The 100,961-nt window shown below is 42.2% G+C and overlaps 1 protein-coding gene across 1 annotated transcript; it reads right to left on the reverse strand.

The window, feature by feature from the left end:
- Positions 1 to 3,020: 3,020 nt before the first annotated feature.
- Positions 3,021 to 54,462, reverse strand: LOC119648961. The gene is made up of 5 exons (XM_038050884.1): positions 51,610 to 54,462; positions 17,593 to 17,967; positions 11,891 to 12,093; positions 11,529 to 11,800; positions 3,021 to 11,419 (listed from the first exon to the last, which is right to left on the reverse strand). The coding sequence occupies exons 1-5, from the start codon at positions 53,902 to 53,904 to the stop codon at positions 3,411 to 3,413; spliced, it is 11,154 nt and encodes a 3,717-aa protein (XP_037906812.1). The 5' UTR covers positions 53,905 to 54,462; the 3' UTR covers positions 3,021 to 3,410.
- Positions 54,463 to 100,961: the final 46,499 nt, after the last annotated feature.

Here is a 100,961-nt window from a genome sequence, read left to right on the forward strand (position 1 = left end):
TAAGCCTGGATGCAATCTCGAGGCTTTTAAATCCTCATCCAGCGTATAAAGCTCCCGTTTTTTCGGATGGCCTTTTGGTCGTTTGCAATCGACTTCAATGTTCAGACCAATCTTGGCAAGTGAATTTTCGTTGGCGCAATTTACGTGGCCATACCATCGAAGGCGCCTCTTTCGCAGCTTTTCCACGATCGGTGCATAATTTTGATTGTGATCAAAACGTGTCACACCACTAGTCCAATGCACCGAATTTGGCCGTAATGGTTCCTACGATCGGATCTTGTTATAGCAACGACAGATCCTCCTCGATTTGGCACAGGTAGTGAGCCTTCTCTATCCGAAGTGAGCGACTGTTAAGCATTACAAAGAGATTCCACCATTGATAGTCGCCAGCGGGAAATATACTGTGCCCCCGAGGGACTGCCAAGTGTAGAGCCTCGCTTGACTACACCGTCCGCCGTGCGAATACAGACTATACCCGTCGAAGGACTGCTAAAAGCGAAGCTCTGCATGGTCAGCCGGCCAGTTCTCTCATTCCTCTCTTTGTTTCTATGACCGGTAACCCAGGGTTAAACTGTAGTGCGGTGCCTTGACTGTTCAACGCGTTTCTGCACTGCACCATTAACCTGGACGATGCCGCCACTGAGTACAAAGCATCAATGGCTACTGGGGACTCTTGATATTCGGATCGTACCCCAGCCATCGACAAGCTTCGAGTATCGTTAGTATGTCTGCCTGAAATACAGTGGCGAGTTCTTGAAGATTGCGCAACTCTGCTAGACTGCACGTAACCGAGAAATACAAAGCAGAGTCTATAGTCCATATTGCGTCATGACCTTACAACGCTTGCCTGATTCTCCAACCTGTATCTTACCTAGTATCTTACTATGGCCTTAGGGCTTCGCAGCCCAACATACTGACAGCACTGTAAGCTAAATGGTATTTATTGTGGAGATCCATGGGGGAAGCAGCTGGAAAGTATTGAAGGACTTTGCTAAGCAAGACTGCAGAATCCCAGTAGCATTTGCACACACTGTTCTTTGAGCTCTATTAAGTTTGATTGTATCCAGCTTCTTACTCAGCGCCTGCCACCACACAATTGAACCATACGTTAGGATAGGACAATCAACGGCCTTGAACATCCACAGGCCCATTCTGGGCTGAGCACCCCTTTTCCTTACAAATGTCCTCTTGCAGGCATGGAAAGCTGTACAGCTCCTCTTAACCCTCAGTTCTTTGTTCAGTCTCTGGGTTCTCTATCAAAATATATTTACATGAGAAGCAAACAAAACTTTTCATACCTGAAGGGCCGAGCTTCCGGTTTCCGACTTGTTGATGGCTATGGTATTAACGTTGTTGAATGCCCTCTTTATGTTAAGAATGGCGACTGAGATATACTGCTTGTATTGAAGCGTTCGCTCTGCTGTGGTGATCACCTCGTGAAGATCCTTTTCTGTGAATTTACCTTTGAGGCAGGCGTGCTGAGACTTGGAGGAAGGTGTCCGTTCCATAATCGTCTTTAAGTGGATGTCCTGGACATGCTCTATGGTCTTCAACAGGAAAGATGTAAGGCTGCCTGGCAGAAAGTCCTTTGCGAACTTATATCCGAAAGAAATACAGCTCCGGCAAATCTTTGCAATCCACAGTATAGCCTTTTCTTGCTGTTTTTGGAGCATGACTGGCATTATGCCATATCCTGGAGATATCTATGCGGAGAATCTGTTTATAGCCCAACTGATTTTATCGTTGGTAATCACCGATTTGATAACCTCATAAGAGTGGCTATATACGCTTCGAGCAACGTTCTGACTAAACGTCCTCCCCGTTAACAGGGAAGTGTTCATGGGGTAGAAGCTCCAGGTTTTCTTCAAGAAAGAATGGGCTTCTATGGCTCTAAGGCTCCCTACTTTCAATGTTCTGACAATAATCGAGCCAGGATCGCTTTCTAATTGTCTTGTTGGTCGACTTCTAACTATTAAGACAGCCTTTGTATGACCTCCAATATTTGCGCTTGCAATAGATGTTGAAGATCTCCCTGGTCAGCTTCCTGAGATTGGACAGACTGTCATTTCACCACGGTGGGGATATCTTCTTGCTGTATTTTGCAGTGCACGAGACTTTGAGTTCGAATGTTTTTTTCCCAGAGCTCTAATCTTTGATTCCATTTTATCTGTCATGTCAACGTTACCGATTCGCGCACCGGAGAGTTCGTTCTTGAGCAAACTTTCTCTAATCGATCCTCCTGGGGCCTCTGGAAGGATTGGAAACCTTAACCTCAAGATTTAGAATGGAAAGTATCCAACTGCAATCTGAGAAAGATCTGATTTTAGTACGGACCCTTTTCCCTCAGCAAACAAGTCGATTTTGGTGGACAGCGTCCTATCTCCTCAGCAGCTTCTTCTTTTAAAGTAATGCACTGTTTTGCGTGCCAAGCTGTTCTTACGGTAATTCCTTTTGAAATTTTCTACCTCCTTCGCGGATTCTTAGCGGAGTTTGAGAGAAGAATTTTGGGATCCCTAAAGGAGGTTGGACGATTCCGTAGCCTTTGTAACATAAAGTGGTTTGGTTGTGAATAAAATCTGGTTCAATAGGTTGTGGCGGGAGGGTTACTTAATCCGTATGGGTGAGGACCGTTAAGCTCAGCCTATACGTGGCAGATCCTGCCCCCAAATGAAGCGATGACTTAGGCCACGACGCCGGAGAGTTTCGATGATCCTCGGTGGAAAATCAGGATGTCTGGAGTTCGATACTACGGCAGACCTAGATCGAATAAACGTTGCCTGACATATTGACCCAGATACCTATGTAATACGCTCTCTGCCGTTGGGGGACATCCTCAGATTCGTAAAAGAGTAGACACAAGGAGTCGAACAGGGCCTTACTCTACGAGTTTGGTTTTCTGAGTCTCTCATTACTTTTACCTATCTGAGCTCCTGAGCTGAGCATTAATGTAACAAGGGATCGCTTTTCAGTAAATGTTTGGCGAGATTCTGATCCATCCGCTTCCAATAAAACAACCAAAATTATTTTTCAATTAAATTTTCTTTATTAAAAAGGCACTTGAATTGAATAACTCTTTTTATTCTTTTAAACTTAAGGTTAGTCTATAGTTCGAGTTTCTCAGTTTCCAATATTCATAACGTATTACAAAATATCCGCGTATGTATCAAAAAGTTAACAATGTTAGCACCACTAGTTATAAGGCATATGTAGTAATAATGAATTTTTATTATAAAATTTCCTTTATAAAATTCGAGTATGCAATGATAATAAACGTAATAATATACGAGTAAAAAATGGTATGTAGAGAAAATGTGGATTGGGGACAACCTCCGGAAAGGTGTCCTGACAGCACGTGCACAAGACGGTGAGGTTCGATGCAATGCCTCTTCCTTAAATCTACCCTAACTGATTCAGTTGATGGATGGCTTATAGAACTTGTGCTCCTTGGTGTCTCGCGTGTGTTTGAAGGTTCCCTTGTGCAGCTGCGTTGCAGGGCATGGTCCTTGGTGCACGGTCACGTACTCTCTTCGGTGTACGGTTGTGGGTGCACTTGAGCTATCTCCGAACGAAATGCTGGATTGGTTGGACGTACGCCTGTTGACAATGCGCTCCGTGCGGCTGCCACTTGTGAAACTGCCATAGCTCTTTGACTCGGAGGTACCATACCATTCCCCGCCAACCGTCAAATTATCCTTTCGGACGACTCGCCGCGGTTGTTCGATTACATGTGTGTGAACAGACATAATATTGCGGGTGTCATGATCCTTGTTTTGGCGATGAATAGAGCTGTAGCTTCGCCGATCACTGGAGGTGTTTGTGTACATGCTTTGATCGTGGAGATTCGAGATGCTCTTCCTTTGAATCATGCCAGTCGAGCTGAGACTGTTTGAGGAGTGGAGATTGTCGTGGGAAGTGCTATAGTTGTCCTTGCGATGAAACACTTGGTTGGCAATGTCAGCTGAGGAAGAGAGGACATTTTTGCGGTGGAAGGTTTTATCTGTTTGAGACAGATTTGCTGCATCTTGACCCTGAGTCGTTTGCTGTGTCTGTTGAACTGTTCGGCTGGTAGTCGTATGTTCAACATCACCTCCGTGAATGATCCTGTTTGTAGTTGAAGATGACGAGGATCTGTGAATAGTTTGTCCAGATGTGCTTGTGGTGTGAGTTGTTGATCCTTGGATTATATTTCCAGCCGTTCCCCCGGTGGTAATGATTGTAGTCTGGGTACCTCCGGTTCTGAGGTTATTCACATCATTCGAACTGAGCGTTGTTTGGCCGGTTCTGGTTGAGGTTGACCTTGTAGTATCGGTTGAAGACCCTTGAATGATGTTGCCCACTGTGCTACCACCAGTGACCACTGTACGAGTATGCGTTTCTCCAGTTCTAAGATTGGTTACGTCATTCGTTACGGGTCCTCCTCTAGTAGTTACAGTGCGAGTTGTAGTTTCCCTGGTCCTGATATTGTCTACATCATCGGGTCCTGGACCATATATGATTGTCGTGTGCGTACGTGTTCCTCCAGTTCTGATATTATCGACATCATTATTTATTACTTGTCCAGTTCTAGACACAGTTGTTCTTGATTGACTTGTGGTATCACGTCCAATTCTAGATGTATCTGATGTAATAGTAGACGATTCCACGTTAGTTATTCGTGATCTCGAAGTCGTAGTATCGTCACGGATAACTCCCCTCTGTGTATCATCTGAAGTGACGATCGTTTTTCCAGTTCGAGTGATAGTAGTATCATCACGAGTAACCCCTCTTCTAGTATCATCCGATGTGATAATCGTTTTTCCAGTTCTAGTTATGGTAGTATCATCACGAATAACGCCTCTCTGGACATCATCTGATGTAATCGTGGTTTTTCCGGTCCTAGAGACTGTAGTTGTGCTTGGTCCTCCCGGGCCAGGTCTATCAGGCCTATCAGAGCTGCCAGGCCCGCCGGGTCTACCATCAGGGCCACCGGGTCTTCCGTCAGGCCCACTGGGTCTACCATCAGGACCACCGGGTCTACCATCAGGACCACCGGGTCTACCATCAGGACCACCGGGTCTACCATCAGGCCTACCAGGTCTATCAGGCCTGTCGGAGCTGTCAGGCCCACCGGGTCTACCAGGCCTATCAGAGCCATCAGGCCTACCAGGTCTATCAGGTCTGTCAGGTCTATCCGTAAGACTTCCGTTAACAACAACTGTTCTATCTGTAACATCCCTAACATCTTCAATTCGGCCAGTGCGCACATTTCGAATGGTCTTATCTGTATCTGTTGTCCTTTCAATAATATTTCGTACAGATTTGTGATCCTGCTTCACAACGTTCATCTCTTCTACCAGACTCTGTTTATTCACTACATTCCTCTGGGACGATGATTTGACCACTTTCTCAGTAACATTGACTGAAGTTGGTCTTCGAACGTATTCAGTTTCTGGCTCTTTAGGCTTATCAGTTCCAAGAATTGTTGTAACTTTCTTGGTAGTAACCACAATGGTTCCATCTTGCAATCTCTTAGTGTCTGTATCCTCTTTCGTAACCTTCTCTGTAGTCACCTTGTCGGATTTAACACGAGTAATGTTGGTGTTGTAGTTAATCTGGTTTGTGGTCTTCATGATGGTAGTGTCGCTGCCTAGAGTAATGGAAGAATCCATATGACGACGACGTGGTGTTGGTGCTTGCTGTGGTCCTTTGTCCTTGGGAAGTTTCTTGAACGTTTCAGAAGTTGTTGTGGTAGTCTCAATTTTCCCATCAGAAACCTTAAGGTTATCAACGTGCTTGTTGATCGTAACTCTCTCGCCTCTCTTTTCGGTGAATTCAGTTTTTTGCAATGTCTTGGTTTCAAAGTCTCCAGTGACGACCAAGTTATCCTTGGGTTTGGTTGGTTTCGGTCTTTCGGCAGGTTTAAATCCTTCCTTAGTGGGATATTGATGATCACCCTCAGGATGCAGATTGTCTGCATGTTTGATTGGTGTTCTTCTCTCCCCGGGAGTGTACTTTGTGTCTTTAGGAGCATTGAATGGTCCTTCTGGTTTCAAGTTGTCCTGAGGCTTGATAGGAGTGCGCTTTTCGCCAACAGGTGCTTTGGGTTTTTCTGGAGTGAACATTGGTCCTTCTGGTTTCAAATTGTCTGGATGCTTGACAACTTCATGTCTTTCACCGCGAACTATTGTGTAGTCATCCCTTCGGCGATGGTCCTCGAAGTTTCCTTCCAGTTTCAGGTTATCCTCACGTTTGATTATTTCTACCTTCTCAACGCGAATGACCTTCTTGCGTGTATCTTCATCAACACCATAGAATTTACCTTCAGGTTTAAGATTATCTTTAGGCTTAACCTGCTTTGGGCGTTCTACAACTTGGTGGACAGTCTTCTTGTCGGTTATGTACATATCACCCTCGACCTTAAGGTTATCTTTTTGGCGTATTTGTTTAGTTCTTTCAACAGTCTTCTGCACAACGGTCTTCTCGGGTTTGTAGAACTCACCTTCGGGTTTGAGATTATCCTCAGGTTTAACCTGTTTTGGGCGTTCGACTGGCTTGAATCCAGGCTTCTCTGGAGTGTAGAATTCTCCTTCAGGTTTAAGATTATCCTCAGGTTTGACCTGTTTGGGACGGTCAGCCGGTTTAAAGCCTGGTTTCTCAGGTTTATAGAATTCTCCTTCAGGTTTAAGATTGTCCTCATGGCGAACTTGTTTCGGACGCTCGGCAGGTTTGAAACCGGGCTTCTCAGGAGTGTAGAATTTGCCTTCTGGTTTCAAATTATCCTCAGGTTTAACCTGCTTGGGTCGTTCCCCAGGTGTAAAGCCTGGTTTATCGGGTTTATAGAAATCACCCTCTGGCTTAAGATTGTCTTCAGGCTTAACCTGTTTTGGACGTTCCGCTGGTTTGAAGCCAGGCTTGTCAGGCGTGTAGAATTTACCTTCTGGCTTCAGATTATCTTCAGGTTTAACCTGTTTTGGGCGTTCGGCTGGTTTGAAGCCTGGTTTGTCAGGCGTGTAGAAATCTCCTTCTGGTTTGAGATTATCTTCCGGTTTGACTTGTTTGGGACGTTCGGCTGGTCGGTATCCAGGCTTTTCGGGAGTGTAGAAATCTCCCTCGGGTTTCAGATTGTCCTCGTGTTTAACTTGTTTCGGCCGCTCGGCTGGTCTGAAGCCTGGCTTTTCTGGTTGATAGAACTCACCTTCTGGCTTAAGGTTGTCTTCAGGTTTAACTTGTTTAGGCCGTTCTGCTGGTCGGAATTTCGGCTTATCGGGCGTGTAGAAATCACCTTCTGGACGAAGATTATCTTCGGGTTTAACTTGTTTGGGACGTTCAGCAGGTCTGTACCCTGGTTTCTCCGGTTCGTAGAATGCACCTTCTGGTTTGAGATTATCTTCAGGTTTGACTTGTTTAGGTCTTTCTGCCGGACGGAATTTAGGTTTATCTGGAGTGTAGAAGTCGCCTTCTGGTCGAAGGTTATCTTCAGGCTTAACCTGTTTCGGGCGCTCGGCTGGTCTAAAGCCTGGTTTTTCCGGTTGATAGAACTCGCCTTCCGGTTTGAGATTATCTTCAGGTTTAACCTGCTTGGGTCGTTCGGCAGGACGGAATTGAATTTTCTCAGGTGTGTAAAAGTCACCCTCTGGGCGTAAGTTGTCCTCGGGTTTGACCTGTTTGGGGCGTTCAGCTGGCCTAAATCCAGGCTTATCAGGTTGGTAGAATTCACCCTCAGGTTTGAGATTATCTTCCGGTTTGATTTGTTTAGGCCGTTCAGCAGGTCGGAACTTAGGCTTTTCAGGTGTGTAAAAGTCTCCCTCTGGACGTAGATTATCTTCGGGCTTAACTTGTTTCGGACGTTCCGCGGGCCTGAAACCAGGTTTCTCTGGTTGGTAAAAGTCTCCTTCAGGTTTGAGATTGTCTTCTGGTTTAACCTGCTTTGGTCTTTCAGCCGGTCGGAATTTGGGCTTGTCTGGAGTATAAAATTCACCTTCTGGATGCAAGTTATCTTCAGGTTTGACTTGTTTTGGACGTTCTGCAGGACGGAAGCCAGGCTTTTCTGGAGTGTAAAAGTCGCCTTCAGGACGAAGGTTATCTTCGGGCCGAACCTGTTTTGGACGTTCCCCAGGTCTATATTTGGGTTTCTCCGGTTGATAGAAGTCACCTTCTGGTTTAAGGTTATCTTCTGGTTTGACCTGTTTGGGGCGCTCAGCGGGTCTAAACCCGGGCTTCTCTGGCTGATAGAACTCCCCTTCTGGCTTAAGATTATCTTCAGGTTTAACCTGCTTAGGACGTTCCGCTGGTCGGAATTTCGGCTTATCTGGAGTGTAGAAATCTCCTTCTGGTCGGAGATTATCCTCAGGTTTAATCTGTTTAGGTCTCTCCGCAGGTCGGAATTTGGGTTTATCGGGTGTGTAGAAATCACCTTCAGGACGTAAATTGTCTGCAGGTCTAACTTGCTGTGGTCGTTCAGCCGGTCTGAAGCCTGGTTTCTCTGGTTGATAAAATTCTCCTTCCGGCTTGAGATTATCTTCCGGTTTAATTTGCTTGGGTCTTTCGGCAGGGCGGAATCCAGGTTTCTCTGGTGTATAAAATTCTCCTTCAGGTTTAAGGTTATCTTCTGGTTTAACTTGTTTAGGACGCTCAGCAGGTCTGTATCCTGGTTTTTCTGGTTGATAGAAGTCCCCTTCTGGTTTTAAATTGTCCTCAGGCTTGATCTGTTTAGGCCGTTCTGCAGGACGGAATTGAGGTTTTTCTGGTGTATGGAAGTCTCCTTCTGGGCGCAAATTGTCCTCAGGTCTGACTTGTTTTGGACGTTCAGCTGGGCGGAAACCTGGTTTTTCCGGAGTATAGAACTCACCTTCGGGGCGAAGATTATCCTCCGGTTTGACTTGTTTTGGACGTTCAGCAGGTCTAAATTTAGGTTTTTCAGGCTCATAAAAGTCACCTTCGGGTTTAAGATTATCCTCAGGTCTGACTTGCTTGGGACGCTCAGCTGGACGGAATTTGGGTTTTTCAGGAGTGTAAAAATCACCTTCTGGACGAAGGTTATCCTCGGGTTTAACTTGCTGTGGACGTTCTGCTGGCCTATAGCCTGGCTTTTCTGGTTGATAGAATTCCCCTTCAGGTTTGAGGTTATCTTCCGGGCGTATTTGCTTTGGACGTTCAGCTGGTCTGTAGCCTGGTTTCTCAGGCTCGTAAAAGTCTCCCTCCGGCTTCAGATTATCTTCTGGTTTAACTTGCTTTGGTCTTTCAGCTGGACGGAATTTCGGCTTCTCAGGGGTATAGAATTCACCTTCAGGACGCAGATTATCGTCTGGTTTGATCTGTTTTGGACGCTCTGCTGGTCGGAAACCTGGTTTCTCCGGCGTGTAGAAGTCACCTTCTGGTTTGAGATTATCTTCAGGTTTGACTTGTTTTGGCCTTTCAGCTGGACGGAATTGTGGCTTATCAGGTGTGTAGAAATCTCCTTCTGGACGAAGATTATCTTCGGGTTTAACTTGCTTGGGACGTTCTGCTGGCCTGAAACCGGGTTTTTCTGGTTGGTAGAATTCACCCTCAGGTTTGAGATTATCTTCGGGTCTGATTTGTTTTGGTCGTTCAGCTGGGCGGAAGCCAGGTTTCTCCGGTGTATAGAAGTCACCTTCTGGCCGCAAATTATCTTCAGGTCTAACTTGTTTCGGTCTTTCAGCTGGACGGAATTGTATTTTTTCTGGGGTGTAGAAATCACCTTCAGGGCGTAAATTGTCTTCAGGTCTAACCTGTTGTGGCCGTTCAGCTGGGCGGTATCCTGGTTTTTCCGGTTGATAGAATTCGCCTTCTGGTTTCAAGTTATCTTCTGGTTTGACTTGCTTCGGCCTTTCAGCAGGACGGAATTGAGGTTTTTCAGGACTATAAAATTCACCCTCTGGACGCAAGTTATCTTCAGGTTTAACTTGTTTTGGACGTTCTGCAGGGCGGAAGCCAGGCTTCTCGGGGGTGTAGAAGTCGCCTTCAGGGCGAAGGTTATCTTCGGGCCTAATCTGCTTTGGACGCTCCGCGGATCTATATTCGGGTTTCTCCGGTTGATAAAAGTCACCTTCTGGTTTAAGGTTATCTTCTGGTTTGACCTGCTTTGGACGTTCGGCTGGCAGGAACCCTGGTTTTTCTGGTTTGTAGAATTCACCTTCTGGCTTAAGATTATCTTCTGGTTTCACTTGTTTTGGCCTTTCAGCTGGTCTAAACTGAGGTTTATCAGGTGTGTAGAAGTCACCTTCTGGTCGCAAATTATCTTCAGGCCTGACTTGCTGAGGTCGCTCTGCAGGTCTAAATCCAGGTTTCTCGGGTGTATAGAAATCACCTTCTGGACGCAAGTTATCTTCTGGCTTAACTTGTTTTGGTCGTTCAGCAGGTTTGAATTCTGGTTTTTCCGGAGTGTAAAATTTACCCTCTGGACGCAAATTATCATCTGGTCTTACTGGTTGTGGTCTCTCAGCAGGTCTGAAGCCTGGTTTTTCTGGTTGGTAGAATTCACCTTCAGGTTTAAGATTGTCTTCTGGGCGAACTTGCTTTGGACGCTCTGCTGGTTTAAAGCCAGGTTTTTCTGGGGTGTAGAAGTCACCTTCGGGGCGCAAGTTATCTTCCGGTCTCACTTGTTTTGGTCGCTCCGCTGGGCGGAACTCTGGTTTCTCAGGTGTATAGAAATCTCCTTCAGGTTTGAGGTTGTCTTCTGGACGAACTTGTTTTGGTCTTTCAGCTGGTTTGAAACCAGGTTTTTCTGGACTATAGAACTCTCCTTCTGGTTTGAGATTATCTTCTGGTTTGACTTGCTTGGGGCGTTCGGCGGGTTTGAAACCAGGCTTTTCGGGCTTATAAAATTCTCCTTCAGGTTTAAGATTGTCTTCGGGTCGTACCTGTTTCGGGCGTTCTGCCGGCTTGAAACCTGGCTTATCAGGAGTGTAGAATTCACCCTCAGGTTTGAGATTATCTTCAGGCTTAACTTGTTTTGGGCGTTCTGCTGGTTTGAACCCTGGTTTTTCAGGTGTGTAGAATTCACCTTCGGGTTTCAAGTTATCAGAAGGTCTGAAAGGTGTCAAACGCTCTCTGTTAATATCCTCAACTGTTTTGAAAGTGTCATGAGTTTCCGTTGTTGTCACCTCCTCAATGGTTTCATAGTATTTATTGACATCATCCTTGGTCCAAGTGCGCTTTCGGGGTCGGGTATAAGTAACCTCAGTGTCTTGGAAGTCTTTCTTTGTTGTCGTTTCAAATGTCCTATCTCCCTCGCAGATTAGATTGTCAGTATGTTTAGTAACGACGGTCCGGTCCACTCGAGTTGTGTAGTCCACAAAATCGGTTTTACTCGTTGTATCTGTAGTGAAATCACCTTCGACTTTGGTCCACGTATTACGTCGTATTGGTGTAGGTTTTTCGGTTACATCTCCAGTAAAGTCACGTTTATTGGTAGTGATATCTGAGGGTAAAATACATGGTATTCAGTTATTTAGACAATATGCATGAAATGAAGGAAACAAAATAACCAAAACAACCAAAACAAAAAATTATCTTAAAAGGAAAATTACCTGTAAATTCACCTGTCACCTCAGGTTTAAGATTGTCAACTGGCCTGAATGGAGCCACACGATCGCCTGGTTTATATTGTGGTTTCTCAGGAGTGTAAAATTCGCCTTCTGGCTTGAGATTATCTTTGGGCTTAACAATTTCCGCTTTGAGCTCGGCATAATTGATAATCTTCTCATTGAAGGTATTATTGTAAACCGTGGTTGTATCAACGATTGTTGTAGTTTCATCCTTCAGGTGATCAGTGGGTTCTTCGTGAGGACAACGATGGCGTCTGAAAAGAAGATTGAGTAACGAACATTTATGGGCGGTACTTTTTAAAACGAGCAGTTTTATTTTCGTAGTTCATTTGGTAGTCACTTACCCGCATGTGCATATTTCACAAATGCATTGTTCTTTATGCGGTTCTTCTGGCTTTTTCGGTTTTGGCTTTTTGCCAACGTCATCATCCTGAGGTTTGCCTGGACCCGGACCTTCTTTCAATGGTTTTGGTCCTTTTACGTCATCAACCCGTTTGACGATGCGGTCGGTCTCATCAACAGTTTCAATTGATGTGCGTACATCTTTCTGCAATATGGAAAAAAATTCAAATTAGTTTCACAATTTTACGCAGCTGAAGGAAGTAGCTAAAAGGATACGCGATGGATTTCCAGGAGATAAGCTATTTTTTATTCCTGGTAAGGTGGGCTATGGTGGAGTTTGGTGGAATAAAAAGGGGTACCTTGTTTCGGAGAAATGCAGGGATACCGAAGGATTTCGACCATCCCTAAATGTTTCATAGCTGAACGGCATTCGATGGGAGCCTCTAGGGGTAAGTGAGGAAATTTTGATTTTACTAAATGGAAAATCTAGGAATTGTTTTAAAAACGAAAGCGAACTTGGTAAAACCGTTTGTTCCGAGTAGATCGATTCAAAGTAGTCTGGTATCCCAAATCCCCACCGCTAGTGGTTAAGTAAACGCCGTTTAACTCGATACCACCTGCATAAATATTATTAAGAGTACATTGGTGAAGCAAACTAAGAATATCTAATAAAAATGTGAAAATGTGAAAGACTATCCATTCTCGGAACTATGGAGTATTATTACTCAGTTTCGATGGAGACCCACAGAAACTGGATTGCCAGCGAACGAACAGCGGCAGAATCAGATCACCAGCTAAGAAGCAGCAAGAGAGGTGAGACTGCTAGCAAGGAATTCCACAGAACCGGAAAATTGCAATTTGGATGAGTTTTTGGGGAAGATTCCTAGTTTTATATGTCCCCCGAATTACTGTCCTTGCAACACCCTAAGGAATAAGGGTATCCGCAATTGTTCGGCACAGATTTTCGACCTGTACAAACTTTGCTTGTTAAAAAACCTCTTATCTTCAGTAAAAAATAATAGGGTTACTTGTACTTCCACATTCGTCTTATCCTCAGATGATCATGGTTAAATATTCGCTCTTGTCAAAGAGAAAGGGTTGGATAGGGGTACAACCATTATATTTGCCATTCCCAAGTAATCACTTATCATTAGAAGGGACCATAGGAAAATCGGTATATACAGGGCGCGAAGACTTTTCATCCCCATCACTAAGGACCTCAAACAGCTGAGCAAAGTGTGACTCTTGAGCAATACCCAGTCTTAACTTGATCATCTCATTATTAGTAGAGTTTTCAATTCCAATCACCTTCAAAACAGGCTTTGTTACTACTTAGAATAGGGCCACTTTATATAACAATAAGCTGAGGATGCTTACTAAAGAAGGTAGCCGGCAGCAGTGTTATCTAAGTTTACATAACGATAAAGGAACGGCAAGTCATTTGTTTGAAGTGCACTTTCCAGGCGGCACCCAGGTGCTTAGCGAAAGGTTGGACTCTGGAATGCAAAGTAGTATAACTAAACAGTGAGTGAAATGGGCATTTAACTCGCTCCATAGATACAATTCTGCGGGTTCGAATAACGTTATTCCTAATTTAGTAGATGTCCTGCCTTTACATATTCGGAATATATACCATACATGCCCAGCACACGCTTATATTCCAATTAACTGTGTGATGTGAAGGTGATATTTATTCCCAAACTAGGGAAACCCACATCTACGGTCGCAAAAAGTTCCGACCGATCAGTCTAATCTCTTTCTATCAAAAGACCTGGAAAGACTAGTAGATCGGTTCATAGGAATGTATCTAAGTGGCCATTTCACTATAGTCAACACGCCTACCAAAAAGGCAAATCCACGGAGACAGCACTCCACATGAGTTCATGGTAAAAATTGGTGCTGTAGGACGACGATAGGTAAGATTTGGTCGATAAATGACAACGAGTCTTTTGGAATTACAGATTTAATAATCTTCACCGACAGGTTAATCATTGAAGACGGATGGGGTTCTGAGGTGTTGTTGGGAACTCCGACATCCATATTTCAGGCAGAGATATATGCCCTTTCGGTGGCAACAAAAGAATGTGTGCGAAAAAATGGCGGGGTCGTACCACTCGAATCTGTTCCGAAATTCGAGCAGCATTATCAGCACTAAACAGCATCAAACCGGTGGCTGTGGAGTTGTCACCAAGATAGTGGCTCCAATGCGAGAAAAACATTCCATTTTTCAATATAGATACGGATATGGTCGCCAATAACCAATGCGAGCGCCATCCACGCCCACGTGGCATAGTTAACGATTTGCTGAAATGTATTTCAGCCCCCTTCAGGACTTTCCGAGAAGCTCAAACTCTTCCTTCACTATTCTGCGTCATGTGTTTCTACGGCGGCCATCCGGGGTAGTGGAATACTGGCCATGTCGGGCAGTGTAATTGTCAATCTTCCTAATTGTGTGACCTATTTATTGCTACTTTACCTTTGTTATCAATCCGTCATATCCGGTATTTTGCCTGTGCATCGACGAAGTTTTTCGTTTGAAATTGATAAAAGCAGAGTACCTCGACGGCAAAAAAAACGTATGCACGGAACTCCCTCAAATTGATGTTGGTGTTGACAGCTACATTTGCTGATTTGCTGATGAAAGATGATCTAGCGCCGTTGTTGAGAGGCATGAAAGAAAGCAATTTCTGCATTGGATTGTAACGGGTGACGAAAATCAATCCGAAGCGCAAAAAATGATGGGTTTCATGAGACCAGCCATCAATACCCCAGCCAAAGGGTACCCACGGTAAGAAGACATTGCTATGCATCTGGTGGGCCTAGAAAGGAGTAATCCACCACGAGGCCTTGGTCAAAAAAATACTCGGCTTAAAGCTGTTCCCACACTCGCCGTATTTACCAGACATTGCCCCATAAGACTACCATTTGTTTCGGTTGATGGCCCACGGATTAACTAACCAGCGTTTCAAGTGTGCAGGGAGTGCCGAAAAATGGGTATCTCATTGGATCGTCAGCCAAGGTGAGGACTTCTTCCGATAGGAAATCCGTATGCTTCAAGAAAGATAGGCCGCCGGACTACATAGTAACATCAATAATACATGCGGAGCGACCCGTCTTGTCAACTAACAGTACGTCAAGCTTGTTGTGCGGTATATGGCGATCAGTTAGTACTTGCAGGTCCCAATAATGCTGTACATGCCGGTACCATAACAGTGTAGCCAAAAATGAGATGTGTGTCTCTAACGTCGAACCCCCCTGTCTCAGCAAAGAGCTTCCCAGCACAGAGCCATCTGTTCGGCAAATGCAAATCGACAAATGGCTGCCAAAGACAATACACGTGTATAATAAGCGCGCAGCGAGTCGACTTGACAATGATGTTGTGCCACCACGTCAACCACGCCCCTACCTCCGATGTCACGAGGCAGGTTCATCCGTTCCACGGTAGAGTTTGGATGATGCATTCGGAATTTGGACATAGTTGTCCGTATCCGCCCCTGGATGTTTTCCAGATCGGTCGTCGTCCACGGCAATATTCCGAATGCATAAGCCAGTGAAGGAATAGCGAATACATTCAACGCGCTTATTTTATTCTTCCCTGAGAGATGCGATTTCAGCACCAGCTTCACTCGTCGCAGAAATTCGGACAGCAGAGCATCCTTCAGATCACCAGCTTGAGCATAGGTTCCTTGCAGAATTCCTACGTACTTATAGAAGTCTGTCTCGGTGGATGTGGAGGTCACCAATGCTATGTCCGGCATGCGGATAGCTTGGATTCGACATTTGTCTAATCCAAACTCCATCTAAATAAGATGGTCGTCAGTCTTGTCTTGTCATCTAAGTACATCGAGTGTGCACTTAGCACGTAGGCTACATTTTATTGCAAAACCATGCCCTCTAGCGTCATTCAGTAGCCATGAAAGGGAGTTCAATGCCTCTCCGTATATGGATAGGTTCTGAGGTATTAGCACCCTCAGACGAAGGCACGGATAAGGAGGTGTGCCACCCTTTCACGACTGTCGCCAAAAACTATTAGTTTCGGATCAATGCAATACAGATGTAGGACTTCGATTAGCCAGGTATGCGGGACGCTGTAGAAAACCTTGGCATAATCGAAACAGCAACTAAAGATATTTCTTTTTCGGTTGTCAAGTGGAAGGTACTAACCGAAACCTTTCATTTGGTACCCCACATGACTATATAAATGTACACCCTCCTATGCCATGTATTATTAAATTCGACGTAGAATGATGTAACTTACTATATATGTGAGCGTTCAGAGTTGCCACCTTTCTATCAAATTTGGTGTCAATACATGACCGTTTCCGAGAAAAACTATCTAGCTATGGTTTTCTCCCGAAACAACTTGAAGACGTTGAAGTGTACGCTAACGAAACCATTAGCGTCATAAAAACGTGGCTGGAGATGGTTCAGCTTGAATAAAAGACAGAGGCGGTCTAGATTGCCAACTGTAGGAAGAGGAATTCGTGTTGGTGGCCACATCATCACTTCGAAACCGGTTATCAAATACCTGGGGGTGATGATTGACGCTAAAATCAATTTCAAGGGACACCTGGACTATGCCTGTGAGAAAGCGACAGATACCAACGTATCATTAGCACGAATGATACCTAACATTGGAGGTTCAGGATACAGTCGCAGATGACTTGTGGCCGGAGTCGTTCGCTTCACACTATTATCCGCGGCATCAGTTTGGGGGAAGCACTAGCATGTGAAAGTAATGGGAGGAGTGTAAGCATGGCTAACCTCTTAGTGGCGTTAAGGGTGTGCAGCATCTTCAGAATAACAACGGGCGAGGTAGCGTATGTTATAGCGGGAATGATCCCTATGAACATTCTGGCACCTTGCCTGTACGAGAAAGGGAGAATGAATCCACCTGAAAAGAATACTGGAAAAGTCGCAGTAATGATGGGATGACTCGCAGAGGGGTCGCTGGACCCATACTTTGATTCCCCGTATTGAGGAGTGGATCCAGTGACGACACGGCGAGATTAGCTGCCATTGGACGCAATTCCAGTCAGGACATGGTGGTTACGAGAAATATTTGCACCAATTCAGGTTGGATGATTCTCCTTTTTGTCCTGAATGTGGTTGCACACCTGCGGACCCCCAGCATGTTATGTTCCACTATCCACGATTTTACTCAGGGAGGAGGAGCCTGGAAAACTCTCTGAAAATCAACATAAGCCCGCAGAGCATCGTCGAGGAAATGCTGAAGTCGGAGGGAAACTGGTGTACGGTGAACTCCGCAAGGAGGACGCGAAGAACGGAGGTCGCTTAAATGGTAGTCTTCCTCGCGAAATAATGTCTTGCGGCGATTCCGCGGGGAAGGCAGAAAGAGAAATTGGGGGTGGTTTTAGTGAGTAAGAATCCCACACTCTTCTACAACCTGGCGTGGCAGTGTCTTTCTAAGATTTCCAGCTCCATCCATAGAAAAAATACATTGAATCGGTTCTAATTAGGTTAAAAACTACTTGATCAATTTTGTTTGAAGGTAAGATATGAGTCAACTTTAAACTGCAGTTAAAAACCGGAAGCCTAATTTCTAGAGTCAATAAACCAATTTCCTTTCAATTCCAATACAAATTACTCAATGCTCGGTGTCAACATTACGGAGTATGCAATCATAAAAACATTTCCGATAAAGTTCAAATATATTTTGCAATTGACACAAATAAAAACTTACCAAATCGGTGATATCAGTGCGGTCGTGAATGGTTTTACGTGTAATATTGATATCATCAGTAGTTACACGATCGTCGGTGATTCTCTCCTTCTTGGTTACATACTCTTCATCAACTTTAGTGATATTAGTGGTGTCTTTGTCGATTATCACATTCGTGATATCTTCAGAAGTTATTGATGTTAGATTTTTACGTTTTGTTATATCAGATATGTCGGTCTGATTCTCGGTGATGTCATGGATATTTGTAATTTTCTCAATATCAGTAACATCGTCAATGTAGATTGTTTGCTTGGGGAGCTCAACGATTTTCTCGAGAACATCTGTGTGTGTGCGTTCATCAACCACTTTCCAGGTATTGGTGGCAGCATCGAAAATCTACAAAGAGATAAAATAAACACGAATTAATTTCGCTATTAATTTTTCACAAGAAAAGATAAGGCTAAGTCAGTGCTTTCCTATACAATCATACGTACTATAATTTGTTTACAGATTTACAGATACTTTCATAAACCCACTTAATTTGAATTTATTGCATCTCCAAAAATATCATCAGTTAAAGGCACAAAACGGAACTAGAAAAACTAATGATAATAATCCATTCAGTCGTTAAGTATGCAAATGTCATCTTTTGGAAAGATTATTCGCAAGATACACTAATTAGTTTTAATTTTATAGCATTCAGTTTATATAATCTTATAAATTAATATCAGGCCTAAAGCAGAATTTTTTAAATGCATTTGACCTTTTCACTGCAGTAACCTTGTCAATTAAATGGCTGTTGATGAGGTGATTAAATCATTAAAAAATTCTACGAATTTTGGAAGCCTTAACATTTGAATGAAGCCGTTATCATACTAAATGGGTAGATTGTTGAACATATGAAGAAGTAGGTTATATTTGGCAAAAACACTCCAAGCCACACTGCAGGCAGTGATCATAGTATGACGCTGAGACCTGGCCTCCTTAGTTGTAAGCCAATTTGTGGGTTTCCTCAAAAATCTAGCGAAACCTGCATTTCTTTCTCCTCCCATGCCTTAAACAGGCCCGCCTTTTATAGTAGAATCGGTGAACATTTCTCAGTTACAATGAATTTCCTGCCAATCAAACGCAAAGAACAAATCCTATGTCATCTGTCGACTTAGATAAATAAAGCTTATAGATAAATATTAGGGAAAAGAAAGTTAAAAAGGAAACAACAGACTACTAATAAGGGTTGAGAGTTTCGTTGTTTTCCCATAAGCTTTAAAGTTAATCCGAACGTACCAACAGAAGGCCACCATTAAGCCATTTACATCGCTATTTTTTCATTTGTGTTTGGTCCACATTTATCTAAGGCTTTCCACCAAAACTTTCATTCTATTGCTCCATATTATCATCTACATTACCGCAAAATTTGACGGTTTTAGGATAAACTTAAAAGGAAGCTGCTTAGTACTAGGAAAAGATATTTCGATAACCTGAAAGTCAAATCAATCGTTGAAAATCAAATATAGTGGGCTTCTACAAGATTAAAATGAATTTACTTTTGAACTGAAAGCTCAAGTTAAATAAGGTATCTTCCTTTTTAGGTGACGGTATCCTTAGTATTTGAAAAGCTACATTATAGTGGGCCGAGTTTGATTAAACGAACCGTCGAAGCCTGTCCCAGATATCATATTAAAATCATAGTTGGGGATTTTAATAGCCAAGTAGGGACGGAGCCGGTATTCAGGCGATACGTTGGCTCCCATAGCTTACATCAAAATACAAATGATAACGGACTGCGGATTATTCAATTCACATGAAATGGTTATTGGGAGTACCTGATTTGCACGGAAAGCGGTCCACAAACATACGTGGGCCTTTCTAGACGGGACCACTTTCAACCAAATTGCCCACGTGTTGATCAAACGCCCCACCTCTCAGCCTTGATGAAGGTCAGAACCTATAGGGGGGCCAATGTAGACTCGGATCACTATGTCGTTGGCATGGTGCTCCGGGCTGGTATAACAACACCACCCAGAATCCCCTCTTACAATCAGGCGACAGTTAACACTGAAGCCATTCACAACACAGCCCTTTCAGTACCTATAAGAGAGAAATGGATGCCGCAAAAACCGTAGTCAATAGAGATCTTAGAGATGAAGCATCAACAAATGATCTTCACAATCACCTGAAGAACGTTATCATAAATATGGCCACAAACATACTTGGCCCTAGTCGCAAAAAGAGTCGGAACGGCTAGTTTGACGTTGAATATAAGTTAGCAACGGAACGGAAGAATGCTGCATATCGAGTAATGTTGCATTCTCAAAGGACGCAGGCACGCGCGGAGACTTTCACGAACTCCGGCGAGCGGAGAAGCGATTTCACAGACGAAAAATGGAAGCCTGGGAGAACCAACAGGTCTGTCAACTCGAAAAGTACAGGGAGCAACCGCACCAGGCGCGCAAGTTTTACCAACAAGTCAGCAGGATCCCACCGCGATGCTCATCCTGCCGAGACAAAGAGAGAAATCTGATTTCCGACAGAATGGGCACATTGGAGCGATGGGTTGAGTACTTTGATGAACTACTGAACAACCAGAACATCGGCGAGTTGGAAGTCCCGCCAACTGAAGACGACGGACAAATACTGCAACCACCAAGTATAGAAGAAACCTTCCGTGCAATTCATCAGCTTAAAAATCATAAGTCGCCAGCAGCCGATTGAATTACAGCCGAATTGGTTAAATAAGTGGTTCATTAACTTGTGCCCAAACTGTGGGACAGCGAATCAATGCCTGACGACTGGCAAAGAGGCAGTATCTGTTTCATACATAAAAAGGGAGATATCACACAGTGCAGCAATTATAGAGGTATCACGTTGCTGAGTACCGTCTATAAGATATTCTCCGCTATCTTGCTAGGTCGGATAGCCCCATACGCCCAGAACATCATTGGCCCATACCAAAGAGACTTCACTCCAGGCAAATCAGCAACAGATTAGATTTTCTCTGTGCGGCGAGCGATGGAAAACTGTTGGAATATGGACAACAGTGGCACCATCCCTTCATTGACTTTAAAGCCGCCTATGATAGCATAGCCAGGGTAAAACTGTACACGGCCATGAGAGAATTCGGTATCCCGACGAAATTGAGGAGACTGACTAGGCTGACCCTGACCAATGTGCGAGACCAAATAAAAGCAGCAGGATCACTCTCAAGACTATTCGACATCATGCGTCCTCTTCAACCTGGCCTTCGAGAGGTACGATCTTCTTTAAGTCCACCTAACTACTGAACTACGCTGACGAAATCGACGTCATAGGAAGAACGACCCGAGACGTACAAACTGCCACCATCCAAAAACCAACCAGCCAACAACATCAAACCGCACTGGTCGAACGAGAAGAATAAAGATAGGAGACTACAACTTTGAAACCGTTGATAATTTCTCCTATCTAGGGTCGAAAATCACAGCCGATAACACCGACAATGACGAAATCCGCGTACGGTTGTTGTCAGCCAACAGAGCCTATTTCAGCTTACAGAAGCTGTTCCACTCCAAACGTCTCCTCATAGGGTCAAAGCTCTTACTGTACAAGACAATGACCTTGGCCGCGTTCGAGAGAAGAATCCTCTGAAGAATTTTTGGCCCCCTACATGAGGATGGACGATTTCGTAACCTACATAACGACGAGCGATACCATGACCGTCTGGTTGTGGATGAAATCCGGCTGAATAGGTTAGGGTGGGCGGGTCACTTAATCCGTATGGATGAGGATGATCCCACCCGGAAAGTCGATAAGGGCAGTATCTATGGTAGAAAAAAAGACGAGGCAGACCTTACGTGGGATAGAGCGATGGCGTAGGTCAGGACGCCGGACAACTTTTAGGGATATCGAATTGGTGGACCTCGGCGCAAAATCGGGATGTTTGGAGTTCCTTATTAAGGCAGGCCTAGACCGGATACCGGTTGTTGCGCCGTTGATGAATGTAATTGGGGACGTACATAGATAGATAATAAGAGTAATATGTATAGGTCTTAGTTTCATTTATTTTAAATCTTCAAGAAAATTTACTACATCCATGACTGGCGTTCTTTTTTGTTGCGGTCGAAGATGAGCTTCACGCTATGGTCACTACCATTTTGAAATATATATTTGCTTGCTTTCTCTGGGAAAACATAGCAGAGTCGAACAACACACATGAATCAAAATAAATTGCATTGAAGGACAGAATATTCAAAAAGTCAAACAATTCATCATCTACATAGGTAGCATTTGTTGAAAACAAAATCTTGTTAAGATCGGGTTACTGTCTGTCCGTCTGTCTGTCTGTTTATTTGTACCACGCACTTTTCTCAGAAACGATTGTACCGATTGACACAACATTTGGTGGCAAGATGAGAGCTATGAACCCCACCCCCCACCCCGCGGTGAATTACATTGTTCCAAGTTGAATTTAATTAAGGTTCCCATATAGTTAGAAGAGGGGTGCAATTTTTTTTTTTGCAAATATAGTCATGTGGGGTATCAGATGAAATGCTCCCAGTAGTATTTCTTTTCAAAGCAGATATTAGTTTTCGCACTGGTGGCAAAGGGAAGGAGTGTGGGGATCTGAAAAGGGAGAATTACTCCAAGGACCCGGTTTCAGAAACTACTCAACCGAAAAATCTGAAAAAAATTATGGGGGTCTGTGCGCATGGTATCTAGGCCTCAAAATACTTTCCCTTATGATATCTGCTTAAATAAAATTAATAATAGTAAATTTTGATATTTTGAAAATTTACTGCGAACCCCCCTTAAGTTAATCCTAGATCTATAAATGTGCATAAACGAAAACGAACCGATCCCATGCGCGTTAACATATGAAAGGGTAGATATCTCTTATCTTTAATCAATGTTTGTAACCTCTCAGACACGAGAAACTGGACGAAGTCGAATCGAAATTGAAATTAATGATTAAATTCTTGCCTGAGTATAATTTTGCGATGTTACTAGCGATTAAATTATTTGAAATAATTAAGACTTGTTTTCGCTTTTCGATGGTATTATTTATTATACTTGCAAATGCCGATATTTCTGGAACCACTTGTTCCTCAGTCTCAATGTGATTGAGAAATATAATATCTTTAAGTTAATTAATGATCCTGATTTACAAATATCTAATTTATCAATTAAGTTAGCTCCCAGCTGGTGGTTGCATATTTTCAGAAGCTATGTGTATTGTTACGTAAATCCCATCAAATGCTTTAAGAGCACTTGTCACAATAATTGAACAATAGAATGCCGTTCCAGTCGAGTAATCCAGTTGTAATGGGAGACATTATTTCGAGTGGATGCAATGAATGGAACACAGTGCACTCTGGCTCGAATATGATATAACTGACCTTCACTCAGTTGAAAATATGAAATATTTCAACCTCGGAATCAAAGCGTAACAAATCACGGTTATCATTTATCCATTATCATGAAATTCGTTGTCATAGGTGCTGATAATGAAGAACAATTTGTTCACATACTTGACTGGACAGATAATCGAGTACCTGTTTATAGTGAATCTCGGTTGAATATAGATTATAGAAATGCTAAATAAAAAACGCCCTTAACTTGAACTATTTTCATTAGTTTTCTTTGGTTGATACTATATTGCTGTGTAAGTGGGTGTAAGGCATGGGGCTTATATTCTCCAAATGACTCTTGATTAACCCTTTAATATGATAGGAACAGAGATATAAAAAGTCAGGTTCGTAGTAAAGAGCATACAAGAAGAATCGATTAGTTTGTCTATCTCTATGACATCTCTTCCTCAACTGTCTGAAGTGCTATGGGAACAAAAGTTAGAAGAGTTTCATTTGCTTGTCCGAACATTAGGGAACAATTTGTTGTTTTGAATGATTTCAATCAAGGTGCTCTTACCTGCCGAAAGGTTTTCTACCCTTGCACATACTAGGACTGACCAGACCCAGAGCGGCGGTTTGACTTTTTTTTGTGGCGCACGAAATTTGAGAGACTTTTGGTACCACGGGACACAGGATAGCTCTTATAAGTCTATGCCCTGTGGGAGTTTCAAGATGGCTGTAACCTATCATTGCGTTAGATTGTTTTTTCCAACTCAGGAATCGTTTTCCTTATTTACGGCGATGAACCTCACATCCACCGGTCTGAACATCTAATCTGCACTCGTAAAGAGAGCCTTATTGTAATCAGAAAATTAATCCCTGTCCGAATAGGATAGGTTGTTCAATTGGTTTTGCGGTTCGATAAGAAAAACACAATTTTATGATTTGAAATACACTTTCTTATTCAGTATAGTCTCTGTGAACAGCAATACACTTGTTCCAACAAGATTCCAATTTATGAATTGCATCCCTGAAGTGAGAATCTGAAAGGGCTGAAAAATATGTTTCCACAGCTGTTATGACCTCATAATTTGATGAAAAACGCTTTCCACGCATGAATTTTTTAGGTCTAGAAACAGATGGAAGTCACTTGGGACCAAATTTGGTGAAGGCGGTGGATGCTCCAACAATTTGAACTTCGAATTCATGGATTTTAAATATTATCAAAATGCTCTTGTGACATGGCGCATTGTCTCCATGAAAAGGAACTTTTTTCTTCTGCAAACCTAGTCCTTTTTCAAAAATTTTTTCCTTCAGCTGGTCTAAAAGGTTACAATAATATTAAGAATTTATTGTTTTACCAGTTTGCAAGTAATCCACAAACATCCTTTCGCATCTTAAAAAACTGAAGCTAACAGTTTGTTGGTCGATTTCTTGACAAGAACTTGTTTCAGAGCCGAAGAACCAGGTTCACTCCACTCTTTGCCTCTTGTTTTGATTCAGGATAGACCCAAGTCTCATCCATAGTGATGAATCGATCCACAAAATCTACTTTGTTCTTTCGAAAATGCTCTAAATATTACTTAAGAAAGTCGCATTCAAATGTGTGCACAGCTTTCTGAAACCCAATATTTCAGTCAAAATATTGGGCATTGGGCATTGGCATTGGGACTTCTACTAAATTCCTTTCAGTCACTCTACGATTTTCCAATAGGATATCCTGGATTTGTAAGATTTCTAATGTTGTTGCTGTTTTGGACGTCCTTGACGTGGATCGTTTTCAAGGCTTGTACGACTACGTTGAATTTCGACAACCCAACTTTCTACTGTACTAATCGAAGGCAAAGAGTCCTTATACAGTTTCAACACCCGTTCATAAATTTCCTTTGCTTTTAGACCTCCCAAAACTAAAAATTCAACCACTGCGCAATACTTGATTTTTTCCATTGTAAAAAAATACTGAGGCCACTCTTTACTAAATGGCTTGTAAACAAGGAATGAATTGACAGATTGGAATGAAACTTCACATACATCCATATAAAGAGTGTACTAAAGTAACAAAAAGTTAAACTAGTAACAACACCCTCTCTTATCGAACAACAAAACTTGCTTGTACTAATAGATCTGTACAATGAACGCTATTCAGATGGATTATTCTACTTTATAGCCCAAGGTTAGTTTGCTGGAAGTGAAGTTCTTTCATCCACACAATTTTTCGACAACCTTTCGTGGAAACTGAAAAGCTTCGGGAAGCTTTAGCCCTTCTGAACACAAGAAAATTTCCTTTACAAATTAAGACAATTTTCCGAAAGATTGTAAGTATTATTTGAGTTTACCTCTTCTTTCTTCTCATGATCGCCCATAGACCATAGTTTTATGAGAAAGGGAAGTAAAGTTGAATAGAAAGAAATTGAAAATGTTTGCTTCTGTAGCAGAATTGGGACATTTGATATTCTTAGCAAGCAAAATTGCGAACTCTTGGCCGCGTTCGAGAGAAGAATTCTCCGAAGAATTTTTGGCACCGTACATGAGGATGGACGATTCCGTAGCCTACACAATGACGAAATGTATGAGCGATACCATGACCGTCAGGTTGTGGATAAAATCCGGCTCAATAGGTTAGGGTGGGCGGGTCACTTAATCCGTATGGATGAGGATGATCCCACCCGGAGAGTTTATAAGGGCAATCTATAGTAGAAAAAGAAGACGAGGCAGACCCTGCCTAAGATGGAGCGATGGCGTAGGCCAGGACGCCAAACAGCTTTTAAGGACATCGAATTGGTGGACCTCGGCGCAAAACCGGGATGTCTGGAGTTCCTTATTAAGGCATGCCTAGGCCAGGTTGTTGCGCCGTTGATGATGATATTTCTGGGCCATTGGTTTTTTCATCAATGCACATTTAAGAAGAAGTCAAAACATGTGCTATTGACATAAGAGGGTTTAAAATTAAAGACAACTAAGTCGAAATCATGAAGGAAGCTTCTTCTGATTTGGTAAGGTATCGGTCTCTATATTTTGAGCACTATCGAGCAATTTTGTCTAAACGATGTAGCACAGAGTACCACATAAAGGAGGAGGATCAGGAAGGTATACGAAAGTAGGCAAACTACTATTTTTTATAAAGCGATGCTTCAGATGTTCTGAATTCGGCAGTGATTGTTTCGTTTATAATTCAATTTCAGTCGGCATGGGGTTGTTTCCAGTCGTAACACTTCAGATCAACAGGTAACATAAGGGGTAAGAAGCATTGTAACTACACCAGCAAATGTTGCAAGAGTAAGAGAAGCGGTACTCAGAAGCCCAGGAACGTCAGCTAGACATCATGCTATCGAGCTAGAAATTAGTCGTGGGTCGGTATGGCTGAAATCTTCTTGAAATCAGAACTAAGAAGACACAGAATCCATTTAAAAATGTTTGTTTCCAAGATGACGCTATCTCCCACACTGCTAATGATTCAATGACAGTTTTTCGACGCCCGTTTCGTGGACGGATTACCTCACGATTTATCGAAGTTCCTTGGTCTCTCACATCACCTGATTTATCAGTTGGTGACTTTTTCCTGTGGGGGTGCCTCAAAAGCCATGTCTATAGATACAAACCGCGAGATTTGGATGAATTAAGAAATGCAATCGTTCAAGAAATTGCTGCCATCGCTGCAGAGTTGCTGGTCCGTATGAAGGAGGATTTCAAAAACCATCTGGGCGATGATATTTTTCATAAATAAGTCTCACGTACACTAAAAGTGGCAATGTCAATAAACATACCCTAATTTGGCAATTGGCTGTGTATTCTTTATTTAAAAACCGTCTATATTCGGTGCGTCACTCTGTGCAAGCCAAAATGGCGGGTCAAAAAGCTGCAGCAAATAGCGCCACCTCATCAAGGATTCTCGAGGAGACCCAAGAAGTATGGACAAAGGAGAACGGGACATGCCAGGTGGAGGTCGGGGTCTAGAATTTAGTAGAAAGCTGAACTACATTGGTAAGTGACCACCGCAGGGCATCCCAGGATCTGTCTTCTCAAACCGCGATAGCGGCAAACCAAACAATAAACAACGACATTTCCATGAGCCGGTTTTGTTATGGGAAAAGTCAATGGTGTAAACATCTAAAAATGCTATGCTTTTTTTAGTGTTTTACAATAGGAAAATTTGAGGAGATTTTAGAAAGTTAGGTGTTGCAGACTAAATATCATAGCGCTAAAATAGTTAGCGGCGATATCAACGCGTAGGTCTTGGAGTGGAGAAGCCGACTGACGAACAACGGAAGCCAAATCCTCATTGAAAAACTTGCAGAGCTGGATATCGTTCTGGACAACGTTGGTTGTGCGTTGACCTTCCGGGAAAAAAGGTTAGGGTCGATTGTCGATCTGGCATACCTCAGTACCTTGTTGTAGAGAGAAATGGTCTGACTGGTAAGTAATGTATTTTTTTGAGGAAAGCCTCTTCTTACCGCATATCCTTGATATACGCATATATTTATTTATTTAATTTAACGGACAACAAACAGAGAAAAGTCCAATTAGTTTTGTCCTCAGGAGGAGGAGAAAGCAAAAAACTAATCCTACGTTTAAAACTACTTAAAGTAGAGAAGTTTAAAGGACCAAGCTGTTGTGCGTTGTAATTTCGGTAAAACCTAGAAATGAGGGAATGAAAGTAGACTTCGAGCTCTGCGAGGGGCACGTTGAAAATATCTGCGTTACATGTGTTATAAGACTCAGGACGGTAAGTGATGTCGTCAGCGGCGGAGCAGTCCATCAGACCCGAGGAAAGTTTAAAAAATGTACATAGACCCAGATAGGATCTACGCTGTTGTAGGAAGGGAAGGTTCAGAAAGCGGAGACGAGAGGGGTAGTCCTCACGAGGGAAGTTTTTCTTAAAGAAGAGAGAGCGGTTGAATTTACATTGCTAATTTTCAAGGGCAAGACAATCACAGTTACGGGAAAGAGACCAGATCACGGAGCAATACTCAAGGGTATTCCTCACGAGAGAATTACGGAGAGCTAAGGAGGGTTGGATGGAGTCAGAATCAGAGGAGGAGCGAAGTATAAAGCCTGACAATTTTACAGCTCGATTGATGACATCGAGGCAATGGATGTCAAAGCGGAGCTTAATGTCGAAAGTGACTCCGAAGTCTTGAGTGGAATTTAAGCAGGATAAGGAATGCCCGTTAAGAAAGTAAGAGAAAGAAGTGGGTGAGGATTTTAGGGAATAGCAAATAGAGTGACACTATGTAACGAACCAGAGTGTCTAGGTTATATTGAAGGGAAACACAGTCCATAGGCGACGATATAGCGGAAAACAGCTCAAGATCGTCTGCATAGAGTAAACAGGGACAAGTAAGGAGGAGAGGAAGGTCGTTAATAAAAAATAAAAATAACAAGGGACCCAGAATAAATCCCTGTGGGACGCCAGAATAGGGGAGAAGGAGTGGGAAGTACAACCGTCAAAAGAGACGCGGCAGGATCAGTTGGAAAGGTAAGAGGCAAGCCATAAAACAAGTGGTATGGGAACGTTTAGAAACGAGAGTTTGGATAGAAGTATCTTGTGATTTACAGTGCCGAAGGTTTTAGCCAAATCAGTGTAAATGGTATGCACTTCTTGTCGTGAATTTAAACATTTGGCGACAAAGTTGGTAAAGTCAAGCAGGTTGGAGGTAGTGGACCTACGTTTATCGAAGCCATGTTGTTCTTTCACTATGTGTTGGGCAACGTGGGCGGACAACCAGTCGCTGACATATCTTTTGTGTATGGGATGATGAGAGCCTCCTTCCACAAGGCGGGAAAATGATTCTCTTCGAAGCGTTTGTTGAAAATAAGACATAGGAGAAAGGAGATGGAGTTACCAGTTTTGACCAAAAAGAGGTTTGGAAGACCATCGTAGCCAGTCTGACATTGGCATCAAGTTTTCCAATGAGATACTCGACAAGGACAGGGGTAAGAAGGGGGGAATGGTAGCCGATGCGGGGCAGGATACATAGACTATCGGGAGGGATTCGGAGGAAGGAGGGGGAACATAGACTAACGAAAAGTAGCGGTAGAGTAAATCATAAGATAGTTGGGGGAGTTAGCTGAGAAGCAAGAGAATTTAATGGACGGAGGGGATAACAGGGTAGGGCAGCGGGAGTTACGAATGTGGGACCAGAAACGTTCCAGGTTTCCGCGCTTGAGTGAGTCTTCCACACTGGTCAAATATTCGTTTCTGGACTTACGTATTAAGGATTTGACCGATGAACGTAGAGGTTTGAAAAAAATTAAGTCAGCATCGTTTCTAGAAGACAGGCACTTCTTTCTCGCAACCTCTTTTTGACGTAGTTTTTTGTGAACTTCAGTGGTGAACCAGACGGGGTAAGAGCGTAAACACTTAGGAGAGGAGGGAAAGTAACAAGAGAGAAGATCAGATAAAATCGTGTAGAAAGTTTTGAGTGCTTGGCCACAGGTAAATGGAGAGAAGAGGGGGACCCAGTTGATTGACGCCAGGGCTGAGTTCAGTCCCTCGAAGTTCGCCTTACGAAAGTTGAACTTGGTAGGCTTGCGAGCGGCCGGAGAGTATAGTCGGGATATCTGAACATCGAACTTGAGAGCAAGATGAGGGCGTCGAAGGCAACGTAGGACGGAGCATGAAGGAATTGGGAAAGACAACGCATAGAAAGGTTAGAGAGGCAAGGTCAAGAGTGCGATCTAAGTGGTTTCTGGAAAGGTTAAACTGGAGGACGCCAGGAAGGGTGGGTCGAATTACTAGGGAGGGAGGGAAGGCCAGGAGTAATGGGCCAGGAGAGCATAGGAAGATTAAAGTCGGATGAAAAGAAGTGAGGAAACAAAACGGTTAGGACCTCTGATAATCTGTATGTAGATATATCCCCCCGAATATTGCAGATTTCGCATTTCAAAAGAAATATTTGTTTCATAATAGAATTAAAAATTTAATGTTTATTTGTACTTGGTTAAAAGATCGTATGAGGCAGCTTCTGAATAAACACTGAAATTAGTGGAGAAAGCCAGTACTTTACGAAAAAATGTCCATTAAAGAAAAAAACATCATTTAAAGACCCTAATCTGGCTGACTACTGGTAAAAAAATTCCTCACAAAATTTCTTCCACATTAGTTGATAGTGAAATTTGTTTTCGCGCATGAGAAACTCATGTCACCATCATCTCCGAGCACATAATGAGCCATAGAAGGAATTTCTGGGTGTACAAACCTTATCACTCCGTGTCTAATAAAAAAACGAGAAGTCAGCTCACGATTATAAATTTCATTTCTACCTTCTCCAGTAAAAATAAACAAGTTGTCACCGCACAACACTTCCATCGTTGAGCATTCCAGTTTCATTACACACACTCTGCTATGCATGCGCCTACTCGTACGTAACACAAAGATAACCCGGAATCTTATCTAAGATTTTAAAATTGTTTCAGATTAGCAATCTTGAAAATTATGACCGAAAGCTACTTATTCAGCGGAACAGTATGACACCTAATTATTCTGACATTGTTTCCGTTCGTTTTATAGTGTTATTACACAGGCACGGGGCTATTAAGAGTAAATACACAAGTCCCAATGTCACTAAGATTAAATACAAATCAACAGAATAAGTGAGAAAACGTTATTCATTTAAATTTTCAATGATTACGTCAGTACATCTGGGTTAGATGGCATTCATCACTGCCACATCATTTTCATTCGTTGGAAAATTAGTGATAATGAAGGTTGATGGATGCATTCTGCTTATTCAGAGAGAGAGGATTAGTTTGTTTTGTTGTTTTTTGAATAATGGAGATTGGCACTGGCAGATCTGAAAAACAAGTCTAAATTTGGTTGGTTTACTAAGCGCTTTCTGGCCTATTTTTGGCGATGGTGTGAAGCATCCTACGTACTGTGTTTGGTTTGTGATCTTAGCCTCTACTAGGGACTGGCGTTATTATTCCATATTAGGAGTACTCAACCGGTATGTTGACTAATGTTATTTAAATTTTTCTGGAAAGTTAACGAATTATTACTAATTAATGGATGTGGTTTTCATACTAGGGAGTCATGTCCTGTAAGAAAAGGGCTCCAGAGGGGAAAACCGTGAAGTCCTGATATAACATTTTCTAAAAAGCTAAAACTGAATCATGGCGTAAACAAAATAAAATTTTCACTGATTCATCAAACGATTTTAAGGTTTGATAATCTGGGGAATCCTTTTTATTTGAGTGGCTAAGGTAACTAGTATATGTGTACAATTTATATCTCACATTAAACGCATATAAATTAAAATTTGTCTATAGAAATTTTCATAATCATAAAGGAGAGAACCAAATACTCTGAGCGAATTCTACCCCTATTCTAATACCCGTGCATTTTCCAACTGAACTTTCATTTAATGAGATATGCTTGGCAAAAAATCTGTATATTATCAGTGAGAGTATTCTAGAGCACGGTCTGGCCAAACGTTACCGAGCACTGCTTTGGAAAGAATCATCATTTTATGACACATCGAGAGGAGAGGAGATCTAGATGTGTAAAGAACTCATAGAGGAAACGAAAAATTAGAGAACTCCTCAAGTATATTACCAAAAATGAGAGAAAAAAAAGTTGATAAGGGCGGACCTTGAAATTTCTAATGGTTTGATTCTATAGGTATATTAAGTTCATACTGCTAAGTTTTGATATCCTGTAGAAATGCGAAAGCAAGGAAGGTTTACATAATTCCTCCCAGTGCTAAATGCCTAGAATTACGATAGGTTTAATTCAACCTTAACCCCTTGGGGAGTGCCTTAGGATTTGCGTTTCGAGACATAAAGAACCTTATCATTGAGACGGCCACAAACATATTTCGCCTCAATCGCAAAAAAAATTGTCAACCGTGTGTACCGGGAGGAACCGCACTGGGGGCCGAAGTTTTACCAACAAGTCTAGACAAAAAGGGAAATCTGACTTCCGATAGAAGGGGCATATTGGAGAGATGGGTTGAGTATTTTGAAGAACTGCTTAACAACCAGGTCCCGTCAACTGAAGACGACGGACAAATACTGCCACTACCAAGCATAGAATTCCGTGCAATTAATTCATCGGCTTAAAAATCAAGTCGTTAGGGGCCGATGAAATTATAGCCGAACTGGTTAAATATGGAGGTGACTCACTATACCAGCTTATGTTCAAGGTGTGAAAGGGCGAATCAATGCCTGGCGATTGGCAACTCCAAGCAAATTAGCAACAGATCAGATTTTCTCTGTGTGGCAAGCGATGGAAAAACAGTTTAACGATCTTTTCATCGACTTCAAGACCGCCTATGATAGCATAGCTAGGCTAAAACTGTACACGGCCATGAGAGAATTCGGCATCCGAACGAAATTGACAAGACTAGAAACTAACTGTGAGGCCAGATAAAAGCAGAAGGATTACTCTCGAGACCATTTGACACCAACAACGGTCTAATACAAGAAGATGCTCTATCATTTACCCTTTTTAACCTGACTTTGGAAATAGTGATCCCCGACGCTGATGTTAGGGCGAGAGGTACCATCCTCTATAAGTCCACCCAACTATTAGCTTATCCTGACGATATCCCGTGAAGGACGACCCGAGATGTACAAACTGCCTTCATCTAAATTGAGCATGCGGGGCCAAATCTTGGACTGCACATGAAGCAAGACGAAATATATGATGGCAACGTTAGCACCAAAAAACGAAGGCAACAACATCAAATGGCACTGGTCAAATAAGAACAATAAAGATAGGAGACTACAACTTTGAGACCGTTGATAATTTCTCCTATCTAGGATTGACAATTACAGCCGATAACAGCTACAACGATGAAATCCACACACGGTTGTTGGCTGCCAACAGAGCCTATTACAGCTTACAAAAACAGTTCCGTTCGAAACATCTCACCATATAGTCAAAGCTCTTACTGTACAAGACAATGATATTGCCGGTCTTTATGTATTCCTCGGAGACGTAGGTTCTCAAAAAGAAAAATTTTTGGTCCCCTACAAAAGGATAAAACGATTCTGTAGCCTCTATAACCACGAAATCTATGAACGATTCCATGACCGTCTAGTTGTGAACAAAATGGCACTTCATATTAAAATGATGCACATTATCTAACAAAAAACTATTGTTCGAACGGCGTTGTTGGCCTGGGTCGTCGTTGAGGTAAGGAATTGCCGTAAGACTAAAAGGCAAGAAAGAATCCAAAGAAACTTATTTAGAAAAGAGATACACAATCACGATCATTCATAATAAAGCTGTAGATAAAATATCCCGCTTCCATGGGCGTTTTCGGTAGACTTTTTGGCTCAAATGTTAGCTTTATTACCCTGGAATGCAAAAGTGAATCCAAAACTGAATCTGAGGGCTTCATATGAAGAGACTTTGCTTGTATTCCTATATAATCTAACCAGCATAGTTTAGGTTAAACATTGACCCTTAGGCATCAACCCAGGATAGTCAATAAACTGATGGTAGAAAGATGTTAAAAACAAACAGAATACCCAAAGATAAGTTTAGAAGCAGAGCTTGTCAAAGGTAAAGCACTTCCTAACTTACATGGATAGAATTGACTTGAGACAGATAAACAATGAAAAAAAAGAGACGACTGTAATGTGTATCTGTATATCATGACGAAACCTGACACCAATTGAAATAGGCCAGTAAAAGTTTCAAAAATGATTGTTCACAAGACGAAGTAATGCAGAACATAGTTTCACAAAGACGCTCCTTAACAAATGGGTACGGCGAATCGTTTTCACCCAGAGTATTGTTGAGTGTGCTAAATCTGAGCTTATTTGACTCATTTTTAAGGTTTTGTGTAAAACAAAACCTTTTTTAATAAGGTATACTGTCAGTCTGTCTGTCACACGCATAGCGGTTATAGCGATTGACACCTAATTTGGTGGAAAGGTGGAACTGTGAGCGCTCACGCATACAGTGAGTTACGTCATTCTACGTCGAATTTAAGGTGGGTCATACATGTAAAAGGGGGTGCAAATTTTTTCTTCATCAAATATAGTCATGTAGGATGAAGATGTCAAGGCAGAGTGAAATGAAAGGTCTCAACGTACTTTCCGAAGCCGGTCTTAGTTTTTTATTTGTTGGAAAGGTGGGACGTGGGTCACAGACCCATTCTCAAGTATTACCCAACAGAAAAATCTGAAAAAATCAAAAACCTGTCACTATATGGTGCCTAGACTACGCCCTTCATCTTTCAAATAAAATTAATAATTAATTGACTGCAAAGCCCCCCTTAAGTTCATCGTAGAATCACGGAACTTTAAAATGGAGGCTATAACATAGAGCATGATCCTACCAAGTAGAAATCACACTATTATTAACAAAGTTGTAGTAGGTCGAAATTGCCGCTTCGGTGCAAATTGAAGATTTTGAATGTCAGTATCACGCGAAAGTGGATATTCTCAGATAATATGTGCCATGTGCCATTTTATGAAAAAAAATACACAAAACTTTTGATATGTGAAGCGCCCAGGTTCCGGTTTCCCGACTTGTTGAAACTAAAATTACCGAAATGGCTTCGAACATTTGCGAGTGTATACTGGCAAATCGAGATTGGTTTGGCAATTTCGCTCTGATGGAGTCTTTTCTGGGCGACTTTTGAATTCCGACGAGAATTAACTTGAAACGCTTTTGAGGAAGTATAATATTTTTCCCTTATTGTTTCTGTTCCGACTGTTTTTCAGTTTCATTATCATCACACTTAATACTGCACAAACGATGAGCTACGGGACAGCACGAATACGAACACGAGCATGCAAGACAACAGGGATTCGATCTCGAGAGGCTCGCCCGCGACCATCTCCACCACCGTACTTGCCAAAGAAGAAGAAGGCGAGAAGGGAATCCAAAAAACATTCGAAGGACTCAATAGAAAGATGGTTGTTATCAGAACTACGTTATATGGAGGATGTTGTGAAATACATTTTCCTTCGTAGGTATATCGAAACTTAAAAAAAGTCGCATCGGGCCATTTCGGGCACAAGGCTCTATTCTTTCAGTTCCCTTTTCAAGTATAAATCCTTTGCCAGAAGCGTTAACCCTCCAATCACCCCAGCACACGAAAAAGAACCACTCTATGCTACTGGTATTGGATTGAATTGTAAATGCGATTTTTTAAAAGTCTGCTTGTTATAACTGAAAGTCGGGTGCAACCTCCGAATTCTTTTAGTCGAGACCAATTGACACGAAATCTAGGGTAGGGGTAAAGGGTGGCATAAGAAGCAAAAGTTAAGTTAGGTTGAAAACTTAAATGACTGGACTTTGTGTTAAGACTTCTACTAGAAATATTTGTAGAATTCGTTCAATTTTGACCCATTGTTCAGAAGACTTGCTCTAGAAAACGATTTTCAAGTTTTTGCCGGGTTCCCTTATTAAAGTCTTAAAGACTGAATCTTAAAAAATAGGTCGAATTTGTTTTTTTTTTAAACAATCATCAATAAATCTTAACACAAAATCGGCTGTGGCACTTCTGCAGTGACGAGGTAAAGAACGTTTCAAGATCGTACGAGCTTATTGATTTCCTAAAACACATGTGTAAAGACGAAGCGGTTGCTAGAATTTAAAACATTATATTTCCTTGAAAAAACTAGAAAAGGACAAGGTTATCGATAAGCGACGTTATCTCGGAAAATATCATCAAGAAATTTCTGAAAAAATTTGAATGAGAGATAGAAATTAATGAATCTTCCCAAGATCTTTCGCTGAAAAATGACCAAATAGTTCCCGAAATACTGTGCATAAGCTAAAACTAATAAATTCATTCTAGAATAGAAAAGCCTTTGAATTATTTTAATTTCAAAAATTGTTTACCCCGGGACTCAACAATGGCAAATGAGAGGCGAAATCCCCTTTAACGATGAGGGTCTCAATATTGGCTAAAAAAATTTTACGATACCCCGCCCATTGGTATTCAATGAAACAAGATAAATAAATTGAGAATAACTCAATAAACAAAAATGTAATTCTTTCGTACGTATCTTTTTTGATTTCGTTTGATAAACGCTCCAGTGTGTCGAAGCGATAAGAATAGTAAAAAGTGATAAACAGTACCTCTGGGAGTTTTATTTGAAAATAACAATATTTAATGGTTCCACGTTGTCGCTTCCGCTGAATATCATGTCGTATAATACTGTTTATATTATAGTATAATTATTTGATTAATATCTGAGCTTTTCGTCACATGTACACTGAGTTTAGAATATCCTCCTAAACAGAGGTGTAATCCCTTCTTTAATCAACTAAAATTTAACAACAAATGATACGAGAATCTACATACATATTTTTGTTATTTTCATGGTTTATTGATTGTGTAATTTCCATGAAAATATAAAAGTTAATTGAAGTTTCATGCTAGAAATATTAATCTCATATTTCCATTTTCTTCAAGTTTTCATTCAATAATGAGTCGGTTGAGTAGGTTTTTATTACCAATGCATATGATATCATTTTGTAATAAAGTCCGTAAATAAAGTTATTTTATTGTAAACAATCTGTCTATGCATTAGATATTTTATACAGTTGATTTATTCAAGAACTCTGTATCTAGCGTAAATCTTTACGTATAGGAGTTTGGATATTTTTTGTTTGTTTCTAAAAGGATCGAGCACATAATTATTCTCTGTCTTCATAGGGAAGAAAGATAATTTACTTTCCATTCCACCATTTCAGATCAGGTATCTGAAGGAATACCGGATATAATACTATCCAAGAAAATAATGATGTATAATTTATAATTTCATTGGCCTGAAATCTGAAATTCTTTTTCTACTAAGAACAAGTAGTCGGAATTGAGGCAAAGCTGTCCAGGTTATTCTGCTCCACTCAAAAAGACTGGTATACTATTCACTAATTTGTGAATTTGCATCAAATCTCCTCCACTTTGCTCTCCTTCTAATCAACGCTTCTTCCTTTCTTCTAAGATAGCATAAGGCTTCATTTTTGTTATTTTTTTCAACTTCCAAGCTACGAATGCGTCGTGATCCTTCTCAATTATCAACATCTACATCGATAATATGGCTGGATCACTCGGCCCCTTTAAAAAATGATGAAACGGTTATGTTACAACTATAACATTAACCTCGTGTTATCATGCCCAAATCTTGAGATAATCCATGTGTTTTAATAACTTTTTGGCTAACTTAATATTGATGGGTTCAATATTTACAAGGAAAAGTGAATAAATAGTTCTTGAAATACGGTCTATGAGAGAGCATATTCAAATGTGCAGATATCCTTTCCATATAAGCTGGTCCCCATAAAAGATGAAATATACTTCCTCTTTATCACGAAACGAAATCTTTGTTGACACAAAGTATCTGTCCTGGTTAGGAAGTCGTTTGTCCGTAGGTTGTAAGTTATTGATCACTTTGAATTCTAGAAATATACTCGTATATTAACACCTTATTTATCAATAGAAAGGTTATTCGAATAGGTCACCTATGAGTCAATATTATAATCAATTTTTGGTATGACTAAGTATCATTTGATTGAAAATGTATCTGATGAGAGATTTTATTGGAAACACCTTAGTACATACATGGAACCGCCTTTAAGTGTGCGAGATAAGGCTTTCTTCATAATACCTAAATTGAACGACCCTAAACTTTTTCAAAAACACCGGATATGATTGCTTATAGACTTTATTCAGTAAAAAAAGGTTTGTAAATGGCAATAAAGTGAATATTAAGTGTTATGTGGTTACAGCCATATTGGTTTAATGCACCATATAAAAGCATACATAAAAAAAAATTGATAATACTGCCAATAGTCTGATACATTAGATAAACTTTAAAAATATATATATTTTTGGAATAAAATGGCAATAATTCTGATCATTGAAATTGGATTAATATCACATTAGTACTAAGCTCTCCGGCCCTAAGCCCGCCTTCATTCACAAATCCGCTCAATTCAGTTGTTGTTTTGTAAGTTTCTGCAAAACAAGAAAGAAATAAGATACATTTAGCGACTCAGAAAAAGAACTCCACAACATTTATATTAGGAGCTACTATTGAACATTAGGACCCTGAGATGTTCCCAAAGTTACGATAAAATGAAAATTTTCCACAGAGACGAATGATAGATACATGAATCACAGATAAACATTTAATGGAGGTTGTGTGCACTTTTGCAAATGGTAGAAGATTTAACATTTTAAAAGTCCCGGGAAATTCTTTGCGGAAATTTGTTGGTAAATGAGATTTGGGGGCTCATGAATGAGATAAGGAGAATATTCTTGTTTTCATTGAAGGCAAGCCTACGAAAGAGTCATAGGCGGAAGAGCTTATAAGCATCGTAATATAGTCATTACACACCATTCAATGTCATTGGAAAGTCAAACCTCTGACAAATAGTTTAAATGTTTCCAGAATTCTTGTATTTGTGTTAAAAGACCCGACTAAATACGAATAAAGCACTTGCGGAAAAACTGAAGAAGATAAGAGATAGTTGAGAATCTCACAAATCCTAACAAGTAAAATTAGCTACCGAAATTATAATTTACATCTCACTGTGTAACTGTACCTTAATCAAATGAAGTAAAGGCTAAAGCTCGTTTTATATTAGGAGTAATATAAAGTGGGTTGATAGCAAGAAATGTTTGCCATATAGACCGTTTTCCATTTCTTTTATTAAGAAGCGACACATTTTCTTCTTAATATCACCGACATGACATGATATGACAAGAAATATCACTTAAATTACCACTGATAACAACCGAAAATGAACAAAACTCTTCCATATGCATTTACGCTGTAAGTAGCGATGTTCAATTTAGATGTGAGCATTGCATGTACGCGATAATGTTCAGTTTAAATTCATGTATGTAGCTACGCTGGAGCAGAAGTGTCCAATTTAGATGCATGTAGGTTATTTATACACTCAGTAACCGTAGATGTTCAGTTTGGTTGCGGGCATTTGCGTGCAGCATGTGACGATCTTCAATGTGAATGTATGCACGTATATAGTAAGCTTCTATGTTTGCTTATTCGGAGTGAGCACTGTAATTATGCCTTTATCGGAAATACACAATCTTTTAACTCCCTCGGCTGGTGCCAATAGCAATGTAAATTCATTTTTTTTTAATTTGGCGTTTCCTGTCAAAATATGACAGAAAGAAGAATTTCTGTATTTTTGTGGTTCAATTTTCTCCAGCAAGTAAATTAACACTAGCTGTGTTTGCTAGGTTGCCAGACTTTTGGCTTAAATAACAAAATGCAAGGAAGTGAATTTCACTGATAATTGGATGGTAATGGAAGCAGTGTGAGGCAGCATCTAATGAGTTGCCTCTGCCCTGGACGAAATCGTCAGTCAACTTTTTCCATTTTGAAAACTTGGATTTAACTCAAAAAAGAAGAGTCCGTGAACTACAAAAGAGGAAGTAAGTTGCTTCCCAAATGGTTCGGTCGTCACTAAGTGGGTGCGGACTCAGGACTCCCAGCATCCTCAACAAACAAACAAAAAAATATTTACTTCGGCCTGGTTTAGGTCTGGACTGATGACGGATTTGACTTGAATAAAATTCGTACCCATTACGTGTTTGTGATTATATTTAGTGGAGCATGTCATCTGTCGTTATTTTCGGTCGCGCTGCTCCCAGGGCATAGGCGAGGCAGCGTTACCTCTGCCCTGGAGGAAACCGTGAGTCAACTTTTTTGCTTTGATTTACACACAAAGTAACTGCCTCCTGTTTCAGACAGACCACCGGCTAAAACACTCGCTGTTGCATCTGGGATACTAACCCGGAACCTCAGACCAGGCCTATTTAGTGTAGGAACATATACCTGGTGGTTTTGTTGCCGTTTCTTTCAACCATCACTGTCTTTTTCGTCTTAAAAATGCCTTGGGTGTAAAGCGCCACTCTGCCCACGTGTCCTCGTTCTGCAGCGTGGCCTCAATAATCTTGTTCGAAGACATTTGGCAACCTACTGCCGACAGGTATTGACGATGCGATTGCCACGTTCTGCATCACATCCTTTCAATAAATGTAAGCAGAGCTTAGTTTTCTATGCAATCGGACTCGAAAATATAAATCCATCCCACGTCAATTCACATTACTTAATCACTTCTACCTCCTCAGCCCGTCAGAAGTATGAGGACCATTTCTTCTTCTAATTTGCAGGCTAGGACATTTGTAGTCTAATCAATTCAGCGCATACATCTGCTGACGCCGGATCTGCACCTCTCTTTTATCGAAAGATACATGGTGTGAAAGATTATCGGAAAAGAACTTTATATATGTATCTTCTCTCAAACCCGTCCACAAGGGGCGAGAAGATTCTTCCTGGTCCCGAGGTCCCGGTAGAGAAAAACGTCAATAAAATCAAATTAATTATGCAATTTCTGGGCGCCCGTATTATTTTCAATCTAGCCCTGGGCCCTTTCCATCTATACGCGTATCAACCCCACAATTCAAGTTGAATTTTAACGCGAAATGAATAATGTATGCTGATTAGAATGACACTATTCCAGCGACCAGTTTTTCGGGCAACGTAGAACATAACAACCAAATAGTAGCAACAGAGAAAAAATGATTAATCTTAATCAATTTCTTAAGGAGCAGGATAACAACAAAACTAATGGTCAATGATAACAAGTAGCAGGCTCGTGCGTGGGAAGGTTAAGAATGCATGGAAAGTGAAAGAGTCAAATAAAAAAATGACTAGGCAACACAGTTGACGCTTCTTCAGACTACCAATGTAGACTCGCAGAAATTAGAGAAGGGTTTTCGGATACTTTTAAACGAAGTTATCCAGTAATAAATCCCGAAAAGGTAAACGGTATCACTCGCAACAAATAGGAATAGGCAATGTGACCGGCTCAAGTTTTTTGGGGAGAACACACGGCTCTAGCAGCCGCGGAAGTGAGTGATCTACAAAGGTTAAAAGCGGAACCACCACCACCAAAAAGGTTCCGAAAAAAAAGGTATGGTTTGGTAGGCTTTGACGCACTTCACCCTTTATTAGTTATTCACTTTTTGATTCATCTATGCACTTAACTCAACACTTTAGCAAGAAGAAGATACTTTGTTTGTGTTGGGCCTAGAAAGCTATACTCTACTCATTACCTGTTATAGTCCGGTGAGACACCTAATACTTGCTTGCGACAAGTGACAAGAATATCAAGAAGAAGCAATACAAGGTCACCATTCCTTTCATGTCCATGGTTCATCACATACGGCAAAACTGCAATGCGTTAGAAGCATTCAACTGGGAACTGCTACTTCATGCGGCTTACTCACCAAACTTGACTCCTTTCAATTATTACTTGTTTGCATCGATAGTTCACAAGCTCGCTGAGCAGCGTTTGTGGTTTGCACGAAGATGTGAAAAAATGGCTCGATGAATGATTTGTGAGGAACAGCACACTGTAGGAGGCAATGTGATTTGTGTGATTTTACTCAGGTACTCAGGTACGATAGCAAACCCCTTTGCTACCAGTGATATTTGAGCCGCGAGCTTCCGCTACGCGAGGCCAGCGCTTTAATCACTTGAGCCATTCAGACATCCATGCCTCCTTTAGTGTACCGTAATGCTGTAGTGTATCATTATGGTCTTGTAGGAAGTGCTCTAACACTGCTTCAAGATGCAGACCCAATTGGATTGTCGCTCAAACGATTATTATTATTGGTGCAATTACTCACTTGGTTGAGTGCCAGGCCCAGGTTTTCAACCAGGTTCATCATGGACGTTTGTGTTCGTCATTGTGCTTGTTTCCTCACTGTAGGCTTATCTATTGCAGGGGAAGTAACGATTTCAAACTCTTTTTTTGCATTTTTTTTATATGGAGAACCTTCTCAAGAATATTGTAAGAAACTTTGAGTTGAATCGGAGAAAAACTAAGGAAGATACAGCGGTTTAAGTAACCACGCCTCATACATGACTCAATGTGGACTTGTGGTTCGAATGGCAAAAATCTTCAGCTACTAGTTGGATTCGCTCAAACAGACATATAGTGTTCTTCCCAAGGATATTTTGGATGCCATCAAACCTATCTATGAAGATCTGAGTAAAGATGCCCCCCTGGATCGATGTGTCGGAGGTTTTACCCAGGACAACAATAAGAGTTCGAACCAACTTATTTGAAAAATCTCACCAAAGCACATGAGTGGAACCTCTGCCATCATTGAGATTGCAGCTTATGTGGCAGTCTGTGTTTTCTTTCAATCAAGGTTCTTTGATTTGCTAACCTCTATGCGAGAATCAGCCATCAGAATGCCCATGAATGGACTTTATAAGTCGAGTGGAGCCGAGAACTGAAAAACAAATTAAAGAAGCAGGATATGTCGTGGACAGGAGCAGAAAGGAAAGGAAAAATGACGTTTCTCACTTCAAAGTATTCCCAAAAAATGAAAAATTGAAATTTCAAAAAACTCTCCCAACGCTACCTGGAGAAAGCAATCATCTAATAAAAGAACTTTGATGTTTTGATTTCAGATGATCTAGTATCCGTCAAAAAAAAAATTGTATCTTTTTTTGCACGAATTACGTTTCTAATTAGTTCGTAGGAAATAAAGTTGATAAATGATGATAAATAAAGGATCTTTAAGATAAACAAAATTTCCTGTAATTTTCTTATTAGACCTTGTATGTACATCATCAGGCAAATTATATTTACATTTACATCATTTCCTCTAGTAATTCTCTTTACAGTCTTTATATCAATTATTTTCCACCATTCTAATCGAATCAATTTCAGAAACCGGTTATATAACTTTAGACCGACTGCATGTCATTTAACTCACCGGGTTGATATACGATCTGATTTACGTAACCTTTACTAACTTCCAGTATCTTTTCATAGATAAAAAAAATCTAATTCGTTTCATGGCAGCAGTTTGGCTATCTCGTCTTATTTCGCTGGAAAGCTTGTTATGATAGCAAAGAAATTCCGACATGTTTAGAATATTAAAGAATTATTTAATACCCTCTAAATTTCGCCACTAGTATGTATGGAAACAAATTACATTGTCTCGAACAACTGTGTATCTTGCATACATATGTCGGCTTGAATTGTGGTATAAAGATACGCTTGAAAGTATCTAAACTTGAACGTCACAAACCTGAAAATAACTTTTCGTCATCATCATATCGTGACCGTGATTATTCATGTGCTTTTGAATGTATTTGTGTCTATTTCAAAAGATATTTTAGCAAAAAACATGCTTTAAGATTTTCAAAGATTGCGTTTTCGCAATGTCCATTCTGTTGAATTTCTTGCCAAATATCTTTTTTGTGGAACTTTGTGTGATATTTAACCAGTCAAACAACTTTGTTGGCATCGTAAAATATTCTTTCTATCTGAAAGTGCTGGGAAACTGCTTGGAGGCTTCATGTTTTTTGAGAACAACAGCTAGGGGGGTATATTGGTCTGGACCCTCGAAAATAAAGTGGACGTAGTAAAAAACTTAGATTTTGCCGGTTCAAGATGACTTGAAGGCATTGTCATGATATTTTTTTAAATGCAGGCATGACTATTCTAAGCCTGATTGCGTTATATATTTGGAAATAGGAATATTTTGGGAATGAACCACTTAGTAATACTTGTATTAGATATAATTTTTAAAATGGTTGATAGCTGTTTTCTTATATAATTAGACGGGTGAGAGCTTCTAGTAAATAGTTCTAGTATTTACGTAAGTATGTTTATATAACATAATGAATTTGTGGTAGCAATATTTCATAATACATAACACCCATTTAAATCGTCTTGAAAATGATTTTTAGTGTTAAATTCCTCTCAAGTTGATCGAATCTTGTTAAGTAGCGTAAAAACACTTTATGATTCAGAAAATATGATTTTCCGGACTATTGCAAAAATGTATTTATTTACTGGGTACAGATTGGAAGCTGTTTTTTTAAAATAAATAAATTTTATTATATTTCATCTGAATTGATGCTGCATTAAAAAACAATCAAATCATATAATTAAAATTTCCATAATCTCATCAGTGACATTTGAATGCTCCCTTAATTCCCCCACAATTAATTGTCTCAACGAAACCGGCTCAAGCTCCTAAGCTTTCTAAAAAAACCTTGTTAGGCAATCAACTGAAGTTGATTTTTTAATAGCTCACTTCCAAAACTCGTTTGAACTTAAGGTCATAGGAAATGAGCTAAAACGGCCGAATTTGGCAGACAAGTGCGTCAAAATGGAGCGTGTCTCAATGCTGAATAGCTGGACCGGGCTTTGCTTAATTGCCTCTCTGACAAAAAACAAATATCTAGAAACTTGACGAGGTTGGAGGCAATTGGGGAGAGGCTATAAAACAATATCTTCAAATGACTTTTACGATCAATAGGAACGGAAAAGCCAAATAGAATTGAATATGTATCGTGGGCATGCACACAATCGAAATGAGAAAAAAAAATGATAATTTATTATTGACGGTTGGACGTGGGCGTCAATCATTATTGTTATTACTAATATGCATCTTGCATATAAGGACAAACGCAAGAAATTTGAATCCCATGAACCCAAAACGATGACTCTCTCCATTTCCATCCCCATTTCAATTCAGCATTAACAGCGACCAGTCATAGATCTTCCATATTTGTATTTTTGAATTGATGTTCAGGTAATTCACACGTATGGATCGTGGGGTGACTGATTTCCATTAACACAGTCACTTGACTTCGAAAGGAAATGTTATTAGAAAAATCTTGAATGACTAATGCACTAAGATTTTTTCTATGAACCAACATCAAGTTTATTTTTGTAGGCTGTACTTATAATTTTGTTCATAGACAATGAATCTTACAAGCTTAATAGGTTTCTTTATAAGTCGCCTCCAAATGTTATGTAGAAATCACTCGGCGTAAGACAGAACAATCAGTTTTAATTTATCATTCATTACAATCGTTGAATCTTAGCCTCATATCTAGCTGGTTATTACGAAACTACAGTTGAGTACGTCCAGAACATTTTCCTAGAGTTATAATTAGAAAATCGATTCAGCTTCAGCAATTCCAGTTAGAACTGAACTTTTGATAATGGTAATCGATGGCCTAATTAAGGTGACCCGGTTTGCTCATAAAGTTTGAATTATTATGGTATGCCCATCCCATTATGAGATTTGGGCAGTTTCAGGCACAAGAAACGTGACTGACATTTTTGGGAAAGGTTCGGCATATTGATTTTCCCGTACTTTGTTTTGGATTTATACGGGAGTAAGCATGCTGTGGATATGTGCATTCCAGAACTAACTATTGTTTGGCGTGGAAATAGGTTGGCGTGCCTAAGAAATTTAAATTTCAGATCCATTTTGGCATATACATGTACTTTGTACTGAAAATGTAATGAAGGGAACGGAAAATCATATCTTTAGGTTTTGACATTCACATAACAGGTCAATTCGAGAAAGTAATGCCAATTGAATGTGAACGGTTGAAGGAGTCAATATTCTTAAAGAAATTTAAAATGAAGTATGCACTGGAGCAATGCTTTACTAAAGGGTTACCTCCATCTCAATTCTCCTCAGTTCAGCTTGAATTTTATGTATAAATGCCAAACCGGGACCAGGTTTTCCTGACACCTTGTTCCCTCGCTAGACAATACAACTGCGAAACATCTTCCTTTGGTTGAAAAAGGATTACTCTTTTCGCACTGTGCTGGCTAATATTCTCGTTCATTGAGTAAGTCTCTTAAGATTCATCTAAAATTTACATTGAATGATACTCAATTTACCTATCCATTGAGGAAGATATTCCAGTTTTAACGACTTTTTTTTTACGTTTTCAAAAAAAACGGTAATATCTTTTGAATTGTTCAGTAAGGCAGGGATGTTTCAAGGGATAGATTTGGCAAGTGAGACCAGTTTTTGCATTTCAACAGTCAAGGGAACCTTATTAGCTTTTCAGTTGCCTGAATATATATATATATAATATCATCTTCGTCCCTCTGTTAATTTTGGACATTGTAGCATTGACGATAATTATTATTAACCCCGAGTTACAGGGTTGAAACCTTTCTGGGAAGAAAAAAATACAACGGGAAACGGACAACAAAGAAATGCGTTAGAGGAAGTCATGATAGGAAAGAAGCTGCAGAAAAACATTGTGGGTCGACTAAAACCAATTTTGTATCCTAAGGCAAAAATGGATACAAAACATATTGGGAACTCTAGTGTTAGCATTTACGAAATTTGTGGAGCACCTTAGGCACCCTAAGAGGACTCATAAACGGTAGATATACTTAACTGAATTTTATTAAGAATCCTATCAAGGCTACCAAGAGATTAGAGATCAATTTTCGAGAAGAAACCTTATATAGGGTTTTTTAACAAAAATTTTCAATAGGGTCAAATTGAAATCGCGTGGCAGTTTTGACATTTAATTTTATGACATATCAGTAGTAGAAGCTTTCCCAATTGTTACTTTGAATTCAATTTTGCTCGAAAATTGTATTAAAATAATAAAAATCCAAATGAAAATGGTGGATTGGTAATAGTTATAATTCGTGATATTTTCGGTCAAAAGATTGGTCCTGCTGAGACCGCTATTAAGAATTTGATCGATAAATTTGGGTCGACTTTGATATCTGAAAATCCAAGACCGAATATTAGGAAGGGTTTTGCATGCTCAACGAGTCAGTATGTTGCGCTATGTGATCTGGAGACGTGATTGGGCCATTTTTTCCGAAAATTTTGTTGGAAATGCCCTATGGCCTATAAATGATGATATGGTTATCATTGAAATGTGGTTTCAACAGAACGATGCCGTATGTTACACAACTATCGAAACACCCTTAGAATTTTGCAGCCTTCGGGCAGCAAGGACAAGATAAGTTTTACTATGGTAATATATTTTTCCCTGAAACGACTTTGATCCTCTGCTGTTTTTGCATAGGAATGATGATAAAAAAACTCTGTTATCAAAAGAAGTAACTACATCGCTATTTGAAATTTTCAGTTCGACATAGTCGGAGTCCCCTTCATATTATTAAGATTTAGCCAAAGTTCATTCAGTACAAAGGCAAGTCGGAAGCCGGAAGCTAGCCGCTATAGGTATGAAAAGTTTTGATAATTTTTTATGCAGGAATATTTAGCATTATGACGGTTTCACTTATATAAAGCTCGTAGTGAATATACATATAATACATATATAACCCATATTCAATTCAACGTGATACTGACATTTTATCTTTTAGTTAATAGTTATTTGACGCGAAAGGAACAACTTTGATCAACTACAACAATAGTAGGATTTCTACCAAACTATCCAGTTTTAAAAATTAAAACTTTTTCTCCAATAAAATTTTACGTATCTAGAATTAATTCAAGAGTGGTTCGCAGTAAATTTTCAAAATATAAAAATACATTATTGTTAACTTTAATTGAACAGATATCGTAACGGAGAGCATTTTGGGTCCTAAATATCATGTGCATGCACTACCATAATTTTTTTTTCAGAATTTTACGGTAGCTAGTTTCTGAGAACGGGTCCTTGAAGTAATTGCTTCTTTTCTACCACCCGCACTCCTCCTCTTTGTAGCCAATGTCAAAACTATTATTCGCTTCAAGGAGTATTAACCGGGACCTTTCATTTGATACCCCATGATTATATTCGATGATAAGAAATTCCGCACCCCTCTTTTAGGTATATGGAGACCTATCGCAAATTTGGGTACAATATGGACTTTGGACACTAGACCTATTAGGCCTGTTAGAGGGCTAATAGCACAGTGAAAATATAAGATAAACCTTTAAGCAATCCAGAAGTGTATGTAGATGATAATAAGGTTTTTTTGTCATCTGGTCCGAAGTAATAAGGCTCTAAAATTATGAAGGCAATGTCTTTTATATTATATGAGTTCTTGTCCTGAAATAAAATAGCGATGATATTTGGCGACTTCAAAGTCGAAATGAGAAAAAGATGTAATCAACTTGGAACCACTAGAGGGTATAGCTTTCGGGAGACCACCAACTAACTGGCCGATGACTTCCTATAGCAACTTAAATCATCAGAACATACAGATGAGATAGTGGTCTCACTCATTTGGAAAACCCACAACCAAATTAACTTCATATTCATGAATATGAAGTTAAATTCATAGGTGTGCGAGCACCTCCTAGTATACCTTTCTCCAACGCGCATTATCTCCTTATCTTTTAAATAATGCCTATCAATGACGAATTAATGATGACAGGATTTCCACCACGACCCTTAATCCAAAAACTTGGACGTGCAAAAAATGGCTGGCGGAAAAATCCCCAACCGTATTTTGAAAAGAAGAATAGTCCTAGGATAACAACGTTAGCTAAAAAATGTGATTTTTTCGTAATTGAAGGGTGCAGTTGTCCAGTTGGCGAGAATGGGGGAAGCTTTTCAAGAGGTGAAAGGGCGAAGATTGTCATGAACAAGGTAAAAAATCCTATCCGAGGCTACTGTTGTGGCTTCGTAACAGGTTGTTTTCCGTGTAGGGTTGTCAGCCCTACCCAACCCCCAACCTGGAGGACCAGTTGGTACAATTTGTCCCGTTTTTAGGCGCGGGAGACTCGCCTTCATCCTTCTCCGTCTGCAGCTTTTCGTTAAGAAAGAGCTCCCAGCGGTCACCACGTGGAGGTGGAGATAGGGTTTGGTAGTAGAGCTGTTGGTGTTGGTTCAGCAGGCATTTCCCAGGTTTTATGCTCCATCGTGGGTACCAATCCACGTTTCGCCCCGGGACCTATACTACCCTTTGATCACTCTCAAGACCATTCGACATCAACAACGGTCTACGACAAGGGGATGCGCTATCATGCGTCCTCTTTAACCTGGCCCTCGAGAAGGTGATCCGTGATGCTGAGGTGAATGCAAGAGGTACGATCCTCTTCAAGTCCACCCAACTACTGGCCTATGCTGACGATATCGACATCATGGGAAGAACCACCCGAGACGTTCAAACTGCCTTCATCCAGATCGAGCAGGCGGCGCGAGATCTTGGGCTGCACATCAATGAAGGCAAGACAAAATACATGGTGGCAACGTCAGCACCAAAGACGAATCAACCAACAACATCAAACCGCACTGGTCAAACACAAGCACGAACAAGAACAAGGATAGGGGAATACAACTTTGAGACCGTTGACAATTTCTCCTATCTAGGGTCGAAAATCACAACCGATAACAACTACGATGATCCGCGCACGGTTGTTGTCAGCCAACAGAGCCTACTTCAGCTTACAAAGACTGTTCCGCTCGAAACGTCTCACCATAGGGTCAAAGCTCTTACTGTACAAGACTATGATCTTGCCAGTCCTCATGTATTCCTCGGAAACTTGGGTTCTTAGCAAGAAAAATTGCGAACTCTTGGCCGCGTTCGAGAGAAGAATCCTCCGAAGAATTTTTGGCCCCCTACATGAGGATGGACGATTCCGTAACCTACACAATGACGAAATCTATGAGCGATACCATGACCGTCCGGTTGTGGATAAAATCCGGCTCAATAGGTTACGGTGGGCGGGTCACTTAATCCGTATGGATGAAGATGATCCCACCCGGAAAGTCTATAAGGGCAATATCTATGGTAGGAAAAGAAGACGAGGCAGACCCTGCCTAAGATGGAGCGATGGCGTGGGCCAGGACGCCAGACAGCTTTTAGGGATATCGAATTGGTGGACCTCGGCGCAAAACCGGGATGTCTGGAGTTCCTTATTAAGGCAGGCCTAGACCGGATACCGGTTGTTGCGCCGTTGATGATGATGAAGGTAAAAAATCGACATCGACAAAGCTCAATCAATAAAAATTACTTGGTTTAAGGCTAGACTCCGTCTTTGGAAGCTTCTTCTCTTCTGAAGTTAGATAAAGCATCCTGCGCATTCTCTGTGTCGAAATTGATTAAATGTCTACATTTTTTATGCTTGCCATAATTATGGGATTCAAAAAAGTACCACCAACAACATCAAACCGCACTGGTCAAACACGAAGAAGAATAAGGATAGGAGAATACAACTTTGAGACTGTTGACAATTTCTCCTATCTAGGGTCGAAAATCACAACCGATAACAGCTACGATGATGAAATCCGCGCACGGTTGTTGTCAGCCAACAGAGTCTATTTCAGCTTACAAAGACTGTTCCGCTCGAAACGTCTCACCATAGGGTCAAAGCTCTTACTGTACAAGACTATGATCTTGCCAGTCCTCATGTATTCCTCGGAAACTTGGGTTCTTAGCAAGAAAAATTGCGAACTCTTGGCCGCGATCGAGAGAAGAATCCTCCGAAGAATTTTTGGACCCCTACATGAGGATGGACGATTCCGTAGCCTACACAATGACGAAATCTATGAGCGATACCATGACCGTCCGGTTGTGGGTAAAATCCGGCTCATCCGTATGGATGAGGATGATCCCACCCGGAAAGTCTATAAGGGCAATATCTATGGTAGAAAAAGAAGACGAGGCAGACCCTGCCTAAGATGGAGCAATAGCGTAGGTCAGGACGCCAGACAGCTTTTAGGGATATCGAATTGGTGGACCTCGGCGCAAAACCGGGATGTCTGGAGTTCCTTATTAAGGCAGGCCTAGACCGGATACCGGTTGTTGCTCCGTTGATGATGATGATGATGATGATGATGATTCTTTGGTGCGGACAATGCAAGTTGATTCAAAATGCTTGACATCTCTCACTCACAGACGATCATTTTAGCAACCCTCAGTTAGCTAAGGCCGAAACTAACTTACACATTGAGGACTCGTTTGGAATAATTCTACTGAATGAAAAGTAAAACAGGAAGAGATTGCACTATATAAAATGAGTATAATTGTCATACAGGACTACATCGTTATGGCTTTGCAAATAGTACACTGTGTTGCTCCACACACCCCAAGTAAGGTAAATAAACCCAGATTATAAATCAATTCATGAATGATTTCATTCCTAACCAATGCATATCATTTTACCATACTTAGTTTCTCTTGACATAAGTTCCTTTTCAGTGTAGTCACTTGAGAGCGAACTAGATGCTTATTGTACTTAGTTAGGTATACAATCCAAAATGTAAGATACTAGACAGGATTCGATCAGCTGGATTTGCGTAGTATATGGCAATCAGTGTAACAAATCCAATTGTCGTGAGGTCAAGAAGGACTTCAGCTCTTATGCATGTCCGGTCACGACGATTAGTTATTTAGCTAGAAATTTCGTGGTTTGTTACGGCTTGACATTCTTCTCCCAACTAAGTTATAGATTTTCAGTTTAAGCATTTTTAGTATGTGCTATTAAACAATGAAAGGAGCGGGAAGGATATAATAATATAATAAAAAAATTAAAATGCTAATATTTCTACTTAGAGTGCACTTGAAAGGCAAGAGTACTCTCCCTATTTAAACGGGTTCTTATAATAATTTAATATTAGCCGTCAACACATTAGGGTACTTTTTCTGCTTCAATTAAAAGAGCAACCTTAATCTTCAGAACAACACCATATCTAGGCCCATTTATCTTACTAAAATTTAGACTGTACTTCAGATATTTGCGCCCGCTATGTTATTTGCGCTGGATCTAACTATACATATTCCCTAGAGGCACGAAAACCACATTACCAATCTATAGATATTCCCGTCTATACCTCAAATAGCGCCAACAAGTCCCAGCAACTATCTCCTCGCATTTACCTTTCCTACATATGCAAATTAGCGCTTTACTTACTCAAAATGTTAATAACTAGCATTCAGACTTAACTCTAGCGCACTTCGCGTGTGTTGTGATGTATCTATCTATATAGAAAAGCTACAGATATTTACCTTGGTTATTTCAGTGGTAGTCGTTATATTGGCCACATCAGCATGATCTTTTTCAATTTCGTGCACAATATCTGTTGGCACGTAAGTCTCCTTGTCCACGAACGATTTCTCATCTACAATTTTCCATGTACCAGTTTTTGTATCGTAGATTTTTGTTGTGTAAGTTGTTGTTGTTATATTGGTGACATCATCAATGATCTCTGGTATGGTTTCCGGAGTGTTTTTATTCTTGATGATTTTCTCATCGACAACTTTCCAGCGGCCGGTCTTTTGATCGAAGACCTTGCGCTTGTAGATTGTCGTGAAGGTTCCATCTGATTCCTGGCTTACATAACGGACCAAAGAAGGACGAATTGATTTGATAGTTTTCTCGTCAACTTCCTTCCAGGTCTTGGTTTTCGCATCGTACATTTGTTTCGATACATTGGTGGTATCGGAGGAGATGTTTTCCAAAGTTTTAGTAGATTTCCTGGTGACGGTGTCCTTGGTATCGTCTACATTGGAAATTGTGCTGGTTGTTGATGAGCGCCTGGTTGTCTTTTGGGTGTCATCGATACTCGAAACAACCCCCGTCTTTGTGGTTTTCTTGGTTATAGTTTCGTCAAACTTCGTTGAATCTGTGATGTTTTTCAATGAAATAGTGGATTGATCGATGTTTGATATGTCCGTAATGTCGCGTTGGATAGTCGTAGTTAGATTATCTGTGGGCGAACCTCGAGGACCGGGACCTTTTCCAGGGATGGTTGTAATGTATTCAGTTGTTGTAGTCATGGGCGAGTCTCGAGGACCGGGTCCTCCACCAGGGATGGTTGTAATGTACTCAGTGGTTGTGGACATAGGGGAGCCTCGAGGACCAGGTCCTCCTACAGGAGTGCTTGTAATATATTCAGTGGTCGTAGACATAGGTGAGCCTCGAGGGCCGGGTCCCCCACCAGGCATGGTTGTTATGTACTCAGTGGTTGTCGTTGAGCTTGTCAGTCTTTCTGGAGAGTCAAATTTGCCGGGTCCCTTGAACCTTCCATCTTTCTCATTAACCGTGGTTTCATCAACAACTTTCCAGGTGTTCGTCTTGTCGTCCCAAACTTTTGAAGTATAAGTGGTGGTCGTAGCACTTGCCATGCTTTTAGACGTATTTTCAGATATCTTTTTCGATGAGGAACTCTGAATAGTTTCATGACGACTGCTGGTATTCGCAATGGAATTCAGGGAATCCAGTCGATCATCATTTATTATCTGGGTTGTTGTTGTTATATCTCCATTTCGATGATGTTTCAAATTTTTGTCGCTAATACCACTATCGGTACGACTGATGGTTGTCCTATCAATCTGCCTCGGTAAACCGCTGTCGATAGCCAAGCCTTCACGCGTAATTCCCGCTGGAACTGATTCTAGAATGCTGTCAGTGTCAAGCATTCGTTTGTCTTCAAAAACAGCAGTATCGGTGAGTATTTTTTTCTTGGTCTTATCATATTTGGAATGTTCAAATTCGTCTTTTGAATGTTCGATGGGTTTGGAGTCACCAATTTGTTCCAATTTGCGACTGCTAGCCAAAGCCTTCTTCTCATACATTGGACTTTCGCCGGGCTTTCCACTATCGAATGCAACGGCCTTATCGCTTATGTTTTCCGAATACTTGACCTCCGGGGTGACGCCGGTACCGAACTTGGCCGAGAAGCTTTGATCGGACTGTTGATTTTGGCTGGAGCCCCATTCACGGTTGCTGGAGTCAACCAGGCGTTCTTTGCCATCAACAATTTCATAGGTGTAACTGGACGAGCTACCCTTTTGCATGCTGGATGATGAAGCATGATGTGAAGACGATGTTTCTGAGAGTATAACCGTTTCCGGAGCAGTTGATACGACCTCGGTGGTATAAATTAAGTTAGGGTCAACTGAAATAGCTGAGGATGACCTCTCTTGATCGATGAAACTCTGAGTGTCTCTTTTGTGGCCATCTTTGTGCATAACCGAGTCCACCTCGCTGATCTGGGTACCACCAAAAATGTAACGAACCTTGCCTGGTTGTTGGCTGTGAACATCTGGTGTGGTGACGATATACTCCGTGGGTTGACTCTGGATCGACTGGATCGATCGACCGGAGGAGCTTTTCTTCAAACCGGTTACATCACTAATTTGCACCGATGAGGAGGTGGACTCCTTGGCATCTGTAGACGACACTTTAGATGTAGACGTTGTTGTTGTGGAAGATTTTGTCATTGACGATGATTTTGCACTGGTCGTAGCACTCGTAGACGTGGAAGACGATGTGTTTTTTGCAGCTTTTTTCACAACCATTTTGTTATCTTTTATTGCTCAAAACTATCGGAATTTGTGCATATATTTCGTTCTTTATCAAAAATTTCTTATAACATCACACTACCGTTTTCGGTATATTCGAATTTTCGTTTATATCACAATTTTAAGGTCAAAATAACTTTTTTTTTTCAGAAAATACAAAACTTTTTCTGGAATGTTATTTTTTTTTTGAATATCACAATTTTTCCAAATTATCCAATGAATTTTAGATCACCAAAAGAGTATGGAACGAGAACCAAGAAAAGATAATCAATATTTTAATGTAAAAATGATTTTAACAAAACAGCCTGCAAGTGAACAGGGTGGTCTTTCTAAATGCTAACTACTGGAATGCACACAACTGAGAAACACCGAGAAACACTTCTTTTTCCCCGAAAGTATGTGGGTTTGATGACTATGTATTACCGACCAGTTCCAAGAATGTATTTCAATATTAAATGTTACTATTTTGGACCGCTTTTCGCGGTTTCGCGGATTCAACTGAACAATTACACGAAAGTCGTACTGAAGTCATTCAGTGGAACAAGTGGGGAGCTTTAAAAACTTGGTGGAACCACCTACATACCTACCCAGATACTGTGTTGGCTGCCGGGAGCATGTGAGGGGCGCTATAGAGAAGATACAGATACAATCGCCATACGTACTGTGCAATAGCTATACTGTCGTGTTGTACTGTACATGCACAGTATCTGCTGCCCACGGTCACTCCAAGTCTCCCAGTTTTCGTATAGGAAAAATAGAAATAAACACGCAAGCAAAATTCTACGGAACAGGTATTTCACACAACTTCGGTGTAAGGCTGGAAGATGTTTGTCTTTCGTATAGGGTGCGTATAAAATGGATGTTTTCTACTGGATTCCACGGCAGCCTTTATTTTTTTATCACACAAACTCTTCTCGATGATGAATGGGACCATAATCTTAGCATGCTACATTCGAAGTGGAAAGGTCTGGCAGTGAATATAACGAGACTATTTCCTATTACCCTCACAGAGAGGTAAATATAGCTAGCGGTGATGTGCTAATTACTGGTGAGAAAAGGTTTTACCAACGTGGTCTACTTTGGGAAAAACAACTGTTTTTCATTGTTGACATTTGGAATAGTTTGCTAACCAATATTTCGGAATTAAATTTAAAAAAAATATAATAACCTTTGTTTTTCCCAATATCATATTTTAGAATATTGTACCCTTTTAATGGCTATAATGTACCTATCCTGCTATCCTTCTCTGGTGAAGGGTATTTCAGGTAACCGAGAACGATAGCGTGTAGGTTTGGTTGACGCGCTCTAACCCACCAAAGGATGAATGAAAACCCTATATTCTGCTTCTAGGTGCTTCGGCCTGTATGGAGTTGCCAAATCTCGCATCAGGCGCGTCCTTTTGTGCGGGTGAACACTCGGCGGAATCGTTATGGGCATGCACATGTACCCAACGGAAGATGTGCGGGTGTGGGCATGCTTATCTGCAGGCCAGGTAGGCGTGAGCAAACGCTCACCCGTGGATAAAAACCGGCTATGGGAAGGATGTTTATTTACGGTGCTGGGCTTTGGAAACCCAGTACCGACGGTGTTTTGGAAGTGGGCAAGCGGGCTCTGAGCTGTTGATTCCCAGCGACCGCAGTACCTTAGTAGTGGGAAACTTGGCTACTTTAGCATCTAATGCTACAAAAGATAGTAGTGAAGTGGAAACACCGGCTTCCTTTCGTAAGGGCTCAAAGCTTAGAAGGTCATCACCGAGGGTAACGTTACCCTAGGGATTGGAAATTCGCCGCGGGACTCGGAAAGGAACATGGATAGTCCCTGGATCGGGGAGCGATGTAAAAGGCGAGCGTAGAAGGCAACAAACTGCAACAACGTTTTTTTCACTGGGAGAACGTATAAATGAACTTTGTGAGCTCATCAAGGAGAGGAAGAATATCCACCATAGTATCAGGGCTCTGATACGGGGCAATAAGTTGTCGTATATTAGGGCGGTGGAGGAGAAAAATGCTCAAAAGGCACGTGGTCATGTCACACGAGAAATGCAGGCTTGTGAACCCGAGCAATGGGCAAAGGTAGCAAAAAGCGATAGAAAGAGAAATCGAAGATTGGATTCAAAATAACCATTGTTTTCAAGAAAGGACATATGTCTTACGCCTATATCCTTCGGGAAGTCAAAGTCGATCCGGAATTAATAGACCAGAGCGGCAGTGCGAGCCATATCAGGCGTTTGCAGAAGGGTGATATCAGAACTAACGGATAGTTTTCGTGGCCAGCAAGTGGGAGCAAGTATCTCAAGTGCCAACATAGGGAGCAAGTATCTCTCAAAATATACTTCAGATGCCTCGATTTCAGTGTACCAGTGACGAGTTGCAGGAAGTGTGGAGATGCATGTTATGCAAAGGGGGAGCGGACGATCGGCACGTTGCAGGTGTCCAATATATGGGAAGGAGGTGAATTGTAGATTTAAATGGGGTTGATTCAAATCAACCGCAAGCATTGCGAGACACCTCAAGACTTGCTCTCGTATATCATTCGGGGTCGTATGTGGACGTGGGGGTAATCTGCGAACCTTACGAAATTACAGTAGTGCTATATGGGTGAAAGACTCATCTGGAAACACCGCGATATGGGTATGCGGCAGGCAAGCTATACAAGAAGCAATGTCATTCCCGGGAGGCGACTTTGTTAGGGCAAAATTTCAGGGCGTCCATATCTACAACTGCTACCCTCCTCCAGCATTAGTGCAATATGAGGAGATGCTAGACGGCGTTAGATGCTAGAGAGCACAGTCTTGAACTTGGAAAGTCGAGTGACGAACTGGAGCTGCACATTCTATTAGCCAACGCTAGGTGCGTGCCCACGTTCCGAGGCAGAGGGCTAGGCTCGATCGTTGATCTGAATTACATGAGAACCGCGTTGGCGGGAGAGAGGTCTAGCGAGTGAGTGAACATAACCTCCACAGTGACATTCCGGACAGCTTTAAAAGGAGGTCACACGTTCGGGTTGTGGTTGTGGCACTGGAAATAGCGAGTCGCTTGTGCCTCTACGTTAGCGCGACGGAAGTTTCACCACAGTAGGAAAACAAACTACTGGTGGAACCAGGAAATCTCGCTGTTGATATCATCGTGTCTGTGAGCGAGTAGGCTTTGCCAAAGGACAAGGGGGAAGACAGAATATCGGCAGCCGGAGAAAGAATACCGCTTTCTTCGTAGTAGTCTTAATAAGATCATACAGGAAAGTAAGCGGAATTGATACAAGCAGCTGTGCCTTGAGGCAAATATCAACCCATGAGGTGCTGCTTATAAGGATATAATGAATAAAAGCCGTGGGGTAAATCACCCGAAGTGACTTTCCTGCCACTATTCTTCAGAATCATCGAAATTCTTTTCGCACAACAGGAAAAAAGTGGACCTCAACCATCGAGATGAAAGAGGAGGAACTACAAGAGATTCGTAGACGAATGGGGGATAATAAGGCCCCGTGATTGGGCGGGGCTCCGAACAAGGCCCTGAAGTTAGCTGCTAAATTCAGGTCCGCATGTTTCATAAGCACATTTGTATCGTGCATTCTGGAAGGAGTGTTCCCAGCCCAGTGGAAAAGACGACGTTGGTTCTTCTATCGAAGCATCTAAAACCACCTGCCGTTTAGGTACTATGGGGAATATGTTAGAAAGGTGTGATATACAACAGGGTGCTTCCGTTTGTGGAGCTAGCGGGTGATCTATCGGCATTATTAATTTTGCAGAGTGCGTTCTACGTCCGATGCAATCGCAACGGTTGCTAAACCGGTAAGTGTTGCGTGATGGTGACGCTGGATGCCTGGAATGCCTTTAACTTAGTCAGCTGGGGCTAAATTAAAGGCACACTGGCTAAACTGAATGTGACTCGTTACTTAGCTCGGATAATTGAGATTTATCTTTCAGAGAGACTTCTTTGGTACGAGGTAGAACGGAAGACGGGTAGAAAGAATACCATACGTTGCAGCAGGTATTCCCCAGGGTTCAGTATTGGGGCTCCTACTGTTAATACATAATGTATAGCGGAGTACTTGCCCTACGCGTAATAAAGGAAACAACGTTGATTGGTAGGTAGTAGTTGCGAAGCATTCCGAGGACCTGGAACTGTATGGTGGTGAAACCATTCATGCCGTCAAAGCATGGTTAAAATTATTAATTTTGCAGAGTGCGTTCTACGTCCGATGCAATCGCAACGGTTAAATTGGACCTAGCGAACCAACCGGAAGAAAAACAATACTATCCAAATCCGGGTTGGTAGTTACGAGGACGTTTCTAAATCGATCATTAGATACCTGGGAGTAATGATCAATGCCAAATTGACCACCAATTGCGGGTAAAAAGGTAACAAAAACTAACAGATCTCTAGGAAGGATGAAGTCTGGGGCCAAAATCTCGGCATCGGCTGCTAATCGCATGGGTGGTGATATCCAGCAATTGGACAACATGATGAATCAGAAAGGGGTGAATTTGGTATAACATTCACTCACGTTCATTGGACTATATCCGGTGAGGCAGTTTGTGTCATCGCGCGAATGATTCCCTTGGATCCTCTACCGGATGAATCTCCCGGAGAAGGAGAGCGAATCTGGCCGATGTGACTGCGGACATCCGAAAAGTCACTGGGGAGGGGATGTATTGGAGATGGCAGCAATGGTGGAATAATTCCGAAAAAGACCACTGGAGGGATACACTGATCCCTTGTATTGACGGATGGTTTAATCGAAAATACGGGGAACTGAATTACCCCCTAACACAGTTCCTTAAGGGGCACGGGGTAGATAGACCCGGTATCCCAGCCAACTTGATTAGACTGACTAGGCTGACCTTGACCAATGTACGAGGCCAAATAACAGCAGCAGGATCACTCTGAGACCATTTAACATCAACAACGGTCCAAAACAAGAGCATATCTTATCATGCATCATGGTGAGAATAATCCACCCCGGAAAGTCTATAAGGGCAATATATAATATATGGTAGAAAAAGAAGACGAGGTATACCCTGCTTCAGATGGGGTGATGGCTTAGGTCAGGACGCCAGACAACTTTTAGGTATATCGAATTGGTGAAGCTCGGCGCAAAACGGGGATATCTGGAGTTGCTTGCTGAAGCAGGCCTAGACCGGATACCGGTTGTTGCGCCGTTGATGATGATGAGCTGGAAGTTTTTTTGGCAACACATGGGGGTCCTAATAGGGTTTTGTCTACTTCATCTTTGGTTTTCGAGGGAGTGTTGATTTGTAAATGAGTGCTTATCTACTTTCAGAAATTCAACCTGTCGATTGATTTAGCGATTAGTAATAATAATAATTCTTAGCCTAACAATCTGTGCCTTGAAGCGTGTTGGAGGAAGCAATGTAGTCAGCATTACGCTCGCCCGTGATTAATACCTTGATTCGATACAGATGTTTTCATAGCTAAGGTGATTAGTATCCCGCATCTAAACCCCTTGATGCGCGACACAAATCCCTCCGCCGCCAGTTAGAAAGCTTAGCGTAGCGCAATAACCAGTAAGCACAAACATCGATTGGTCTGGTAGTTTATAGCACAGCCCCGAGGTCCATTAGTTTTGCGATATATAATCTATGTAGTGTCACGCACTAAAACATCCACCAATCAGCGCCAAGGAATCTTTTCTCCATATTGTTGAAAAGTTATCTCCACGACTCACTCCACTCGGTTTGAAGTTACTTGGGTCTTTGCAGTATTGTCCTCGACGATAATGCTTTATGTGGGATCTGATTAGAATTTCAGTGTCGCCATAGAATTCCCCTCCCGGAAGCTTAGTGTCCATGTGATATGGCTCGTACTGTCCCCCTGTCTACCTGCTCAGGATTAACATTCGAATGCTTAAAACATAAAATGTAGCACCCTAGAAATGATGGAACACGCCGATGTTGGAGCTTCAGTCGATATTTTAGCAACCTTCATAGGTATTTTCACTTTCCAATTTTTCAGTCTTCGTATCTGTAAGTCTCTTTTCCAGCGTCTTAATGTAGGGCAATTTATGACTTATGCTTAATGAATGTTTCATCTCTTTCATGCAGCCCCGTGTTTGATCTCCTCCTCCTTCGAGCTTTTCACTGAACGCATAAGCATCAGTTGGGGAACTATACATGTTTCATTGCTGAGCTACGAGTCTTAACTATTCTTTCTCATCAGTTGTAAGAAAGGAACTCCTTTTAAATGGATCTGACGTGGACTTATAGAATTTATGCACTGCTACAACAACTACTGATAAGAAATTAGAATTATCTCAATACCAACTGAAATCATAACGAAAAATGAATAGAATGCTCCGCGGTCGATGACTGCTTGGAATCGAATTTTGCCACAAAACACCGCTCCCAACTGAACCCAAGGGTTTTCGGGCGAGAAAACCGGTGGCGTGGGCAGTCGAACGTAGACGCTGAGTGGCGGATATCAAAACAAGCCTAGCGCTCAAACTACCCCCAGTTGCGTCTATCCCTTGGAGGAAGGGTGCTAGCCTGAAAGGCCGTTTTAGCTTGCCTCCAATGTCCAGTCTGAACGAGTGCTCTCCACGCTCGAAGACCTTATAGGGGTCTTCATATGTTGGTTGCAGTGGCCTCCAGGTGGCATCAGTCACCACCAGTATGTGTGTACAAACTTCGAGATCCCGCGGGTCGCCAATGTTAATGCCCTTCGTCAGCACCTCTCTTCTTTGAGTAACTTCGTCACGATCCAATTAGTCCATGTCAGATACGAGGCACTGGAAGGTACGTTCGATATGTGATATGATGATGTGCTCAGTGGCATTCATATTTCGATTGACATTTTTGATGTCTTCATCCAGGCAAGTTTACATTGGTACGACTCGAATACGGGAAGCAGGACGCCAGCAACGCTGTCCTCATTGTGCAAAGTTCTACTCCTTCGTATCGTGCTGCATTGAATTCCCTAGACGGCTTTGTGCCTTGTTACCATTACTGTAGTAGTTTAGTGACTACTTTACAGAGCAAGGTGCTGAGATCCTAGCAAATATGAGTGTTTTGCCAATAGGGACTTCTTCTATTTTGCCTTGACTGTAGCACCAGTTCTTGTGCTCTGTTCCCAGAATCTTTTAAGCTCTCTATGATTGTTTGCAAGGGTCACACAAAGCAGAGATGCTCTCTTTTGTAAGATATAAATATTCAGTGCTCATGGCAATGTGGGACGATCGGGTTTTACAAAAAGGATTCTGCCTAGCTGCCGTGCTCGATTTTCCAACTCCTAAAATGCTACACTACTCATTGTCAAAATGAACAGCGGTTGTTGTTTCAGCCATAGTGATTGGAAATTCTAAAGATCTAGATAGTCCGGATTGAATACGTTTATCATGCTATTCCAGCAGAACGACAAGATTTCCCAAAAGTATCTTCGATACGATTAAAACCTAATTTTCTTCTTCACCCTGTGGAATATTTCTAGCATTCATAAATATACAGCTGGTATTCGAATAAACCATAAGTGAATATAGGTGTTTGCACACATAGTAGCCGTTCAAGACATGGCACAACCTAAGCCAGTGGATTATACCTTTAACGTCTGTCTTCGCCGAACTGTTATTACACCAGAGCTTTCCCGCAAAGCTGGAGCTCTAACTTCGCCGCTGCTGGTGTTAGCAAGTGTTCGTTCGGCTATCCATAGTTCTGGAAGCAACAAGTAGTCGATCCCGAAGCAAGTCGCTCCACGTAGTTACATATGTATTTGGAGCAGGTATTTAGGCATTTATATGCCTTGCTAAAAAGGCTAACTCCACACACAGATTAAGTTCAACGTGTTTCGTGTTAGGTAAACACTCCAACCCGCTTGTCAATGGAAGCGAACTGTCCGGTGACTTATATGAATATTGATTAGCCGGTCCGGTCTCATGTTTTTCTTATGTGAAGCTTCCATGACTTCTTATGAGAGAGAAAAAATAGCTTAATCTAGCTAGCCAGCTAGCGTTCGAATGTAGAGTGTGCAGAGCTATGTGGATTGGCTTCAAATAATGGAAATCAACAACATTCGCAAAGTACAGTGAAGTGAGAAAACGAACTTCCACATATCCATTATACCGTACCGTGGTTGATGATTTCAGATTTCATGGATATTGCTTTTCTTAGACAGTCAAGGAGAATGCCTATACTGCATTTCAGAATTTTAAACTATAAAAATTAGCAACAGTTTTTCTTTGCGATTGAGGGGCTCCTGGACTTGCATCTATTTAATGTCAGACCGAACTAATTGAGGAGAAATCGTCTCCTTCAACTTTTAGGGTATACGAGTTCTTAAAAACCTTCAGGTGATTTTTCTCAAAGAAATGCATATATAGTATGTCTTTCGCCTATAATAAGGTGAATTTATTCCAAAAATAATGGAGACAGTTTCTCTCAATAAAATAAGTGCAACCAATACCTGTCACTTGCGGCCACATTGGTCCCAGGGCAGAGGTGTGGCAGTGTCTGAAGCGTTACTTTTGGACTGAACGGAATGATTCTAAAAAATTGGCAACTACTTAGTAGGATGTTGTTTGGCCCGAGCGAAATGTTTGTGATGCATTTAACCGATATACGACTTCGAATTTTCCTCGCCCGCGCGAGTTAAATACAATAGGGCCGAGCATACAACTGTTAAAATAAGAAGATGATAAGATGATGATTGCCTTTACCTACCCATATTTGGCAAGAACAGTTGAAAATATTAAAAACCATCCCTTCAGCGGGTATTAAAGTTCTCTATTTTCTCTCATAGTCCTGGGGACTTTATTATTTCAATCACTAAAACGTGGGAAATATCTACAGCCATGGAGCACGCCCACTCTGCTAGTAGAATCCTACTGAACACGTCCTCGTCGAGAAACACAAGTAATACACTTATCCAGCCTAGTTACAACGACGAATGCGAGTTTATTGAATTAGGCCCAACAAACACTCGTAAACGTCAAATGCATATAAAGCCACAAAAGTAGTGTAATTGATGGACTGAACAGCGGCGAAACCGACAACGGAAAACTTTCACTTCTTGAAATCCCTTGCGAGGATGCAGTCCGCACTGCTCTGTATGGTAACCGTATGGATTGGTTTCGTCATACAAGACCCATCCAAGGGCTGCGACAGTCTTGGCTGCAAATGAAGACTTGGTCGTTGTTGGCTGAACCTTATTTGTAGTTATTTGAGCCGTAGAGTGGCGATCGGCAAAAGACCGCTGCCACTTTGGTTTGCCCTTAGCCGCATATGCCACAGATGATCCTTTCCAAATCACGAACAAGTGGCTCAGGCAGTACAGCCCCTTCATCAACGATGTGTGGGAAGGTGCGCAATTGACCCCCAAGGGTATTTTCGTGCTACCATCATTTAAAAAATGTTTTCTTTGGCTTCCTGAAAAGAAGTGTAATGGTGCTGAGGTCCTGATACAACTTGGAGTATAAAATAATCTCAACACATCTACCTGGATGTTATTAGGCAGCAAAGCATTAGAAAGAGTCGATGGGCCGGTAACTTTGCCCACTATCGGTGGTCCTGAACGGAAGAGTCGGGAATAAACAGGCTACCAGTTCTACGATCTCGAGGCCAACAGCCACATACAGCCCTGAACCGGAAGATTAGACTTTGACATGCAAAGTAGTTTCACGGGAACGAGTAAAATTGTTATTTAACTCGCTTTATAGATACAAGTCTTCATGTCCGGATGGCATTACTCCTGTTTTAGTAATAGAGGCAATAGATGCCCTGGGTCTACATATTCGGAATATATACCGTGCTTGCTTAGCATGAAGGTAATATTTATTCACAAACCAGAGAAACCCACCTACACAGAAGCAAAAAGCTTCCGACCATTCAGTCTAACTTCCTTTCTGCTAAAAGGAATGGAAAGACTAATAGATCGGTTCATAAGGGATACATATATCCCTAGATGGCCATTTCACTGTAGGCAACATGCGTATTTAAAAATTGAGAAGGCGATGTCCGATAAAGGATACGCCTTAGGCGCATTCATGGACATCGAAGGCGCCTTCAATTATGCCTCCTTCGCGGCAATTTGTAACGCGGCAAGGCAGCATGGAATCGATCCGCTGTTAATCAGCTGGATCCTTCACATGCTTGAGTGGAGAAAGATCCACATATTGGTCGGACAGACGTCTTTTGAGGCAGGGTGTATTAGGAGTAGCCACAGGGAGGGGTTCTCCCTCCTTTCTTATAGCTCCTAGTTATGAACACCTTGCTATGGCTCCTGGAGGATACAAAGATCTTCGCACAAGCATTTGCGGACGATCTAGGCATAACAATTATCGGTAACTATGCGGGCACAGTATGGAACACTGCATGTAATCCAAAGTTGGTACCTCCATAATGGACTAATGACGAACACTAGGAAGGCTGGATTAGTTATGTTCATTAGAAACGCCAGGTGGGGCAGCTACACGTTATCCACTTTAGCAAGGGGCGGAAATTTAGCTGGTGTTTCAATAACAGTCAAATATTTATTAGTACATCTCGACTCCAAGTTAATGTTGAAGCATCATATCCTCCAGATTGCTCTGGTGCTGTACGTCTGCGATAGGTAAGACCTGAGGATTTTCATCAGAATACATCTACAATAAACATTTTGATGTATGCGTGCATTATATGGTGGCCGAGACTGAGCTTTGCTAAGAGTAGGAAGCTGCCGACGCAGATTCAGAGGCTCGATTGCCTAAGTATTACCGGAGTATTGAATAGTACGCCGACTGCGGCACTCGAAGCTATTCTGAATTTCATCATCATCATCATCAGCAACGGCGGCGGTCTAGGCCTTCCTTAATAAGGAACTCCAGACATCCCGGTTTTGCGCCGAGGTCCACCAATTCGATATCTCTAAAAGCTGTCTGGCGTCCTGACCTACGCCATCGCTCCATCTTAGGCAGGGTCTGCCTCGTCTTCTTTTTCTACCATAGATATTGCCCTTATAGACTTTCCGGGTGGGATCATCCTCATCCATACGGATTAAGTGACCCGTCCACCGTAACCTATTGAGCAGGATTTTATCCACAACCGGACGGTCATGGTATCGCTCATAGATTTCGTTATTGTGCAGGCTACGGAATCGTCCATCCTCATGTAGGGGGCCAAAAATTCTTCGTAGGATTCTTCTCTCGAACGCGGCCAAGAGTTCGCAATTTTTTTTTGCTAAGAACCCAAGTCTCCGAGGAATACATGAGGACTGACAAGATCATAGTCTTGTATAGTAAGAGCTTTGACCCTATGGTGAGACGTTTCGAGCGGAACAGTCTTTGTAAGCTGAAATAGGCTCTGTTGGCTGACAACAACCGTGCGCGGATTCTGAATTCTGAATTTACTTCCAATTAATTGAGAGGTGAAAAGGAAAGCAGCTAATGACGCGTATAGTCTAGATACTATTGACGTATCTCGTATCTCGTCTCTGTTCTCAGGAAATTCCATTATGGAACTGGCTCGACCTCTTGGAAAAATAACGACCATATTCCAGGCGGATATATATGCTATTTTATTGGCAGCAGAAGAATGTTTGCGGCAAAAATGGAGAGGTTGCACCATTCGAATCTGTTCCAACAGCCGGGCAGCATTATCAGCACTAAACAGCAAGAGCATGTTAATGTGGAGTTGTCATCAGGTGCTGCTGAAACTTGGCCGACTGAACAAAACATTCTTGGTGTGGGTGCCAGGGCACTTATACATCGCTGGCAATGAGTAGGCTGACAGACGGGCTCGCCAAGGTGCTGGATCTACAATGGTGGGCCTATTGGCATCCGGCTATCTACTGTCAAGTCTACTCTGAAGAGGCAAATTGCAAGGATTCATGCAGCCCAATGGAATAATTTGAACTTCTGCCGGCAGGCGAAAATTTTTAAGAAGGAACTCGGAGCGGCTAGAGCGACATTTTTGTTATCCCTTAAGAAGTGGGAAATGAAAGTCCTAGTAGGGCTTTTAACGGAACACCGCTTCTTAAACTACCATATGGGAAAAATCGGAGTGGTCTCGGTCATATGTAGCCAATGTGAGGAGGAAAAGGAGACACCTTGCACTTCGCATGCAGCTGCGTGAAAGCCTGTGAGCGCCCTAGGCCACAGCCCGATGAATAGGCGATCTGCAGGGACAATACAGTACTCCCAAGAAAAGCGAGAGACGTGTTGCTGAATTACGGATTGGAATATGCATCTTCAAAGAAGTTAAATTATTTTTCTATTTGGGTCAAAAGTCATAGATAATAACAACATGAACGGAGAGACTTGCGCACGGCTGGTGGTGGCCGACTGAGTCTACTTTATTTTTTGGGTAAAAAATACCCGTCGATAAGGCTAAAATTCCTACTTTACAAGACCCTGATCTTGCCACTCTACCTATCGTCTTTGGAAGCTTGTGTGATAATTAGAGCCGCAAGTTCTTCACTGTATTCTAGAGGAAGGAACTTCGGAGAATCTTTGACTCTCTACAAAAAGATAGGTGAGTCCGATGTTTGTAAAACGACGAAATCTTTCAGCAATTTCGTGACTGTACAGTTGTAGATAAAATCAAATTTAGCAGGCTTCGATAAGGGAGTTACTCGATTCAAATCAACCAGCAAAATCCTTCCCGGAAAGTGTATTGTAAGAAACAACAAGGAAGTCTAGGTGGGAGCGAGAAACCAAGCCATGGATGGTGATTATGATCACATTGGTACCTTCATCATCAACGGTGAATCTACTGGTGCGGGGATTAAACCTGCTTCAGTAAGAAAAAAAAAAGAAAGGAGAGGAGTAGAATTTGGGTCATTTCCTCTTGAACCACATTTCACTATTCATAGAAAAGTCTTATCCTTTACATTGGATATTTCCTATTAGCCTCGTTTTACACATATACGGTTCCATTCGGTTCGATTGTATTTGGTTTAGTTTCGGTCATGGCGGATAAGTGTGAAACTTGCCTGCATCCGAGGTAGTAGCCTCGTGAAAGTTTCTTCGTAAAGAGTGAACTGCTTGTGATCGATACCCGCCGGGACACACTGGAAGTCCCCTGAGCCATCGACAACTCTCTGTTGATGTCGATGGGGTGATTTGAGTCAAATTCTGCCAAGGTGGTAATTGTGCCGTGTATCAGGAGCCAGCCCCTTCGGGACCCTAGTCGGGTAATGTGCATTGAACCAGTATCAGTAGACCGCTTTGCCCGTGCGAGCGCTGATTCGTCCGTGAGTTCCGAGATCAGCTAATCGTAGGTCAGGCTTCAGGGGACTGGGGTAGAGTAGGATGTAACCGAAGAGGTATCCGTTCCTGACGATGTGCTGGTAAAAACTTACATGGCGAATACAAACAATACGAACGAGGAGACAGTGGGAATGGAGAATGAGTTGGCTGCTTCCAGAAAAATGGTAGCAAAGAGGTGAAAAACGGACTGATGGAGCTGGAGGAGTTCCTGGACAGAATTTCGTACGACAGGCAGGTATGGAGAGTAAGAGAAAATTCGGAGGAAGCAGAAGCCTTCCGATGAGAATACCGCGAGTGCTAAACGGATCGCAGACAGCACGTTGCTGAGCGAACTGGGGTAAAAACGAAAGGAGGAAGGGGCATCTGAAGGAGACTTCATTCAGGTACTCTCCAGGGCTCAAAAGAAAAAAGCAAAGAAGGTGAAGAGACAACAACACGCCGCGGCATCAGAAAAACCTCTACTTCAAACTAAGGCAGGCACGAAGGATGGAGTACAAAAAGAAAAATTGAGGAGACGAAGGAGGACTATACCTCCAGCTCCGCTTATTAAGACGACGGAAGGCAAAACTTTTGCCGAAGTTCTCAGTGAAATTCGCTACAAAATCAAGCCCGAAGATAGTGAAATAGAAGTGTTTGCCATTTGAAAAACGAAGGGTGGTGGAGTCCTAGTCGAATTAAGTCCGAGGACAACAAATAAAATTACGTTCTGTGAAGCAGTCAAGGAACTTCAGGGAGAGAAAGCTTTGGTTTCCAGCCTGAAACCCACGTACTCTCTAGAAATCCCGAGACCTTGACTACCTCAGAAGAAAGAAGGAGGTAGAAGAGGTCATCAAACGCGAATGTCCATATTGGTATCACCTCTGTGAATTCCCGAGGCGAAAAACTCACTGTGGTGGAAGTTGCGAAGCAATACGTGCGGAAAATCAGAATTGGTTGGGTAGTGTTTAAGACACGAAATGTTGCAGATGTTTGGATTATGGGTACAGATCTGCAACCTGCACACTCGGGGTGGTGTCCAGTATTTAGAGTAGAACTGGAAAGAGTTGACGCGGTCAACATTATTCGCATCCTAAAAACGGAGTACAACCGCTCACGAGTTGGTAGCGCAATTCGCTGCGGAGAGCAAAGCTAATTTAGTACTCATCAGTGAGCAGTACCGAAACAAGGACCCAGCTTCATGGCACCCTGATATATCAGGAATCGCTGCCATCTGAGTTCGGGACGGTACCCTCCTTAGGGTTCTTGCGGATTCGGTGTTTAGAAATAACGCTTTTCAGTATCTAACACTGAATGAAACGATGCCGGAGCAAACTTGATGCTCTGGAGGACGCTATCTTGGGCACTGAGGATCGGATCCTGGTCGGGGTGACTTCAATGCCAGGGCACTTGAATGGGACATGCCTCACCCAGACTCCAGAGGAAAACGTATTCTCAAAATTATCGAAACACCGGTTCCACTCCAACGATCCGGCGCCCAGGCTGCGAGGGAAGCATTCCAGACGTAACCATCGCGTCGGAGTCGCAGCGAGTGGCCAGCACATTGGCTTCGAGGTGGTTGACACAAACTCTGGGTGGTTGACACAAACCCTTTGTGTGCATGGAACGTCGCAAAGGTGAACACCGGGAGGTTTGTCTTGGAACAGGTGTGGCCGCGTTGGTGGTACTCCTGGGGATATTGGCGCTGCAGCTGACAGTGTCGTAAATTCAGTTATGAGCCTGATAACGACGGCCTGCGGAGCTTCCATGCGCGGAGCTTCCATGCGCAGGAAGGCATTGAGATGCGCAAATCTTCTATGTATTGGGGATGGCGAATCCTTGTTGCTGTTCTTGGAAGAGAAGAGCGAAGGGCGGTGGTTGCTCGTGGAAAACGGCAACGCATTCTAGATGAGTGGCATTTTTCTTGTCAAAATGAAACTAGAGGCAGGCGGCTCATTGGCAACTTAAGTGCGGGGCTAACTCGGAAGCATGGTGAAACTGACTCTTTCCTTACCCAGTTCTTAAGTGGGCACGGAGGTTTTCAGTCTTACCTGCACAAGATAGAAAAGGCACGATATCCGGATTGTGTGTTTTGCCATGGAGTTGCGGACGACGTCCATCACACCTTTTTTCTTGTGGAAGGTGGGATGGGATTCGTCAGCAGCTCTATTTAAACACAGAGGATCTCTCTCCAGACAAAATTGTGGAGGATATGCTGTGGAGCGCTGACAGGTGGAGCCGGGTTTAGTTGGTAGTCCGACGATGTACCATTGCGCGAGTCCAACACTCTGCCCGTAAATGCATTTACCTACCCTCTGATCTATGATTGGATCCAGTTTTCCTATCTGGAAGTCACATTGTCAGTAAATAGAGTGACCCCTCCCATTTTAAAGGAGGCGTCCATGCGGATACACCGATCTCCATCCCCTCCAACATCTTGTTAGTGGTATCGCCTGGATCTAGGTTATTCATAAGTTTCGAGAATCGGAGCACTTTGACTTTGGCATTCCTAATTAAAAATTGCAGTTTGTCGTCCCCCTTTTAGTGTCTATATGTTTTCTCTATTGGTGAGAAAGAGGGTAGACAGAGAAATCGTCCACCAGATAAACCGAGCAACAGGTCGTCATATGGGATTAGGTTGAGTTTTACGCTATTCCAGGAGATACTTATCTTATCGATGCATCGGTGGTCCTCACAACCACTGGACTACTAGTTGGTACCCGCTATGCTGTGGTCGACTGTCGCCGTTTCCTTACTGAGGGCAGGCAGCTTGAATGATACGCATGGCGTAATTAATTGTTCATTTACGCCTTTCTTTTTTCTTTTCAAATAAAGTCCAAGCCTAGTCCCACAAATATTCCACAGAATAATTCCCCTCGAACACTCTAGATAAAGCTCTCCCTTGGTCACGCCGCCTATGCGGTGTAGGGCCCCACTTTGGCTTTGAGTTCTTTCAGCTACTTTCACAGTTCAAGGAAGACTGTCTTCGACCAGTTGCTTCTGCTCATCTGTTCACCAGTTTCACCTGCCCTGTTAGGTGAATCTACTCATAATCCGGTGTCTGGTTTTTGAACCCACGTTGGGCGCCATTTGTTATAAACTTGATTCCATCGTCTTTTGTCTAATCCTATCCACATCAGACCGTTCTCTAAATCTACTGCTTAGCTAGATGATGCTCTTAGTTGAGATTTCCACACCCCTAAATTTATGTATTCCAAGTTCCGCAAACTTTTGGCACGGGGCGCTTAGGTTAATTTGCATGAAGCCTGGTGTTGTGTTTTTCTATTATTTATTGATCGGGTGCTGAGGGCTCCAACATTGAAGGATGCGTTCAGCTAATATGTTTTTATTGATACTTGTTAGAAAAGGGTCATGAGAATTACATGGGCTCATGAGACAGTAGTAAGACTTTATAAGATGATACCACACTGACCGAACCGATTACTTTCCCATACTAAGAAGATTTTTGAACGCATTCTTGACAACCTTATTCGCGAAATCGTTGAAATAACTGTGAATCAAGCCGGATTTGTCAAAAACTGCGGAATTACTGACGCAATACACGCTGCGCGGTTACCCATAGAAAAACACCTAGAGAAGCATCGTCCTCTTTACATTGCATTTCTGGATCTAGAGGAAGCGTTTTACCGTGTGCCAGACGAACTCATCTGGTATACTTTACGACAATACTTAGCGCCAGAAGAACTCGTGCGCTGGGTTCAATTGAGCAATTGACGATCCGAAAAGTAAAGTTCGAAGTATATTGAGTGTATCAAAACCGCTTTGTGTCTCTGTTGTTGTTCATCAAGGAAGCGCCCTCTCGCCACTCCTCTTTGTTCTCGTTATGGTCCCGTCACACGGGACATCCAACGTCCAGCGCCCTATACACCGCTTTATGCAGATGATGTTTTCCTAGCATCTAATAGGAAAAATGATCTAGAGAAACTTGTCAAAAAAATGGAATGATCGCCTCACGCAACGCGGTCTCAGATTGAATCTAAATAAAACAATTTTTAACGACCGATCCCCATGAAACAGGCACAATCACTGTCAGCGGCAATGATCTGCCCACAACTGAGCTAGCTAAATACCTCGGGTCAATGCTATCAACCAAGGGAGAACTGCGTTATGAAATTGCTTCACGCATTTACACAACTTGGATGAAGTGGCGTTCCACAACTGGTATTCTTTGTGATCGGCGTATCAACGAACGTCTCAAATCTAAAATTTACCGCAATGGCGTCCGTCCTGTCGCTCTCTAGGGTTCTGAGTGTTGACCGACTAGAAAAGACAATGAACGACGTCTTCCAGTAATGGAGACGAAGATGTTGCGTTGGACTTGTGGCGTGACATGTTTTGATCACATCCGAAATGAGGATATCCGCGATCGAGAGAGGCGTCTTCGATGGTATGGTTACGCAATTCGTGTTAACGAGAATTCACTTGCCAAGATTGGTCTGAACATCGAAGTCGATGATAAACGACCAAAAGGCAGACCCAAACAACGGTGGCTTGATACGCTGGATGGGGATTTAAAAGCCTCGAGATTGCACCCAGATCAAGCACTCGATAGAGCCAAATGGCGAAACCGATCACGACGAGCCGACCCCGATTGTGAACGGGACAAAGGCTGAAGAAAAAGAAGAAAGACCACACCATAACATATATTTGCTTTAGGGTTGACCTTAACATAACAAAGGAGGCTCACAATATAATACACAATCAACTGCCCAAAACCCAATATTTATTTGGCATGAGATATGTTCGATCATTCTCTTTCTCTCTTGACCAGCGCAAATAATCCAAATTTGCAAACTTTCGTAATCGCAAATTTCATGCCACAAAATTCACAAGAGCGGTGTAAAGCCACTTTCTACCAGCAATGGTCACAAACCGCCTCCCTCAGGCAGTGCGTCTGTCTTTGGAGTGAACACGCCAACTTGGAGAGGTTTGAACGCAGCATTCTCAAGAAACGAGCCAAGTATCAATCTTTATAAATTGAGGTGACATCATCTTCTGTGGTATTGAGATTGCAACTTTTTTATCATTTTTGCTTCTCGGTAGTTTCTTATGTGTGCGCTGTGCGCCACGAAACCCCGAGAGACAGGCATTCCGCAATTTTTAATGAATATAACATTCATAAGGTTGCTTTGTATTATTTACCATCTTTTTTGCGACCAGCGACTTAGCTTGTCTGTAAGAAAAGATTTTCGTCGCAAGCACCGTACCGAAAGCTTGCGTCCACATCAATTTATAAATTAATGAAGAAAATAAAATCAAATTTGACCTCGTTAGGCGTAAAAAACATCCAGAATTGTATGGAGATAAAGATGTGGATTGAAAAACAAGTGGGAGCGAAATCAACACAAATGAAATGAATAAATAACCGCAGACGAGTGATAGATACAGATGGATAGATACAAGTGCTTGGTCGAAGTTGGCGATGCTTGAAGGGCATTGCAATTAATTGCGCTTATGAATTACAATTTCCGAAGGAAATATTTTATTTCTTGCCTCATTGTTTCACTTCCGCGTATTAGCAGTTGCGACTACTAACCCCTACTAAAGAATGATATTTGGTTTGCCCACCTGCATAGCTCCATTGTAAATAGATGCACCTTTAGTATTCATGCTCGTACGCGGGGACTCGTCAAAATTGCCAAACAACAATTAAGAAAGTTCTGAATTAACAGGTGTGCCTTACATGTCAGCTTTCTCCCGCCTGCACACATTTTCCTAAAACTTGTTTGTCGGGGGTAGAGGAATCCTTGTCCTTGAACGCAGAGCTGACTTCATTCAGTAAGTCAGTCGCACGGAAAATAAATTTATCTGGAACAGTTTGGCTGTCGATTCATCATAATGTACGAGTGGTACAGATTGGAATACAGAATGCACCTTTAGCAGTTCGTGGGAGTTGACCCCGGCTTCTTGCCATACGTGGAAATGCAGAGGACGCGAGAACCATGTCTGTGAAAAATTCACAAAGATTTATAATGAAAATTTTGCTTTTTGCTTCTTGAACGCATTGATTACTGGGGCTTGGGTGGAGAAAGGAACGTTGATTTCCTGATCTGATGACTCAGAATAAAGCGATATAGCGATTGGGTGACATTGATGGAAACGTTTTTTACCTGATACTTTCGCGCTGCACGGTGCGATTTGATAACTCTATGTGCATATATACTTACCTTATATTGCCCGTTTCAGCGGAAAAATCTCGGCTCGTTATTTATGGAAAAAATATTGTTTGCTAGATTTTCGGTGCACTTTTGGGCCACCACTACTTGTATTTTTAAGAAGGTGATTGTAGATTGTTGGAAAACGATGGCCATAGAAGGTTTCGAAATATTGAAACTATTAAGATAATGATAAGTCCCGTGCTTTTTGTAAAAGCTGAAACACAGTCTGAGTCTACATTCAACAGAGTTTGCTAAAGGTTTTTCAAGCAATGAAAAATCTTGGCGGTCACCCCCTTAAAAAGTTTTGAACATTGAAAGTGTTGTTTTTAAGGATTTGAACATTTGAACATAAAACCTTATTAAAATCTGTTTACTGTCTGTCTGTCTGTCTTTTTTTTAGGGGGTGGAAATCTTTAAAAGACTCTGGCCTGGGCACGCCAGAGTGTGGGATTTTTACCCACTAAAACCAACCCCGACTCCCTCCCCCCCTACCCCGTGGAACCACCTTTAGGTATTACATCACGGGGCGGAGTTAGCTTACTTTAACTAGGTATCCTCCATGGCCGGTGAGAAACTGAGTGAGATTATAATTGATCTCCCCATGCTTTCTCTCCAGCCACTCCCTGATGGAAGGGATCAACCTGTAAGTCCAACGACCCTTTTCTGACTGGCCCCATCGCTGTTGCCATCTGCTTATGGATCTCTCTCTTTCGGCTTTTTCACCTGCGATAAGGGAGAGATGGACCTGGTGTTGTAAATGTTCATCATTTCGGTTGCCAGGATGTCAATTGGCATCATTCCCGAAATGACGAACGCTGCATCATCTGAGACGGTCCTGAAAGCAGAGCACACCCTTAAGGCTGTTCTTCTACTCAGTTTATACGCATTGCCTAAAACCTGCAGCGCGTTTCCCCAAACTGGGACTGCATACAGCATGATAGAACTCACCACGGTGGCTATGAGCAGCCTGAAAGTATGCCGCGGTCCTCCTACGTTCGGCATCATCCTTGCGAAAGCCATACTCGTGTTAGATGCTTTTTTTACAAGTATGCTCTATGTGCTGCTTAAAATTGAGTTTTCCGTCTATCATCACACCCAAGTATTTGATGGCCGGGTTGGAAGTGATGATGCGATTCCCGATTCTAATGCAGGCGTAATTTGCTTAGTGATGAGGACCGCTTCCGTCTTTTTCTCAGCTAGTGCCAGTCCAGCACTCTCTAACCAAGCTTTAACAACACTGATTGCTTCGCTTGAGTACAACTCAGCATCCTCGAGATGCTTAGCGACCGCAACCAGTGTTATATCATCGGCGTAACCCACCACCGTGGCCTTCTCCGGAACCGGAAGGTTAAGCACATCATTATACATTATATTCCACAGTAGTGGGCCCAGTATAGAGCCCTGATACCCGCGGAGACAATGTACCCCTTAGGTCCATCATCGGTATTATACCAGAGTGTTCGCTCACGCAAATAGCCTTAGGCGGCAGCACCAGCTTCTGCCGCTTCCACGGTGCTGGAAAGATACCCTCGGACATGTACGTTTCGAACAGCTCCGCGAGCATATCCGGCCTACATTTGACGGCAAGTTTGAGGGCCTTATTCGGTATACGGTCAAGACCCGGGGCTTTACTGTCGCCTATTCGACTGCAGATCTCCAGCAGCTCATCCCTAGTGACTGGTGGAATCGGTGTCACATTCAGGGCACGCTGGAAAGTGTCAGTACTCCCCTCTTGTTGGGGAAATAACCCCTGGATTATTTTCAACAAGAGTGTAGGGCACGTGATCTGCGGAGATGATCGGCCTCTGAATCGTCCTGTCACGATTTTATAGGCGCTACCCCACGGATTTATGTCCGCTTCCAAACAGAGCTTTTTAAAACATTCCTTCTTACTCCGCTGGATGGAGCTCGCAAGAATCTTAAGAGCTTCCCTATAGGCATGCTCCTTTTGCCCTTGATCGATCCTACCTATTGCCCTCTGATCCATTCGTCTGCTCTGTGGCAAATCGATCGAAGGCTGGCAAGTTCACTATTCCACCAATAATTGGGTCTTCTAGTGGAGAATGAGCATCTCCTAGGCATTGACGCGTCACATGCCTTAGAGATGCTTTGTGTAAGATGAAGAACTCTATCCGTGGAGGTGCCTGCTTTGTTAGGCAGGTCTAGCCACACCTCCATGAATGTTTCATCAAATATAGTTATGTGGGGTATCAAATTAAAGGTCTCGATTAGTACTTTTCAAAACCGCTGGAAAAGTGGGGAGTGCGGGGGGTTGAAAGTGATCATTTCTTTAAGGGGACCATGAAATTTTGCAGTGATGTAGGCTATAATGTAGAGCACGATCGTACCAAGTTTGGTAGAAATCACACTATTAATAACAAAGTTGTTGCTTCTTTGAAAATTGAAGACTATGAATGTCAATATCACCCGAAATTCGATACTCTCACATAATATATGGATAAATTACGTGCTACGCACTAAGAAATACACAAAACCTTTCGTACCTGAAGCGTCCAGCTTCCGGTTTCCCGATTTGTTTTATATCATTATGGTAAAGTTGGAACATTCCACCCTATCCCGTTAAGGAGAGAGGATGAAGAGGGTATGCAAGTGGAAGAGAAAGTCCCCCGTCTCTAATTCCGGCCATCCTCTTAAAAAGGTTTGGCATTCGAAAGTGAGGCTGTCCTAATGTCAAAACTAGAGGATTTGACTTCGAATCCCATACCGTAAGCAGAAAGGAGGGTATGAAGCAAGAAGGGAAGATCTTTCCCCTCAAACCCCGTTAGAAAATCGGACATTCGGGGGGGGGGCAGTTGGGTATCATCAGTTTGGTTTGTCAGTACCATCCTTAGAAAGATAGTGGAAGGAAAAGGTCCCATCTTTTAACGGATCTCTCCTTAACGGAGTAGGGTTGGAAATTCAAACTTTACCATGATGATATTAAAAAAAATCCACTCCGAGGGTTCATCACTTTTGAAGAAAAGGGCCACGCATTTTCATCGAGTTAGAAGAGGGTGGCTCCCCTTCCTCCTCATACGCTTTCCACCCCTTTCGGGAGTGGGGTTGGAAATTCAAATTTTAACCATAGCTTTCGACCATTAATGATTAATGAAATCGAGACTACCACTGCCAGTGCAGTTACCTGTTGAAATACCTTTGATTTGTTATTTTGAACTAATTGTGAATTGTTGGATGAATGGTGCTCCAGTCTTCCCTCTCCAAACCTAATAAACCTACCTGCCAGGAGATCACCCCCCTTACAAAGTAATGGGCCCTCAAAGTGGGGTTTTTTGATACCATCATGGTAAACTTTGAATTTTGAGCCCCACGCCGTGAAGGTGAGAAGATGGAGAAGATATGCAAGCAGAAGGGAAAATTCCCTGCTTAAACAGTCACGGTGCACCAAAGTGGGGCAATTTTTATGTCAAAACGGTAGGGTTTAACTCCCGACCTCATTCTCGCAGGCAGAAAGAAGCGGGAACTTTTCTCTCTCAAACACCATTGAAAAATCACAGCGGTCACTCCCTTAAACATTTGGAAGCATCGTGACTGGATGTCGGACACCAGTCGACTCAGTTGTGAATGAGTACCTGAGTCAAATCAAGGTAATATAATCTCTGACAAGCGCAATGCTGACCACATTGCTTCCTACAATGTACTGCAGTGTAACGTTACGGTCTTCAATGAAGTGCTCTAACACAATTCAAGGCCTTCATCCAATATGGATTGTTGTCCCAACGATTATTATTATTATTACTGAAAATTTTGGTTAGTCAACGTCACTCTTAGAACTGGAGGGGATAAAGACCGTACACTGGTGAAGTATTCTGGTAGTCATTCCACATCGAAGAGTTATGGCCCCGAAAAAGGCTACTTTCGTATCATTAATAAGCTTATTGGTTGGGGAATGATCGTCGCGTCATGTAAGGAAGGATACAGAGGAGGGCCGCCCCCTGTCTAAGCTTATTAACGATACAAAAGTGCCCTCTTTTCGAAGCGCCGTCACTTCTCGAAGAAGTGCTGACCATTATGGATGTTTTTTTTTTTTTGAGGTGGTAGAAAGCTGGGACGTTTGTCTTCCTCCTACACCTCCTCTTTACTACTCTTTCTTCTGAAGTTAGGTGCCAAATCAAGCTTTATGATGATATTAAAATACTCGTAGCGTCCCAACGTTTTAGACGAGGATGACCGCCACGATTTCCTAATGGGTTTGATGGAGGGGACCTCCTGTTTCTCCCTGCTTACCCTCCTTTACTCCTACGGTGATGGGATTCGAAGATAAACCCTGCTGTTTTGACATGAAAAAAGCCCCACAAGTTACGCCGTAACTTTCTAAGGAAGCAATTTTTTAACGTTAGAAAGGGTGCAGTTTCCTCTTTCTTTTAATTATATAATACCTATATCCCCTCCACTTCATTAATAATAATAATTGTTGGCGCAACAATCCATATTGGATCAGGGCCTTGAAGTGTGTTAGAGCACTTCATTCAAGACCGTAACGATACACTACAATACACTGTAGGAGGCAATGTGGTCAGCAGGGCGTTCGTCCGAGATTATTACCCTGTTTGGCTCAGGTGCCCATTCACAGCTGAGTCGACTAATATCCGACGTCAAATTACGATACAAATCTCACTGCCATCAGTGAGGAGTGCAAGACGGGCATTTTTTGCCCCTTAAGATGGGAGAAATGGGTAATGTGACAGTGTTTCTAACAGGAGCCTATTATTTAAACTGGTACCTGGGGAAATCAGGGTGTTAGGCTCCATTATGTAATGTGAAGAATATGGGAAGATGGCCCTCCACTTCATATATTCCTCGGGAAAGCTCTTGAAAACCTCATAAGTTGTAATTGGGAAAATTGGCCCTGGACTAGGGGCAATGTGACAACATTAGCAAGCAGCAGGCAAAAGAGAATGAATCAAACTTTATTCAAGTAAAAAAAAAAGTAAAATTGGCCTTATTTTTAACAACTGGTAAGCACTGGGTGCGATAGTGTATCGATATCCTTGAGTTTAAAGCATTTCGTTTCCTAAGACCCTAAGGAAGTGGTGGCAAAAGGTTTCGCTCAACTTTCTTCACTGATCCATGGACAATGGAAAACAATGAACATCGTGTCCTGAATGCTTGCTTTTTCGTTTGACCTCCTTAAAACTGGTTCAGGGATCTCGATATTCTTCATCACTCGCAAATGACGTTGAGATTTGTTGCTTAGGCCAGTAGCTTGGTTTCCTGCTGGGATATAAAGGTAGTCGTAGCATCCTAGTGCCGTATACCCAAGTTGCACGCTGGGAAAAGTGGTTCACCTCTTCCATTCTTTTCCTTTCTTCCGATTGCCATCTTCTCAAAAGTTCCAGTAGACTAGCCATCCATCCTAGTTGTTTGTCGTTTGTCATTTTCTCTGCTTCCAATATCCAAAAAGGTCGTTTCGGATGGATGGGCAGGTATGCTATTCACTTGCCAGAACATTCAACGTTAGCTTGTATGATGTTCAGCTCCGTAAAGGTTATGATTAGGATTTGGACCCTCGTGTTCATTCCTCAACTTTCTCATTTCGTGATTCGCCAGTTGATTTTGCCAGCAAATAGAGCTGTGTTCTTTAGCATCCAACAATAAACTATCTTACATCTCCCCATATTATTTAGCCTTGTGAGTTGGTGCTCCAGAAAAATGCACTCAAAGTCGTCCCTGCTTGTCGTAAAAGGCGACTAAAAGGAATAAAGATTTGTATACTGGCAATTTTGAAATATTACTACTGCCGGACCGTCAACAAAGGCTCGGGTGGGGACTGACTTCAAAAACGACATTTAGCTATCAAACACGGGCTGTGGTGGGTTCCTGGAATGTGCTCGCATTTATCCAACTCAAGCGAGAATTTCAACCATATAAGCTGGACATTGTGGGCCTAAGTTAAGATAGTGGGATTCTGAGTACCCCTCTCCCTCTTGCCACACTGATGGCAACGTGCTTTTGTACTCTGGAAAGGTGAGTGATACCAGACCCGAATCCGATGTTTCTGACGACTAGTGCAACGTGCGCTCTCTTCACCAGAGAACCGGTTTTTCACAGATTTCTGACTGCCAGATCCCGGTACAAGTTAAGGAGCATCACAATTATACAGTGGAGATTTCCGATATAGTGGAGAAGGGTGCTTTCTACGAGTAATTACCCGTAGTTCAGGGGGGCTTCCTAAAGGTAACATTGTGATCATGATGGGTGATCTGAATGACAAGGTAAGTTCTGCAAATACCTTCCTCTGGAATTTGTTGTATGATAGAGGCGCGGTCTTCGCAACTGTAAAGATAATGGTGGGAAGTCTGTGAATTATTGAAGTTTCCATCGCCTCGCCATTGGTGGTACATCAAATCGACCACTTCGCGATCATCCGCAGATTTAGGAGTTGTCTTCTGGATGTGTGCAATAAGAAAGGCGATGATATCGGCCTTAAAAGTGATCGCCATCTCATGGTCGCTTATATCCTTTCGTGACGCGTCCGCCACTTCTCGCAAGATTAGAAAGCTGTGACCTCCCAAATTCAGCATCGAGCGTTTCAACTGCCGCTCGACAAATCTTGCTGATTGGACGGCAGATACAATGAGAAACCCACCTGAGAATATCGATAAACATTAAGCAACTATCAAATATATCAACTTGCATATGATCACAAATCTTTCGATGGTCCTCTTCATTCACGATGACGAGCAGCTGAACAAAGAATACTTTTATTTGAAATAATAAGAACTTGCTATTTCTATTCGCTAGTGTTATTTATTGGTCTTGCAAATTCCGATATTCCGGGAACCACTTGCTCACCTCATCAGTGTTAACAAGTCTGCTTATCAGTGGGTTTATTAACTATTTTTATACTAATCTAAATCTATGGAATGGCTAGCTACCGTAACATACGGATACGGAGTGTTCCTACAAACGGAAGTGTAATCATCTCGATGGTCTCCCCGCAGAGTTATTCATCGCTTCAATTGCATTTTCTGAAAATTTTGAATCTTGTGTAGGAATTCACCAAAATCCCTTCATTTTTCCGCTTTTAAGAGAAAAGTGTCTTTTTAGTGAAAATATTGTTACAAAACTAATCAATATTGAAATTTATGTTACTATTAAAAAGCATCTAACAAGTAATAGAATATATTTCAAATATTCTGAAGCTTACTACATTAGATACTCCGGATCGTCAAATAATGAAATATTTATTGAAAGAGTCATAATATTGAAGATCTGATACAAAATGGGAAGCAACACATGCGATATATGACGGAAAAGGCCAAGCCGTGACAACGTGTCTATTTTCATATTATTAACACGTAAAAATGTTAAACAATTAAACAGAATTATTCATTCATACCGTTAATAATGACGTAGCGCCCGGCAATAGTTCGACTCCATTGAATTATTAAAATTCAGACAATGAATAACAGCGGAGTCCAATGGCATGCACTTAGACTTGGTAATAAAATAAAGAATTGATTATTACGACCATACTGTTATGTACTCGTACTTGTGGAGTGTTATTTATTTATTTTCTTGAATCTTCATTGCAATATTTCATCAATTTAAGATGATATGGCCGGGTCCGGAGGTCTTAGGGGCAGACGCATATTTAATGAAAAATGTTAGCAACCAAATTAGCTAATCTTTTTCTCATTTTAGCTTGGTCCCCTTTCGTTTCTACCCGGCGTACGTAACCGCGCTTTTCTAGTCTCCTCTGCCTTTCGCAGTATGCTCTTGATAGATACGACATTGGAGTTGATCGCATCCCACTCTTCCTGACATGCTAACATTCTTCGCCCCAGATTCTTTGCTACGGGCACCTCTCCTAGAGTCTCCTCTAGGTTCTTCTTCCCTCCACAAACCTTGGACAGTGGAAGAATACATGGTCTGGGTCCTCTGGGACTCCATTGCAGTTTGGACAATCGGGTGAGGTATCCGGTTTAAAAATGAACAGGTACTGGCGATATCATATATGCCCCCTGAGAAACTGAGTAAGATTATAATTAATCTCACCGTGCCGTCTCTCCAACCACTTATTGATGGCAGGGATGAGCCTTTGTGTCCACCGACCTTTTCCCGAGCGTTCCCAACGCTCTTGCCATCTTTTTAGAGATCTCTCCCTTTCGGCGTTCTTCGTCTACGATAAAGGAGAGATAGATTTCGCATTATATATGTTCGTCATCTCATCTTTCCAGATGTCAATGGGCATCATTCCAGAGATGACGAATGCTGCATTCTCTGAGACAGTCCTCAATGCCGTGCACACCCTTAGGACTGTTCTCCTGTAAACTGAACTCAGTTTGCTAGCATTAAATGTAACTTGCAATCCTTTCCCCAAACTGGAGCTGCATAGAGCAGGATCGAACTCACTACCCTAGCTATAAGTATGCCGTGGCCCTCCCACGTTCGGATTCATCCTTGCAGTGGATGCTTTGTCATAAGCCACCTGCGCGTGCTGTTTATAGCTAAGCTTCCCGTCTATAACAACTCCCAAGTATTTGATGGCAGGCCTAGAAGTGATGATTTGGTTCTTAATTTGGATACGGACAAAATTTCTTGTACGGCGCTTGGTGATGAAGACCGTTTCCATTTTTTCCTCCGTAAGTGTCAGACCATAACAGCACTGATCGCTTCGTATGAGTATAACTCAGCATCTTCGAGGTGCTTTGCGACCACAACCAGCGCTATATCGTCGGCGTAGCTCACCACCGTGGCTTCCTTCGGAAGGGAAAGATTAAGTACATCGTTGTACATGATGTTCCACAGCAGTGAGCCCAGTACAGAGCCCTGTGGGACACCCGCAGAGATAACGTACTTCTGGGGCCCATCATCAGTGTCATACCAAACCCTCCGTTCTTGTAAATAGGTGTTGACAATAGCTGCAAGATAAGCGGGAATACCAATCATCGCTAGAGATTCCCGTATTAGGTTCCAATTGACCGAATTTAATGCATTTCTCACATCCAGGGTCACTACCGCGCAATATTTGCTAGTGCTGCCTTTTCCATGGATTGCATCTTCGGGCAAGCCAGTAAACATTTTGATGGCATCAATGCTTGATCTGGCTCTACGAAACCCATACTGCCGATCTGAGAGACCTTCCTGGCTCTCAACAACCGGGAGTAATCTATTATAGATTACTCGCTCTAGCTTTTTCCCCACAGTGTCCAAAAGAGAAATAGGTCTGTAGGAGGTTGGCTCACCTGGAAGTTTACCAGCCTTAGGCAGTAGCACCAACGTCTGTCGTTTCAATGATGCAGGAAATATCCCCTCGGACTAGCACGCTTCGACCAACTCAGCGAACATGTGCGGTCTGGATATTACGGCAAGCTTAAAGGCCCTATTCGGTAGGCCATTCAGACCCGGAGCTTTGTTATCTTCTATCCTAGTCCGTTAGTTTGTCTGTCTGTCCGTCTGTCACATGCGCTTTTCTCGGAAACGGCTATAGCGATTGACACGAAATTTGGTGAGAAGGTGGAAACTGTGAACGCCCAGACATGCATCCTTCTACTTTGAGATTAAGGGGAGTCCCGATACATGCAAAAGGGGGGTGTGAAATTCTTTTTCACCGAATATAGTCATGTTGACGTATTTTTGACATTCTCATCTAGGTTTACTTTGACGGTTGTTTTTCCTATTTATTTGTGTCCGGGTAGCTGAGTGGTTAGAGCACAAGGCTGTCATGCGGAAACTCGCGGTTCGAATCTCGCTGGTAGCAGTGGAATTTGTATCCTGATTTGACGTCGGATACCAGTCGACTCAGCTGTGAATGAGTACCTGAGTCAAATCAGGGTAATAATCTCGGCCGAGCGCAATGCTGACCACATTGCCTCCTACAGTGTACTGTAGTGTATCATTACGGTCTTGAATGAAGTGCTCTAACACACTTCAAGGCCCTGATCCAATATGGATTGTTGCGCCAACGATTATTATTAGTATTATAGTCATATTGGGTATCAAATGAAAGATTTCGATTAGTACTTTTCGAAGCCGGTCTTAGTTTTGAAATTGGTCAGAAAGGCGGGGAGTGGGAGGGGTGGAAAGCGATGATTTCTTTAACGATCCATTCTCAGAAACTACCCTACCGAAAAATCGGAAAAAAATCATGAAGCTGCCTCTGTATGGTGTCCAGGCGTCAAAATACTCTCCTTTCCATATTTTTGGGGAAATTGAGTACAACCCCCCTTAAGTTATCCTAGATTTATAAAAGTGGTAGTAGTATAGAATACAATATGAAGCATATTATCCCCAAATTTGATCAAAATCATGCTAGTACTAACAAAGTTGCAGTTGCTCAAAGTTGACTTGGCCGTGTAAGTTTACTGCAATTAAATATCAATATCACAGTAAAGTGAGTAGTCTGAGATGCTAAATGCATATACATAACGGGCTACATGCAAATTGGATAATTCTGCACTCAAATATACTCACAGAAGAAGCAAATAGAACCTTTCACACCTGAAGCGCCAAGCTTCCGGTTTTCCGACTTGTTTACGAATTGTGTACAACAAAAATCGATTCACTATCTGCCACCCTCAATTGAAATGAATGAAACCATTGCCATGTTAATTTAATCATAGTTTACCATATTTTGAAAATTGAAAAATTGGAAACTTTCCTCAAATTAGTATTTTCATATCTGAGCAACCCCGCTAGAGAAATAGATGGATTACAGTGATTGAATTGGCATGGAAATCCAAAGAACCAAGATATTCTTTATAGCATTGGATTCAAGAAACTGTGCTATCGACGGGGATTTATTTCGGATTATCTCGATGGTGTTTATTCTTCTTCCAGGGTGTCAAAATATATCCTTCCGACACCTGAACCTGGAGATTTATTGAAATTATAAGGGCACTTTGATTTTATTTTTTCATCCAGCTCCTTAACAATCACTTCTATAGGAGGCAAAGTGCTCTTAGAACAGAAAAAAGCCCTTGGGCAAACGCCACAAATGGAAACAAAGTAAAATATCCTGAATTTGCAGAAAGAATGGGCACTCTATCCTTTATCGTTATAGGGTCATCGCTTTTTTCGTGCATATTGTCAAGATGCTGGAACTTCCCAAAAAATCACAATTTCTCACTCCCTCTATCATTTAGTTCCAGATTTGATACTATTTTCGGAAACTACATAAAATATATATTTTTTCAAGACGCACGGGAATCATTATGAAGGACACAGGCGTGTTTACCAAGGTGCTATACCCAATTACATAATCGCTCAAGGTGCATTTAGTGGAAGATAAATCTCAGCATGCGCCGGTAATACTAGCCATTGTCATGGCTAAGGTGAGGAACATCTCCTTAGAATTAACAACGTTGAGAGCACTTATTGATTCTGGATCACAGCGGACCCCGATCACTGAGCCGAAACGTCAATACAGCGGAGTGCGAATATGTGGTTTTTTTGGGGTAGGGTAGGTGAATGCATTTACGCACAGAATGTTGGAATCCCGGTTCGGTACGTCGTCGGACTACCAACTAAACACCACCCCATCGTCATAGAGCTAGCTTGGAACCGTTTGTCACATTACTTCAGCTAGTCCCCGAACTCTCCAGCCTTGCGGAGCCTTCAAATCAGGGAATTCCTTTCAACAACGGGAGGAGAGTGGAGAAAGGTAACTGTCAGTTCAAGGAACCCCTGCCATTCAGCTCCTCCACCAATTGAGCTCTATCTTCTTAGTAACGAGAAGGACCCGGACGTAATGGGCAACACGGCTCCACCTGTCAGCAATCCTCAGCATCTCTTCGACAATGTTGTTTGGAGAGAAGTCCCCTGTGTTTAAATAGCGCTGCTGACGAATCCCATCCCACCTTCCACAAGAAAAAAAAGTGTGATGGTCGTCGTCTACAAATCCATTGCAAAACACACAATCCGGAGATTGCGCCTTTCCAAAACCTCCTTCATCATCATCATCATCAACGGCGCAACAACCGGTATCCGGTCTAGGCCTGCCTTAATAAGGAACTCCAGACATCCTGGTTTTGCGCCGAGGTCCACCAATTCGATATCCCTAAAAGCTGTCTGGCGTCCTGGCCCACGCCATCGCTCCATCTTAGGCAGGGTCTGCCTCGTCTTCTTTTCCTACCATAGATATTGCCCTTATAGACTTTCCGGGCGGGATCATCTTCATCCATACGGATTAAGTGACCCGCCCACCGTAACCTATGGAGCCGGATTTTATCCACAACCGGACGGTCATGGTATCGCTCATAGATTTCGTCATTGTGTAGGCTACGGAATCGTCCATCCTCATGTAGGGGGCCAAAAATTCTTCTGAGGATTCTTTTCTCGAACGCGGCCAAGAGTTCGCAATTTTTCTTGCTAAGAACCCAAGTTTCCGAGGAATACATGAGGACTGGCAAGATCATAGTCTTGTACAGTAAGAGCTTTGACCCTATGGTGAGACGTTTCGAGCGGAACAGTCTTTGTAAGCTGAAGTAGGCTCTGTTGGCTGACAACAACCGTGCGCGGATTTCATCATCGTAGTTGTTATCGGTTGTGATTTTCGACCCTAGATAGGAGAAATTGTCAACGGTCTCAAAGTTGTATTCCCCTATCCTTATTCTTGTTCGTGTTTGTGTTTGACCAGTGCGGTTTGATGTTGTTGGTTGATTCGTCTTCGGTGCTGACGTTGCCACCATGTATTTTGTCTTGCCTTCATTGATGTGCAGCCCAAGATCTCGCGCCGCCTGCTCGATCTGGATGAAGGCAGTTTGAACGTCTCGGGTGGTTCTTCCCATGATGTCGATATCGTCAGCATAGGCCAGTAGTTGGGTGGACTTCAAGAGGATCGTACCTCTTGCATTCACCTCAGCATCACGGATCACTTTCTCGAGGGCCAGCTTAAAGAGGACGCATGATAGCGCATCCCCTTGTCGTAGACCGTTGTTGATGTCGAATGGTCTTGAGAGTGATCCTGCTGCTTTTATCTGGCCTCGCACATTGGTCAGGGTCAGCCTAGTCAGTCTTATTAATTTTGTCGGGATACCGAATTCTCTCATGGCCGTGTAAAGTTTTACCCTGGCTATGCTATCATAGGCGGCTTCAAAGTCGATGAACAGATGGTGCAACTGTTGTCCATATTCCAACAGTTTTTCCATCGCCTGCCGCAGAGAGAAAATCTGATCTGTTGCTGATTTGCCTGAAGTGAAGCCTCTTTGATATGGGCCAATGATGTTCTGGGCGTATGGGGCTATCCGGCCTAGCAAGATAGTGGAGAATATCTTATAGATGGTACTCAGCAACGTGATACCTCTATAATTGCTGCACTGTGTGATATCTCCCTTTTTATGTATGAGACAGATTATGCCTCGCTGCCAATCGTCAGGCATTGATTCGCTGTCCCATACCTTGAGCACAAGTTGATGAACCACTTGGTGTAACTGGTCGCCTCCATATTTAACCAATTCGGCTGTAATTCCATCGGCTCCTGGCGACTTATGGTTTTTTAGCCGATGAATTGCACGGACTGTTTCTCCTAAACTTGGTGGTGGCAGTATTTGTCCGTCGTCTTCAGTTGGCGGGACCTCAAACTCATCGATGTTCTGGTTGTTCAGTAGCTCATCAAAGTACTCAACCCATCGCTCTAATATGCCCATTCTGTCGGAAATCAGATTTCCCTCTTTGTCTCGGCAGGATGAGCATCGCGGTGGGATCCTGCTGACTTGTTGGTAAAACTTGCGCGCCTGGTGCGGTTGCTCCCTATACTTTTCTAGTTCACAGACTTGTTGGTTCTCCCAGGCTTCCTTTTTCTGTCTGTGAAGTCGCTTCTCCGCTCGACGTAGTTCGTGATAAGTCTCTGCGCGTGCCCGCGTTCTTTGAGAATGCAACATTGCTCGGTATGCGGCATTCTTCCGTTCCGTTGCTAGCTTACATTCACCGTCAAACCAGCCGTTCCGACTCCTTTTGCGGCTGGGGCCAAGTATATTTGTGGCCGTATCCATGATAACGTTCTTCAGGTGGTTGTGAAGATCATTAGTTGATGCTTCATCTCCAGGTCCTCTATTGACTGCGGTTATTGCGGCATCCATCTGCCTCTAGTTTCATTTTGCCACTCGTCTAGAGTGCGTTGCCGTTCTTCACGAGCAACAACCTCCCTTAGCTCATCCCCTTGCGTTTGTATATGGCTTGACGCTCCTTAGCAACAAAGGGAACGGGGATCACTCCCGCGATCACCATCATGGCCGGTTCAGAAACAGTACGGTACGCAGACACCACCCGCAAAGCTCCCCGTTTCTGTACTTACGTGAGGCGCTTACGATGTACCTCCTTGCCAAGAGCGTCAGCCGATACCTCGGCGCCGTAAAACAGGACAGACTGCGTTGAATTCATTAGAGGACGTCGCCTGCTAGACGTACGACCCCTAATATTTTCCATTAGCCTACTTAACGCCGAAATTCCAGCTGCAACCTTGTTCGCTGCTGCTTTGATTTGCTCAAAAATCTCATCTTCAGCCCGAGGTACTTTACCGCTGGTTTTGACCGGAATATTGATTCGCCGAACGATATGGGATATAGGGTCGGAATTCTCTTTTTAGTCAGGATGACTATTAGGGATTTTTCCAGTGAAGGTTGAAACCATGAGTAGTCATCCATCCGCTTACCCGTCGCATCAATATGCCAAGTCTGCTTTGCGCCTGTTGGACTTTGCGTCCAGCGACAAGCACCGCGACATCATCTGTATAGCCGACCAGGCGCGATCCTTCTGGCATGTCGAGTTTAAGTAGACTATCATAGGCAGCGTTTCAGAGGTCCGGCCCTAGGATGGATCCCTGTGCCATCCTCCTCTGACCCCATGAATTAAAGGCGTTTCTGACGTCAAGCGTTACGAGGAGCACAACCCGTCGAGTTTAGAGGCCAGGTGCCTCCGCTCGAACGGCATCCACGACTTGCATAACAGCATCAACTGTGGATCCCCTTGCTCTAATACCAAACTGCCGGCGAAACAAATCTTCGGCAGCGCATATCGCCTCAGCGAGTCTACTCTGATGAGATTTCCGAGGACTTTTCCAGCAGTGTCAAACCTACATAGTGGGCGGTATAAAGAGGGCAGCTCGGGGTCGCTTTTCCCTTTATGGAGCAGCGCAAGCCTCCCCACCTTCCAACGAGCAGGGGAGGTGCCCTCTTTCAGGCAAGGGTTGAATGCGCCGATCAGTTGGTCTGGCCGATGTTGGAATACCAGTTCGTATACCTCTACTTTTCATAGAGAGGACTGCCTGTTCCAACCCTTTTAAAGAATAAAGTGGACAGTTCTCCGCGCTTTCCGCACCGACGTCATCATCCCATACGGGATGGGGTCCATCTGCTCGACCTTAAATGAACATAGTTTCCGCAGAGCCCCGATTTTTCGAGTTATCAGTTTGTAACCGAGTCCCCACGGGTCCCCATTCACCTCGTCGACCAGATCTTGCCTGCAGCGAGTTTTGCTCTTCTTTATTGCGCTGCAGAGTCTAATTTTGGCTGATTTGTACTCCGTCATTATGATACCTGTCTCCTCCCGGTCGCCTAGACGTTGCGTTAAGCGGCAGAGCCTGTGACATTCCTTCCGGAGCTCTGCGATTTCCACTGTCCACCAATACATAGAAGGTTTATCACGTCTCGATTGGACATGGAGGCTCTGCAGGTCGTCGTTATCAGGTTCATAACTGAATTTACGACAGTGTCGGCAGCAGCGCCACCACCCCAGGGGTATCCTCCAGCGCGGCCCTACTTATTCACCGATAGTTTGCGCCCACTACTTTGAAGGTAATGTATTGATGGTCGCTTGCTGAAAAGTCTCCCAGAACTCGCCACCCGTCCACCAACGACACCAGTGATTTCGACGCGATGGTTACGTCTGGAATGCTTCCCTCGCAACCCGGGCGCCAGAACTTTGGGGTGGATCCGGTGTTTAGAACTACCAGTCCTGTTCTCGCTGCCATTTTAAGAATTCGTTTCCCTCTGGAAGCTGTGTGAGGCATGCTCCATTCAAGTGTCCTAACATTGAAGCCATCCCCAACCACGATCCGCCCATCTGTGCCTAAGATAGCGTCCTCCAAAGCATCAAACCAATGTCGTCCTCTTGGCCTAAGGAGGGTGCCGTCGCGAACCCCGTGGCAGCGGTACCGGTTATGTCTAGGTGTCATGAAACTGGGTCCTTGTTTTGGTATTGCTCACTGATGAGTACTAAATAAGCTTTGGTCTCCGCAGCGAACAGCGCTAGCAACTCGTGAGCGGTTGCACTGCGGTGCATAATGATTTGCCGAATCATGTTGACCGCGTCTTAGCTCTTTCCAGTTCTGCTCTGCAGACTGGATACCGCTCCGAACCCGCAGTGTGCACAACGTTCTCATTGTTTGCACCATGGTCCCTACATAGGACGCAGTTTCCTTTTCATTGTAGGTGTTCGCTCTATGGCCTGCCTGACCGCATTTATGGCATGTTGCCCTTCTGTCAGATCCCCGACAGGTTGCAGACGTGTGCCCGTAATCCAAACATCTGTAACATTTGGTTGGGGCGGCCCGGATCCGTATCCTACACACTACCCAGCCAATTCTTATTTTCCACCGCAGCGAGTTTTTGGCCTCGGGAGTTCGCAGAGGCGATACCAATCCGGGCATTGATTACCTCCGGGCATTCGCATTTGATGGACTCTTCTACCTCGTTGGCAGTTAAGTTCTCGGATTTCCAGAGAACACATGGGTTCCAGGCTGGAAACCAAAGCTTTTTCTCCCTGAATCTCATTGACTGCTTCACAAAACATAACTTTATTTATTGTTTTCGCGCCTAGCTCGACTAGGACTCCAACACCCGTCGTTCTTCGAATAGAAAACACTTCTGCTCCGTTATCTTCGGGTTCGATCATGTAATGGATATCACTGAGGGCTTAAGCAAAAGTCTTGCCTTTCGTCGGTTTAATAAGCAGAGCTGGCAGGCTAGTCCTTCTTCATCACACCCCTTTTCTTTTCGTGCTCCGTCTTTCGTGTCCGCCTTAATTTGAGCAGAGGTTTTTCTGATGGCGGGACGTGTTATTGTCTGTTGTTCCTCTTCGCCTTCTTCTTTTGAGCCCTGGCGAGTATCTGAGTGAAGTCTCCTTCAGATGTCCCTTCCTTCTTTCGTTTTTCCCCAATTCGCCCGGCAATGGGCTGTCTGCGATCCGTTTGGTACTCGTAGTGTTGTCTTCTGAAGGCGAGATTGTTTCTGCTTCCTGCGGATTTTCGCCTATTCTCCATGTCCGTCTATAAAATGAAATCCTGCCCAGGAGCTCCTCCAGTTCCATAAGCCCGTGTTTCACCCTTTTGCTGACTTTTTCTGGGGGAACGTCGCAAATCGCATGCGCTTTACAACTGCTGCCCATTTTTTAATAAGCGTTTCCTCTTCAACTTGCGCCAGAGTAGTCGACAGCGCTCCCATTCGGCTTATATTCGAAACTATTTGGTTAGTTTCAGCAGTTTTCACTGTGCCTCTTTCCGGAATGATAGCACTGCCTGGTAAGGATTGGATTCCTGCCTCCGTTGCCGGTGCCGCATCACTTTCCGAGTCTTTCTTTCCGTCTGCGCGTCCCGATGTCTCGTTGGGTATTTTAGTCCTTGTTGTGTCCTTTGCTGGGCGCTGAGCCAGGCGGCGCATTTTCGTGCTGCGTATAAACGCAACCAGCTCACTCGCCATTCCCACTATCTCCTCGTTTGATTTGTTTTTGTTCGCCATTTAAGTTGTTTACCAACCAACTACATATTGCAACTACCGTAAAATTAAAATGATTTTACAAACTCCTTGAATCAGGTGAAGCAGGAAATAATGAACATGAGTTCCATGTAGTGCATATATATACACAACGAAATAGGAAAGGATGCCAGAGTTTATCGGCTTATATGCTTCTATAACAAAATACCGTTCGAAATTATAACTAAAGTCAGCAATTTAACAAAACTAAATACAAACATACATACTCATACATCTGTAAACATTTTTTGCTTCATGGCACTAGACATTACCATTATTTGCTTTGGTAATCTGCAGGTTTTTTACCTTTCAAGTTAGCTTTTCTAAGTGACGAGTATAATATAATACCAGGGGAGCTTGCTACGAGTGACGATGAAATGCTAACCACCTTCTTTCGTGGCAAGATTTGCAGAGATATACATATTCGGACTAAATAGTCATAGAAATTACACTCGTATTTTTTCCAGTTATAGACTATCTACACTTCGAAGTACCATCTATCCATGCAGTATAGGTTAATAACCCCAGATCTGCTCACTAAAACCGATGGTTTGCTCATTAAAACGCGCACTGAAAACTTCGCTATTCAAAAATAAGCCTAATGACGGTTAGCCAGACCATTAATCCCTTCAGCTATGTAAGTATCAGCGAAATAAGAAATTTTGCACATTAATTGCTGCAGCAATGCAAAGAGGTCAGAGCTATGTATCTTTAATCTTCAAAATTGCAGAGATCTGACCACGCATTTTATTATTTATTGTGAACGTCATTTACTTGCTTTTGTTATAGAGTATGAAGCCCACTCAGTGGTCTAGCAGATGTGCTTCTTTCTTCTTTGGCAAAGACTTTCTTTTCAGGCTGAAATGTGGGAGTTGGGTTGGGCTCAGATGGTTAAATTAGTACACCGAGACGTTTTCAAGCCTTCAGGCTGCAAGTTGAGCTGGATTGGCGTGTGTATGTATGTACATCAATTTATGCATATTGTATGTGCATAGATATTTAAGAAAGTAAATTTACAGGCTTAGACTTGGCTTGAAGATGATTTTTTTGTATTCCTCCAAAACAGTTTGATTAATATTCTTGTGGTTGAATAATAATTGTTTGAGAAAATAATTTAAAAAATATATTTCTTTGTCGTGTCAGTCAGAAGAAGTTCACTGCCTCGGCAGCGAGCATATTTCATACTTTTTCGCATAAGACGCATGAGAGGTAATAAACCATAAAGTTGACCTCATAAAATAATTTCTTTTCGAAGCACGTTTCGTGAATATAATTCAGAGAGATTAGACATTTCCCCTTTGCATTGTTATACATTGTCCATACAAATATGCATCGAACCTATTGGCATACTTTAATCTCTAATCAAAATCGTATGTTTCCCTTCTTTTGTCCTTTTAAGAACTATAAAATATAGAAGGAGTATTTATGCATATAAATATGTAAATAACTTCAGAAAATAACTGTGAATTATATTTTCCAGCACCAATAGATGCACGTGTGTGTTCGTTTATGTATCGCATTTGGAACACATTAACACCAAAGATCCCGATACCGGGCCACTCACAAAGAAAATGTTCTTTGGACCCCGCTTCCTCATTACAGGACGTATCATTTTGAAGAATTCCTATTCAGAACATATGTTCAACTAGTGAATTATGACCAGTCAGAATGCCCACAATACTTCTACAAATCTTCCTACTTTTTGTCAGGATAAACTTTGCCGTATGTTTGTTTAAGGATTTACCATCTGCCATTTTGGTAAACTTGTTCCCAGTGTTTAATAGTAGCATTAGCCAATGCTACTGACACCCCAATTGCTGGTTCCGGTCCGACCAGGGGGAAAGTGAACCCTCTTTTGCTAAAGCATCCAAGATTTCATTTTCCTCTACACCACAATGGCTTCGATCTAGAAACAGAGTTAAATCAGCTTCTACATCCCTGGACGATTTTTGAAGTAGTCAAAGGACGCCCTCAACGCAGCTTGACTATCGCTACAGATTGCGATAAACCTGTCCTTCAACCACTCGTCAATCATTCAGGTTTGCCACCCTTACGATCGCATACAGTTCGGCATACCGTTGCATATTGTTACAAGGGAAAAGACCACATCACGTTTTCATTTGAGAGGGAGAATCTTGACCGACCGAACTTAGCGCCTTCTCACGAATGTAACACCAGTCTCTCTTGACATTTTAACAAGAATGATGCCAAGCTGATTTGTCTAAAATTCTTTGAATTTGAATAGTCATCTTTCACAGACTTCGGTGTTAAGACTACGTTAACCTTTTCCCAAGAGGCAGGCACGTAGCCCAGAACAAGGCATTTTTCAAAAACAACGAACTTGCGTGCTGAAACGTTTCCAGGAACGCAATTCTCTCCCTCTCATTTTTAACACCTGCACTCCGGGATAGTGTACTTCTAAGACAACCTGTATAGACTCAACTCTTGAATTGATCAAAGTTCCATCCCGGAAGTTTAACCAGTCTTCATTTTTATTGCTTTTTCAAGCACAATTCAGAAGTCGTTTGGTTTATTTTCTGAGTCTTCGCAGTTCTCGGTTTCACCATTGAACCTTTTTACCGCTTTGGCACCGGGAAATAGGACAAGCTTCTTCAAAACATCCTAAATGTGTGCTATTCACATTTTTCAATTGATCTTCAATCGCCAAAGAAGCCTTTAGCCTAGAGCCCTTAGTTGCCTGGAGAACTCCACTTTATTGCCAAGAAGTTAATTGAATTTTGTCCAATCCATTTTCCAAGGATTCCGTCTCTGTATTATAGACTAAATTCTTTTTCATCTAAACTCGCCAGTCTTTAATCAACTCTAATAACTTAATAATGAAGATTGTTAGGTCAATTACTTGACCTTAGAGTGCACCCTACGTTCGCGTCATCAGACCAGCTTCTTCTTCTTCAGCCTTTGCCCCGTTCGTAAGTAGGATCGGTTCGTTGTGATCGGTTACACCATTTTGTTTTATCAAAAGCCTGATGAAGATGCAATCGCGAGGCTTTCAAATTCCCATCCAGCTTATCGTTGTTTAGGCCGGCTATTTAGTTTCTTACCATCGACTTTGACGCTCAAACCAATCTTGGCAAGTGAATTTTTGATAGCGCAAATTGCGTGACCATACCATTGAAGACGCCTCTCTAGCAATTTTTCCACTATCGGTGCAACCCCATATTGATTGCGGATACCTCATTTCGAAAGTGATCAAAACGTGTCAGGCCACTAGTCCAACGCACCACTTCGTCTCTCACTGACCCAAGATATTTAAATCGCTCGGTTTCTGGCGGATCACTGCCACTAACAGGGACTGCGGCTGTTTTATGGGGATCGGTCGTCAAAAATTCAGTTTTATTTATATTCAATCTGAAACCGTGTTGCATGAGGCGATCATTCAGATCAATTTTGCTATTAGACGCAAGGAAAATATCATCTGCATAGAGCAGTGTATAGTGCGAGGACGTTAGATGTCTCGTGTGACGGTGTCTATAACAAGAGCAAAGAGGAGTGGTGAGAAAGTGCTTCCTTGATGAACGTCAACAGAGACACCCGCTACTTTTCGGATTTTACTTTTCGAATCGTGGTAGAACAATTCAACCCAGCCCACAAGTTCTTCTGGCTCTAGGTATTGATAACTTCAAACAGCTTCTCTAGGACTGCATTTGATATTGCCCAACAAATATACTGAGCGTTCGCATCACAACTTATTAAGAGCACAAGGCCACTTGATTTCGCATACACTATTAGATCCCTTAGTTCTTGCGTCGGCGGAGGACACAATGAATTTGAAGGTAAGGAAGTTCAGGCAACTATGACGTTTCTCCTCTCGCCATTAAACTGGTATTGTAAATTGACTGCAACTAGGTCCCGAGAACAGAAACAGATTTTGTTAAAACGAACCCATGGTTCTTGTATCAGGAATATATGACGACAGTCTTGCAACTTTGCCAGCTTTGTTGCCAGTAGATAGGAAGTGGCTTTGGTATGCTGCAGGGTAACTTGACAAGCTTTTATGTTTGAAGACATAAGTGTAGTCTAATGTGAAAACCACCGCTAACTGAAAAATTTGCTGCGTCCAGTGTGAATTTCACCGGAGTTACCAGCCTGTCCTTACCTTCCGCCGAAAGTTCCGCTTTCTTGCGTCCTATTACTCTGGATATCGCCATACTTGGTGATGTAGCAACGACCATGTTTTCATTCCCAAGAAACTTTGCTTTCTTTCGCGGTACCATCCGTTGTGATGATGATGTGTGATACATCCAAGATTCATTGGGTCCGGCCTGCATTGATCTGTTTCCTTATAGCGGAATTAGACCATTTGAATCTACATCACCAGCTTGCCTTTCTTTCGCTTTTCCTGGTAGAGCCGGAAGAGAAAGTTCTGCCTGCTGAATCCAGATGTTTGGCACTTGCCGCAAATTTCAAACGTCCACAAACATTTGGGAAACCAAACATCGCAATTCATACGTTTGCGGATACGTTAGTGGCAGATATGCAAATTCCCTGTGATTTGCCCTACTCAAGTCAAGCCAACCGCCGTTTTTGAATGTGACGGAGGTTGGCTGCGTTAAATGAATGAAGGCCAAAACGGCGAATCTTGTGCCCGACAAAAACATGTTTGAATTGCGAGTATGAAATAAAAATCAACTTCAAAAGGCATTTATCATGAAGCTGAAGAATGAAATTGTACTTCATGAGATTGCATGGGAAGTTCTCATTACATTGAAAACTTTCATGGGCAGACACCGACCATCGAGCAATTTTTCATCGCTAAAAGGAGGTGTCCGTCCATAAGGAGGAATAATACAATTCTTCGAAAAAAAATTCTGTCGAGGGAGGTCACCTTTGTAAGCAAATGAATACACTTTTTAAGATATGATAAAATTTTTATTTCCTTGTTTATCACGCAAAACTTAAACCATTAGTTTACATTACATTTTTCAAAAAACTCGGAAATTGTGGACTGACGTAGCATTTTCTGTTTTTCTTCCAAGGAGAGTGTTTAAATACTTTCCTCTAAATTCTTTAAATGCTCGAAGATAGCATAGTCTTTCTTATAAAAAAAACTTTAAAGTTTTTCAAAGCAGTTTGTCAGCAGTTTATAACTGTTACTGGCTGCACCTTAATTCAGGTTGCTTTTATGAAATGCACAGCCTCCAAGACGTTAATTGGTTTCTTCACCAAAGAAGTGTCAATGCTTGTCAAGATATGTTTTACATACATGCTTCGATAGTGAACCTTGAAATTTTTCATAACGCCCTGATCTAACGGCTAACAAGCTAATGTCATGTTGCTTGCAAGAAAAATTATTTGTATATTTTGTAATTGCAAGTTGCGAGGATGTGAAATTGCATTGTCTAGGTAAAGCATAATTTTTTTGCTGCCTAATTTTTCGGTCGAAATCCATTAGCCACTGAGTCATTAATTCGTGTGTCATCCACGCCTTTTTATTAAAATGCCAAATTATTGGCAACCGCTTGATGTCCATGGAGGGAAATGCTCTGGGTCGTGCAGCTTTCCCAATCACGAGGGATTTTTCTTTTTCTCCTGCTAAATTAGCGCACAGCAAAATTGTTTACTTTTATTTGGACAATTTTCCACTGTGACACTTATCTGATTCGAGAGCAAGCGTTTTATTGGATAATTCTCTAAAGAAAAGACCGGCATTATAAATGTCCTGTGGTCTATAACCAATTAAATGTGCTGGAAGTTTTTTTAAAAATTGTTCAATGTCTTCTGGATTAACAGCAGAGGCTTTACCAGACACACATCCAAATGCTATATTGTGGCTACTGCGAAATCTTTGCAGCCAACCGTTGCAGCAAAATTTTCAACTATAAGGCTTAAAGCAATTTTCTTGGCTTTCTCCTGAACAATTGGTCCCGATAATGGAGTGTTTTGACTTCCGACTTTGCAAAACCAGTCATAAACCATGACATCAATATTTTTCCCTTTTGAATTAATGAAGTTTTATTTACTGTTGATATTTTCTCCAGCAATCCATCTGGTCCTTAGTGTCTCTTTGTTACGCACAATAAGGGAAGCCTGCGTCCTTCCTATGTCAAATCTGGTTTAGACTAGGCAAATTATCAACATTGAAACTGTTTTAGATGATTTGCCTGCAGTTTTACCTTTTGGTTTGAGCATAAATGTAAAGCGGGTCTTAGTTTTGAAAGGTGGGGAGTGTGGCCAGCGAAGGTGATCATTTATTTAACGGACCCATACTCAGAAACTACCCAACCCAAAAATCTGAAAAGGTCATGTTGTTGGCGCTATATGGTGCCTAAGCTCCGAAATTCTTTCCATATAGATATCTGTTCAAATAAAGTTGATAATAGTATATTACTATAATCTTTAGTAATTGGCTGCAAAACTACCTTTAAGTTCATCCTAGCACCATGTAGTAGGTGGCTATAACATAGAGTGTGATGCCGCCAAGTTTGGTGGAGATGGCACTATTACAATCAAAGTTATAAGAGATCAAATTTGCCGCTTGCAAATTCGAGGCTTTGAATGTCAATATCACCCGAAAGTGAATATTCCCACATAATATATGCATAGAGGAACCAACCAACAACATCAAACCGAGACGAAACAACCAACAACATCAAACCGCGCTGGATAGGAGGATAGAATAAGAGAATACAACTTTGAGACCGTTGACAATTTCTCCTATCTACGGTCGGAAATCACAACTGATAACAGCTCTGATGATGAAATCCGCTCACGGTTGTTGGCTGCCAACAGAGCCTACTTCAGCTTACAAAAACTGTTCCGCTCGAAATGTCTCACCATAGGGTCAAAGTTCTTACTGCACAAGACAATGATCTTGCCAGTCCTCATGTATTCCTAGGAAACTTGGGTTTTTACCAAGAAAAATTGCAAACTCTTAGCCGCGTTCGAGAGAAGAATCCTCAGAAGAATTTTTGGCCCCCAACATGAGGATGGACGATTCCGTAGCCTACATAACGACGAAATCTATGAACGATAAAATGACCGTCAAGTTGTGGATAAAATCCGGCTCAATAGATTCCGGTGGGCGGGTCACTTAAACCGTATGGATGAGGATGATCCAGCCCGGAAAATCTATAAGCCCAATATCTATGGTAGAAAAAGAAGACGAGGCAGACGCTACCTGAGATGGAGCGATGGCGTAGATCTGGACGCCAGACAGCTTTAAAGGATATCGAATCGGTGGACCTACGTGCAAAACCAGGGTGCCTGGAGTTCCTTGTTAAGGCAGGCCTAGACCGGATACCGGCTGTTGTGCTGTTGATAACGATGAATCATGAAATTCGTATTCATAATCACATAAGCATGATTAGAAGTTTGCCCAACTCTGCTTTAAATCCCAAAACAGACATTATTAGGCGAGACTAAATCTAATCTAGACGTAATTAAAAAGTTAGAATCATAAAAGTGCTGAATGCGGACTTTTCTTTGCGATGCACTACATGCCAAATTAAAGGGGAAATGCTGCTGTATAGAATTCATAAGTAATTTAAGGGCTCGCCAAACTGAAAGCGATCTGTCCACACGGACAGGGCGGCCTGTCCTTCGCGAACCCTATTTTGTGAAATATTGTGCATCATCCTTGTCAAAGTAGTCCGTGGCGGATGGTGGACACTTTGTGAAAAAATACAGAGCTAGGGACGGAGGGGAAAATGGATACCGAAAAACTAATTGAACTTCGTAATCACGTTAATTTGTTTGTTTTGCTGTTAACGACATTGAATGCATCTTTTTGATCGGCCTGTCGCGGGACCTGTCACCAAGAGAGATCAGGTTGGAATTAGCCTAGTCGATTAGCTCCAATTGTACTTTTTTAAGGTTTTGTTTGTAAAACAAAACCTTATTAAAATCGGTTTACTGTCTGTCTGTCTGTCCGTCTGTCTGTCTGTCTGTCTGTCTGTCCGTCACACGCATTTTTCTCGGAGACGGTTGTAGCGATTGGCACCAAATTTAGCAGAAAGGTGGGAACTGTGAACGCTCACCCATATAGTGAGTTACATCCTTTTACGTCGAATTTAAGGGGGAGTCCCCATACATGCAAAGGAAGGGTGTAAATTTTTTTTTCATCAAATATAGTCATGTCGGGTATCAAATTAAAGGTCTCGATTAGTACTTTTCGAAGCCAGTTTTAGTTTTGACATTTGTTGAAAAGGTGGGGGGTATGGGGGGTTTAAAGTGGTCATTTTTTTAACGAACCCATTCTCAGAAACTACTCAACCGAAAAATCTGAAAAAAATCAGGGGGCTGTTACTATATGGTGCCTAGGCTCCGAAATACCCTCCATACCGATACCTGTTCAAATAAAGTTAATAATAGTACATTACTATAATTTTTAGTAATTGACAGGAAAACCCCCCTTAAGTTCATCCTAGAATCACAAAATTTTGCAACAATATAGGCTACAGCAATCCTGCCAAATTTGGTGAAAATCGCACTATTACTAACAAAGTAATATTAAGTCAAAGCTGTCACTTCTCTGCAAATTCGAGACTATGAATGTCAATATCACTTGAAAGTGGCTATTTTCACATAATATATGCATATTTTACGTGCTACATGCTAATGGGACAAATGCACACCCAAATCTCTTTATAAAAGAAATAAACAAAACCTTTCATACCTGAAGCGTCTAGCTTCCGGTTTCCCGATTTGTTTATCTCTTTTCCTGATATCACACACAACCGATTTTAACAAAACCTTGTTAAAATCGGTTTACAGTCTGTCTGTCTGGTTGCTACACGCATTTTTCTCGGAGACGGTTATAGTGATTGACACCAACTTTTCTGGCAAGGTGGGAATTGTCAATGCTCACGTTAGTTAGATCATTCTAGGTCGAATCATACATGCAAAAGGGAGGTGTAGTTTTTTTTCATCAAATATAGTCAGTGTGGGTATCAAATGAAAGGTATCGGTTAGTACTTTCCGAAGCCAGTCTTAATTTTGACATTTATCGAAAAGGCGGGGAGTGCGGGGAGTGAAAGTGGTCATATCTTTAGCGGAACCATTGTCAGCAACTACCCAACCCAAAAATCTGAAACGAATCATGAAGCCAGCGCTATATGGTGCTTAAGCTCTGAAATACCCTCCATATAGAGATCTGTTCAAATAAAGTTAATAATAGTATGTTACTGTAATTTTTCGTAATTAGCTACAAAACCACCCTTCAGTTGAGCCTAGTACCACGAAGTAGTAATGTAGACTATAACATAGAGCATAATCCCGCCAAGTTTGGTGGAAATCGCACTATTACTAACAAAGTTATAAGAGTTCAAATTTGTCGCTTTTTTGCAAATTCAACACTTTGAATGTCAATATCAGTGGGGATCAAATAGATATTCTCACATAATATATGCACATATTACGTCTTAGGTACAAATGGAACAAACGCAGCCTCAAATGTCTTTAGAAAAGAAATACACAAAAATGTTCAGCACCGGGTTTCCCGACTTGTTATAAGTCATGCTATAGCTTATATAGAGAATGATACCACCAAGTTTAGTAGGAATCGCTCCATTACTAACAAAGTTATAATACTGCAACTCGAATATCAATACCCTAAGTGAATGGTCTGAAATACTAAATACAAATGGGGCAAATCTACTAGCTTCTGCTTTTCGACTTGTTCGCTATAGCGTAGAAATGTGTATATACCTGTTCATATTTTACCCCATAAAGTACCTCTTGCTACCTGCCTTCAATTGTAATCCTGCTATTATCAGATTGGTATTTGACCAGTTGAACAATTTAACAAGTTATTTCGCTTACAATGTCGAAAGTTTTAATTTATTTAAGATGCATCCATTCGATTTTATCAAACTATGTATAATACAAGTGGATTTAAACCAAACCAATCATGGACTGGATATCGTTTAGGAGGAAATATTATAGAAACATCTGCGTCAGTGGACAAGCAATATTTCTTGTAATTGGATGCATTAATGACTGCATTATGCACTTGAATGAATGAATCATGTCTTTCTTC

The sequence above is a fragment of the Hermetia illucens genome, chromosome 1 (genome assembly GCF_905115235.1).
Source record: "Hermetia illucens chromosome 1, iHerIll2.2.curated.20191125, whole genome shotgun sequence".
Classification (NCBI taxonomy): Eukaryota; Metazoa; Arthropoda; class Insecta; order Diptera; family Stratiomyidae; genus Hermetia; species Hermetia illucens.

Bases quoted from the DNA above. Each gene is read 5' to 3' on its own strand.
- LOC119648961 (XM_038050884.1), bottom strand. From the start codon at position 53,904: ATGGTTGTGAAAAAAGCTGCAAAAAACACATCGTCTTCCACGTCTACG. The intron at 12,094-17,592 runs GTAAGTTTTTAT...TCCATATTGCAG, and splicing joins GCACTGATATCACCGATTTG to AAAGATGTACGCACATCAAT. The intron at 11,420-11,528 runs GTAATTTTCCTT...TTTTACCCTCAG, and splicing joins GGTGACAGGTGAATTTACAG to ATATCACTACCAATAAACGT.